General features: G+C 38.3%; 7 protein-coding genes across 14 annotated transcripts; 3 read left to right on the plus strand and 4 right to left on the minus strand.

The window, feature by feature from the left end:
* Window positions 1-9,597: 9,597 nt before the first annotated feature.
* Window positions 9,598-22,116, minus strand: orai1a (ORAI calcium release-activated calcium modulator 1a). Its single transcript, XM_052603909.1, has 2 exons — window positions 21,816-22,116; window positions 9,598-11,013 (listed from the first exon to the last, which is right to left on the minus strand). The coding sequence occupies exons 1-2, from the start codon at window positions 21,927-21,929 to the stop codon at window positions 10,462-10,464; spliced, it is 666 nt and encodes a 221-aa protein (XP_052459869.1). The 5' UTR covers window positions 21,930-22,116; the 3' UTR covers window positions 9,598-10,461.
* A 42-nt stretch (window positions 22,117-22,158) lies between these two features.
* On the plus strand, window positions 22,159-36,912 carry kdm2ba (lysine (K)-specific demethylase 2Ba). Of its 3 annotated transcripts, none has more exons than XM_052603904.1 (12): window positions 22,159-22,262; window positions 22,420-22,467; window positions 24,242-24,596; window positions 29,230-29,493; window positions 30,065-30,208; window positions 30,483-30,569; window positions 30,883-31,200; window positions 31,282-32,279; window positions 34,162-34,325; window positions 34,431-34,592; window positions 34,716-34,934; window positions 35,525-36,912. In XM_052603904.1, the coding sequence occupies exons 3-12, from the start codon at window positions 24,540-24,542 to the stop codon at window positions 35,713-35,715; spliced, it is 2,604 nt and encodes an 867-aa protein (XP_052459864.1). In that variant the 5' UTR covers window positions 22,159-22,262; window positions 22,420-22,467; window positions 24,242-24,539; the 3' UTR covers window positions 35,716-36,912. The 3 variants fall into 3 exon arrangements, with proteins under 3 accessions (XP_052459864.1, XP_052459863.1, XP_052459865.1); XM_052603903.1 differs by having other exon boundaries at window positions 22,161-22,262; window positions 29,227-29,493; XM_052603905.1 differs by having other exon boundaries at window positions 22,161-22,262; window positions 29,227-29,493; window positions 30,892-31,200.
* A 686-nt stretch (window positions 36,913-37,598) lies between these two features.
* Window positions 37,599-45,785, minus strand: LOC128018425 (E3 ubiquitin-protein ligase RNF34-like). Of its 3 annotated transcripts, XM_052603907.1 has the most exons (10): window positions 45,631-45,785; window positions 44,323-44,541; window positions 42,454-42,641; window positions 42,164-42,365; window positions 40,888-40,950; window positions 40,566-40,767; window positions 40,349-40,378; window positions 40,114-40,155; window positions 38,983-39,212; window positions 37,599-38,901 (listed from the first exon to the last, which is right to left on the minus strand). In XM_052603907.1, the coding sequence occupies exons 1-9, from the start codon at window positions 45,634-45,636 to the stop codon at window positions 39,028-39,030; spliced, it is 1,137 nt and encodes a 378-aa protein (XP_052459867.1). In that variant the 5' UTR covers window positions 45,637-45,785; the 3' UTR covers window positions 37,599-38,901; window positions 38,983-39,027. The 3 variants fall into 3 exon arrangements, with proteins under 3 accessions (XP_052459867.1, XP_052459866.1, XP_052459868.1); XM_052603906.1 differs by having other exon boundaries at window positions 37,599-39,212; XM_052603908.1 differs by lacking the exons at window positions 40,114-40,155; window positions 40,349-40,378 and having other exon boundaries at window positions 37,599-39,212.
* Window positions 45,786-47,431: 1,646 nt separating this feature from the next.
* Window positions 47,432-53,181, plus strand: anapc5 (anaphase promoting complex subunit 5). Its single transcript, XM_052603910.1, has 17 exons — window positions 47,432-47,979; window positions 48,372-48,451; window positions 48,547-48,650; window positions 49,278-49,500; window positions 49,576-49,636; window positions 49,879-49,980; window positions 50,062-50,252; window positions 50,386-50,467; window positions 50,665-50,757; window positions 50,927-51,108; window positions 51,314-51,449; window positions 51,580-51,654; window positions 51,755-51,876; window positions 51,958-52,065; window positions 52,285-52,432; window positions 52,623-52,785; window positions 52,873-53,181. The coding sequence occupies exons 1-17, from the start codon at window positions 47,779-47,781 to the stop codon at window positions 53,082-53,084; spliced, it is 2,283 nt and encodes a 760-aa protein (XP_052459870.1). The 5' UTR covers window positions 47,432-47,778; the 3' UTR covers window positions 53,085-53,181.
* Window positions 53,182-53,594: 413 nt separating this feature from the next.
* gpx8 (glutathione peroxidase 8 (putative)) lies at window positions 53,595-55,477 on the plus strand. Of its 3 annotated transcripts, none has more exons than XM_052603912.1 (4): window positions 53,595-53,852; window positions 53,996-54,288; window positions 54,420-54,491; window positions 54,772-54,909. In XM_052603912.1, exons 1-3 carry the CDS (start codon window positions 53,646-53,648, stop codon window positions 54,457-54,459), a joined length of 540 nt encoding a protein of 179 aa, XP_052459872.1. In that variant the 5' UTR covers window positions 53,595-53,645; the 3' UTR covers window positions 54,460-54,491; window positions 54,772-54,909. The 3 variants fall into 3 exon arrangements, with proteins under 3 accessions (XP_052459872.1, XP_052459873.1, XP_052459871.1); XM_052603913.1 differs by having other exon boundaries at window positions 53,596-53,852; window positions 53,996-54,257; XM_052603911.1 differs by lacking the exon at window positions 54,420-54,491 and having other exon boundaries at window positions 53,601-53,852; window positions 53,996-54,257; window positions 54,772-55,477.
* Window positions 55,478-59,517: 4,040 nt separating this feature from the next.
* Window positions 59,518-92,412, minus strand: lrrc75ba (leucine rich repeat containing 75Ba). 2 transcript variants are annotated; one of them, XM_052603929.1, is made up of 6 exons: window positions 91,853-92,412; window positions 84,786-84,914; window positions 78,113-78,225; window positions 62,655-62,997; window positions 61,533-61,734; window positions 59,518-61,372 (listed from the first exon to the last, which is right to left on the minus strand). In XM_052603929.1, exons 1-6 carry the CDS (start codon window positions 92,123-92,125, stop codon window positions 61,365-61,367), a joined length of 1,068 nt encoding a protein of 355 aa, XP_052459889.1. In that variant the 5' UTR covers window positions 92,126-92,412; the 3' UTR covers window positions 59,518-61,364. The 2 variants fall into 2 exon arrangements, with proteins under 2 accessions (XP_052459889.1, XP_052459888.1); XM_052603928.1 differs by having other exon boundaries at window positions 59,518-61,734.
* A 12,633-nt stretch (window positions 92,413-105,045) lies between these two features.
* On the minus strand, window positions 105,046-113,987 carry LOC128018117 (globoside alpha-1,3-N-acetylgalactosaminyltransferase 1-like). The gene is made up of 7 exons (XM_052603489.1): window positions 113,893-113,987; window positions 108,519-108,548; window positions 108,378-108,413; window positions 106,533-106,577; window positions 106,275-106,307; window positions 106,045-106,182; window positions 105,046-105,957 (listed from the first exon to the last, which is right to left on the minus strand). The coding sequence occupies exons 1-7, from the start codon at window positions 113,985-113,987 to the stop codon at window positions 105,267-105,269; spliced, it is 1,068 nt and encodes a 355-aa protein (XP_052459449.1). The 3' UTR covers window positions 105,046-105,266.
* Between the last annotated feature and the right edge of the window lie 4,451 nt (window positions 113,988-118,438).

Consider the following 118,438-nt stretch of genomic DNA (forward strand, 5'->3'; position numbering starts at 1 on the left):
AAAACGCTAGTCGCGCCGCTTTCTACTTCTTTCCAAAGCGCTCGGTCAGAAGTGCTCCTGGGGCGTCTGTCGTTGCTAAGCATCCATGACAGGATGACGCGGAAATTTCAGCAAAGGATAAATGGATTTGCAGCACTAAAAATCGCTCGCAGTAGCTCTGCTACTAAATTCATTTCAAATGGCAATCCATATACAGCTATGAACAGCTGTTCCTTCATCTTAGCTGAGCTTTCAATGTTGATACGAGAAAGGATGAAGCTGATTGGTTAGTTATTGTCACATGACCTGCGGTGCGCTTGCGGCATTCTGAAAAGTTTAGATGTTGAGCGCGTTGCTTCCATTATGAGCGCGCATACCGCGCGCCTACATTGGAAATAACGAACTTGCGCGCACAGAAGACGTGAACAGCCCCTAATGATCCGCTAGCAGGCCGTCAAAAAAACGCATTCCAGGGGCCGCGCTAGGGTTGGGCTAAGGGGCCATAAGCCCCGAATATTTTGTTACCTTGTCTTTCTCATAGAGCAAAACAATTAATCGGAAAAACTAATGTAGCTGCCGCGATTACTCAATCATGACAAGTGCATATTACATATATTTATATATATATATATATATATATATATATATATATATATATATATATATACAGTACATAATATAAATATGACGTATTTTCAGTTGTTTCATACTTTTTTGTTATGTACAGTACAGACCAAAAGTTTGGACACACCTTCTCATTCAAAGAGTTTTCTTTACTTTCATAACTATTGACTATTGTAGAGTCACACTGAAGGCATCAAGGGCTATTTGAGCAAGAAGGAGAGTGATGGGGTGCTGCGCCAGATGACCTGGCCTCCACAGTCACCGGACCTGAACCCAATCGAGATGGTTTAGGGGTGAGCTGGACCACAGACAGAAGACAAAAGGGCCAACAAGTGCTAAGCATCTCTCGGGGAACTCCTTCAAGACTGTTGGAAGACCATTTCAGGTGACTAGCTCTTGAAGCTCATCAAGAGAAAGCCAAGAGTGTGCAAAGCAGTAATCAAAGCAAAAGGTGGCTACTTTGAAGAACCAAGAATATTACATATTTTCGGTTGTTTCACACTTTTTTGTTATATATATATAATTCCACATGTGTTTATTCATAGTTTTGATGCCTTCAGTGTGAATCTACAATTTTCATAGTCATGAAAATAAAGAAAACTCTTTGAATGAGAAGACGTGTCCAAACTATTGGTCTGTACTGTACATAACAAAAAAGTATGAAACAACTGAAAATACGTCATATTTATATTCTATACTCTGAGAGAGAGAGAGAGAGAGAGAGAGAGTGTGTGTGTGTGTGTGTGTGTGAGAGAGAGAGAGAGAGAGAGAGAGAGGAGAAATGTAACAGTTTAATGTTGTATGTAAACTGTGTTTGAGAGAGAGAGAGAGAGAGAGAGAGGTGTTCAGAGAGGAGTCTGTTGGATGTTTAGTTTTATGGACTCAATGTTGAAAATGTAAAACATTTCAAACACTGTTGGCAGAAGTGAAAAATAAATAATTTTAGGAAGTTACAATTTTGTTTGATTCCATGATGTATTTTACTGAACATGAGTATTTACAATGCAAATCCAAATTATTTTAATTTACTGACAGTTACTTATATCTTGTCTTTTAACTTTATTAAGATCAGATTCTGCACGTAAAATAACAATATTAAGGTGACTTGACTTGGACTTGACTTGACATAGCTTGTGACTTGACTTGACTTGACTTGCCCAAGAAAAAAATACTTGGGACTTACTTGAGACTTGAAGGTTAAGACTTGAGACTTACTTGAGACTTGCACATGTGTGACTTGGTCCCATCTCTGCTTGAGTGCATAAAAAAAGTAGTAGATGGACTAAAATGTTTGGTGAACAGTGTTGTAAGTTTCAAATATATATATATATATATATATATATATATATATATATATATATATATATATATATATATCAAATATCTTGAAATAAAATAAGTAAGTGAAGCCAATGTAAGGGGTGGGGTGATCCACCCATTAAAGACCAGTCTTACAGGACTGAACACACACACACACACACACACACACACACACACACACATACACACACACACACACACACACATAATGTATGGTCTAATTAATAGTGACATTGTGAGGCCCCAATGACTCCAAAAGAATGAAACAGCACAGACACATGTATGTATGAAGCCAATCTGGGGCAAGTGTAAAATACTTTTTGAAAAGATGACCGTTAAAAAAGGGGGAAAGGGACGCGACACCCACCGACCCACACACACACACACACACACACACACACACATACAGTATGAGGACATCAACCAGTAACTGCAAAACTGACATGACCAAAAGGATCCAGAGACTTTTAGATCAAAGAGAGCAGAGAAACGAATAAACGGAGAGAGTAACAGAGAATGAAGAACTTGAGCACTCGCGAAAGCCCCTCGTGACATACTGAGTTCCCATGATAAATATTGGCAGATTGTTTTTGGCAGACTGTCTGATATACACACTGTCTGGAAGAGAGATATGATGAGGTAATCTCGTTAGCTGCATAAACCGGATAACTGATGTCATCAAAAAAAAAAAAAAAGTAAAAGCCCAATGTGCTCTTTTTCTACAAACACACAAGATGCTAAGCAGCTAATTCACATTTCTGTGACAGTTTACTGTGATTGTAATAGAATAAAGTAAATGCAGATTGACTCAAGTATATCTGCGTTTAATCAATGCTTTTATCCACAGTAATTTAAAAATTTGAAAACATCAAAGCAATTTATCTTAAGAAAAAAATATATTTGAAGTCCACAATATACCGAGTTTCACACAAACTTAAACAAAATATGCATAAGAAAGTAGAGAAAAGGAACATAAAGTGGATGTGGTAAATACACCTATATAAAATGTATGTGATTTTTACAGTATGTTAAATGTAAATGATTATGTGTTAAAGGTTCTCACTTACAATCATAATTAATGGGAATCTCATGTTTCAGGGTCTTTGAGGAAAGCATAACAAACCAAGTCTTTGAACGGCCATTCAAATGAAAAGGAATGTGCTCATTTCATCCTGCCAACCACAACACACTTTTCTTCACTCCTTTGACAAATCTTCCGGCACCCATTCACCACCCCAACTGCACATTTACTTCATTAATTAGGTCCAAGGGGAAATAGGTCTCATGCTTCTGCCCACAGAGCCTGTAAGATAAACCAGTGAATTATAAATTTTTCCCATAAAATAACAGGTGATTTGAACATGTGGAATTGAGAAAAATCCTTAATAAATTATCCCATGCTGAACATTTTGATGATTTTGCAGTGGCCATTTAGTCAGATTTTCAAATACAGGAATACAATCACAGTCAAATTGCATTTCTGTGGAAACGGGTGCTGTGTGTTGGAGTGTGTAGCCAGGGCTGATTTAAAACCATTAACCTTGTCACAAAGTAAGATTATGATATACATGCATGTATGTGTTCCAGCTGTTAAACTTCATAATAAAGAGCAGAAGTGCATACCCTCTGTCATCACAACTCACCCTCGCGAATATCCCCCAGTCCTCGACAGGTGTGTTTCCTCACTGGATTTTGGGCATTCTGTGTCATGCCTTCAAACTCAAACTGAACAAATGTCCAAATTCACCGCAATGGACAGACCTCTGGAGGCTTGGGTGCACACTATCTGACCGCATTCTCATTCCTAAAAAAAAAATAAAAAGATGTTAACTGAACCCAAGTACTGCAATCCGAGGTCATTATATTTAGGTGTGTCAATATGTTTTATATTAAAATGTTTCCACGATTTTTACTTCATAATAATAATAATAATAACAAACACTTTTTTCATGTACTAGCAGTTTATACTACTTTATGGCACTTGATATTACAATTTTTAATTGTATTATTAGGAACTATTTGATGTTTGCTGTGTACATGTAATTGACACATTATCCGAACCAAGCCCTAACCATTGGTAACCGGTAGATTTAAACTAATTTTATAATAATAAAAACAGAATAATTTTTTTTGTGTATCAGGTTTAAATGAAGTCTTCTTGAGTTGGAGTAAAAGCGTTGCCTAGGTGTCACTGTCACACAAAAAAAAAACTAATCCAAATAAAAAATTTTACATGTATAATTCTATAAACATTTGTGTTTTATCGTCAGGCCTAATGCTGCTGTCATACTGAGTTCTCTTCCAGTTTTAAGGACAGACACCAACAGTTCTCATCGTACAGAATGCAGTGTGAAGTTAACACAGTGTGTCTGGCCTAGCTGAACACCAGACTTGACAATGGAGCCTCTCATCTATCAAAACACAGAGGCCATCTTTGAGCAGAGCTTTGCTAAAGGACACACAGTCACACAGGAGAAAAAACAATGCCAGGAGAGTCTAGTGTCTCCCGTTACTGTGTGATGGAGCGCAGAGCTCAGCTCGCTGAGAATGTGTAACACATTAGCTCCTGGGTTTGCCTTGCGTGTGAGAATTACTCAACTCTCTATGTGAGAGAATGACAGTGATGTCTACACTGGGAATTTCTATGTTTTCTATAGTGGTTTTCCCAGATAAATCACATATGACGTTTGGCTTCAGATCAAGTCTCTAAACTAAGCCAGATGAGTCTTATTTCAGCTTTTTGATATTGCAGGTTCTTTTTTTGTGTGTGTTTAGTCAAAAAAAATCTTTCTTTTGGTCTCCCTGTTTTGATGTTTTATCATCTATGGATAATGTGTAAACTCCTTTCCAATCTGAAACCTACTCGTCTGCGATCATATTTGTTCCATTATTCATGATTTCATAATCTCTGTTTATAGCTCGAAACGCCTGTGACACATCTTACCCACTCTTCTCTCATCTCCTCTTTACTCACCCCTGTGGTTTGGGCTCGTTTGAAGTTTAATGTGATTTCTCCTCCTCCTCTGTTTAGGCAGTAATGAGCTCTGGGAGGGAAAAAAAGAAAGTATTAGCCTAAGGATAAACATTTCACTACAGAGAAGTCATTCACAAAGACTGGATATGTAGTGATTTTACAGTGTACCCATCTGCTAAAGCAAGATTCTAAAAGATGACCATTATAACTGAATTATTATTGAATTAAATTATTATTATTATTGTTGTTGTTAATATTAATATTTTTATTAGATCTTATTTCAAACACCTATAAAAAAAAAAAATATATATATATATATATATATATATATATATATATATATATATATATATATATATATATATATATATATATATATAATGGTTAAAATTATGAATAAATTTGCTGGCTCAAAAAAATAAATAAATCATACACCAAAGATTATTGGAGTAATGAATTACAACATTTCTACTTCTAAATTTGACTTTTAATTACCCATATGATAAAATTATATTGTAATCTACCAAAGCCAGAAATTGTATAATTTTACAGCTATATCATAGTGTTTATTACACCTGTTTTTAACAGATGATGTAAAACGTTACATTCAAGTCAGAAACACGCACTCTCTCTTTACACAGGTGTCTGTGATCTTTCATTCATGAATTCATATTTGGCTCCAGCTGCAGATGCTGTTTACTGTCTAAGCTTGTATGGCAAGTCCAAGGGGTCAAACCTGCTTTATGACATTTCAGACAATTCAGACAATTCTCGCAATTGAAGAAATGGTTATTTGGATGAGTGATATCCATAACAATGGAGGAGACAAGCAATACACACAGCCCATGTTGATGATCCTGTTACACGATGTCAAAACCAAAGTAAGAGGAATGTGTATATTCTTTACAGCTCCCAGTGAACACACCCAGAGAGGACCAAACCTGTCCATGTGTCAATTCACATCTGACAAAGACTGAAGTGGCCCCTCCATTCAAGTGCAGACAAAAGCTAACTAAACTTGTTTGCGCTGACTTTCAATCAAGTTCTGTGTAGTTTTCCAAGCAACATTTAAGGCCCCTATTGTATGTGCATATGTCTGTGTTTGGCCAATAAAAGATCATATATAGTACCAGCAAGCCGAACAATAACCATATTGCACAGCACAATCACCATTTACTCATCCCTCATTCACCCCCCCCCCCCCCCAAAAAAAAATAAAAATAAAAATAAACACAATATTAAACTCATCAGCTTCCAAGTATGATGCTGTTGGGCTGTGTGTGTGCATACGTGTCTCTGTGTTAATGATAACACCAGGAGGGGAGAGCAGGCAGGTCTTCCTCTCACATTGGGCTTCTTAATGGAGTAAACGTCCTGTAGTTTCCTCAGGATGCTACAACTGGGTCAGGATTTGACCGACGAGGTTAATGTGCAAGATATGCACATGCAGCACTACTGCAGTCGCAACACTTACCACAATGAGAATTAAACAAATCTGCACAGAGTTTTAATAATTATGATGAAACTATATTATGCAAGATTAAACGTAAGATGCATAAACCCGAGTCTGTCTATCCGTCTGTCCTTCACTGGAGGGAGCTGCATCCGATGGAGATTTTGGCGGGAGGATGTCGTGTGTTTATATGAGTGTGTCTGTATGAGTGGCCAGCTGGACTGGCAGCGAGAGCAGAATCATTTAGCTCTCTACAGGGCAGCCAGGGATGGGCGACCCGCACAATGCCATCCTCTCACGAGCACCTAAACGGACTCTTTGTAGCTCCAAGAGGAAGGATGAGTCGTCTCTGCATCCAGATCCGGCCTTGCACACTCCAGCACACACACACTCACATACAGGTGTTCAAACTGACAAAATGTGTGCTATTGCATTCCTCTCGTCTCCTCTTACTTGCTAACAAGAATTGGGTCAACACCTTTATTAAACAATTAACATTTCAAAGGTACACAGATGCATCAGCAGAACTATTTTGGGTTCCACAAATGCATTGTTGAAATATTTTTTTTTCCTTTATTTGAATAAAAAAAAATAATCCCTAAGAGTCTTTTCCACTATTAAGAACCGTTAGTTGAATAAAATAGTGAATTAAAAGTTATTCATATAGATACCAATAAAGCACCTTTTTAACAGTATTGGGTGTATATTTCACTTTTTTTTTTCCATAAAATTTTATATTATTTTTACACCAAGAATCAATATTTTAATCTAATTTTAAGTGAATTATTTAAGCTTTTAATTCTTTAACACTGACCATGCACCATCTATAATAATATAAAATATCAAATAATATATCACCATCAAATTAAATAAAAATCTAATTATTTGATCAGTTTATCCGGCCAAAATATCAAAAAGAGCAAAGAGCAGAATTACACAAAACATCTAATCTAATATAATTAACACATTCGATTTTTCAGGGATGAATTTGTACCAAGAAGTTAGTTAAATCTGCAAATTTTGTAAATCTGTTATTTGGCCTAATTGGAACAAGAAAAAAAAAAAAAATATATTTATATAAAAAATATATAAATATCTATGGTGGGGATGTTCATATATAATAAGAAAATGTATACTGTGAAAAATATAACATATTTTTATAATCATGATACAATTAATATTTGGAAAATATTTAGTTTCTGGTACATTATTATGTTACTTTGGTTCTTCACTCTTAGATGTATTTGTGTGTGTGTGTGTGTGTGTGTGTGTTGGTTTGTGTATTTTATTTAAATTATGTATTGTTTTTGGAACATTAGGCAGTTTAATCTTATTCTTTACTTCTTATTGTTTTCTTCTAAACGTTTTCCCGACCCCCTAGCACTCATTTGCAGCCCCTGGAGCTTCACAGACCCCAGTTTGAAAACACCTGGCCAGGAATGTCCTCATTTAAATAAACGTGTGTTTGTGTTTGATCTGGTTAAACTCAATCAAAACCCACCAACACATAAAACTCTGTCCAAATTGACAGGAGCTCTTTTGCAGTCTTTTACCTTCTACTTCTCACCTCTTTCTTCATCTGTCACCTAGCAGACATCTCTTTCCCTTCACACACACACAAATAGACACACTTCTGCCTCATCTGTCCACTGCTGTGAATTCCCTGCCTGTGACAACACACCACCATTCCCCACTTCCTCCTGACAGGTGCTCCCAATGAAAAGACCTCCAGTGTGAGAGATACATGGCACCCCATCAAAGCTACAGAGTGACGGGAAGTGAGCAGAAACAGAGCGAGAGAGAGAGAGAAGACCCTCTGAATGTCTTTAGAAGAAAGCAGCATACCAACACAGTCACGCTTAAGTTAACAGAGACATCACTGATCACTCTGAGCATCATTTCAGGGTCTACACGCAACCGAGCAAACACAACGAGGCAGTCATGAACTCAGGATCACCTGCACCTCCAGCAGAAAGACCCAGAATACCAAAGAATAAGCTCACGCTGCTGTATGTCACATATAATAAGATAGCAACACAAGACTGTTCATTATTATCAACAAAACATATTATTAGATACAGAGTTGAAGTTTCTTGAGGTATATTTTCCAGCTTTTCTAATCACCTGTAGGTCAAATACACATGATCCTGGGGTCTTTTGGAGGTCTTGCTCTGATTGAACCTGGTCATCACTGCCATCTGCTGATGAAGGCAATGCATTACAAGTCCTAGTAGACTCTATTTTATAATCAATCAAGAAGACTTTCATGTTTCACCTAGAACTTTTTTTTTTTTTTTAACGATAACAACCCTGGAGAGATTTATATTCGTATTTCTTGCATTGATTTCTTCCTGCCATGCAGATGAGAAATGATGCATCCAAATGTAAAGCATAGATTTTTTTTTTTATCTTCCTGAAAACGTTTCCAATAAACTCTTTATTTTTAGTTTCAGTACGTGTAATCAAGGCATTGTGTCACTTACTATTGTAGGATGGAGATAAAAGTTTATAACATAAGATGTTCAGTTGTCGTCCTCAAGGGGGCGCAAGGAACTCAGAAACTCAAATCCTCCATAGCGATGCATTAAATACTTTTTTGGACATTTTGTATTTTTTTTTCGTTGTATAGTGCGTATTGTCAAATTGTCTCTGGTATTGTGTGCTAGTAAAAAGTGCTCTGTTTACCCCATCAAAAGTGCTTATAATTTGATACAAAATTCAAAGGGATTTTGAAATTATGTTCTTTTTAATGTTTGGAACAATTAAAAAATTCTACTCGCTTAAAACTGTTCTTACAAAAGAAAAACTCAGCACTTTTTTCACTTTCACTTTTTATTAGGCAAATGCACATTTTCTATTTGACATATACTTATAAAAAAGTACCATAAAATAAAGCATCAGCTCCCAACTATGGCATCTCATAAAATCAAGAAATATAAATAAGGCTTTGTTTGACCTTTAAGTGGGGGGTATTTCAAAGATTCAGGAAAAACAGCAGCCCAGATACTCACAGGATGAAATCTGTAAACAAATTATACCAGTATAATTGAATTGCCTCTTCACAGCAAAAAGCTTTTTAAAATATCTATTTTAAGAATAATAAATCCACATTTTGTTCACACAATCAAAACACGACGAACAAACAGAGTAAAAAAAAATACACAATATTTATAATATACATTTTTGAGCTGAATCACAAAATATAATTAACAAAAATTCCAGCAATTTTTTTTTTTTTACATGTGGGTTTTAGGAAAAACGGCTCTACCAAATGTTATTTTCAATGACATTTTAACGCTGCGTTTAAAAATAAAAGCATGACACTATGTCACTTCCAGGGTAAAAATGTAACACCACATTTAGACTTCATGCGGTTAAACTGACCAGAAAAAGAAAATTAATCTATCATCATAATACTGAAAAACATTCTAACTGCATTTGAGTGTAATAATCTGGACTAACAGTAAATGGAAATACTGAACTAGAACAACCAAACACCTCTTGCGAACATGTTGGTGTCACTATTCAATCAACTCCTAAATTACAATTTAAAAAAAAGGCCTACATCTTTATCATTTTGCCACTGAATCCTGCAGCTATAAAAACTTTTTCTAAGCTGGAAGCATAAAAAATGCTGAAATCGAAATTAAAGCTTGAGTAAGACAGCCAGACAACTAACAGCAGTAGGGAAGGGAGGGGATCAAAACTCTTTAATTTCTAACATTATTTTAATTTTAACATTAATGCTATGATTTAATGTTATTTTTACCTCAATTTTAACCCCCTCTGTCTTTTTTTGATGATGTGTTTACTGGGGCAAGTGTGAGGCAACCTCTCACTCAAACGAGACAACGATCCAATCAATTCCTGAAGTCTCGAACTACATGTCTTCTTTTTGGAGAAACCAATTCAACTGCATTTTTTCTCTTATTTTGTGTGCAAAGAGATGATTAGAAATGCCGGTTAAGCTTGTATGTACACTACATATAAAACAAGGCATCACAATACAGTGCAATTGCAGAATCCCTGATTCCCATCCTCTGGTGTCTATTCAGGACAACAGTCCACATGTTGTTTGGTCTGAGAATAAGGGCTCATCTAAGTGCGTCGACTAGACTAAGTGTGCTGAAGAGGGATGGTTGGACGCATCTCCCCTGTGATCCAGTTGATTTTGCATCTGAGTGATTTTGGCCAGAACCTCCAACTCCTGGTGCTGCTGCTCTGTTTTGTGGCTGACCAGCGAACGGTAGAAATGCATGGCGAAAACAATGAACACAAAGGCAAAGGGCACCATGATGACGGTAGAGACGATTGCTGCAGCTACCCCCGGGTTTATCCCTGAAGATGCAGAATTATTCTTCAGCGGGAGGAACTTCACCCAGCACATAAGAACCACCTCAGCAAGAAAGAGGAGGGTGCCTAGTACGGTGGAGAAGGCCCAGGCCAGCTCGATGTGGTGGTGCATGCGCTCGTGTGGAGATTCCTTTATGGAGTTCAGGTTGGGGATGTTGCTCACGGCATCCAGGTTGGGCAGGATACATGTGCTGACCATCAAGGCAAAGAGATGGACGGCCACCAGCACTGTTGTGCAGGCACTGAAAGCGATCAGTAAGCCCGGAGGGTAATCGTAATCGTTCTCAAGCTGGGCCTCCACCATCGCCACCTGAAAGCACATTCATCGGTAACATAAGACAGTCACAGTTAACCTCAATAAATTAAACTTTCAAATTACTAAACTGAGATAAACCTGTTTACATTTACATTTACATTTACTCATTTAGCAGACGCTTTTATCCAAAGCGACTTACAGATGAAGACAGTGGAAGCAATCAAAAACAACAAAAAGAGCAATGATATATAAGTGCTATAACAAGTCTCAGTTAGGTTAACACAGTACACGTAGCATGGGATTTTAACTAATATAATAAATAAAAAAAGAAAACAGATAGAATAAAAAAATAAAAGAATAGAGCAAGCTAATTAGAGGTCTTTACACATACACACACACACATAAATATACAATTGCATAATAAATGAAAAGAAAATAGAATACAAAAAGATTAGAAAGGTAGTTACATTTTTAAAGAATAGAATTAGAATAGTGAGTGTTAAAGTTAGAGGGTCAAATAAAGATGGAAGAGATGTGTTTTAAGCATGTGTTTAGAATTAAAACATTAATGCTTGCATCCAATCAATGTGTCTGTCTGAATATGAATTTCGATGTGACTGATGAAAATTCTATAATCCCAAAGAAAGTGGATTAAATAAAATTCCATTTTATACATTTAAATGACTTGTATGCAATGAAATTGTGACAAAACGTGTTGCATTAGCTCACTGCAACTACCTAAATCGATAAAGCAGCAAAGAAATAAATAAAAGAATTCTATATTCTCTGTGAAAAATAAGTCTCAATATCTTGGAGATTGTAATTATGTACTTAAATATGTCATTTCACGGGTCTTATTTTATTAATGTTTAGGGGTGTAACGGTACGTGTATTCGTACCGGACCGTTTCGGTACAGGGCTTTCAGTACGGTGCACGTGTGTACCGAATGACGTAATGCAATATTTTGTGCGCGGAAAATAAGTACATTTTCGTGTTTCCAAACGAACATATTAAAGCTGCAGTAGGTAACTTTTGTAAATATATATTTTTTACATATTTGTTAAACCTGTCATTATGTCCTGATAGTAGAATATGAGACAGATAATCTGTGAAAAAATCAAGCTCCTCTGGCTCCTCCCAGTGGTCCTATTGCCATTTGCAGAAAGCCATCCGCTCCCGGTAAGAAATCAACCAATCAGAGCTGCGGTCCGTAACTTTGTTTGTGTTCAAAGTGTAGAAAAATGTATATAATAAGCAAGTACACCATGAATCCATTTTCCAAACCGTGTTTTTAACTTGTCCTGAATCACTAGGGTGCATCTGTAATAAGTGTTTATATTCGGACTAGTTTAGATTGCTTCGGGGGTACCGCGGCGGAGTAACCCAGTACCTTTGTGATTCTTCATAGACATAAACAGAGAGAAGTAGTTCCGGCTACGATGTTCTTCCGCAAGACGCAAGCAGTTCCTTTAATTAACCACTAGAGCGTCAAAACTTCCCTACCGCAGCTTTAAGTGGCCGAAGTTTGTGCAAATCCCGCCCTGCAGCTGATTAAGGCCGGCGACACACTGGATGCTTGGCGCAAGCGTCTCATGGCGTGTCCGTTTTTAATTCAGCTCCCATGTTAACAGGTTAGAGCTAGCAAACTGCCTGCGTGAGCGAGTAACCCCAGAGTGCAGTCTGGACGATGGCTACATATTTGTTTTCCCCGCCTTTGACATTTTGCTCCGTGCCAGCAGGGGGCAGTTTGCGTTGAAACAAACAGAACGGTGGAAACTGCAGCAGCAGAGTAATAACGCTATTCCGTTGATTGCATGAGGTGAGTAAAAGTGGTTGTGTAAATATCTTATAATATTAAATGCGATGTTCGATCATTTATTTATCCATGGTACGTTCAATTTGAATCATTTTTGTTAATAACTGGTATAAATTGCTCATTTGATTGTTCTTTGTGGATTGTAACCGTACACTCTGTACATGGCTTTAGTTCTTAGGTTTGATTTTACAGAGGTTTGCCATTACATTTGTCAAGTTATTTGAACAGACATGTATGATTATTGTGTGTATATTATTATTATTATTATTCAGGATGACATGATCAGGAGGTGGTGGTGTTCTGTTCTCCTGCACAGCTTCACTCCGCAAATGTATGTAGCTGTTTGAATGTTGCTACATGAAACATAACTCTGTACTATATCTAGCAATATACCTACCTCTTGACATTTGTTCTTTTAGAGTTCAACCACTGAGGGGAGGATCTTCACCATTCAAAAGACATTGTCTTCAGGCAGAGTCCAGCAAAGCAGGTTATTTGTGCACATACATTCATTAAGAACTAATAATTACACGTGTGTACATGCAGAGGTATTTTAGTTATTACAGCTACATAGTTGTTCAGATATGAAATTGGGATTATGTACAAGTACTATATTGGTCAGCATCGTGGATCATTTAATATATAGCTATCAGTTAACATCAGCATCAAAGACATTTAAAAACATTTCAGCTTAATTCATTTTCAGACAGCAGTGAGTGTTTTAAATAACTTCTGTTTGCGATCTAATGTGGATTTTGTTCACCATATAAGACAGAAATATTTATATTCAATGTAAAAGATCTTCATGTGGATCATGCATACAAATATATACAAATATCTCACTGGATTATTACAATTATTGGCAAAATGAATGTGTGGAAATGTAAACTAATATATCCCGCTGACACACTACAGCAAAAGATATAAATAATTGGCTTAAAACTATTTTTTTCAATGTGAAAATACTAACATGCCTAATACTTCTGCACAGTACTGTATATATTAACATTTTATTAGTGGTATTATAAAAGAATGAGTATGCAGTTGTGACAACAATCTATAGAGTTTGTTTAAAGCAAGGTTGTCTGTATTCAGTGTTTATATAAATGTTTAATAACTTTATATACATGTATAAATAAACCTATGTATGTTTTTGATTCAACAGCTTCCCCTGGAAGTCCTCAGTGAAGTTATTGTCAGCGGGTGACTGCATATTTGACACTTTCTCTGGTTTGCAGATGGTTTAGTGATGTGCTCACTCAAGAAGTTTTTCGGAAAGCGGCACACTTTGCCTGGCTAGACAGTAAGATTTCCCCCTATTTAATGCTCATTCTCCAATTGAATTTTGTAGTACGAGGCTGTTAAACTTTTTTTATTATTATCTTTCCTGTATCTTGTCTTTACGCTAAAAGTTGTGGCCAACTGGAAGAATTGTCCTCCTGTCTACCGGAACGAGTTCAGACGGATGTGCAGTGCAGAGTCCTTTTCAAGTTTAACCCACCAGGGTACAGGGAAGAGGTGTTTAAAGGGGTGATTAAATGTATTATGTTTTTATATAGAAGCGTGTAACTAAATAAATTCAGGATTAATAAGGTTTTCAGTAGAGCAGTTCAGAAAACAAATAACAGAAAGTGACAAGTGTTTTTGAGCAAGTTAAGGTAATGTTCTGTATATTATTGGTGACGTTCAGAGACTGGTGACAATTTGTTACACACACACACACACACACACACACACACACACACACATATATATATATATATATATATATATATATATATATATATATATATATATATATATATATATATTTGTATATATAATTTGAATATATGAATCAAGGTACTCCATGACTATCTACATAACCATACTTCGCATTATATTGCCGTGTCATTTTCAAAAACCAGCGATTAATGCCGAGGTAGCGTCTACAGCCATTGAGGGAGTAGACCATTTTTTTCTATTCTGTTCGTCGTAATCCAAAACTCTTTGTATTTATACGGGATGTTGTGGAAACGCAACAATAAATGCAAAAACACAAGATTTATATTCACTTTTTAATTTATATTAAAGGTTTATTCATCTGAGTGTCTACTTCCGACAGCGTCATAATTCTCTATACCAATAAGCTGTAAAATCGTCACTCATCTTTACACCAATAAGCTCATCTTAAACATAAACCAATAACCGCTGGGGTGGGCGGGGCGACACGTGTCGCTCCGCCCGAACGTGTCGCCCCGCCCCATCGTCCAGACTGCACTCTGGGCTACTTGGCGTGAGCCGCGCATCTCAGGCATAGTCTATTTTGCCGTCAATACTGTTGATGGTGTCCTTTATCAGTAGGCTTTATATTTATGCTCAACATGAAGTATAGATATTGTTGTCATGAGGACAAGAGCCTGGTCTGTCGGCGGTCTTCCTGTCACCTACAGTAGCAGGCACAGCACGGTTCTGGTGCAGCAGGCCTACAAGCTGGGATTGGTAATGCTGCACTGTAATCATAGTTATTTATTTATATTTTTCATTATATTTCATTATATGATATTGGTTTGAGACTGAGAGTATTTTATTTAGTGGAGAACTTTGCAGCAGTATTTTACTTCTTATTCTTTTTTTATTTTATATATATTTTATTAAAAAGTATTTTTTTAAAAAAGAGTGTATAGTAATAAACAACCTGCAGTTTTCTTTCCCTTACTGTACCGAAAATGAACCGAACCGTGACTTTAAAACCGAGGTACGTACCGAACCGTGATTTTTACGTACCGTTACAACTCTGTTAATGTTCAAATCTTTTATTGAAAAACAAGAAACATTTTGATTAGGAAAAACATTTTTGTTTTTCCTCATGCTTTTGAGCACACAACAGATCCCATGTCCTCTGGTTAATGAGGCCAAAAGCAGCCCAGCATGGTACATGGTGCCACAGATATGAGATGAGTTTGGTAAACTGAAATGTGTTATTATCTGTAATTGACACGTATCCCTAAGAGAGAGCTGTTTGTGAAATGCAGTTACCTCATGCAACTCATGTACAGCTCATTTCCTGTGATGCACTTATTTCTCAGAGACTAACCTCAAGCCCAATAATCAACCTCTACGCAATTTTCCAGTTGCTTAAACACATTTCCGGAAACTTATAACACCTTTCTGCTTCTAAGGTCAGTCGAAACTCTAGTTATGAGAACAGAATAAACATGTTTATGAACTTTTACAGGGGAGGAAACAATGCTTCCCATATATAAATCAACGGCTGTGTGTTCAATCAAACATCATCACTACAATATGAACAGATAGCAAAACATGTCCTCGTATTAATATTATTTTGTGAGAAAACTGAAATGCACTTTAAGTAATATCTCCACTAATGTAAACCCCAAATGTCAATTTCTTTTTAATAAAATGTCAAATCAAGTGCATTTTTATTTGCAAGCGAATACTGCAGTAATGCAGTAGTTATTTAACTACAGTATTAATATTTAAACTAATTGGTATTTAAACAATTTAATTTAGGAGCTTCATTGGTAACTGTATCAGTGTTAACGACTCTTTTAAGTGAACGATTCATTCTCGTTTACTCCCACGCACTGGTTCAAGCTTTTCATTTACTGAAGACACTTGAACCGACTGCGTTCTTGCCCTCAAAGACAGACTACAGCATAAATAACCAGAAACCAGCATTCAAGTCCTTGTTGTAAAGGAATATTTCATTGGTTAAGCCTGCCGAACGAATATGCCATCCTTCACCAAACCATTCACTGAAAGAGATGGCTATTTTGTGAACAAAGTTTGAATGAACTCAGAGAAATTGTTATTAAAGAATAAGTTCAGGTCCAGAATAACAATTTCCTGGTCATTTACTCAGCCCATGTTATCCAAGATACCAAAAAATCTGCTGATCCGATCCCAGCAGAGTTTTTTTTTTTTAATCAATGTAGATTTTCTATACTTCTCTGTTTTGACCTGATCATCCCTCTCTTGTGTGTTAATCACAATCTACTACATACAACTTCAATTTAATGAAAAACAACAAATGAAAAATATATAATCTTAATCTATGATAAAAATACTAGGGGTGTAACGGTTCACAAAATTCACGGTTCGGTTCAATACAATACACTGGTGTCACGGTTCGGTACGGTACGGTTCGGTATGTTTTATTTATTAAAACTAACAATGTATTTTTTTTTTTTTTTACATTGAACTGATGGAGCTATTCTTTACCCATCTTCTATGGTGTTTTCTTAGCAGAATACTGTATAAAACAAAAACAGCTACTTATTTAAAAAAAATGAAAATGATATATTGTTGTAGTAGTTATGAACAAATACAAAGATGTAACTTTTTATATGGAACTCTATAACTCTTTATATTGAGTGTGTTTTTACTTAATTGGTTCTCTATAGAGCTTATGTTTTTTGGAACAAAGCAGGAATTACGGTCTGGCTGAAATGGGATCGTGAAGGAATATTGTAACGGGGCTCAATTGCATGTTCTTAAAACCTGCGTTTTCCACTACAGAGTAATGCGCTCGCTCACTCAGTATGCGCTGAAGGCTTGTTGCAAAATGGCTAATGTGTTTAAGAGACCAGAAATAGAAGATCCTCCAATAACCAACAGGTCTGGTGTTTGGGTGCACTTTGGATTCCCTGTAAACTATAATGGTGATGATAGAATGAATGGTAAATAGTAAGGTCTCATATCCGCGGCTATAACATAAATGTAACGTAAATGTACCAATCGCCGCAGTGATGTCTTTTGCCCTGTTTGAATACGTTGGAAATGTCTGTCTAAATGCTGCGGGGATAGTTTGTTGCGTGTATGTTTCTCCTTTTTTTCGTCTTTTCCCAGATACTGACACACTAAGGTGATGTCGGCGTAAATGAGTTGACATGTTTTAAAGGGGGGGTGAAATGCTATTTCATGCATACTGATTTTTTTACACTGTTAAAGAGTTGGATTCCCATGCTAAACATGGACAAAGTTTCAAAAATTAAGTTGCACATTTGAAGGAGTATTTTTGTTCCAAAAATACCTCTTCCGGTTTGTCACAAGTTTCGGAAAGTTTTTTTCGAGTATGGCTATGTGTGACGTTAGATGGAGCGGAATTTCCTTATATGGGTCCTACGGCACTTCTGCCGGAAGAGCGTGCGCTCCAGTAGAGCACAGTACAGACATTCACTGATCAGAGCGAGAGACCAAATTGTCACAAAAGAAGTGTGTTTTTGGTTGCCAGGGCAAGACAACCCTGCACAGACAAAAAGATGACATAAAGTGGAACTTAGTCATTTTCCAAAACCGCTAAGCAAATATATACAGTTTCAGTACATACCACATAGAGACGTTGTTGCTGATGCTGCTCTTGTTAAATTTCAGCCTCTGGATCTGATTCTGGATCATAAATATACGCTGAATCTGACTGTTAGCCATGGTTTGTTTTGGATGTTTTTTTCCTCACGGTAATGTCACAGCTTCCGAACGCTCTCAACGCAAAAGCCTACTGGCGCTCGTGATTCTTTAGCTCCGCCCACACGTCACGCCTCCAGCCACTCGTGTTTTTCCGGGAAAAATCGGTACAGACTATCTTTCTCTTATGAATATAATAAAACTAAAGACATTTTGGAGTTATGAAGGATGCAGTACTACTCTATAGGTACTCAAGATTAACAGGATATTGAGTGAAAACGAGCATTTCACCCGCCCTTTAAGTATTCCCGCTGGTGTTTTTTTTTTTTCTGCTTGTGTACCCTATTGTCATGTAGCAGATGCGACCGTTGTTTTTTATCCACCACTCTCTTGCCATCACCATTATAGTTTACAGGGAATCCAAAGTGCACCCAAACACCAGTCCTGTTGGTTATTGGAGGATCTTCTATTTCTGGTCTGTTAAACGCATTGGCCATTTTGCAACGAGCCTTCAGCGCACACTGAGTGAGTGAGCGCCTGACTGAGTAGCCTAACATAAACATATAAGTTGGTGTTTTTTTTTTCTTCGGGGGTGTCAAGGGCATTGCCTGTTACATCGTTTGGGTTATTGCGCTACCTTGTTGAACGCATAACATTATATTTCACAAACTTTTTTTATTTTCCAAATATAATTAATTAGTCCAATGAACCGTTCGGTACATAATGCGTACGGTTCAATACGAATGGTTCAATACGAATATGCGTATCGTTACACCCCTAAAAAATACTATTATAAACTAGGTCAGTGGATAATTCAGAAGCTAAATGGTAAAATTGCACTTTGTATTGTTGTCAAATGCATTCATGAAAAAACAAGTATATACATTTCTACAGAAATTTGAAACTGTGTTTGTTTTTTATTTCAGAAATATACATTGTAGGCTTTTATACCTATGTTTTATACTCTTTTACCTTCTGTTCTTTAATATTTTTAATTGTTTAAGCTTTATTTTTAGTTAAAAAAATAATAATTGTATGCATTTGTCATTTTTTTTTATTTTTTTATAGTATTTATACAGTTTTAGCTTTTAGTTTTGGATCTGATAGTAGTTGTTGTAATACTACAACTGATCGCTTCTGTTGTCCACATTTGTAAGTTGCTTCAGTTCTCTCTTCACAGCAGTTCAGTCAGTGTACTGTTTGAGTAAATGAATGACTCCGGGATGAAAAAAACAATTCAGTCTAATTTGGTGAACTGGTTCAAGTGGTTCACTAAGAAGAACTGGTCAAATCGATCAATTAATTTTCAAAACGGTCATCACTAGTACAAAAGGAATAGATATTGATAGGTAGTGTATTAAATCAGTGCGTTAGCTTAATGAGCCTTTTCTTTGAACAGTTTTAAACCTCAGTTACTGTGTGCTCTTGAAGAGAGTTTCATGGTTTTGACTGTAGTAACCGAACACACAATTTGATTGCTGAAAGAAGAGTTTATGTGAACTTGAATTTAAGGACTTCAATATTAATCTGTACCTCACACCGAACTATGGGACAGCTTCAGAACACTTGAAATATGTTCACGAAAATGGTTTGGTGCTTTATAATGTTTTTGTGCCTTTCCTGGTGCTCAACAATAACAAAGAATAGTATACCCAACAGTATCGGATTTGTATCTGTCTCGTCTGACTGATACCCGATCTGAAGAAAATGCCAGTATCGGAGCCGATACCGATACCGAGTATCGGATCGATGCATCCCTAATGACCACGTAATACATGTAACGCGTGCGCATTGCAGAGCTAGTGTAAGATATCCAATTGTGGTTAAAACGTAAACAATTTTTTTATTTTATTATTAAGAAAATTACAGATCTTTCACTAGATAAAACCCTTATTTCTAGGCTGGGATTGTGTAGGGCCCATTGAATCTGCATTGAAACTAAATCTACTGTGTGAATTACTCAATAAGACACAAAAACACACACTTGTCTACTGGCGAGTAGGGTGACCACCCGTCCCGCGTAACGCGTGCGCGCACAGCGTTTGAAGCCCAAATCATGCGTCCCGCAAATTGAGACTGTGTCACGCATAATCAATGCTTGCTCACAAACAAGTTGATCGCTCTATATCCTCGAGCCCCAGGCAGTCGAACGACCATTACTTGAAAGTTCAGCACGCTACTGCGAGAGCCGGAGCGAGCGAGTTTGAATGAGAGATGAAGTTTACATCTTTATTTTTTCTGTTTTAACGTTTTTCCTACATTATTTATATTAAAACATGTTATGTAGGCAATAACTCAGTTTACGATTTGACTAATTTACTGAGGTGGCATCGTTGTTAACTTACAAAAATTATGATCATTTGGTGGATAATTTACATTTTCCCTTTAATAACAGGTATATAGTGTATTCTGATGTAAAATTAACGGTCGCCTGAGGATGCTCAACAACCATCTTATCTGAGCTCAAAACCCTGCTTGAGCGAGTGTCAAGATACTAAAAGTAATAAATACATAATTATGAACCTTTATGTGTGTTTATTTTAGTTCTCAGTACGTTATTTTAATAGCAATTAATGATTATGAACATAAAAGCATTACAAAATATATTATTATTACTATATCTACCATCGATGAAACCACAAAGCTGACGCGGGAGGTATTTGTAACTGCAATGTAAAGTAATTTTGAGTATTATTGCTATTACTATTATTTTCTAAAATTAGGTACATTTAATATAAAAGTACGTGGCAATGTTTTTGCAACAGCTCCAAGTCTCACGCGCAGTGTAGGCTATACGTCACTGTCCGAATCCGTTCACTTATTTATTTGTTAACTCCTTCCTTATATAGTGAACTTAACTGCCGTACACTATATAGGGATTAGTGAATGAGTGAATTCCCTTCCCTTGAGTTGTGATGTTAGACTTTTTTTTTTAAACTGTTCCTGTGGTGATGAACAACTACAATTAATTTTAATCCTATATTTTTATATTATAATTTATTTAAAGTTAATAAATTGTAATGAAAAATAAAATAGCTAAAGTAAATCGTAAGTGGAAGTGCATCTGTCAATTCTGTCATGAGCATACATCAGCAATTACACATGTTTAGGGGAATAGGGCATTAATAATATACCATGTAAGGTGGTATGTGCTAGAAATGGGTAAACCACTATCAGTGAGTCTGCCCATGGGGTGGGGGCACCCCGCACAAGGTGTCCCACATTGTCCCTCAGAAACATACCCTTGCCCTTGTCCCCCCTTGGGCTTATTAGCAGGTGGTCACCCTACTGGCGAGTACCTGGAGAGAAGGAATGAATCGCTGAACGGGTACGAATGAATATTTTTAATGAACGGAATCAAAAGATTCGTTTCACTGGGCTGAATCAAAAAGCCCACCACTGAGAGCACAGACTAACACTTTTGAGAATGATGTCGAAGGACTTAAATACAAGGTTAGTGTAAAAGGCTGATGTTTCTAGCCCTCTAAAGGACGCTATATCCATGACAGATGCCGTTTGCACATCAATGCGACTGTCATGTCGTGTCATGTTACAAGGCTCCAACTATATAGCAGTATAAGTTCCACCTTCGCACCCAAAGTGTTAAGTAACTTAATTGATTCATTAACTCACCATAGCAAAGCCGGAGAGCAGAGCAGAGGTACTGCTTGTCGCTTTAAGTTTAGCTCGACTCAAGTAAAGTTTTCTCCAGGACAAAGTTTGAAGCGAGTGCTCATTCGAAGTCATTGCACTTGTTATGATGTAACGTAAGTTCAAAAGTTTTGAAACTTAATGTTTTAATCCGAGATCGCCTTTCTGTCTTCTTGATTACACTTGTATGTATGCCGAAGACCTCCGACCTGATACTGATGACATACTCTGATTGTAAAATGACTACTAGCGCCAGTAACTCAGTCGGCACTACAGACTGACTGATCCATCAGAAACTACAAGTCGAGCTACCCACAATACACCGCTGACGCTCAATATGGAGAAGATGCTTTGTGGGATTTGTAGTCCTCAACGGTTCTCCCCCCACGCGGGCTCGATTTGAACAGTCATGTCCTGGAATTGTTTTGTGTGAGTGTGCAGTTAATATATATTGTGTTCCCTATCCCAGTCTCATTTGCAAGGTTAATGCTCGACCCAAAAGAGTTTTTTTGCTGAATGAAACACACCAAATTTCTACATTTAATTTAATTAAATTTTTGACTGTCTTCATGTTTTGTTTTAACAGGCGCAGAATATGAACTGGCGTTAGGAATCTGAATGATGCATGAAAACGGTAATCTCTCTACCTCAATTTCTGTTTTTTGTTTTGTTTTTGTTTCCACCTATCTGGTTTACAACCGATTAGGTGGTACACAGCCAAATATAGATGGATGTTTTTGTGTTTAAAAAACTGAGATAAGGTTTTATATCTAATTATAACTGTTTTTAAAATGTACTATAGGTTTTACATCATAACCAATACAGTGGTATTTGTAGTGAGGCCATAATAACCACAGGTCAAACCATTTATGGACCCCTATTACAATGATTAAATCAGTTTAACTGTAGTTTCTACAAACTAGGCCATCTGTTAATAAAAATAGCAGCCTATACAAATACAGGTTGTATAACTACATTTCCATAATTGTAGGCCTTATAAAATGATTGAGCTCAGTTTGCATTAATTGTTAACATGAATCAGCATTATCACTAGAATACCATAGTAACTGTAGTTAGTGGTAATATAGTAATGTTAGAGATTGTTTTCATCTGGCAAGTTAATTTCACAATATCCTTAATAGATATTGATCATCATGACAGTCCAGGGTAGAAAAGCTGGACACTGGGTAAGTTAGCACAGTAAATAAATAAGGTTATTTTCTTAATTGGCACTTACCTATAAAGTGTTGGCTTAAAACAATTTGTTTCCCCTCAAACCAATTAAGCACAAACCCTGACCCGAAGGTAATTAAAAAAATTAAATTGGTCATGTCAATCACAGACCCTATTGCCATAACAATGAAGTTTGAGTTGACCAATGAAATCAGTGGTTTGAATTTTGTAATTAAATCAGAAATCAGAATTAACTGTATGAATTGCCAAATGATTCATCTATTCAAGCTGAAAACAAAACTGTTGTGTAATTGGATGGAGTTGTAGGAAATTAAACTAAAACCATAATAAAATATGTTGGTTACTTGTAAAATAAACATTAACCAAAATAAATTAAATATAATTATAAATTATAATTTAAATATCATCAGTCAAGTGTAAAGTCAGCATTTCTGTTCCTTATTTAGTTTAACTTGAGGTACTAAAATGAAAACTAACACTTCAATAACTATATAGACAGGGAAAAATAAAAAATGACAAAAACACTAAAGTTACAAAAACTTGAACTAAAATTAAAATGATGCCAAGTAGCACTACTTTGTACTCAAATCCTAGTTTCATTTTATTTTGACATTAGTATCTGTATGCCATCTTACTGTTTACTTATTTTTCTACATTGATGCAAGTGGTTCGACAGGTTTTTCTGGAGATTTCAGCCTTTTGATTTAAACTTTAACATCATTAAACCTTAACTGATGTATTTTAGTTCAAACAACTTCCCAAATGTGGATGCCTAAATCTGCCATTCAGCAGAATGGGTCACATTAGTGAAATAAATGCTGATCCAAACAAAGCCCGATTCCTTCTGTCTGACTCATGTGAGAGTAACTAAAAAAATTATAATAAAGGCACCTTAATGTGACACATCTGACCATTGTCATTCAAACGAGCCCCCCAACTTGTTTGACTAGCACTACTGTATGAGCATTTCCTGCACTGATGCTTGCAGAAAACAACACAGCAACACATTCGACTAAAACAATCAAACCCAGATCAACTGATAACTTCCTGTATTTGTAAGAGGAAGGCAACATCAGACCCTCTGAATCACTCGCAGAGCGAGACCTTGCTCTCGTATGGTAATGTCAGTACTCCTTTTGTGTTCAGTAGTGCCACCCCCAATCAACCCCCCCAATCTCCAACCCAAACCCACAGTACATTGTGTGCTTTTGTAGGCAAGCCTGTAACTGGACGCCATGCGGTCTGTGATTGGCTGAGCTGAGGCCCCCCTCTCCCCCGTCTTCGTTTTCTGGTGCATATGCATGAGATAGCAGGCTGGTGTGTGCCTGTGCAGCTGCCTGTTCCAGACGGGAAAAGAGAGGGAGAGAAACAGGAGCGAGACATTGGGGAAGGTTAGAGGAAGAGGAATAGAGAAAGGAAATCGGGTGAGAAGACCGAGGGCGACTGTGATTAAGGGGGGTTGTGATCATGTCTATGTTCTGTTTGTCTGGCTGGCTTTGAGATCAGACAGCCATGGCCATGTCACTGAGTGCCGACGATGAGGATTACGACTCGGATACAGCCGAACAGGTCAGAACACACACTCTCTCTCTCCTTATACACACCACACAAACAATTAGCCATCTTCTCAGGTTCCCTTCCTCGTAGTACCATGGCTCTCAAACAAGACATGCGTTTTCTGCTTTCTTTTAATCTTCTTCAACATCTTTCTTCTCTTTCTCTTTCTGAAACAGTACCTGGTTTTTGATTTATTGAAATAGTATAAGACCGGAGAGGTTTCAAGGCGAAATACAACAGAAGAGTGGCTCTTATTGTTTGTCTCTATTGAGCTTCGGCTATCAGTTGTGATTGGTTTGAGTCATGTGTGCCTCCTTCAGAAAGGCTTGTTCAAATAAAAAAAGCATGTTTCTGTTGCTTTACCTTTGTGTTTGGATGTGTTTATACCGGTTTGTTGTCTTTGTTTTGTTGGGAGAACTAAAATGTAGTAACTAGTAAGTTGTAAAATGTAGTAGCTAGACTTTTTGGGGTGTGATGTACTCTCACTTTCACACATGTTCGGGGTTGTTAAGAGTAAAAACTGTGTAAGGAGGACTGAAGTTCCTCAAAGCAACAGCATGACTGGACATGTGTTGCCCTTCAGTTTCCTTCTCTAGATGAATTGCTGCTTAAACAGTTTTTTTAGGATATATAACTTCATGCTTGTTTTTTTGTGGGGACAGAATCTACACTACACTGTGAAAATGACTTCTCGAAAGTTGTAAATAAAATATTATTGCAGTAGGCCTATGTTTGGCAATAAATTACTATTTCAGTTTTCTACTTTTTTTTTTTTTTTTTGCATCCATTTGAAAGGTTAAGAAATAACCACGAACACTGGTAGGCTAGATGTAGGATTTTATCTAAGGGAGCATACCCTTATGCATATGCAGATTTTGTACATTTTTTGATTTACTAAGTTTTGTGCACACTTCATATTGGTGTGAGGTAGCATGCTCATATACAGGATGTGGATGTCACTGAACCAAGTAAGCCACATGTGCTTACTAACAACAGAAATAATGCATGCATTTCAAATCTCTTAAAACCTGTTGTTTAAAAAAACTGGATCCCACATCTTTAAAACAGTTTCTATGTTGAAGACCGGGGGAGGGGTGAAGCAAAGTGTGGGGGGAACAATAGGAGGACCCGGCTGCTCTCGGGCCCCCTGTCTGAGTTCATCTTGGGTAGTTAAGTCAAAAGGTATGTTTGGTAAGACTCTTTAGACTTGAGCAGAATTTCTGCAAAACTTTCTGCGACCAACTTGCACCCTTTGCAAAATCCAAGCAGGACAAACATTTCCCCTCACGTGAAATGCATGATCAAAATCAGATGAATTCAGTTGTAATGTCAAAAGTGTAGCAATGTTTGAAGCACTCGCACAGAAGTCTCTTTCAAACCAAGCAGCTTACTGTTGGTGAGTGTGGTAAATTCACATGACCAACTTAAACCCGCTGCAAAACCTGTGTGTGGAAATCTGGAAACCCGGAATTGCTTATTGCATGGACTCAAACAGCTTTGTGCAACATAAAGCTTTGTTCAATCCGTGTAAAAAAATTTCTTAGTGCTTTCATCTCCTAATATTTGTTTCACAGAGCACCTACAGTTTATCTCTAAAGGTCATCACTATTGTGCAGAGGCGGTGGTTAATTCTTCTAGATCACTAGTTGCAATGAAACCTTATGACTCATTGGCCTTTGACTTGTGTCATGGCGTGGGCACGATAAAGTGCCACAAATAAGACGTAAACTCTCACCCATAACCATAGGCAAACATATTCACACAGGAATTATGCTTCTATTGGTGTATACACGACATGACGTGTGGATGATCCTGTCTTCAACATGAATGTTTTGGGATCATCATTCACGTTTGTGTGTAATGCGTTCAAGTCATGGCAGAATTGTATTTATTAATTTACTGCACATCAGTTTGCTTTAAAATTGGGGGCGTGTCTAACAATTATAGTATTGAGCATTTTAAGTTGTATTATAAGATGGTACAGACTAGTTTGTGTCCATTTTGAGTACTGTCACTGAAGAATAATGGTAAAACATGGCAGAAAATTCATGAAAAGACAGGGTTGTGTGACCAAACTCAATTTCCCATGGCAAATGGCAGCACGAGAATGATAAAATACACATGTAAAGCATCATTTACACCTAAAGTGCATCTTTGCTTTTCATTTCGCTGCATTAGCGCTAAAAGGATTCCTGTCTTTGTCAGGAAGTGGGCAGTAAACAAAGGAACATGAAATTGTCCAGCATGTCCATTTTATCCAGGCTAAAATCACTTGAATAGACGTTACAGTGTAATTATTATTTCCAAACTCATGAGCCGGGCTTCAATGCAACTGCAACAGATGATGCATGTGGATTTTTCAGAGAAGAGAATATGTGTGGATTTAGTCTGGAAGACCGTGTTTCTAGGTGTTATTGCATGCTGATAGGAATAAGACCGGACTGATGTAACAAGATGTTTCTAGGTGCAGTTTGTAGAACATTGGGATGTAATGATTTTTCATGACCCTTTAGCAAATCATTGATTTGGCTGTACATTACAGTCAACCTGCAGAAGACATTCTGTCTGTTTGTTTATCTGTTTTGCTGGTCTCGTAGGTGTCTGTAGATAGATCTCGTACATTTAATGTCTATTGATGGTGCAGTGCATAATGGAAGAGTAAATGGCGAACTTCTGAATGAGCTGCTGTTGTACTGTGTTCAAAAGGTCTGATCTAGGATCGGCTTCATTGGGCCAAACAGTCATTTGTTTGAGCTGGAGATTACATCTTAGGTCCCCACACATGTGTAGCCTTTGGACAGCTGATGAATACTGGCTGTGATGCAGCATTTCTTTTTGAAACAACTATCTCTCATATTGGGTTCCACACTCGGACAATGTGAATAGAGGTCACAGCTGTGATGCATCACTCCAAAGCACAAAACACCGTTGTGCTCTATATACAGTCAGCACTCTGCACTGCTCTGCAGCTCCCTGAATCTGTTATAATAAAACATAGTGCTAGGGAATGGTTGTGTTCTAGTTGTTTTTATTGTAAGGAGGTGATGCATGAAAGAAGACGGGATTTAGCGAGGGCAAGAATAGACCTACAACAGTATTTGATCTCAATGTCTAAAACATCTCATCAAGATGAATATAGCACCACTATAACACCCCCACCACTGATCTCAGATGAAATCCAATGGGAAACGAAATCATTAAAAAGAATCTGATGTTAAACCCAGTCGTCGACCACTTCCCCCTTTCTGAGCCAATTAAATGTGGAATAGAAGTATTTCTTCAATCCACCAGTCAGCAAGAACTGCTGTGTTGCCATGGTTACATTGCAGAAGGACAGACTTCCAGTACTGCACTGCAGTTTTGTGCATGCGTTGTAATGTATTCATTATCTGGGCTGGAAGGCAAGATAGGATTCTTCTGTAAAGGGTGATGATTATAACAATTGCATTGATGCTAATATAAGACATTAGTAATAATACACAAGGTCATGTTTTAGCATCACTGTACATTGTGAAAGAAAAAGCTGATGTGAAACAGAACTGGAATTACATTTTTTTTTTTTTTATGTGATTTGACCTTGTTGACAGTTTTATTTATAGATGTAGTAGATACTGCATCAGTTTATGTAGTAATGCTAGATTAGAGCCCTGAACTTTGCTTTCTAATTGCAAGTAGCCTTTATTTTAAACATTATTAAACCTCAAATGTATTGCTAACATGATCCCATATGTAACCAAATTTGCATTAGAATCCACTATTTCCGCTGCTTATTACTACATTAGAGAGCAATCACGATTATCCAAATAACAGGGCGGCATAATGAGGTTCTTAAAATAGATTAAATTCCAAAAGCTGAGCTGCATAAGCAAAACAGGAGAGGTGCACAGACGAGGTAGAAGTGATAATGAACAATAGCAGTCGAATGTTGGAAATCTCAAGGGTGAAAGAATAAAGGATACGAGTATAGATTGTTTTGAAGCATAGTGTATGAATCAAGCAGTAGATTCATACAGGGATTGTAGGTGGGTAAACAGACAATAAGAGGGGCTGGTAAGAGCTGTGAACCATGGGGAGCTTTATAATGTACAGAATAAAGTCATTACAGAAGAGCGCCTATGATACTCAACACTTAATTTTTTTTTAACCACTGATCAAATCACGTCAACCAGGTATTTGTGCCATTTTTTCTATCAAGCAAACGGTAGAAAAAGACCATGTGGGCTACAAGTATGCATTTTACATTTCCATTTTAATGGAAAGATTAAGCTAACAGCAGGTTTAGCTTATTAGCATCCACAAATACAGCAAAATTAGATGTTTACCATCAAATCTAATACAGAGACCACTTACAACAAAAATCTGAATCAAAATACTGACAAAAAACCCCCCCAAAACATTTCCCTTCTATTTCCAGATGGATAGTTAAATGTAAAACACTACATTAAACAGTAAATCAAAGAATCCTCAAAAATGTATGAATTACTTTTGCATGTGGGAGATTCTCCTGTTTTAAGCCTCATATTAGCCTTTTAAATAGAGCTGGACCGTATTTTAATCTTTTTTGGGAAGCAATGTGTTCTATGTGTCTGTAATCCATTATTATATTATTTAATTTCCATTCTTCATTTTTTCCTCCCATTAGCAGCGGCTACCCAACAAATCCAAGCCCAAAATGGCTGCATCAACAGCAACAACCCCTGCAGCAACCACTTCTTCATCCACTGCAACAGCGGTCAAGCTACCGTCCAATCGGTCCTCCTCTGGAGCTCGCCGTAGACGCACTCGATGTCGAAAATGCGAGGCATGTGTGCGGACGGAATGTGGCGAGTGTCACTTCTGTAAGGACATGAAGAAGTTTGGAGGACCTGGTCGAATGAAACAGTCTTGCATTATGAGACAATGTATAGCGGTAAGAAACTCAATTCCAACAGGCACCAAGATGTTTCATGAACCAAATGTCACTCAGCTAATACATAAAATTATTATAATCTTTTTTTTTTTTTACATGAGAGACACCCATTTACAGAATCAAAAAAACATATTGTTGTAATCTAGTGATTTTAAATCAGACTGAAGCAGTCTTTGTGAGGAGTTGACTTCAGCCAGTACTCAAGGATGTTTACCTATATTTGATTGAAATGAAGTAATTGGAATTCCTCCAGAATACACATTCACCACTTAATTCATAGAGGCTGATCAAATGTATGATGAACCGGCAGTACTCCATGTAGATATAGTTGATGGAAATTTATAAATACAGACATTTATACAACTGAGATTCATGATACGTATATGATCGAACTGTACAGCTAAATGTTGTAATTCAGATGAATGGTCCATTTATTTTTAACAAACACCTTAAAAAGTGTTTACCCAAATATGTGTTTTTGTCATATTTTATTATATGTGCATTTTGTAACCACACATTTTCCAAATTCTTGATATTCTGGATATTAAATTGTCGGCATGTGGTTCCACAGCCCGTGTTACCACATACAGCAGTTTGTGTGGTGTGCGGTGAAGCCGGTAAAGAAGACACACTTGATGATGAAGATGAAAAATTTAATGCCATGCTCATGGAGTGCTCCATCTGCAACGAGATTGTCCACCCAAACTGCCTCAAGGTCAGACTGACTTAACCCATCTTAACCACTAACACAAGAATATATTTCTAAAGTAAATGCAAAGCAGTGTATACTGCGCTCTCTGTTGTTTTGTGTGAGCACAGGAGGAGGAAGTGATTGGGCTGAAGTACATGTTTGTGGGTGGCTCTGACAGTTTTTAACACCATTAAGTTCCTCTTAATTGTGTGGTGGTGTAGTTTTTTCAAATACTTAGCTAGCGTGTTTTCATAAATGATCTGTCTTCAGCTCTAAGTCCGGTCTCTTGCCTATATAGGTGAAGGATGCAGCTGGGGTAGTGAATGATGAGCTTCCTAACTGCTGGGAGTGTCCAAAATGCAATTACGCTGGGAAAACTGGAAAAGTGAGTATTTGGGGAACAGTGGTAGAATGGTTTGATAGCATTCAACAAAGATTTACATTTGAACAGAGATACTATTTAAGAAAGTAGCGGAGACAAAGATGAAAATAAACATGTGTTGTGATCATTTTAATTTAGTTCAGTAACTGACAGGCAGTCAAGCTATTTTCCTTAATACAACCCACTAAAATATTTAACAGTGAAATATGAAACATGTCATAAATAGGAAGTATATCATAGCAATCCATGCTTCGTGGACAATGCATAACATTCATAAGGTATAAAGATGTCTTTTGTATTTTCTTGCCACTCTCTGGCCTGCAAGCAAAAACGGGGCCCAGGCTTTAAGTACGCATCCAACCTGCCAGGCTCCCTGCTGAGGGAGCAGAAAGCAGGACGTGACGGAAGAGAGGAATTGGACCAGACATCCACAGGTTCTTCATCCATTAAAAGGAAGAGTGAAAGGGAGGAAACTCCCAGACTTAAGACTGAAGAGCTACCCTCCCGTCTTCCCCCACTCTTGAGCCCCAGCGGCCTGCCAAGGCCACGATCTGAAGTGCCCAACTTCTTGAGGAAGAAGAGGAAGTTATTTGATGATGACGAAGAAGAAGAGGAGGCTAGTGTTAAAAAGAAGGTAACATTCACACAGACATGCATATTTGCATAAACAAATCTGCCGTAGCTTTTTCATTTAATAACTTTGACATCTGTTTAGCCAAAGAAATCCTGGAGGCCTGAAGAGGCTTTGATTCCCAAACTCTCTCACATGAAAACAGAAGAGGAGGAAGACAACTCTGATGAGGAGGAAGAGAGGCAGGAGAAGCGAGAACTGCCTCGTCGTTCAATTAAGAAAGACTACAGCACAGTAAGAAAAGAGGAGGTGCATGAGGAAGAGAGGAGGGAGGAGAGGGATCCACCTTTCAGATCCCTCAAGGAGTTCAACTCCCTACGGAAAGAGGAAGACCAAGAAGATGAAAAGGAGGAAGATGATGAGGATGAGGAGGAGGACAATAATGGCAAACGAGGCAGGGATAGTAGCCTTGCACTGAAGAACATGTCCTTAGAGAGTGATGCATCGCAGTGCAGCTCCCCAAGAGCAGGGCCAAGCAGCGAAGGTAGTGAGACGCAAGAGAAGGCACCACGTGCTCGGGCGAAGCGACACCGGCGCAAGCCCCCTAACCGCCAGCTCAGCACAGAACTAAGCAAGCAGCTGAACATGGAGATCCGTCGCACAGAGCATTCACTGGCCAATGAGAACCAGCAGCCACTCAAGAGCGAACCAGAGGACAGCGAAAACGAAGAACCAAAGAGAGGTTTACGGAACGGAACTACAGGGAATGGAGGAGGAGGTGGAGGAGTAGAAAGAGGAGGAGGTGGAGAGGGAGGAGGCGAGCGCCCACACTTACGAGCAAGAGAGATGAATGGGACATCTTGGGAGCTGCGACACTTCTACCCACCTCAGATTACCCCGCTTGGTCTGAATCGCAGTTCGCCTACAGTAAGACCAATTCCTGCACGTTCACCTCCCAAGTGTGTTCAAATGGAGCGTCATGTGATCCGGCCACCACCAATCTGCCCTCCACCTGATAGACTACCACTAGCTGATGGCCGAAATCACATTGCTCCCAGAGAAGCATGGTTGGCTATTTTCGGTCACTTGAGTCATCGTGAACTTTGTGTGTGTATGCGAGTGTGCCGAACATGGAATCGCTGGTAAGAAAGACCTTAAGACTAGTTTATCTGTTCACATTTCAAACTTGAGACTTCTCACCTGTGACTTTGTCCCAGATGCCACCCTCAATCCTTGAGGTCCATTTAAATTGGTTTACACCAGGGTTGCAGAACTCTGTTCCTGGAGGGCCACAGCCCTGAAGAGTTTGGCTTCAACTCTAACTATACACACCTGATGCAGCCAATCAGGTCCTTCAAGCTTATTTAAAAACTGCATTGTATTTGTTTGAGCAAGGTTAGAACTAAACTGAGGAATTGAGTTCTGCACCCCTGGTTTACACTTCGTTCCTGGAGCGCTCCCAACACTGCACATTTTGCGTGTATCCTTAATCAAAAACATCAGCCCATTAGTAGAATCTCCAAGACACCCCTGTCAAATCTTGGTACTTGGGGGCCGGTGTCCTGCAGACTTTAGCTCTAATGTGCCTCAACACACCTTTCTAGTATGTTTCTAGTATGCGTAGTAATGGCTGATTTATACTTATGTGTCGTACCTATGCCGTAGGCTATGCATCAGTTTTTGTTTATACATCAGCATCGTTGTCCACATCAACGTGCAGTACACATGCAAACCACTAGTCTGCAGTGTCCACAGACATGTTGCTGGTGTAACCTTCAGTACCAAGACAAAAGCCGAAGAAGAAGCATCAGAGAAGCATTACAGCCATGATGGCAGCAAAGACATATAAAATCGTTAAAATCATTATTTAAAACTACAAAAGAAGATAACAACGGAACAGGAGAAGATGGCATTTTTTTTCAATCTCCACAAGGACTTGTAAAAAAGCAGATCAAAATTGTTTGTCCCGGACAACTACTGATGTATAATGATATGTAGAATAATAAATGATAAGAAACTTGTTCTTTGCTTTGTTTTATTTTTATATAAGAAGGTGTAACATTAAAATATATTGACGTGCACATAAACACAAATCTCAAGTACATGTGGAGGGAGGGATTCTTGCAGACCAATCACATCGCTTAAGGTCAGTGTAGAATTGACGTGCTGTTAGATTTTTGGAGGGGTGGATGTCAGGCTACAGTGGAATGCGTCTATGCGTAGGCTACGGCGTAGGTCCGACTCAGGAGTATACATCAGCTTTAACACTTTGATTAGCTGATTCAGGTGTGTTTAATTGGAGTAGGAGCTATACTCTGCAGGACAGTGGCCCACCAGAACCAGGATTGGACACCACTCCTCCAAGACATGAAATGAGTGTGTAAGAAAAAGGAGACATTAAAATTTGTAGTGTTGGGGTTACTCCAGGAACAGGGTTAAAAAACCCATTAGAGTAGTACAGTGTTTTCCAACCCTGTTCCTGGAGGCACACCAACAGTGCACATTTTCAAACTCTTCCGTATCAAACACAACTCATCATCCCATTAATACGGACTCTAAGACCTAAAATGGATCGGTCAATTAAGGTTGACATCCAAAATGTGAACAGGATTTGGGAAATACTGTGCTTATAGACTTGTGAAGTCCCCTTTTCAACCATGAAACGACAAATTGGACACCATACCACAGGGGTGCCCAGTCCTTCTATTAAAGGACCACATTCTTGCAGAGTTTACCTTTAAACACACCTCAACCTGCTAATGAAAGATTTGAGGACTACTAAAAACGTCCAGGCTGTAGTGTTGGAGCAAACTAGAGCCAAACTCGGCAGGTATTTGTTCCTCCAGCAGCAAGATTGGACACATTTACACTACAGATTTAATGGACATGCACAAACAATGGCCAAGAGACTTGAAGTGCCATTTTGGGACAAGGCCTATATGTGTTTATTACAATGACGTTTTATTGTTGGTTCACTGTTACAGATGTGGATTTGTGGGTTTTAATTTAGTATCTTGTGTTTAGGTGCTGTGACAAGAGATTATGGACTCGTATCGATTTGAAGCGTTGTAAGTCCATCACCCCACTGATGCTAAGTGGGATAATTCGCAGACAGCCCATCACTCTGGACCTGAGCTGGACCAATATCTCTAAAAAGCAATTAAGCTGGCTTATTAACCGATTACCAGGTTAGTGTTCATGAGAGCCAGTGTGTGGATCCACATCATCTGAATCCATGTAGGTGTCTCTAAGCATACATCTAATCTACATCTAAACTCTGTGTTTGTTTGCAGGGCTGAGGGTACTTCTTCTATCAGGCTGTTCGTGGGTGGCTGTTTCAGCTCTCTGCACGTCCAGCTGTCCTCTGTTACGTACTCTAGACCTGCAGTGGGTGGAGGGACTCAAAGACCCCCAGATGAGGGACCTGCTGTCCCTTCCTACTGACAATAGACCAGGTAATATACAATACTCCAGACAGATTGATATGCAAGTCCCATGTCACTGAACTTAGAGCTGAATTAATACAAGACAGTTACTTATTCATATGGTGTTTTCCTTACTTGGGCTTTCTCTAACAGGTCAGATGGACACGCGCAGCAAACTACGGAATGTTATTGACCTGCGTCTGGCTGGTTTGGACATTACAGACAGCTCTCTGCGACTCATCATTAAAAATATGCCTCTACTCTCCCATCTGGACTTGAGCTACTGCAACCATATCAATGACCAGTCAGTAAACCTGCTGACTGCTGCAGGGACCACCACTAGAGACTCCTTAACTGATGTCAACCTTTCTGGTAATTGTTTTAAAATCTGGTCAAAAATGCCATTTGCAATACTACAACAAATGCTTTTAAACAGATAAAATGAGTCAATATCCCTTTTTCACAAAAAACTGTGCTGGTGCCGAAGCAAAATCAGTACCCAACCAGTACCCAATCTTGGCCCATTAAACCTTCTGGTCTCAAACCAGATACATCAGGGGCTTGTGGGCAGGAAAATTTCATCACCACTTAAAAGTTTCCAAAACAAGTCAGCCTGGCTAGACTGACACACAAAAAAATTGCTTTCATTTTAATCAGGGAACTGGCAATACAATAAGCATCCAATGTGAACAGTTTACATAATTTGGTTTTTAAGTCAGTGTTATTGTGGGCTAGTTCAGAGAGAGACCTGTAGATCCCCAGACATTTCAGTGAAAATGTCTGGATTCGAGCTATGAAACAGTTACATTAGACCTGTTTACCACAGCAATTTCTGGGGTTTACCTAGGACTAATAAATGATTTAAAACTTTCCTTTTTGAAGGGTTCATTGAGTCTAATGCTTAAAACCATTAATTCCCCCTCACTGATTATTGATCTCTTCTTTCTTAATACTCTCTTTAGTGTGTAACAGGGTCACTGATCAGTCGCTGAGCTACTTCAAACGCTGTGGAAGCATCTGCCACATTGACCTGCGATTTTGCAAGCAGGTGAGCCGACAGGCATGTGAGCGCTTCATTGCAGAGATGTCAGTCATCGTTCCTTTCCAACTGCAAGAGGATAAACTGCTCCAAAAACTTCACAGCACCCCCTAGTGTCTGGGAGGGACTGAACACCATCTAAAATGATACCATGTATCAGTTGCACTTGTGTTTGGACTAAAACTGGATTCACACATTTGAAGAAGAAAAAAAAAAAAAAAGCACTGCAACATGTATGTGGACAAAAGCGTTTTGTCAGCACCTTCTAAACGGGAAAGAAGAGCAGACATACTGTACTCAAATGCAAATAATTCTGCTCATTCAAAATGGTGTTCTCTAAAGATGGACTTTAATCAGCAAATTCTGTTCATCTTTAAGAGGAGATTATACCAAGAGATTGTATTTAATACGTGGTGTGGTAAAAAGCAGAGAAGGCAATGGACATATATACATACAAACCATCCACATACTCACTGGATACTACAAACACTTAATCCATGAGTAAGCATGATTGTACATTGTTATTCAAAACCCTTCAAATGTTGGTGTTTTTTGTACAAAAGATTCAATTCAGATTTCTGTGCTGTATTTGGTTCAGTACTGGGTATATGTATTGTTCTCTTTTTTTTCTTTCTTTTTAATATAATGGAATTTTTAAATATCTCTCCATTTTATGTCATCAGTATTGGAATGTTCCAATCTGATCCGCATTTTTCAGACATTTTGGAGTTTTGACTGCTTTGAATTTCAAGTACTTGCTGTTCTAATCTCAAAGCAGATGTAGAAGTGAAATGTTGTTATTTCGAGGTCTATTTATAAAACAGTGCCATATTCCATCTATGTTGTTTTACACCATTTTAACAGGCAAAACTTCAGCTATCAGTATATTTCATTGCTATGACTCTGTAGAGCGTGGTTCTGCATGTGTTAGACCAAACAAATTGCTGATTACGTATTCCAGCTAGTTCAGTAATTTTGTTTATTTCAACACAGTCATGTATTTTTTTCTATAAGGTCAAACAAAAAAGAATTGCAGTATTTGTCTATGAACGTAATCATGTGCTTTTTTTTATTCCTTCCATAGTGATTATTATTGTTAAATGGTACTTGTGATGATGACAGATGATTTTAATAGTGTGTATTATTATGAGTTTGTCTCAGGATGGTGACTATTAGAAAGAGGGAGCGTGCCATCTGATCTAAGCCACCATACTTATACCACTATAAATTAAGGCATTGTGCGCGATCTAAAACATTCGAATGTACATTTGGCTATTTATATTTGTATGTAATTAAAAACAATTATAATAATTTACTGTGTGACATTTGAAAAGTGAAGTTATTTTCCAAACAAACAGAAAATACACAGTAATATGTACATTTACCTGCAATAAGAAATTTAAAATGTTACTTAAAGTAGGGAACATTTTTAATCTGAAGAGACATTGGCAATGTGTTCTACTTTCATAATCTTACACAAATTAAAGTGGAAAAATGTTCAAACAAAACTTTTCTTTCATATTGACTTAATTAAAAAGTACAATTTGACATTTAGAAAAGAATACCCCTGAAATAAACAGGTCAGAGAGAAGAAGAAAAAAATCACTGAGATGGAAAAAAGATCACTGCATTGTGTCGGTAACTGTTGAAACAACTTTTGCTTTAATTACAGCCTTTACTCTGTTGGGATATGTCCCTGTCTCTACTAACTTTGCACATGTAGACTGCAATATTTGCCCACTCTTCTTTGCAGAACTGCTCAAGTTCAGTTAAATTTGATGGTGACCGTTTGTGGACTGAAGTCTTCAAGTCATTCCACAGATTTTCAATGGGGTTTGAGTCTGGGCTCTGACTAGACCATGCAAGGATATTCACCTTTTTCTCCTTTAAACACTTGAACATTCTCATTTAAGGGCTGCAGAGCAAAATGTGATTATTTTAAAGGGGGTGATGCTTTTCTATACCCACTGTAAGAATCACAATGCAGTACAATCCAGTACAAATCTTTCTTAACACTTTTATTTAAGTATTACAAGGGTAACTAAGTGCATACATACTGCTTTAGCTTTTTTGTTAATTCCATACTAAAGAAACATAGCAATGGACCAAAAGCAACACATTTCAAGTTATTGCTTAAGAAAAATAAACTTATCTGAATAGGCATATACACAGGAAATTAAACAAAGATGTAAAGAATCTGATTATACTCCAAAACTATACACAAGTCCCTTATAATCTAAAATGCAATGCAAAAGAAGAGGTGACTGAGTGAAGCATTTGTTTGTGCAGCTGATGCTCGTCAATGCAATGCAATGTGCCATCATGCAACTTTTAATCATATTTATCACACAAGTAAGTTATGGCTACAAAATATGTGTAGATCACTTGTGCGGCATCACTCTCAAGTGACATCCTTATTTTTATTTTAGGGTTTTCAGATCTAAACAAGTGCTAACAATAATGGGAAAGTCGTAGTGCATCGAAGACAGAAATGCACTTTTGGCACCTAAACAATCTCTTCTTTTACACTGTTCATAATTTTGATTGTTATTGTTCGTTTGCACATATATAAAATTCACATTTTCTAATTTTACTGACTCACAGTTACAGTGTGCCCATTTATGGTCCTACTTTATCCCTTCTGATTTCTCACCACTGACACTGATTTAACAACAGGTTTCTCGGCTGGTTTTCCAGTCACATACTCAAAAGTTGCATTACCCCAAGGAACAGTAGTGACTGAAAAACCAGCTACTGTTTTTAGACTTTTGACAAAGAAAGGAGAAAATTTTAAAATAGCTGAATCCGGAGAAGAATGACCTGTTGTGTACCACAGAAAAATGTCTTTAAGCGACTTATGAAATCATTTGATGATGCCAGTGTCAAGTTATCAGGAGTTACACTGTTACTTGTAGGAACTCCAAAACAGATACTTTATCAAACAAAAATCTAAGAAGCTACACAATTCAAACAGGAAACAAAAGCCCATTCACAGATGTTGCAACAAAATCGAAATAAAATAACGATGGGAACATTCAGATCCTTCCATCCTCAGTGATGGTGCATGATGAAACACTTGAGTAATTCTCATTCTTCAGTTCGATTCTTGACTTTCCTCGCAGTGCTTGCATGTGACAGGTGATCAGAATGTCTTCAAAGCTGTAGGACATCAAGTCAAGGCCATGAGGTATTGCTGCAAACAATTGCATATTATTACAGAGCCTCTTTGAGGAGCTTGTGGAATGCTTTTACTGAAGCATTTATTGACAAAGCCATTGCGGACCACTGTCTGAAGGCTTCCTAAAAAATCATGAAAAATTAAGCAGAGAATACGTTCTTCCTCATTGATCCGATGTAAAGACAGTGTCCAGATGTCCTCACAGAGTCTCAAATGCACAGGATGAGCAGGATGTTCTCCCAGCAGTATTAAGACTTGAAAACATGCACTGCCCTGATAACGTATTGTCTGCAGATGGGGCATTCGCTCATGCGCTTCCCGCACTTAGTGCAGGTGACCATGTGACCGCACTCCAGCAGCACACAGTCAATAATCGCGTCCATACAGATGCGACACAAGTTGTCGTCATTTGATAACTGGGTCTTGCAACCACCTGCAATGAGAGAAAGGGAGGTGGGGGGGAAGGGATTGGGCCATTATTAGAGGTGCCAATCTCTTTTTAAGGACAGGATTTTGAGTAAAGCCCAAAGTATACAAAGATGAAAAAAACAATAGGAGGCCCATGTTGACGAATGCTTGTGTGAGGGGCAAAAAAAAAAAAAAAAAAACCTGCAACTCTAGCATAAATGTGGCAAACATATTTATCATTCTTAACTTTGAGAGAAAACGCACTGACACTGGACAAGGCTGAATCTTTGTAGTGCATATATCGAGCGCTTGTGTTTATGCACACTATCAAATGGAGTACTTTGAGCTTTTGAGCATTTGCACATAAAAAAAAAAAAAAAAAACTGTGTAATTTGAACCAATCACAAGGAGAGATGACCACAACTCAAACTGAATGCCTACTAGTTTATTTTTGGAACAAAAATACTCCTTCAAACGTACAACTTAATTTTTGAAACTTTGTCCATGTTAAGCATGGGAATCCAACTCTTTAACAGTGTAAAAAACTCAATATGCATGAAATAGCATTTCACCCCCCCCTTTAATATTTTTTGTTACATTAGACAAACGCTCTTGCATTTTGCAGTTTACTTGAACCCTAGTTATAATAATACTTGATGAAGGGCACCGATGGAATGGGATAATGAGGGTAAAACGTCACACAAGACACATTTTGATGACTCTTAACCCTACCAGTAAAATGATTATTAATCATATATTGAGGTATAAACAATGTCACTACACATTTTCCTTTCCTTTTTTTCTTTTAGAGTACATGCTATCTGGCAGCGGCCATGCAGGGAGGGGGTTGAAGTGCAATGACATCACAAAATGCTATGCACTGGTGGGTGTGACCAAGAAAAATTTCCACCAATTCCAAGCCTTACCTCCCATTCTGCCATTGAAGACTGGAGGGGGATAAGCTACCACTTAAGTGGGAGGAGCAAAGTACATCACAGCTATTAGACTCCGCTATGAGTTCAATAATCAAACAATCTATTAAATTTATTTGTAAAAATCTAAGCTGATCATTAATCAAATCAACTCCTACACCTAAAAAGAGCGATTTTCACTTTTTGTATAAACTTCGTGAAGTCAGTCAGACGTGAAGCAATTTCCTACCTGCAGTGAAGGGGTTGCTCACATTTTCCACTGATAGACAATTTAAAAATGTAAAAAATAAAATAAAAATTTAATAAGTAGGAACAATACATTTTTTATATATATTTTTAAAATAAATTGTAAACTTATGTTCCCAATTTACCTACAATTGGCAGATAATCTTAGATGGTGTGTTGCTGTATATAAGGCACAGTGTTAGTGCTGCATTAAAACTCACTAGACTTGCGATTGTCCTCGTTCTCCCGGTAAAGCCTCCTGACGCGCTCCACCAGCTCCCACTTCTCACAGCAGCCAGAGAAGTTCACAAAGTTTCTAGCCAGGATCTCCTTTAGCTGCCGTACGCTCAGCTGCTCCACATCATCAAGAGAGGACAGGCCTGACAGAGAAGCTCGGGCCCGCCGCCTCGTCTGAGGACTAACCTGATGGTAAAACCACATTCTACTCATATGATCAAGGTCATTAATGAAACTGTCATATTCAAAAATTTCTAGAAATGACCATGACATTCCTTTCGATTTTCACTAAGTGACTTAACTCACCTCAGGTGTGTGTTCTGTCTGGTCAAGGTTAAGGAGAGAGACTGAAGGGGAGTCCTCAATATCCTATCAGCAAGTAATGTTAACACAGAAAGAATATAATTACCCCTACATGCTAAGCCCCTTACATCTTTAGAAAGGATTCCTGCCACAAGTAAACAAGGTAGGCAAAGTATCCTTCAGTCTGGAATCATTTCAACTCTTTTGTTAATAGATGGATAAATGGAATGAAACGCACTACCAAAGCCACAACTGTGCAAACAAGTTCTGAACCTGTCACATGCCTTTTGAGAACTAACTAGCATTACATTTCTGCTGCCTGGATCAGCTGAGGAACGGCCCATGTTTGACATGAAATACTAGTACTGCTCTTGAAGAGTATATACGACTACTTAGGACGTTAGGAATATAACAGTAAGTACTAGGTTTCAAACTAAAAAAAAACTATGCTATAATGGTCACATGTTTCCAACATACTGCATGTTTAATTTAGTGGTGCATAGTTATCTTTGGGGAAAATAACATTATTTAGCATTTTTAATTAAACTTTATAATGTTTTAGTTATTTGACACACACAGGAAGTTTGAGTCAAGTGTATAATATTTGTATTCGGGAATGTGTGTAAATGTGTTGCTTCAAACTAGGGCTAGGTGATATGTGAAAAAAAATATTTCATCAATAATCACCATGCAGAATATCAAACATCTAATTATGTTGTCTACCCGCACTGCTCACACCAACTGCATTTTTTATCAAATCAATGTTTGAAATGAATTTTCATTTTGGGAGGAAAATTGATTAAGAAAATCTAATAGAACATGATTTTATGTTCACAATGAAGATAGACATTCTTATGCGATTATAAAAATAATAAATAGTACGTTGAATGCACAGAGGCATTATCATTTTTTTTTTCATGAGGTCCAATGTTTGTCGTTCTTTTTGCAATAATTGCCAAGTTAGACATTTAATTTTGTCCTTCAGGACAAGTTTCATTTCCTTATTCTAACATTTCTAAACTTGCAGTCAAGCTATAATCCATACTGAATATTTAATTTAATGGAGAGGTCCACACTAGAAATTCTGACGGCACATAATTCAACAAATATAAAAAAAATAGGTGCAGTTATACAGAAGTCAGATTTTTTTTTTTACTATTACTATATAATTTTTGCTATACAAGTACACCTTTTACTATACAAGACTACATATTGAAATATTTAATATTTTTTTAAATTAGAGAAATCAATGCCTATTCCAACTGTATACAGGATGCACCTGATTGGTGGACTCTGAGCTGTTGCTCCTACTGATTGGTTCTCTTGGAGTTGGAGAGAGTGCTGAGAGAGGGGAGGTGGGCTCTTCAGTTGAAGGCGGTGGGCTATACAGGGGGTGTGTCTGCAGAGAGGGTGTGTCTGGATCATCCTCACTTTCTGCCCCTTGATGGGAAAGCACCAAGTCCACCAGGTCCTCCTTCTCTCTGCGAAAGCATTCAAACAACTCTAACAATAGTCATAATATACCCGATCATTATAAATACTCACTTTCTAATGTCGGTGCAAAAGTACCTGCATGTATCCGTGTTAATGTTGTGTAATGTAAGGTATTGCCGCAAGTCTTTAACACGCAGACGCATGAGCTGTGGACGCCGGAATGCAGTGCCCTTCACCAGATGACAATTCGTGCATCTGCGCAGGTTTTCCTGAAGTACCGAGCACAGCGAACAAAAACTCTTCTTACAGTCACAACAGATATGCTACGATGGAGAAAAAGAGAGATTCTGTGCTGAATCAAAAGGACAAAAAGCAGTGTAAACCAACATTATTTAAAAGGAAATACATTTAAAATGTACAAACCCAATTCCAAAAAAAGTTGTCTCACTGTACAAATTGTTAATAAAAGCAGAATGCAATGATGTGGAAGTTTCAAATTTCAATATTTTATTCAAAATACAACATAGATGACATATCAAATGTTTAATCTGAGAAAATGTATCATTTTAAGGAAAAAATAAATTGATTTTAAATATCATGGCATCAACACACAAAAAAGTTGGGACAAGGCCATGTTTACCACTGTGTGGCATCCCTTATGTTTTTCTAGAACTTGGATATACCTTTAAGCATTGACGGTGCCTTTCCAGATGTGTAAGCTGCCCATGCCACACACACTCATGCAACCCCATACCATCAGAGATGCAGGCTTCTGAATTGAGCGCTAATGACAACTTGGGTTGTCCTTGTCTTTTTTAGTCCCGATGACATGGCGTCCCAGTTTTCCAAAAAGAACTTCAAATTTTGACTCATCTGACCACAGAACAGTTTTCCATTTTGCCACAGTCCATTTTAAATGAGCCTTGGCCCAGAGAAAACGCCTGCACTTCTGGATCATGTTAAGGTATGGCTTCTTTTTGACCTTTAGAGTTTTAGCCGGCTAACGGCGAATGACACGGTGGATTGTGTTCACCGAAAATGTTTTCTGGAAGTATTCCTGAGCCCATGTTGTGATTTCCATTACAATAGCATTCCTGTATGTGATGCAGTGCCGTCTAAAAGCCAGAAGATCACAGGCATCCAGTATGGTTTTCCAGCCTTGACTGTTATGCACAGAGATTGTTCCAGATTCTCTGAATCTTTGGATGATATTATGCACTGCAGATGATGATAACTTCAAACTCTTTGCAATTTTTCTCTGAGAAACTCCCTTCTGATATTGCTCCACTATTTTTTGCCGCAGCATTGGGGGAATTGGTGATCCTCTACCCATCTTGACTTCTGAGAGACACTGCCACTCTGAGAGGCTCTTTTTATACCCAATCATGTTGCCAATTGACCTAATAAGTTGCAAATTGGTCTTCCAGCTGTTCCTTACATGTACATTTAACTTTTCCAGCCTCTTATTGTTACCTGTCCCAAATTTTTGGGAATGTGCAGCTCTCATGAAATCCAAAATGAGCCAATATTTGGCATGACATTTCAAAATGTCTCACTTTCAACAGTTGTGATTGTGAACTTTTTTGGAATCGGGTTTGTACTAAACTACAACTTCATCATTACAATTGTGTAATTATAGTATACATTTAAAATACAGTACATGACATACAATTGAAACTACAAGATTTTAATTTTAATAGTAAAATGAAGTTTAATGTCAGCAGTACTTCAATAACAGAATTAATCATGGAAAAGCACTCAAAAAAAAAAAAGCACTCTCTTTCAAACTATGTTTGATATAAATGCTATTTAGAATAAATTCTCATTTAATTGAAAATAACATTCAGTTAAGTGTGCGAAAACATTCATTTCACACTTAAATATTTTCCTTTAAGTATATTATGTCCTTTCGAAGTACACTTTTTAAGATTATTCTTGAGTATTATGATACTGTTAATAAATGTTCTTGTGTTTAATATGCAGAACAAATGCAGGTCTACCTACCCTCCTCCTAAAGACAGAGAAGGCAAGTCCACAGGCCTGACACACCAGGTCGGTGCTGCTGGAGTTGCTGGGCGGGTATGTGGAGTATCCTGCAGTGGGAGCGAAACGAAACGGCCCTGCACCTGCCCCAAAACCTGGCTGCTGCCCTCTCACGGCTCCGGTACCCATCACCTCATTCAGAAGGCCACAGCATGATGCCCACATGGACGAGGCCCCTGCCTACACAGAAAACAAAGACAAAATAGTGTTCAAATTATACTTTTTCTGAATAATTACTTCAAAATCTTATGATACACAGTTAAAAAAGATACTGTTAATTAACCGGAATAGAAATATTCAAGATTCCGCAAAGCTAAAGATGCAGAATTATGTCAGATACATGTTTACACTCTGCCCTGACACATTGAAAAAGTTGTACATTTTTGTCATTAATGCATTTTTTCCTCATAATTTATTCATGAAAATAAATCACTGTGTAATCAAAATTGACCACTTTTCTTTTTATTGATTATTGCAGTGTTTACTGAATAAAGGCTTCAATTAAATCAGTCTAAATTTAACTGGTCTATTCATTTGTGTGTAAACAACACATATCCACAATACATATTACTGCATTTTTGTATTGCAATATATTGTGACAATATATTGTTAAACCTGTAATTAAGACTCCAAATCATAAAAACTATAATTATGAGTGTATGTGCACGATAACAATAGTAAGACTGAACCCCTGTGCATTATTATCCCACATTGAGTCATTCAGAATGTCCTGCCCTGAAATAGTTCCCACTGACTGGGATCAATCCCATTAGAGACAGAAGGGAACAGGACTAAGCCATAACAAGAGATTAGTGTGCTTTAAATGACTTCTGACTGCAGCCAGGGCTCTTAGTGACACTCAACAGAGGGTATTAACCATGGTGTTTTTATTTTCATAGGGAGCCAACAGCATAATCGACTCCCAAATGTCATTGTGTGGCACTGTTTCTGGGTCTCAGCTCCCAACAAATGAAACATGAGAGCAGAAGAGTTAAAAACAAACAAACACATTACTGATCACCGATAACCAGCACAAAAATGATATCAGCTGCTAGATGCTGACTGACATACATATATTTAAGATATGTTATCAGTGCAGTGCACAAAAATCACACCCAACGCAAACATGCATGAAATGCTCAACTGGAAATCAGTTGTTAGTTGTCTAGCTGATAGCAAAGGCAGCAGATTATTAGTGCTAGCATGATAACACAGCCAACATAGAAAAAAAGTTCAAAACTAAACGAGTATGATGAGAAATGACTGTACCTTCATAGCACCTCCAGGACACCGCGGGGAGTCACGCAGCTGTGTGTAAAGGTAGTCTGGCCATTCCTCGTAAACGGCTAACTCTTCATTTTCAGCCGCTGTCTACAGCCGCTGTCTACAGCCGCACCACTATCACTAACCAACTGTAATGAAGCGTTTTCAGCCAATCACAGCGATGGATACCCCGTGACGCAAAACCAAATAGCCAATCATCTCTTACCTCCAACAGTGCAGCGGAAGTTCGTGAATTCGGATGAGAGTTTTTTTATATAATATTTGTATTACACTTAATGTAATAGAATTGCTTTGTTTTTATGTGGTTTCATAATTGTAGCCTGATTGTTTGATCCCAGGCTAAATTATTTTGCCTGTCAGAGCCATTTCACTCCGGTATTATTATCCTAAAAGTTCTCTCAGAGTCAAAATAGTTTTAGTGAAATAAATGTGTTGCCAAACTGTAAGATGGAGTTGTTTTTGAACCTCTTTTATGTGAACACTCTTTTATGTGTTTGTGGACAGATCAGAAAATATCCCAAGATATATATTGTCAAGTCCCTATCAGGTTCAGTGTGATTCCAAACTAGCAGCGCTGCTAATAATCTCTGGTGATGAACTGGCCTATGAGAGACATTACATAGAAATTATTTAATTTTGTTAGTGTGTAAATGCGCTAAGAATTTACAGGTGCTGATCATATAATTATAATATCATCAAAAAGTTTATTTCACTAATTCAATTGAAAAAAGTGAAATTTGTATATTATATTCATTCATAACACACAGACTGATATATTTCAAATGTTTATTTCTTTTAATTTTGATGATTATAACTGACAACTAAGGAAAATCCCAAATTCAGTATCTCAGAAAATTAGAATATAATTTAAGACCAGTACAAAAAAATTAATTTTAAGAAATCTTGGCCAACTAAAAACTATGAAAATGTATGAGCATGTACAGCACTCAATACATAGTTGGGGCACCTTTTGCCTGAATTACTGCAGCAATGTGGCGTGGCATGGAGTCCATCAGTCTGTGGCACTGCTCAGGTGTTATGAGATCCCAGGTTGCTCTGATACTGGCCTTCAGCTCTTCTGGATTCTTGGGTCTGGCATTTCGCATCTTCCTCTTCACAATACCCCATAGATTTTCATACCAGTCTGTGTGTTATGAATGAATGTAATACACAAGTTTCACTTTTTGAATGGTATTAGTGAAATAAAACAACTTTTTTGATGATATTCTAATTATATGACCAGCACCTGTACTGTGTCATTCAGATATTTTCCCCAGTCTATGATCATGCCTTATATATATTCTGTACATTGGCGACCTCTGCTGTATGTTAAAGGAAAATAATTATCTTCATTATTTACTCATACCTGATCCAACGACTAAATAAAATCTAACATATTTGTCTCAGGAATATTGATATAATTCACTGAAAAGTATGTCAAATTATAATAAGCTGTATGTTAGTAAATAAATAGATACGTTATTGTCAGAGCGAATCGATTTATCAGAGCTCTGACTCGCGTCCTGAAGCGTAACAGTCCGAGTCGTGAATTAATACTTCTTTTGAGTCGGATCTTGTGTTCTGCAGTGAGGAGCTACTGGGTTTACGAAATATATATATATTTTAAACCATTCATCCACTTCAGATTAAATCGGTCGTCCGCGAACCGTCTTTTTCGCACATATTAGACTTGCAACTATCCCCGATAACAGTTCAGCGACTCACTGAAGGGAAATGTTCACAAGAACCGATTCAAAGAACTGAATCGCAGAATCGATTCGTTCGTGCTCTCCACTGCGCCCTGAAACGTAAACGGAACTGGAGGGTATTTTGAAGAAACATCTCCGACAGATGGTTAGCAAAGGATCGTGTCAATATGTTCAATATGATTACTAACCTAACGCATCGAACCTGATTATTATTATAGATTTCCACACGTAAGAAAGGTTTCAAATAGCCACTATTGCATCTGAAACGCCGTTGATGTTTCACCTTGTTACCAATATAATGTAGGCTAGATTAGTTTATTTTATCCCATAACAGCAACGTTATTATCGTTTTTAAACTAAAGAATTTACTACACCGATACATTTAATTTAACTGATCCTTGAGGAATATAAGTCCAGAAAGGCCATGGCCAGTGTGCATGAAAGTTTGTATTTCAACCCCATGATGACGAACGGGGTGGTCCATGCCAATATCTTCGGGATTAAGGATTGGGTCACTCCATATAAGATCTCAGTGTTAGTTTTACTGCACGAGATGTCCACCACCAAACCAATGGCGCTTCTGGACAGACGACGCCTGAATAAACTCATCCTGCCTTTACAACAGGTATGAAATATACTTTACAATACTTGAATGTTCGTTGTTTAAATCTATTATAGTTTACATTTATATTAAATGCAATAAATTTAATTTAGAAGTGCTTTTTGACATCTTTATTATTGATACATAAATGTATAAATATTCATAATTCTGTTGTCTTGCCGCGTGTACTTACAAGTATTTATGTTAACTATTTTTCTATTAAAACTTGAGTGTCATGTGTTTAAATGTATTACAGATTTGTAATGATGAAGTTGCAATTTAGTACATTTAAAATGTGTTTACTTCAAAGGTAATATTAATTAACACACGACAGTTACAAGTGTACACACACACGTGTTGTGTTTTTCTAGAGAAAGTTATACTGCATATGAGTGATTTGTATTTGTGATGATCAGGGTCCAGATTTGACTCTGGAGCAGTTTCTGAAGATAGTAGAGGAATGCTGTCTCCGCATGGTCAATGCTGTGAAACACAGGTATGTATCTTGTCTTAATAAACAACTGTTCTGCTTTTGAGCTAATTTTATGTACGAATTGTTTATAAAAAAAACCATTGCCTTGTGTTTTTCAGGTTGTTTTTGATGGCTGATGGAGAGTTGCAGGATATGGAGCACTTTTTTACCATCCTGCCCAGTGCTTTCAGTGACTCGGAGGCATTCAAAACTAGTGTTGTTGGTCTGAATGTCTGCTTTTAATATTGTCCAATTTAATTTCTCTGGCCAGATTAATGAAAAATGTTTAGGAAGATGTTAGATTATAATATAAGACATGTATATGTGTGCAATCATTCCTAAACAGTTCTCAAATAGTTTTTTGGTAGCACTTTATTTTACAGTCCTGTTCCTCATGTACATATCATGTACTTATTATAGTAATTACAATAACTATGTAATAACTAGGTACTAACCCTGAACCTACCCCTAAACCTAACCCTACCCCATGTAGTTACTTTTTATTACCAGAACTTTCTTAGATAAATACACTGTAAGTACACTATAAGTACATTTTAGTACACGTACTGTAAATTAAAGTGCAACCATTTTTTCCCCCATACTCATGAGATGTTCTTGACTAATCCAATAAATGTAAAGTTTAATCTCAACAATATGTTTGTTCATTAACCCATTTTTTATTAGATTAAAAGCTACGAGGCAACGATACAAACTCTCTTTAATTCTAATAAATGTTAGAACATTAAAATAGTGGTTAAGAAGAAGATCATTGAGACTAGTTTGTGAATCTGCCCCTGAACCGTTGATCTCTCTGTCTCTGAACCGTTGATCTCTCTGTCTCTGTTTGTAGGTCTGTTCATGCGTCAGATGCTGCTGGCCTACAACAAACTGTCCTTCAGTCAGGTGTACAAGCTGTACAAGTCCCTGCAGCAGTACTGCCATCGTGGCAGTCAGCCCGAACTGTCGGCTCTGCCCGCAGAAGACATGGAGCTGACGAGCAATGAGGATCCCAGCGCTGACCACATAGACAAAGACGAGCTGGACACAGTGTCTCTTCACCAGTCCGAACTGAGGTCAGGGGGATAGCGTGTTACTTGTATTATCATTTAATGGACATGACTGAGGTGTTTCTTTTCTGTTTTCATCAGATCTGACGAGAGCCGAGGTCCTTTATCTCAAAAACAAGCAGAATACTTCCTTGCACGACAGGTTTGTGACAGTCAGGATTTTTTTTTTTTCTCATATTTTGATAACCTTATTAAATGTGACTGTGTTGTTTTATTTAATCTAGTTCATTTTGCAGGGGCTTTTTTCCTTCACTATCTTGAATTCAGGGGGCATTTTTGCCCTAAAGCTTGATTAATTAACCCTGGTTTGTTATAACCTCAAAGAGACTTGACTTTTATAAACATTTTACATTATATGATTGCCCCCATGTTTTTTTCCCTCAGGCGTACCTCCTTAAGAACGATGAAAACAAGGCCATGTCGCCGGCTAAACTACAGGACGAGCTCAACAACATTCTCAAATTCAATCCTGACTTTGCTGAAGCTGTAAGCTGAAATCCTTTCTTTCAAGGAAGCAACGATTCATCTGGTTTTAATCTAAGAGAGCCTCTCTCTGTCTCTCCACAGCATTACCTCAGCTATCTAAACAGCATTCGAGTTCAGGATATCTACATCTCCACTCACAGCCTCCTGCACTACTTCGACCGCCTCATTCTCTCCGGTGGAGAGGGGAAGAGCAATGGAGAGGAAGGCTATGGCCGCAGTTTGCGCTATGCTGTCCTGAATCTGGCAACCTTGCACTGTCGCTTCGGACACTAGTGCGTATTAGATTTCCAGATTATGTTTTAAAGCACTGGATTGTGTCAGGAGCGTTTCATTTTTGGTGGGAAATGAAGCAGCAGTTCTGTTGTTCTGCGAGTGAAACTGCTTTCCGTGTTTGTGTTTGTGCAGTCAACAGGCTGATTTGGCTCTGCAGGAAGCGATCCGCATTGCACAGGAAGCAAATGACCACGTGTGTCTTCAACATTGTCTGGTAGGAACAGTTTCTAAATAAATGTAAAATGAAACATTAATCATTAAAATCAATTGATTTAAATGTGACAAGCGAAGCCAAGCCTTAGAATGTAGAGTGTGTATTTAAAAAAAAATGATATAATATCAAATTGTGTTTTAAATATGATGTCTTTCAGAGTGTCCTGTATTCAGATATTGTATTTTTCTGGATTTTAGAGTTGGCTCTACACACTGGAACAGATGAAAGGGTCTGATAGTGTGGTATTAACTGAAGACTCTGTGAAAATTGCCGCTCACTTTTGTCTCCCTGTAAGTAACTATTAATAGTGACTTATTCATTAAATGGCAGTGTTTCAGAATGTGAAGCGAGAAGACTATAACAAATGATATCCGGCACAATAAATGACTGCGTATTCATCTCTGGCAAGGTCATTATACCGTGAAGTCAATAATTAACGCTCCCTGTTGTGTTTTGCAGTATTTGGCATCTCTAGGCATTCAGTCTCTGGTCCAGCAGGGAGCAAAGCAGGGCATGCCGGCCAACAAACTGCTGGACGCCCTGCGAGGAACCGACATCATGCACTGGAAGCAAAGCCTCTCCGAGCTGATAGAAATCAGTCTGGCACAGACCACCTCTATATGGAGGATGTATGGCAAAAGGTCAGAAAACAGATTCTGGATGCCTTCTGTTGTGTTTTAAAGGAACTCCTTTTTATGGAAATTGAGAATTGTGAAATGAGATCAATTCCAGTTTTGCTTTTACTGTCATATGCAGACGGCATTGTTAAATAGACTGTTATGGCTCATGCTTCCACTACAGTTTGTCAGGTTTGGTTTAAGCTGCAATGATTTGTGTTCTCTGTAGCACTATGGCCCGGCAGCAGGCTCAGCTCCTGTTGAATATGAACAGTCTGGAGCCGGTGAACTTTAGTGTGCAGCAGAACAACACTGAGGCCTTTGCTGTCGCTCTCTGCCATCTGGCTGAACTCCACGCTGAGCAGGTACCTGAGCTCCCACAAAACTCCATGAACACAAATGAAAGTACATGAATGCAAATGCTTCTTGGTGCATATGCTTGATTTCATGTATTGTGTTGAATGCTAGATTTTAGCATGTTTTTTCCACCCACAGGGTCTTTATGCTGTTGTGAGTGACATCATGAAACACTTAAAGCAGCAGTTTCCTCCTCACACCCAACATGCCAAAGTAAGCCCAATGAACAATATACAGGGTTGATCAAACATGGATCAGCAGCGGCTCCAATTAAGTATGTTTCATCTTCTTCTTTTTTTTCTATTTCTAACAGCTTTGGATGTTGTGTGATCTGAAAATTCAATTTGAGAAGGCTATGAATGATGGGAAATATCACATGGCAGAGCCCCATGTCACAGCGATCTCAGCCTTAGACAGCACCGAGGGATTGTACAGGTACTGTGATAACTGCAGATGGTCTATTCTCTTTAGTAGATTAAAATGGACAAGTGATTGGTGATGTGCTGGTCTGTTCAGGAAAGCGGAGCTGCTGAAAGCTCTGAATCAAGCGACCGAAGCCTCTCAGATTCTCCAGCAGCTGCAGCAGCAGTGCGAGAAGAGTAAGAACATAGAGATGTCCATCAGGTGTGTGTGTGTTTGGGAAAACCCTGGGATTGTATTAGATATGTGGGTTTCAAGATTCAACTCCGTTTGATATTTCACTCCAGTTATTGCTGGCCATATTTATAATTACAACAAAAATCTGTAATTTAAAAAATGGCTGATATATTTGAAATCTTGTTGAAACGTGCACTTTTCTGTTCTGTTGTGTGTTTGTAACTCTTCAGTGTGTTTGTGTGGCAGGGTAATGCTGGCCTCTGCAGAACTTCACTGGGACTCGGCTGGTTTCGCGACAGCTCTGCCGTTACTCTTACAAGCTCTTGCTCTGTCACGTCAACACAACCTCCAGAGCTTGACCTCAGAGACGCTGTTACACCTGGCATTTACACAGGTACACCAACATACACCAACACGAGACTCCTGATAATGCAAATGCTCACAAAACAGATCCTTGATTTCACCTAGAAATTCATTGAAGTGTTTTAAACACACCATTTTTTGTGTTTGTTTCTAAGAAGATAAGAAAATAGTGTAATTGTCCACTAGGATATTCATCTGATATTAATCATCTCTGTTCATAGCTGATGTTGGGGATCCCTGAGCAGGCTCTTGTACTGGTGCAGGACGTGCTGGAGTCGGTTTTGGCTCACGGGTCTCTGATGGACAAGGGCAGAGCTCTGTTGCTTGCCGCTCGCTGTCAGATGGCTTTAGCAGGAGCTGCTGCACAGGAACACAGACTGACTGGTACTGCCTGAGTCATGTTTCTCATCCATCTCACTGTATTCACGTCAAGCTTCATACATTTACGTGATGTATTTTCCTTTCTTACAGGACTGGAACAAGCCGTGCACACTTTGGATGAGGCAGCTGTGTATTTCTCTCAGCTTGACTGTAAGGAGCGTATAAGAGACATACACTACCTACAGGCACGCTTGCATCACACTCTAGGAAACATCTCTCAGCGCAACAAATGCTCCATGCTCTTCCGCCTGCTGGATCTGGAGCTGCCGTCGTCCGGGATGACTGTGGTCAATCATCTTTAGGAAACCTCAGCTGCTGCGGTTCATGAACGACCCCAAACACTGTTGCCTGTACCGTGTGCATAAAGGAAATAAATGTTTTTGTGTATGTAAAAAATAATTTCTGACCGTTTTATTATACATGTGGTATGAGGGAAGCTAATTTGCAACAACAAAAACATTTTAAGTCGTGCTTGTTCAAACTGAAGGGGCAGATTCCTATTAATATCTTTAATACAGTATGTCTTTGGTCTAAAATTTACTTGTAACTAAAAATAAGTAGTAGTTTTAATGTTTTATAACAAGTACAATTAAATCCTAATCACTACTGGAATTAGTACTAGGAACTTTACAAAATACACTAGTACCTAAACAATAAGAACTAGTAGCTAATTACTCAGAACTAGTACTTGATGGAAAGATACTTGTATCTAAAAAAACATAAATAAGTACTAGTAGCGTGAAGATGCTAGTAATGTTTTAGATGTTAAAAGAGCTTGCCATACAGCCCTACGCTTCGACACGCCCGTTCTGGCTGCAGAAAAAGTTTTTCACCCGGATTCCTCCTCATATTTATCCTCCATCATGGAGGCTCTCGGGGGATACCCCACCAAATCATCTGCTCCTAGATCAGGACTGATCAAGGTATTGCTTAGTGTGGCCGTGTGCATGGGCTCACTGTACCTTCTGCAGAGTAAACTGTCAAAGTCGCGAAAAACCAATGATTTTTACTCGTATGAAGTGAAGGACGCGAGAGGCAGGGCAGTCTCACTGGAGAAGTATCGGGGGAAAGTAAGTTATGCAGTCTCATGGGCTCAAAAATTTTGTTTTAAATAGTTTAACATAATTTGTGAGGCTTTTGGAAATGGATTATTGAACAAATGCGTCCCGTGCAGCGGTATTTTCACTCGAGGTCTCGCTGTCTCTGATGATAGGTCTCTCTGGTTGTAAACGTGGCGAGTGGAAGCGAGTTAACGGAGCAGAATTACCGGGCTCTGCAGGAGCTTCACCGAGAGCTCGGCACGTCACATTTTAACGTGCTCGCCTTCCCCTGCGCGCAATACGGTGACACCGAGTCAGGCACCAGTCGAGAAATCGAGGCTTTCGCCAAATCCAACTACGGCGTGACATTCCCCATCTTCAACAAGATCAAAATTATGGGGTCTGAGGCGGAGCCCGCTTTCAGATTCATCACAGGTAGGTTTTACCTGAGAATAACCCTAAGTCGGTAAGTTTTTGCAAATAAAATTAATTTTTTAAACCAAAAAAAAAAAAAAAAAAAAAAAGATATCACGAGAACGATGTTTTTTGAAACTCCCAGGCATATTTTTTTCTATATAAAGTTGTTTTATCCTTCAGAGCGGGGAAAGGCGACCTCTCATGGTCGCCTCAATTTTGACAGCATCTGATCAGCCGTTGCTACTACTAATAGTGAGTCATTAATAATAAGACTATTTACTTTATGAAACACAAGCCAGTGTTCAAAATACTTTACTAATGCATAGACATAAAAGTACATCTAAAGAAAACAAGCAGACCCAACAATATAACAAAAACAAGCAACAACAGCCTGAGGTGGGGTTTTAGATCATTTAGAGCAAAGTTTTGTTCCAGATGCTGTAAATTGAATACAGCCCTGGCTATTGACAAGCAAACCATAACAGCCTCTAAAGCAACAACTGGAGTTTCAAATATTTTTCTACATTTCCAGATTCAGTACAGAGAATCCCGAAATGGAACTTCTGGAAGTTTCTGGTGAGTCCCGAGGGCCAGGTGGTGCGCTTCTGGAAGCCGGAGGAGCCCATAGATGACATCCGAAAGGAAGCCACAGCGCTTGTGCGGGATATTATCCTGAAGAAGAGACAGGAACTATGATGTGCGCAATCTCTTAGAGACTCAAAGTGAATCATTGTGCACGTTTAAGTGCGTATAGATCTGATACATGTGTTATTCTGGTAAATGTGAATGGCAGAAGATCAAGTATCAGTTAAGGCCTGTCTGTGTGCTTGTATGTGTTTTAATGTTAGCAATAATTTGTATTTTTTTAAAGGAAGTATGATTTTGTAAAACAAAACACCAGCATCTGTCTTTTTATCAGCTTGATTATTTAAAGAATCAACCATGCAAATGTTTCAAACTACTTTTCTGGCATGTGACCTGAAAACCACTGAACATTTGTCAAGTCCGTAATTGCATACATTGCTATTTTGGAATGAGCAGAAAGTACTGCAGATGAATGCATATTCAGTAACACTAGCACACGCCAAATTGAGATTAGCATGGGGTCAGAAGTAATGTTCCTTCATTAAAGTATTATTTCATCTTGGCCATTACATGATGTTTACTCTTAACACTTCAACATTTTTCCTGTCATTGTCTTTGGTTATGAACCTGTTGAATAAAAGTCATGAACAATGCTTTGAGATTCTAAATTTTAGCATTTGAAGACCAAGAAAATATATATGGAAATATTTTACTATTGAGTTATGCATTAATTTATTTAAGTACTTCCCTTACGAAAATTAACCATGGTTTTACAACAAATAACCCCTCCAAAAAAAAAAAAAAACATGGTAACTGTGCAAATGGTAATCAATACACCAAAAAAAAAAAAAAAAAAAAATATTTCATTAATCACTTATCCCCATTGTTCCAAACCCGTAAAAGCTTTGTTCATCTTCAGAACACAATTTAAGATATTTTGGATGAAAACTGGGAGGCTTGTGACTATCCCATAGACTGCCAAGTAAAATACACTGTCAAAGTCCAGACAAGTAAGAAAAGCATCTTCAGAATAGTCCATCTGCCATCAGTGATTCAATCGTAATGCGACAAGAACATTTTTGTATGAGAAGAAAACAAAAATAAAGACTCTATTCAACAATTTGTCTCCTCTGTGTCTCTCCACACCACCGTAGTGCCATTTTGGAATAAACCTGCTGAACGCAAACTGTACGCTTTTATGTGTCAGCTGCGACACAAGGATGTGCTGTTTTCGTAAATTCAGTAGAAAACGTATCCTTGTGGCGTGGCTGACACCGAAGAGCGTACGCAGTTTGCAGTCAGCAGGTGTATCCAAAATAGTGCTATGGTTTTCATCCAAAATATCGTAAATTGTGTTCCAAAGATGAACAAAGCCTTTATTGGTTTGGAGCAACATAGAGGGAGGGGATTAATGACAACACTTTCATTTTGGGGTGGAGTATCCCTTTAAGACCTTTCATCCTCTGAATAAAATTGAAGTTATTTTAAATAAAATCAGAGGGGTTTCTGTCCCTCTATTGACAGCCTAAGCAACTTTCACTTCGAAGGCCTAGAAAGGTAGTAAAAATGTTACAGAAGTAGTCCATGTTACTCCAGTAGTTCAACTGTAATTTTCTGAAGCAAGGGGAATGCTTTTGTGTGCCAAAAAAAATTAAATAAATAACAACCAGAATTTTCTTTCCTTCCGCTTCGATCTCCAACTCGTTCACAAGAGCTGCTTCTTCTTCTCGGGTCCACGAGAGCGCCACAACATATGTTTAATAAACTTCAGGTAAATGTAAATGCCCATCTGATGATGCCTAAATCTCAATTTTAACAATAAAAAGTAAGAGACAGAAAGGCGGTGATGCATGTGCTCTTATCTGTTGTCTCTACGTAATACATATAACAATATAATTTATTCTTAATAATAGTATGGTTAGATTATTTTAATATGTAAGGCTGTATGCTTAATATGTAGCTCTGCTTGACATATTTTGTATCGGGGGTCCCTGCTCCATGTCTGTGACCTAATGGGTCCTTACCCTTTGACGACCCCTGCTTTAAGATGAAACACATTTATTTATTCTAATGTTGAATTTAAAGTTGGGATAACTAATCACAACAGTCTATATTTATTTATTTATTTATTTACAGTGTAGATGATTTTATCAACAGTTTTGACAGTTTTCCAATAATGTATTTTTGCACATGTCCACTAGATGGCAAAACCGTTCAACATGACAAATTTCTGTCTCTCTCGCTTTCAGGTTGCCTGGTTGCCAGATTTAACATTCTAAAATAGATGCCGTGTTTACAATGTATCTGTCAGTTTTTAACGGACAAATATGATCCAGTTTTCCTTTGTTTAGCTGTTGCTTGTGTCCATTGCCAAGATTGTGTATTTTTAAATGAATAATTAGATTTGTTCTAGCTATATTTTTCTCCAAGGGCCAAAAGCAGTTATCTTAGACAGCGACAGTCCTTGTACACTCATTCTTCATCCTTCTGACTAATGTGACAGCAGAGGCACAAATGGCAAAGAGACTTCGCAGAGAACAGAGTAATGCTTCCGTCCGTCTCTGCCAACTCTGTAGCGATCACCTTCCCTGCTCTCATGTTTAACAGATTCAGCTTGACCCAGCCAATCCATCACGCTGTTATTTGAGCTGAAAAAACGTCCTCTGAACGAAATGTACCAAGTGTCCAGACAAGTGAAGGCGTACATTCTTAAACTTCAAAGTTCATCCTGGTGGGGTTACCGCTGCCTGACTGTGCTCTGACATTTTGTGAGCTCTGATCAAACGGACCCCGTTTGCTTTGAGGGCACAGAAGACCCCATAATGTGCACAGCTGGGCATCAGACACCATGGGAGCCTTCAGGACGGAGCATAATGAATGAAAATTACATGCAAAATATTTCCTTGTTGGAATGTCAATAAAATCTACAAACTAAGCTAAAATGTCTCCTGTTATATATTTATATTAACAAATGGTATATATTTATATTCTACTGAATTCTACTTTCGATCTTTAACACACCTGGTTTACACTGCAGGTACTTTGTGTTCGTTAGAAGTTGAATTCAAATCAAATAGTGACAAATCCCCCATAAAACTTCTGAATATGATGTCTTCTTCATTAGTATTGTGTAAGGTATGAAAACATATGGTTCAGATCACTCAGGTCATAAATGGAAATGGGTGCATCCGTCTTTGTTCACCAATGGGGCTTGGTGCTTGTGCAAAAGTTTGTTACTGCTCCCAAGCAAAATTTTACTAAAAGCTCATTTTTTGAGACATCAACCTTAAATTTGGAACGTAACTTTTTCAGGTATGGCTTTAGCTGTAGATTCCAATATGTAGTGTAAAACACATATTTTATATAAAATATAAGATTTAAATGTTGTTTTGTGGAAAATTATTAAAAAGTGGGACCGACACTTAACTCATTATATGTTTCATGTAAATGCAACTGGCAACAATTTTGAGCTTTGTGGTAAAAATGATCTCTTTTTTTTTTTTTTGCATTGGTGCAAGGCTAAGTTGATTATCTTGTACATTCAATGGATGGTTTTGTATTGTTTGTAAGTTATACAGTCAGGTGGTTATCAAAAAAGAGGTGGGACAAGCTTGTACACTGTATATCACATAAAGGCTCACATTTAGTTCTGTTCTGCACACAACCCCCCTGTGTGTCTCAATACTTAGAATGTGTCATTTGGGCTGCTTCTTTTGTTTTGTTACTTTAATGGTGCTTTTGTTAGTGATACATGAAGATGAGTGGCCTAATTGACACATACTGTGTGTATGAATTATACTTTTAGGAACAAGCAATTTTGGTAAAAATTATGGTCAAATTCATATTCATTAAGATCTATGATTTCTTATATTTTATGTTTTGTTTAGCCATGGGATGGCAGACCAGGACTCTGGTATTATTTCTTCTGCAGTAACCTGAGTCTGTCTGTATGCTTGTCACACCAACACAGACCATGACATGCATAATTCCCAAGGCCTCGATGGGAATGTCTCGTAAGCTGTTACACCATCACCGTTTATATAACCATGTAACAGAGCAGAACAGTCTGCACTTCTTCTTTGAGATCACAGTGACAAAAGCAAGTGTAGACACTGCTGAAGATCTGTTTATAGATGTTTAACACACACTCTTTATAACCACAATTATATACACACACACTGACAAGAACCATACCAGCTCAACTGAGTGGAAGTGAACGTCTGCGTCCTGCTTCATGTCTCCAGAAGGATAATAGGGATGTTTTCTGTCAGTATTTCCCTGCCCTTATGTTGTTGCAGTTATTTTATTTATTTATTTTATTCCCAATTGAACACATGAAGAATATGAAGAATCTTCTTTTTATGAAAGAGTTTATAGTGAACATTCCTTTCAATCGATCTTCAAGCAAAAAAACAAAAACAAACCCCATTCCACATTATTTGGATGCTGTATTGCAAGTCTTCTGAAGACAACAGTTTTGAAATTTCAGTATAAAGTGTGTGTGTGTGTGTGTGTGTGTGCGTGTGTGTGTGTGTGTGTGTAATATTCCCTCAGGCGGTCACAGATCCTAGCACCACCACCCATCATGGAGTGGCACCTCAGCCTCCCACAGGCACTTTCAACACATCAAATTTATTCACACGATTTTTCATATTACAAATAAACAAGCAAGTTTATTTTGCTACACCAATGGTATTATTAATAAAAGTTTATTCCAGAAGCGTTGAACAGTCAATCTTATAAACTGTTTAGAGTACAGATTCAGAGGACACGGTATATGACACGGACAGAGAAAGCCAAATCAGACTCACACATAAACGACGTGACAAATAGGCTGCGCTCTATCAATAAACTGACACTGAGTGTATCAGCTTGCTCAGCATCGGGAGTATTGACACCATCATGGTGTTTATGAGTAACAGATTTATGCAGATTAAACATCCCAGAAAAGCAGATCACAGGCCAGATAATTGTTATGATCTAGACACAGAGCCAAACAGCAAATGCAAAGACTATAAATTAATTTTACACAGGTACTAAATAGTCCAAATTAATTTAATATTCAGTTCTGGAAAGTTAACAAGAGGTCAATTCATCATTTGAATTGGTTAGGCCTTTTAAACACGGACACTTATTAGCACGTGCTGTGAAATATTACATAGAATATAATAGTCTGAAGTCAACAACAACAAAACTGGGAAAACATTTAGACAGCATTAAACAAATACACACAACTGACATTTAAAAGAATACATATATCATAAAAAATACTGACATTTAACTATTTGCTCATCCGAGCTTGACCCCCAAACAACAAGTGCTGGTTAGTACTGTAACTATTTCTTCGGCTCATTTTTGTTTCAGAATGACAAAGCGGTTCATGTTACAAGACAACATCACTACAACAAGCTTTTCAGTCACAAACCTGATGAAAACACAGACTAAAGTGCTCAGGTAATCGAAGGCCATGGAACAATCATTAGCTCTTTATCTCAAGGTCCATTTATTTTGTCATTAATGACTTGTCTGCCAAAATTTGATTTAAAAATAGACGGGGTGTTACTGCAACTCTGTTACAGACAAGGTTATTTTGAGCATTATATCAAGAACGTTTACGAAGCTTTAAGTAAAGTTGACCAGACATGATAAATCAATGTGCTTGAGATATTAAAATACACCATACAGAAATATAGTATAATGAACCACCATATATCATTGAGGGAACAGCAGTGAATTGACACAGTAAGATGGGTATATTTAAGATGACGTTAACATAAAAAGGTGGACAATCCATCCAGTAAACTTTCACATACAACAACGTTTTGTACCTGTTGTCTTCTAAGATAGTTTTGTTCATCATTAGCAGGCAACAAAAACCAGACGCTGGAAATTCAACAGCTGTACCTTTTGTATAATCATTCACAACTACACGACAAGTGGTGCGTGGGGATTCACAAGTTAACATTTTGGAAAGGGGGTGGGTGGGGGTGGGGTTGCAAAAGTTTTGACATAGCAGTTTTGCTTGCGTCACGTGACGTGGGTCGGCTGTAAAGTCTGTTGAGCTGGTTTCATTGCTTTTGTTGGGAGATTAGTAGAGCACACACAGAGTGGTGATAGGTCCGGAGACGGCCTCAGCAATGCAACACTGACAAATACAACCAAACCAGACCCCACTAAATTCCCAACCATATCTTACTTAAAAGCCAGGTCTGTGGAGCGTCAAATCCACCGTTGGTATGCATCATCCATTTGACTGACTCGGTCAAACTCTGGGATTTTTTATTGGTAATCTTCCTGTCCGTCACTGGTTCTTCGTGACCAAAGAGTGGCGTAAGAAAGCATCTTTTACGTGACTTTCTGTGGGCCCCTCCAATGAACCCCCACCTCGAGTCCAGGATCATCATCTGCCAACACAGTAAGTCAATGGTGAAGCTTTAAGAGCATTTCAAATCAGCGTGTTTCACCGTTTGCTGTGTTCAGGTGGTTAGTTGGCTCTTTAAATGCGCTGCTGTTGGTTCACACATAACCGCAATGAGAAGGTCATGGAGCTGCAGTGGAGGAGGGAGATGGTGAAAGGGGTTGATTGGGAGAAATGGTACTGTGAGAAGAGATCTCTTGCCTGCGCTCTCCCGTTCTTTCTTTATCCTATCGTCAGGTGACAATGATTGTGATCGGTTCACCTCTCGCAATGATGCAGGGTAAAACTACCTGAACTTTTCTGTTCCCCGATGCTCCATGGCTCCAGGTCCTCTACCTCTTCCTCATCTTCATCCTCCTCTTCGTCATAGTGGCTGGGCTCATCAATGGAGCTCTCCATGCGGTAGCAATAGGGCTGACCCTCTGTGTACTCATAGATGGTGGGGAGACTGCTCTTTAGACTACAGCGTCGGCGTAGGGCCACCAAAAGAGGCTGAGAACAGAGTAGAAACAGTTAACAACTTCTGAGTTACAATTACTTACGATGATTTCTGTAGAATGTCTTTTGTCTGGTTGCTGGTGTTACAAAAAAATCATGGAGTCTCCGTACTGAATTTAATTTTGATACTAGCAGTAATTAATTACTTTGGTTAAGTAAGTTGGTTAAGGTCTAAAAATGATTATATTTGACAAAGATAAAATTAAATGAGAAGCATTTAGAAAAAAAACACTCACAATATAGTTACATTTTTAACATCAGTTAATGCATTAGGTATCATGAACAATCAAAAAACAACAAAACGTAGTCTATAAATATATTACTGTTAATTGATGTTTGTTTATAATGTATTATATTTTTGTGTGTATAAACATAAATATATGTAAAATGTAAACTGTAGAAATGAACAGGAACCAGTATTGTTCAAGTTATTGTTCATTGTTAATTTAGGATACCTGATGCGCTTACTAATGTTAACAAATTTAGGCTTTTCTCCTCAGGGAAAACTAGTCCCATCCAGACAGGACACATTTAAACATATAAAACAAATATTTATCTTGCATAACCTGATTAGCCCAAGTAGATTCCAAGTAGTTCCTGTTTCGACATCCGTGATGGTCTTGGAACAAGATTACAATCAGCCTAAAATATTTTAGGCTAAGGAATATGATTCGGCCAAAGGCTGGAGTTAGGTTTGATTTTAGGGGTGGGTTAAAGTAGGGCTATGACTTCCTGTTCGTCAGCAAATATTGCTTAAGATGCATCAAGGAAGTCCTACTTGGCTAATTCATGTCATACATCATATAAAGAAGGCATCAAGTCTTGCAGTACAACTGTGTTTTACCCCAAAATTAAGCATGTATCACAGTGTAATTAGGAGGACTGTGATTCATTTTAAGATTCTGTTGTTTTACCTGTGGCATGGTGAATATGTCCACGTTGTTGCCCAGGTCAATCCAGGCAAGACAACTGAACTTGGAGTCTTTAAGGGCTTCAGTCAGATCTTTAAGGATGCCAAGAGTAAGACGGTTCCCATTGAGAGCCAGTGTTGTGAGTTTGGGCAATGCACCCAGGAAGGGCAGAAGTAGACGTAGGCCCTCGTCCCGGAGCTCAGTGAAACTAAGATCTACAGAAATCACAGCACCCCCACTGGTCTGGAGGTAATAGGCCACGTGCCGTATGTCGCGAGTTGATAAAGGGATGCCAGAGAGGTCCACAGATTCACTGCAGAGCTTCTTCTGAAGTGTTGTTTTAAGACTGAAAAACCAAAAAAAATATATATATATCATACACAGAGGAATTAAATTAGAAAACAATAACAAACTAGAATTAAAAGTTAGTGAACTAACTTTGATGTTGGCTTGGCCATCTTGGCCATGGAGCAAAAGAGCCAAAGTACTTGTGTGCCCAACATTGAGTTGCCCCGCTGCAAAATTAATACAAATAATAATGCCATAAAAAAATACACCTGCAACAGTCTTTTTCCATGCTCCCTTGCTGTTTTCTTTTTTTAATAAAAAGCCTGGGCTATGATAACAGCTATGACAGGGTTGTCTAGCTGGATGTGAAATAAGTCATGCCTATTTTTCTCGTGTATGTATTTCACAGTCCTGCCACCGTCACGTTGTGGGCAACGACACACAAGATAACTGAAACAATGCATTTTAAATCAAGGAGATCATAAGGGGTCCAAGCACAATGGTTTGTATAGATGATGCAGTTACACACTGTTTAAAATTGTTTAATTTGTACTGTATGTTCATTCTATTTATTTATTTGTGCTATTTACATAATGTTTAAATTTTTTTAAGTTTATGTTAATTTAAAATAGCACTGCATAGTCTTCACTGTAAGATAAAATACACAATCAAACCAAAATGTATTCAGACACCTTCAACATTTCTCACATAATCACAGTTTATTTGCTGTAGTTTAGAAACTGGTAATAATATATGACAATAACTCAGAACAAATTCATATTGATAATTTTGGATAACTTTGATAAAAAGATATGTAATGGAATCAACCAAAACTTCAGACAGCTGTCAGTATGACAATATTTACACAACTATCAATACTTTGTTGAACAGTTACCAAGCAAGAAATGCTTAATTTGGTTCAGTCTGTGGTGTGAAAAGGTTGCATTAACAATTAAAGAAAGAAACACTTAAGCAAAACATGGGCAGGTCCATAATTATTATTTTTTTAATCAATTTCACTGGTAGCCTACAGTATTAAGAATTTGTGGGTATAATATTTCACAGATCACTATTTTGCCATACTCACTTACATAAATGAACTAGTGGCCTGCACCCACTAGTAAAACAATTCTATCTGATTTTTGGATTGACTTTGGATAAATTCTTGTACTACAAGGTAAATCAGTCAAGAGCAGTGAGTGATTTACTTTCATTTTCATACATTAAAGACTCTGACAGCAGAGCTAGTAAATTAGGCGCGGTCCCTTTAAGAGACAAACGCATCCATTATGATGATACACATCCGATTTTTTTTTTGCAACTCTTTACTTTCACTTAAGACATAACCACATACTTATTCGAACACACTTTCCAACACGGGTATTTCGACATATTTTGTATGTATTTGTTGTCGGTACAAAAGCAAGAAGACTTTGAGACGCGTCTCTGCTTGCCCTGAACAACACCGCGCTGCTGAATTGAGCTCTTTCGCTTTTCGCTCTTTTTTCTGTTTATTTAAACTGCGATTTGAATTTGTTCGTTCAGGTCCAGGAGGAAGTGAACGTCCTGAACGAGAGCTCGGTTCAGTGTTGACGCGCGGCTCTCTCTCGTGCACACGCGCCATCAGCTGCTCAGTCCAGTTTCCCGCAGTGCGGGGCTGAAGCGCGAGTTTACTGTGACGTTCCGCCTGATGATTCAGTTAGAAACCAGCTAAGACCAGCGTGACAGTGGCCAAAACTACTTTAAAACCATTTAATATATTATTCAAATTGTTTTGTGCCGTTTCGCTGCAGTGTTTTAATGTGAAAGGCTGTAAATGTGTACTTCAAGTGTTCAGAGGAATACGTCGCGAGCTCGCTGTGATGTTCAGCCTGATGATTCAGTTAGAAACCAGCTAAGACCAGCGTGACAGTGGCCAAAACTACTTTAAAACCATTTAATATATTATTCTAATTGTTTTGTGCCGTTTCGCTGCAGTGTTTTAATGTGAAAGGCTGTAAATTCTCTGTGGACTTCAAGTGTTCAGAGAAATACATTGCCAGCTCGCGAGCAGTTGGCTGCCGCGAATATATCATGTTATTACTTTAAACAGTTCAGAAACATCTCAATTTAGCTCTTGGTGTGTTCTAACGTGTGGATTGCGTGCAATAGCGTTTTTAAAATGTCTTAAATAGGAATGAATTCGCTTGTTGTCGGCTCCGTGTAGACAGCCTGAGCTGAGCAGCAGTGATTCTTCTCTCGTCTGACTGCTCCCCTCCCCTAAATGTCATTGCAACTGTAGGGGCGCAATTTTTCTCAGACAATGTAAGTCTATGGGTAATGAATTTTGACATTTAAAAATTAATAAAAAAAAAACTTTAAGTCTGATCAGTCTGAAAAGATATAGCACACACCACCGCTCTATCCCGCAGGTGTCTGCCGAGTTTGGGGCTTGTGGCTTTAAAGCCCTAGGAGGAGTAGCGTTCAGAATTTCTGTCAGAAAAATAATAATAAGAAAAAGAAGAAGTTTAAATAGCATAACAGTATGTTGGCTTGTTGCCAAGCCAACATAATAAGGAAATGCTGCGGCTTTAACAAAATAGAGGTTGAGGATTTGGATACTTGGTCATTATTGAAATCCATTTATTTTTTATTTATTTTTTTGCGGCTATGAGCTGGAACTTTACAATACTTTAAATTACAAGGACAGGGGTAAGAACGCTGCTTTGGTGAGACCAGAGCTTGGAAAATGCCATTGAGTGTGCTTCCATTCACATCACAGTCTTTGTCTGAAAATGATCAAATCTGAGTTGCAATCATGTCAGAATTCAGAACAAGCATTCGTTTTATAATGCGATGAAGAAAAGTGGGCTATACTTTATCAAATACAAATGTCTTTAACTTATTTCATTGTATGGATTGCTTTAAGAGTACTTTATATTTATTGTCAATATACTGTTAATGTGGAAGATTTTAATGGAGCACAGATGGATGTTGATTTGGAAAAGAGGACTCTTAACACATATTTTTGGGAACTGCATAGATACATGCACACTGGTGGTCACCATCCATGTATTTTTGTCCCACCTGTAAGCCTGGCTTCTCTATATGAGGATACTGTGATCTCTCAAATGAGTGGGACTTTGCAACAAACGACCAGTAATTAAAATTGGTTGATTTAGATGTCATAGCTTAAGTTGAAGTCGTTGTAACATCTGATGTTATCAAACTCATCTTTGGCCTTTAGAATTAGATTTTTGCACAATCATAAGCAAGTAACTTTTATTTTAGAGAAGCAGCTTTTGGTGATGAACACTTTAGATATAAAAAATATATGAACTGAGCGCATAGTTTGTTATTGTCTGACATCTGTGTTTGCCAACCTGTGAGAAACATGAGTTGCCAGTATGTAAATTTCATCTTCATTGTATCAATACTGATAAACATCTATTCAGTGAATATTGTCCTTTGCATTTCTTTGTTCAATGAGTCAGCCAAGCTGTCAATTGCGCAATGCCCTAAGGAACAAAAGCTAAAAGGTACATCTCTGTCCTTTATTTAACCCCCCAATGGTACATATTAGAGTATTTCAAAAGTATATATTAGAACTTTAAATGTGCATATTAGAATCTAAAGTGTACATATACCTTTTGAAATATGACACTCAGTGAGGTTTTTTTCTTTTCTTGATAGTGTATATTTATGTGCATATTATCCTCTAGCTTCAAAAACTGACATTGAGAGCTTTTGCAGAAATCAGAGAACTTTCTTGCATGCATTGCAAAGTATGACATGCCAAACCGAACCTTCTGTTTCTTCTTTTTGAGTCATTATGTGGTGTGATTAGTCTATTTGCAAGGCCCAATTAAGTTTCAGCATGAAAAGACTTCTCATTTACTCTTTGGTGTGATGTAATAATTCATAGTAGACTTATGATTGACGCAAGCAGAAATGCAGCCCACACCGCTTCTACCCTCATGCTCTTTGATATGAGGTTATTTGTCAAAACTATAAATGTCTGGCTTCACATGCATATACATTTATTTTGAGAAGCTTCTTTCTGTGATGGCTTGAGTCTGTAAAGTTGTGTTGCCACACAATATTATTTTAGTATGTACTTTACCATAGACTTGATAGGACTTGCCAGTAAATTTCTTAAATAGACAAACCAGTACACAATCAGTGACTTCTTAACACAAATTTCAGTGTCCAATTGGTCTATGCATGAGCATATTATGGCATGTCTTTGTGTATGAAAGTCAAATACTGTAAGAAAATAGATGTAATATACTGTAAAAAGAGGCAGTGGGAAACATACAGTCTGTAAGAAGAGAAGAAATTAGAGCTATGTAAGAGATTATTATTAAAAGTATTATTTTCTTCTCAAATAATTTCTCAAGTAAGGTTCACAGTCAGAGTTCACTATCGTTCTGCCAAATCGCACTGAAAACCGGATCCCTGCTGCTGGTGAAAGCTGCTGTTATGAAAGGTTTTGTTTGTTTCTGATGATGTTTGCAGGCAGCAGACAGAATCAGTGCCTTTCTGCTCACCCAAAATAAATCTTCTGTTCTCTCTCAAAACAGTTTCATTGTACAGTGGCTAAGACATCCATATTTAGTTCAAAGTCTAACATTCAACTAAACTGCACTTTTTAGATTTGAAAATTAAACTAGTCAAAACATGCTCCTTTGATTGTAAGAGAACATGAATATTCTTGAATAATAACATAAATTATTTATTTATTTATTTTTACAGAAGGATAACAATGTTTATTATTAGAAGGTGTAATTCAATATTAAAATACTTCCCTTTGTAATATGCAGTTAAATATAAGCCATTCAATTGTATTGAATGTGCAGCTGGACTTAAAATCTTAAAAGTAAGTAAAACGCTAAAACAATTTTAGCAACTTTAAAATTGGCATAATAGGGGCACTTTAACTAAGTATATTATTTCCATAATAAGCACTCTTATTTAAGGCATGCTAAAGTGTAATTCTTTTTCATTTTCTCAGTGACTGCGTGGTGCTATTTAAACATTGATCAGTTTGTATGAGGATCTACACTAGCATAACAACCAGTGATGTGAGTCTGGGGTGTGGCTTTCTCTTTAGCTGACCAATGGGCTGACAAGGGGGCGTGTTCAGAAAACCTTTTGTAAGACATTCTTTTTCTAATTTCTTGATACTAAAATTATACACTGCACCTTTAAAACCAAGTAAAAATGTTTAGAAGCGTAAAAATGCTGTTAGAACCATAATTATTTATTTATTTATCCATAAAATGAAGTGAACAGGAAAGATGCTCCTATCAAAAGAACAAAGTTCCTCTCCACCTCAGTCCTCTATTCATATTAACGTCTATGTGTCAGTCTGTGTGCTTCATTTCGGCCTGATTCAATAAACAGGGTCAATAACATGCAAACACAGACACACACAGACATACATCCACTTGAAAATCACTCAGCTCCACAGATGTACATGACACTTTCTTCATGATTTGGGTCACATGGTAACAATGAAGAGATTTAAATGGAAATAGGGAGTCCTGTAATATATACAACCACACAAACCACAGGACAGAGATCAAAAGAACGTTCATTTGCCAAAGAAAACACACACACACACACACATATACACCCACATTGAGGTGCAAATGTATTATTGCAATCCTCTCAAAGGCTGATGTATCTTCATGAAATCCCACTGACAGTCTTCCTCTATTTTCTTATCACTGGTAACAGGTGACATCACTCTTCTGTGTTTGGGCCCAAATTCAATTTATTTGCCAAATATAACTCCAGGTCCAAACCCCCTGGGGTTTGTGCTGTATATGAGTATCCACAGGCTTTACTTTGAAATACAGTGGTTCTTCTAAGCTCGCTGCCTCATTTCTGCTAACTCACAAGCCAATCTGCTTTGCCTTTAAACAGTGACATTTGAGGGATCTCTGTGATTATATAGCGAAAGGTTGGCCCATGAAAAGACTGTGTGCTTTGATGAAATGCTGAAGACGTCCTTTGAAGATGCTTTAGGGATCAGTTTAGATAAAAAGTCAGTCAGGGAGGTGCTTCTGAGAGAAAATAAGATAAGTCTGACCTTCCAAACCTGCTTCAGATTTGATTTATTTAAAGGCAACAACAAATTGGTGATTTATTTATTTATTTATGCAGTTTTCCATTTTAAGCACTGCAAAAATTAATAATAATAATAAAAAAACGTATTCAGTTTTTTTTGTCTAGCTGTGAAGCATAACATTTGAAGAAATAGTTCACCCAAAAATTAACTTTTAGAAAATTTACTCATCCTCAGATTATGTAGATGAGTTTGTTTCTTCTGAACAGATTTAGTGAAATTTAATGTGACTTAACAAAACTTGCTCACCAATGGATCCTCTGGGGTGAATTGATTACTTGTGGATTATTGTGATGTTTTTCTCAACTGTTTGGACTCTCATTCTGACGGCACCCATTCACTGCAGAGCATCCATTGGTGTGCAATTGATGTAGTGCTATATTTCTCTTAATGTTTTCTGATGAAGAAGCGAACATGGCCTGAGGTTGAATACACATTTTCAGCAAATTTTCATTTTTGCATGAACTATTTCTTTAAACATTCTTAAAACAGGATACATTTGAGAACCACAGTTGCAAACAATATTTTTTCTTCTCACTTTATATGTGAGATATTTTTCCTGAAAAAACAAAACAATAACTGATTTATACATTTTTTTTAAAGAAAGAAAAAAAAAAGTGAACTGTCACTTTCAGGTTATAAACAACTAAAACACAAATCTGCCATCTGTGCCACTGCAGAATGGGTAAAATAACAATATAAGTAATTTTAATGTGTCATTTATCCGTTTATTTTTCTGGCAACCAGGTGCCAGTTTGAATTACTGTCACTTCGGGCTCACTTCACATTCCTTGGCAACCAGCAGCTATGAATGACATTCATTTTCCTTACTGTCAGCTTTCGTACAGTCACAGACACTAAGCATTCTGCACTCAGACGCCACCAATGTCTGTTCCCTGTGCAGCACATTCCTAGTCTATGGAATTATGTGACTTTTTAAACATCGAAGCATCAATAGAAAGACAAGTTTTTGAGCTGAAAAGATTTCTCCCTCCAGTCTTCCCTGACATGTCTGATTCAGGCCTCACTCCATTTTGTTTTTGCAGAATCCTCAATGATGCAAAATAACTACATTATTAATTCTGCCTCAAAGGTACTTTCCTCGTCTTGTCTCTCTCTCTTTCAATTTTTCACTCAATACCCAGACTTCCATCCCAGAATCCAATAATATATATTTAATTTTTTTTAACATGAAATGCTAATTAATTACTCAAATTAAATCACATATTTGCCATGGAAATCGCCTCAATGAATAGCCTCAAAGGCATAATATTTTGGCAGACGAGTAAAGAATTCATTAGACATTACAGAAAGTGTCTATGCTTTTTTTATTCTACACATTAATTATTATTAATTATTCATTAAATTAACAGTCCTACAACAACTACACATATCACAATTACAGATGTACGATGTTTTTTTATGCTTCATTATTCAGTAAACCTCTTGTAATAAGTATTTACTGGGGGGAAATAAAAATAAAGAGTCAAAATCTTTTCTGCTTAACTGGCATATTACACAATCAGTAATCAACAGGCTCTTCTCTTCTCGCTCATCCCAAATAGCTTCCTTTAAGGTATGAAATCGGCCTTTTAGCACCTATGTCAATCTGATTTTGTTCACAAATGGTTGAAAAGAGGAATGCAGCATAGTGTATCCTAATAGTGAACAGCTTGTTCATTAAAAAGCAAATATGCAAATTTGAACACAAACACAAAAAATGTATTCTAGCATTACTGCAGAATCCTAATTTAAATATGAATTTATCGTTCAGTGATCTGTCTAAATGAACAAAGGAATAAGTTAAGTTTTGTCTAATATGCTAATGAGAGGCACGACAAACCAACTAACTGCATCTTAAACACAACCACACATAAAAATGAACAGGTTTCTGACTTTATGGTAATGCATGTGTGGAGTCAACTGTTACTTTGTGCATACAGCTTCACCACCTTTAGACTTCTTTTCTAGAAATTGCTCTGCTTTGGCGGTGAAAAGACTTACACTGTTGAATGGCAGTCAAGCTTGACAAGGTGCTAGCATTAAAGGGTTAGTTTACCCAAAAATGAAAATTAGGCTGTGTTTTACTCACCATCAAGTCATCCTAGTGTATATGACTTTCTTCTTTCAGATGAATCCATTCAGAGGTATATCAAAAATTGTCTTTGATCTTTCGAGCTCTATGGTTGCAGTCAGCGGGTGTTGTGTGCTTCGGTCCAAAATAAGTTAAATAAAAAGCACACAGCTTTTAAAACACAGCCTAGTTTTCATTTTTGGGTGAACTAACCCTTTAAGACCCTATGAATGTTAAAATAATGTGGCTACATTCCCAGGAAATTTTGGGACGCTCTTAAGGCTGTGCAATTGGGCAATTAGTTGAATTAGTTGAAACGGGTGTGTTCAAAAAAATAGCAGTGTGGCATTCAATCACTGAGGTCATCAATTTTGTGAAGAAACAGGTGTGAATCAGGTGGCCCCTATTTAAGGATGAAGCCAACACTTGTTGAACATGCATTTGAAAGCTGAGGAAAATGGGTCGTTCAAGACATTGTTCAGAAGAACAGCGTACTTTGATTAAAAAGTTGATTAGAGAGGGGAAAACCTATAAAGAGGTGCAAAAAATGATAGGCTGTTCAGCTAAAATGATCTCCAATGCCTTAAAATGGAGAGCAAAACCAGAGAGACGTGGAAGAAAACGGAAGACAACCATCAAAATGGATAGAAGAATAACCAGAATGGCAAAGGCTCAGCCAATGATCACCTCCAGGATGATCAAAGACAGTCTGGAGTTACCTGTAAGTACTGTGACAGTTAGAAGACGTCTGTGTGAAGCTAATCTATTTTCAAGAATCCCCCGCAAAGTCCCTCTGTTAAAAAAAAGGCATGTGCAGAAGAGGTTACAATTTGCCAAAGAACACATCAACTGGCCTAAAGAGAAATGGAGGAACATTTTGTGGACTGATGAGAGTAAAATTGTTCTTTTTGGGTCCAAGGGCCACAGGCAGTTTGTGAGACGACCCCCAAACTCTGAATTCAAGCCACAGTACACAGTGAAGACAGTGAAGCATGGAGGTGCAAGCATCATGATATGGGCATGTTTCTCCTACTATGGTGTTGGGCCTATTTATCGCATACCAGGGATCATGGATCAGTTTGCATATGTTAAAATACTTGAAGAGGTCATGTTGCCCTATGCTGAAGAGGACATGCCCTTGAAATGGTTGTTTCAACAAGACAATGACCCAAAACACACTAGTAAACGGGCAAAGTCTTGGTTCCAAACCAACAAAATTAATGTTATGGAGTGGCCAGCCCAATCTCCAGACCTTAATCCAATTGAGAACTTGTGGGGTGATGTCAAAAATGCTGTTTCTGAAGCAAAACCAAGAAATGTGAATGAATTGTGGAATGTTGTTAAAGAATCATGGAGTGGAATAACAGCTGAGAGGTGCCACAAGTTGGTTGACTCCATGCCACACAGATGTCAAGCAGTTTTAAAAAACTGTGGTTATACAACTAAATATTAGTTTAGTGATTCACAGGATTGCTAAATCCCAGAAAAAAAAAAATGTTTGTACAAAATAGTTTTGAGTTTGTACAGTCAAAGGTAGACACTGCTATTTTTTTGAACACACCCCTTTCAACTAATTGCCCAATTGCACAGCCTTAAGAGCGTGCATATCATGAATGCTGGGTCTTGTTTGTTTTCTGACAATCTACTGAACCTACTGGTAACTTGTTTGCCACGTAGCAATAAAAAATATACTAAAAACCTTGATTATTCTGGTTAGTCACATTGTACTGCTATTATTTTGAACAATACTGTACCTAAATGTTCTATATAAAATGAAAGTGGCATTTTGGCACAAAGTATACAAAAAAATTACATTTAATCCATTAATTATTCACATAATTTTAAGATATATTTGTAAGTGGATTAAAATAATATATTACTTTTGTACTTAACACTACAATTCAAAAGTTTGGGGTCAGTATGTTTTTGAAAGAAATGAATAATTTTATTAATAAACGCTGCAAAAAAATTGATCAAAGTGACAGTGAAGATTTATAATGCTGTAAAAAGTTATTAAAAATATTTTTTTAAGAAATCCATTTAAAATAAATCATTTTGAACTTTCTATTCATCAAAGCACAAAATGCTCATATTAGAATGATTTCTGAAGGATCACGTAACACTGACGACTGAATGGCTATTGGAAATTCAGTTAAAATGTACAAAAAATAGAAAACAGTCATTTTTAATTGTAATAATTTTTCACAATATTGCTTTTTTACTGTATTTTTGACTAAATAAATGCAGCCTTACTAAGCATAAGGCATTTCTTTCATTACACCACTTTTTGGCCAGTTTAATTCAGAAAGCTGCCACTGAGATGAATGGGTAAGCTAATACTGCGCATACTGACTATGCTAATGGTCTACAAACAGGGCAAAAGATATAAAAGAATTTCCAGCGCAAAGCAAACATGATTGTTAGTGTGATTATTTAGCAAAACCTTTACACAAGTATCAAGTTTGCTGGGTCCTGTTCTTCATCCCTGAATGTGTCTGAAAGAGTTTGACAGGTGACAGATAAAGAAGAGAAACCTGAAAGATTAAAACCAACCAAGCAGAATGAGTGACAGTGCAAAGGAAGACAAGAGGAAAATAGTGGTACAAAGACATGTCTCCCACTCCTGTTGGCATGGCAATAGCTGTTTTCTACCTGAGTGGATGCTTTCACACCTTTGATCAGCGTGAGATCCAGACTCACACCCGCCTCCGGGAGCAGATGCTGTGAAGGCCTGCAACAGCACTAACACATCATGACCTTAACTGAGTACTGGTATACAACATACAGACGCAGAAACACTGACAATTACAGGGACATGCCATCTGATAACAGAATCACTAGTACCCGCTGAAATTTAAATCACAAATACGGGTCTGAAACACCATGAGGGTGTGTAAACAATGACAGAATTGTCATTTGTTTGTGTAAACGAATCGTTAAAAAGTCTATGGCATCTCAGAATGACTGCTGAGAACTAAGTCCTATCTCCACTAGAGTTTCAGAAAAGATCTCAACCGTGTCACAAACTGCTCATATTTGCGGAGGCAATACAAAATAAATAAATAAAGACACTAGAACAGGAACTGAAACATTGCTTATCAAATTCTTCCAAAATCAGATTATATTGACGTGCACGCAATCCACAATAGGTTTATAGCTTGAAAGTTGTATGCAGGAAAGTTTCTGTTCACCCACTGCAACGTTGGGGAAAATAATATATTTTAGGAGTTTTTAATATATTTAAATGTATTTTTATATATTTTAGGAGTTTTTAACCTAATTACCAATGTCTGCCTTACAGAAAACCAGGTGGCACCTAGGTTAATGTCACGTCACATGATTAATATTCATGAGCTAAGCACAAATGTTTTATGCAATTACTTATTCTCGTTCATGGACTTGTTGATTATGGAAAAATTCAAGTTGTGTTTGGTTGACCTTTAAGAGTGTCTATCTAAATCCAAAATCATTTAGAATTACTGAACTTACACTACTGTTTATAAGTTTGGTGTCAATACGATATTTTTTTAAAGAAATTAATACTATTATTTAACAAGGATGCATCAAATGGCCAAAAATGACAGTAAACATATTTATAATGTTAAAAGTGAATGTTGATGTTATTTTTACTTAAAATGAGTGAATGAATTAACAAAATAAATACATTTATTCAATAAAGATGCACTTAATGGACAAAAGTGACAGAAATATATTTATAATGCTCCAAAAGATTTCTGTTTCAAATAAATGCTGTTCTTTTGAACGTTTTATTCATTGAAGAATATTGAACAAAATGAATCACAGTTTCTAGCAGCACAACTGTTTTTAACACTGATAAGAATAATAATAGGAAATGTTTCTTGAGCAGCAAATTGTAATAATTTTTACAATATTACTGTTTTGATTAGATTTTTAAGCATAAAAGACATAAGAAAATAATGGCTGCAGCAAACTTTTGAAAGGTATAATTTAAACACCTCTGATTCATCATTGCATTTGTGTGCATCCATATCTGTGATCAGTTACAATACTCAGTCATTGCAAAAACACACTGCAAATAGGAAATTGTGATGCAAGGGAAGTAGAATTAATTGTGCATGCATAATACATGCAAAAGCCAAAATAATACATTAGGCTGACTGACAGATTGTGTTTGTGTATGTCTGAGCATGCATGTGTGCAGTCTGGTTAAATCAGACAGTCACAGTCATCACAGACAGTCGCTTTATACTGCCAATCAGAGACATGAGGGTGTCAGAAAGACAGTCCTGTTTTATGCAAATTCACCATAATGCCTGTCTTACACTCCTGATCAAGCCCCAAGAATTCACACACAAAAGAGCCAGCACAAGATGAAATCCTGCTTCTTTTATCACTGCTTGGATCTCTCTTACTTTGTCAGAATGCTCTGCTCTCTCTTTTCTGTCAAGTAACACACCGTGATGTTATATTAATCATTTTACCATTTTATAATTACATTATCTACAGTCGCCATCTATGCAAGTTAAACCACTCTATAAGAGATGAGGAAACTAATGCAGATCCATCAAAAGTGAATAGACACATATAAATCTGTCAATTCCAATATAACCAACCCTCTTTCTCATTTCGTTTTCCATTTCCATGTAAATGGAGCTGGAATATGGTCATATGGCACCTAATAGGACCAGCATGCAATCGTGAAATGAAAAACAGCGAATGAAGATGGACAAATAAAATGTAACTTATAAAGTATCTCAAGATGCATCCTCTAAAAACAAGTCTCAAGTTTATGCCATAAAGTAAATGCATCTTTGTTTATTTTAGGTATTGTATTGAAAAAAAGATGAAAATATTGATTGAGAAATGCATCTTTTAGCATCAAACACTTCCTTCTCAGTTTTTCTGTGTCTCGTTTTGTCTCGTCCTTTGCTCTAAAGCCATACTCTGTTTCTTCATTTCTCTCTCACACTCTTTTGAAGAGTGTGTTACTTGTGCTGTGTCTGGTTTCTCTAGTGTAGAGCAGCAGGGACCTGCGGACTCTCCGTTTGTCAGATTGACTTATATGAACACAAAGCTCTAGGGAGAAAAACAGATCCTCCTCAACAGAGCTCCTGAACCTGAGCTGAACACACACACACACACACACACGCACACACGCACACACACCAGACTGCAGAGCAATCTTGTCTGAATCTCTAATCACACAGAAGGTTAGCACCACTCCCAATAAAGCCAAATTAGATGAACTAGCACAAGTAAAAAACACTTAGTAATAGAAAAGAATCAAAAGTAATAAGGTAACACGATGTCTTTGGACATGTATCATCATTATGGTAAGGCTTTTTGAACATGTATACCATACATGTTTTTTGAACAAGTATACCATAAAGGTATTTTTGAAGTACCATTTAAATAACATGGCACATGCAAAGTGTAAGTGTAAGCCAATATAAATATACCATCGTATTACCCTGTAAGAAAAGAAAAAAAAAATCTGAAAAACTGAATCTGATAAAATAATTTGTGCATGAAAAAAAAAAACTTAATTCATTATATATTATCTGAAAGTCTCAGTATCTAATGCAATTGTGCTTCTCAAGTAAATCAATCTAGTTTTAAGCATTTGTTGTATGCCTCCATATTTTAGTGGACCAAAATTTTGATTAAGAAAAATATTTTTGGCAGTGAATCATTTGATAGCATTACTGAACCATTGGAACAGCCACATTATTTCTAATAAGCGATATGTCCTTGTTTTAAAAATTACTAGTACAGTTACACTAGCTTATGTTTAGTGGTCCTGCATAATACATGAGAATCGCCGTGTGAAAATACATTTCTTTCTCTGGGAGTCTCTCATCCACTCATTGCTTTATCCTCCCCTGAGAGCCTAAAGGTAATGGAGCAGGGCAGCATGGTTAATTCAGGATGCGGAAAAACTGTATTGAGTAGAGGCAATGGATCCAGGGTGCATGTAATGGCCATGTGGGCGGAATGCATATACACACACACATTTATTCACTTTTCAACAAGCACACAAATATGCAAAATATATTCTGCAACCATTGACTGGTGCTTGTTTAACATGCTGCAAACTGGCTGCTTTAATGAATTTAATTATTCAGGTAAAGTGAACAGGTTTATGCTGGACAAATAAGGTTCAGGTCAACCTCGTGGAGTTCAACGCACCCAAGTTACAAAGGGCATTGTGGCTCTCTCTTCAGACAGCAGTTCCCACATCCAGCAGCAGTGCTGGTAAAAAGACTCTACCAACCAATAGCAGAGATGAAGGGGGGCTGAAGGTAATGGGCCAGTGGTGGCAGGCCAAACAAGCTCTAATTTGTTACAGTCATCTATAATCACACCGTCTGAAACTCCTACCGGATTTCTCTTCTATAAATCATGGAACTGCTCTGCAGTATATGCAAATTTCAGTAGATTTTCAAGGTCTTTAAAAAAAAAAAAGGTGGAAATTATGTGGACCAGTATTTCTATGTTAACTAAAACTAAAATCATTTTTGAGAATTGAAATAAAGATGAAATGAAATCAAATAAAATAAAATCTAAATACCAGAAAACTTAGAAATTAGAAATTGATTAGAAATGTTTCCTACGCAACTAACTGAAATAAAATGATATATTAAAAATATAATATAATATAATATCACCATAAAATGTCAAAAGCACATATCAAGATATTATCTGAGATAAAGTCTTAATATCTCATGCACTTTTACTTCTCTGTATCTTGTTTTAATGATTTTTATGTCTTTAATAATACCTGAATTATTATTTTGTTATTTAAAATATGTCTAGATATTTTACTGGACAAAAATACTGAATGACTGAAGTGAACCAATAATATAATTAATTAATAGTTATTAAAAAAAAAAAAATAGAATAGAAAATATTCATAGTAAACTGTATAATACACACACGGTAATTGAACTCCATGTCAGCACTTCCGGATGTTTTGAGGCATGAAGGACAGGAAAAATGTCTCACCAGGCCTGGGCCTTTCTCCGGGTCATACTTTTCCTAAGCCACTTGGAGTGAGGGGTCAGGTGGTAGATGAGCTGTCTGCAGATTTTATCAGATGACTTCTGCGTATCTGAGTCCTGAAAGAACATATAAAATGAAAAAAGAATCCTTCGATTAAATTTGACAAGACAAATCTGGAGCCTGCGGCATGAAGTTCTTATATTCTGTGAGTAAACAAAATAACGCACTATAAGCAGATCAGGGCAGTTTCTTATTGCAGTCATTTTTTTTCTAAAGTTTGATGTGCTTTTTAGATCTAATTTTATATTTGGACCAAAAGTACAATGGGAAAACAATCTTCTCTTAGATTGAAAGCAGTAATCTCCTTTGATATATAATCTAGACTGTCTTTTTTTTTTTTTTTTTTGCCTTGGGGATTTACAAAGATTATCATCTAAAGCTTTGAATCATTAAACACTTTCAATGTGTACCAGCAAAATCAGACTACTTAACTGGCCTCAGATACAGGCCAGTTAAAGACAAGAACAAAAAATCCCAAAATGATTAATTCAAATCATCTTTAAACGAATGATCTTTTCAGGGAAGGTCAATCTGTTTCTGTCTGTGCTGCCTTGTACAAATGTTCTCAATAAAGTGTGTAAGACTGTCAGAGGCCATAGCATTGGATGAGGGACACTTCATGCCTATAAAAATTAAATTACAAATCTCATCGATCTTAATATCAATGAAAGTCCATTTTTATTGACATCCATACAATGTCAACTGGACACTAAAGCTTGTCTGCTTTAAACAGAGCTGTTTGTCTGCTGTAGTTAACTTTACCCATGATCATACAGGATCAGGGGCAAAGTCACTTAGACGACACAATTTATTGACCCAAGATTTAAAATGCACTAACTGGATTACTGTGGATTGTTCTGGATTTGAATGTCACAATCCAACCTCACTTTCTAAATGAAAGTTTCACTGCTCTCTTGCCTTCTATTAATAACTTGCACCCTGCTTTGATGGAAATCTCTGGACCTCCCACTGGCACAAGAGAGGTGATGATTTCACATTTAGAGATGCAAAACTGACGGTACACTGCAGACTGTAGGAGGTGGACTAAATTATGTCATCAAATATTTATACTGGAACAGGTGTGATGTTAAACCAATGCAATTTAATACATCGATGCCCTTAACGTTTCCTCTTTAAACATGAATTGCAAAAAAAACTGAGGGGCAACAGTATGTGTGTATTAAAAAGTACTGTGCATTCAAATGAAGCATTTGTTTTCAGCTCGAACATGGTTTATTTCTATGCAAATGAGGTGTATTATAGAATGTGCCTTATTTATTTTATTTCCACCTTATTTCCACATAAAATATTTGTGAATATTCTAATCATATTTGAAATGGTGATCATTTGATGGAAAAGTGCGCAATAATTGTGGATAAATCTGTGTGTGCAGACGCGCACACTTTATTCCAGACTGCGATGGTATATTGCATGGAAAACAACAAAAAATAAAATATCATTTGGTAAATCATAATTTAAAAAAAGTTACAATTATGTAAATTAAATCAGCAAAATTTGATATTAAGAGAAACTAATTATGAGATTTAAAAAAGTCAAAACTATGAGATGTTAGGTCAATTTTGAGTTTAAATAGTTACAGTTTTGACCCTGGACCACAAAATATAAATATTTTTGTATATTTGTAGCAATAAGGAAAAAAACATTGTATGGGTCAAAATTATTCTTTTTTTTTTTTTTTTTTTTTAAATCATTAGGATATTAAGTAATATGCATTGCTAAGAACTTCATTTAGACAATTTTAATAGCGATTTTCTTAGTATTTAGATTTTTTTTGCACCCTCAGATTCCAGACTTTCAAATAGTTGTATCTCGCCCAAATATTGTCCAATCCAAATAAAACATGCATCAATAGAAAGCTTGTTTATTCAGCTCTGGTGTATATCATATATAAAAAAAATGACACTTAAGACTGGTTTTGTGGTCCAGGGTCACAATTATGAGATAAATCATAATTATTGCATACAAGTCTGAATAACATGAGAGAAACATAAAATAACGCATTTTGTCATAACTATGTGAAACTCGTAATTATAATAGGTAATTAACTTTGTATTTTAATAATGACCTAGTATCGTTTCTAGATTACGTATGTAACCCTAGTTCCTCGAGGGGACGAGACACTGCGTCGAAGCACTACGGGGAACACGTTTAGAATGAGTGACTATAAATATCATATCCAATCTGCCTTATAGAAAAGCGTGATGTCACGGGCGGGGTGATGTAAGTGACCAGGAAGCTATAAAGGCACGAGCCGCACGGCTGGCGTTAGCTTCGCGTACCAGCAAGCGCCAGCAGGGGTGCCGGGGGTATGGCCTCGAGACGTGCCTGGAGTGACTGGCATATCTAAGCCATAGAACTTTGGAAAAGTGGAAGGTGTGGACCACCCCGCAGCATTGCAGATGTCCAGCATGGACACACCTGCTAGAAAGGTCTTGGAGGCCGCCATACCCCATCTAGAGTGAGCCTTGGCTCCTGACAGCGTGGGAAGACCAGAGGACTCATAGGTGGTGTTGATAGTCTCCACTATGCAACAACTAATAGTCTGCTTAGAAGCAGGAAAGCCCCTCTTGGGAGGACCGTAGCATACAAGCAATTGATCTGTTTTTCTCCACAGGGCAGCTCTGTGGACGTATGCATTCAGACTGGACACATACAATTTAGCTTCTCTTGGTCAGGCTTCAGAAAGGGAGAAGGACAGAAGGCCTGCAGCGCTACAGGTTGTGGTGTGATAGAGGGAACCTTAGGAACATATCCCGCTCGAGGGTATATGAACGTTTTGGTCATGCCAGGTGCAAAATCAAGATAGGTAGGGGCAACTGAGAGGGCCTGTAAATCTCCTACTCTCCTCAGAGAAGTAATAGTCAATAGAAAGGCGGTTTTAAGGGTCAGATGTCTATCTGAGATATCTTGAATCGGCTCGAATGGAGATTTGCAAAGAGCCTCTAACACCACAATCAAGTCCCACAGGGGAATACGGGACAGTACTGGAGGTCTCAGCCTCAGCACACCGCGGAGGAAACGTGTAACTAAGGGGTGTCTTCCCAAAGACTGACCATCCACAGAGATATCTTATGCCGCAATGGCCGCCACGTAAACCTTCAGCGTGGAGTGGGTCAACCCTGCAGGGAGACTGGCTTGTAGAAACTCCAGAACTGTATTGACTGGGCAGTTAGCTGGGTCAAGCTAGCGGTCTCTGCACCATGAGGTGAAGAGTTTCCACCTCAGGATGTACAGTTTCCTCGTTGAGGGAGCTCTGGCTTGGAGAATGGTCTCAACAACCTTGGTTGAGAGACCGAATGCTATGAGTTGTGCTCCCTCAGGGGCCAAACCCATAGTTTCCAAAACTCCGGGCGAGGGTGAATTATCGTGCCCTGCACCTGAGAGAGTAGGTCTGTCCTGATCGGTATCTCCCATGGAGAGCCGTAGAGGAGCGAGACCAGATCTGCGAACCATACTCTCGCCAGAACTCCCGGGAGCAGAGCAATAGGGGGAAAGGCGTACATACGAAGCCTCGGCCAGGTCTGTACCATAGCGTCCAGTCCCATATTTAGTTTCCCAGGAATATATACTGCTCTTAATGATAGGAGTTTGCAAGGATCTGGTGCGCCAGCTTGTACAAGGGCCATGAACACAGACCTCCCTGGTAGTGATATAAGATACCACCGATGTGTTGTTGTTGTGCACCAACACATGGTGACCCCTTAGGTCTAGGAGGAAGTGCTTCATTGCACGATAAACTGCTAGCATCTCTAGACAATTGATATGCCATGTCAGATGGTGACCACTCCACAGACCACAGGCAGGGTGGCCACTCATGTCCGCACCCCAACTAGTGAGGGATCCATCCATCACTAGTATTACACGGCAACAAGGAGCTCCCAGTACCGGGCCCTGATTCATGAACCAAGGTTTCTTCCATATTTCCAAGGCATAGAGGCAGTGCCGCATGACCTTGATAGTTTGAGCGGATTGCTCCTCAGGGAAAATCATGTCTCATGTACAGCAGGCCAAGAGGTATCACGTTGGACGCAACTGCCATCAGACCCAACAATCTCTGAAATTGTTTGACAGTGAGTGCCTTCTTTGACTCTCTCGACTGAGATGAGGATCGACTCGATACGAGCAGGGGACAGACATGCCTGCATCGTGGTCGAATCCCATACTACGCCTAGATAGGTGGTTCTCTGAACTGGAGAAAGTACACTCTTCTTGGCGTTCAGTCTCAAACCCAGCTCCCACATATGTGCGGTAACGACATCTAAATGTCGAGACGCAACCTGCTCTGACTGAGCTAAAATCAATCGCTGATATACTTGAGAATGCGGATGCCCTGCATGCGCAGAAAAACCAGAGCCGCATCTACACAGTTCGTGAATGTACAGGGTGAGAGTGCAAGGCCGAAGGGAAGTACTCGATATTGGTAAGCTTCGCCCCCGAAAGCGAACCTCAGAAAATTCCTGTGTTGTGGAAGGATGGATATGTGGAAGTATGCATCTTTGAGATCTATTGTGACAAACCAGTCCTCGGATTTGATTTGAGCTACAACATGCATGATCATGCATTTTGAACTTCAGTTTAATAACTGATCGATTTAAGAACCGCAGATCTATGATCGGATGCATCCCCTCATCCTTCTTTGGAACTATAAAATACTGGCTGTAGAACCGGACTCCCTGTCTTGAGGAGGGACCACCTCGATGGCCTCCTCCCCTGATAGGGTTTTCACTCCTTGTTCCAAAACCAGAGCCAGCTCGGGGCTGACTAACATCGGAGTAACCCCGTTGAATCTCGGCATTGGAGAACCGAACGGAATACGGTAGCATTTTTCTACTGTGCGCAGGACCCATTGAGATACATTTGGCAGTAGTTTCCATGCTGCTAAATAATCTACTAAGGGAATCAGTCTCTCAAGACTGACCTCTGGAGTAAGAGGCCCCCAAAGGGGCAACGAGCATCTCAGCTCCACTACGCACGCGGGCGGAAAATACTGAGGACATTGCTCGCTGGAGGCAGCTGCGCCCTGGAACTCTGGCAGGGTTTGCAGACCAACACTGATGATTATAGATGATGTGATACACACGTTGCCTCGGCAGCACGCAAGCCGCTTAGTCACACAAACAGTATTAATCTCCCCGGAAATAAGTAGCTGCAGCTGCGAGTTCACAGAGGGGGAAGGAACCACTTTGCATGCTTCCGTACCTCGAGAACGAACTCTAGATCTAGGGAACACGGGCGGAGATAGGCAGAGCCGTCTTCGACCTGTCCCCAGATATGCGAGAAGCACAGTCAGCCCCCTTATTTTTCCCGAGAGCTGACTGCGTGAGCTGTGCTCCTCATTAATGCTGCTCCTTATAAAGTTAGGCATAATGCTTGTGATGTAGCGAGGAACACACAATCTGAAACGCGATCTGGATTCGCCATTCAGATGTCTCGTCTTAGCTTATACTTTTTATATGATAATTTTTATGTCCTGCTTATGACTTTTTATATCATAATTTCTATTTATGTCAGAATTTTAAATTTGTATCTTACAATTTCAATATACTTTTGTCATAATTAGCATGATTTTTTTCATATGTGACTGAAATTGGATTCTGCATTCTGTTCAGTGGCATCATGCAACTGTGTCCATTTCATTACCTAATTTTCATAATTGTTTTATTGGACTGGGTATCAGTGGACACAATTCCCACCTGAATGTCCACACTCATCAGAGCCTTTTTTGGCAGTCTCTGTGATATAATCAAATTAAGACACTGTCACTTGCAAAGTAGACCAGGTTAAAGCGTGCAGTTTCCTAGTGACATTTGTTTACAGTCCTATAGTCTATATTGAGTGTCACACTGAGCTAAATCTTTAGATGAGAATCTACATCTCTGTTAAGAACCACCTCCTTATGACTCTTACAGACACACAGCAAGATCTCCATCTAATTTAATGCATCTTCTTTTATACCCTGCAGCAGCCTCAGGGTTCAGCAACTATATTAATCATTATTAGAAGAAGAAAAAATCTGCACACTATTATAGACCATCTTTAATGGACAAGAATATGAAAATGAAAAGCAAGCAGGCTTTAGTTTTCATCAGACTGCTAGTTTCTATTGTGCCCTGCAGCTGGTATGACTTCTGGTATGACCAATCAAGACTTCAGCAGGAAAAGGAAATCAGTCTCAATGAAATGGCCTGTGGTGCTGATTCAAATATCCTGCATAGCTGTAGGTCTGACTTAAGGTGTACTAATGCTTTGCTGATCTTCAATCATACCATACTTTCAGCATATAATGATCAGTGCCTCAGACAACACTCGAATATCTTTCAAAGAATTTCTTCATTTTTTAGGAATGGTTGTGATGCAGGTTGTTAAAATAACAGCTGACGTCACAAGTTTACAAAGACTTGAGCTTAAAAGTTAATTGTTTGATTGAAGCGATTCAGCTAAACTTTTGTGATGCATACAGGGTTTGGAATGAATTCATGAACAAACACAAATGATTCATCTTAGTACAACAAATCACTATATGCAAACCCATTTCTTTTAATTTACTTTAACTAGTAATCATCAAAGCAGAGAAATGACATGCTGAATGAGTCACCTTCTTTGGGCACTGCATGTCTTTAGCCAGGCTCAGCAGGAGCTCATGAGATATGGGGTCCACCAGGTTTAGAAAGGATGCGTTCTTATAGAGGATATCATTGAGTGACATACCCTCTAATCCCAGGTCCTGAAAAAGATCGAAAGAGAGCACATATTATCATTCACTCACTCAAGCTACCTTTTCTGGCAATTACATTATGCACTGTATGCCTCTGAATGTTGTCCTGCTTCATATTGGTACTGTCAAGGATTTATGCTGAAATCTAGGCTCCTACCTTGATATCTAACTATGTTGAAGCTAAGATAACAAGGGGCCACATTTACTAATAATTTCACACAATTTCCATACTTATGTGCGCAACAGTTCAGAACCAACATTTCCTCTAGATTTATAGATGACTCCATTGTCAAAACAACAAGTTTTTGTATTGGCTGAGAGTATGCAAATTTTGCATGTTCATTGGGTTCCTCTTTAGAATGCACCAGACCTATGTTTTCTCTTGGTTTGGGGGAAAAAATATGCAAATGATGTTTTAGTATTTCTGCCTGAAAACTTCCATATGAAAACTCTTAAAGAACACTGTCCATGTCGCATAAACATTGTTACTTAAATGAGTCTGACAATATTATCTTAGTTTTTCAGACAAAAATTATTTCTTTATGTGTTAAAATGGGCTTGAATAAAATTCTACACTCTTACCTAATTGAGTATACGCAACTCTATGAATATGCAAATCGGTTCCACCTCTACTCCGCTCGGACCTTGTCTACTTTAACTAAATTAACCAAATTAGTAAACGCAACACAATAGCAAGTGGCAATATTGGTTATCGGAGAGAGAATCTACGAGTGAATTTATTCAAGTTCTGAATATTTTATAGCCTAGAAAGCTTACAAAGAGCAATCCCCTTAAAATCACTTAAAGGCCATCACTCATCTTAGTTCACTGCGATCCCACAAAGTTCTGTTATTGATTAAGTTTTACACTGGACTTTAAAATCTTTGATGATTTATTTTGCATCTAAATTTGTTTTTGACAGCTGTCCCAAAAAGTCTACTGGCCCTTTGGGAAAATACCAATTATTGAGAAAAATCTAGAATATAACTTTAATGTATTATGCAACTTTGATTTACATAGACAAGAATATCTCTAGAATGGCAAGATTGTGGTGTTTCAATGAGACAAGATTGAGAGCCGCAGACCTTCAGTAACACAGAGGGGATTATGAAACTGCCTCCAATGTGTTATTAATATTCAAAGACCAGATGCTTTTATCTACGGTGACTTGCATATTCTGATTGGAACAGGTCTTTGCACTCAGTGCAGTTGGAGTGTGCAGGCTTAAATGTGTTTAGCTGCAGGGAAGGAGACGCCCACATCTACCCCCTACTCTATTTTATTCTCATATTGAGATGTGTAGGGCCAGTCATGCGCACATACACATCTCAGATGGTGTTTTTTTTTTTTTTTTAGAAAGGATGTCTAATTATGCTTGGCTCTTATGTCTTTACTCTAACAAACCATTTTATCTTAGAATGTACAACACACACTGTACAAGTCAAACAAAGAAATAATAGTAAAAGTCAACTCAAATGGACCTGAGAGGCCTGGGAGATGGTAAGTAGGACATGATGATGAAAAACCTTTTAGGATTTGAAAATAATTCCAAGACTTCTAAGAATCCTAATAATATCATCTCTATGACAAGCCTTTTGAGAAAGAGATTTGAGTAAAGGCACCGCCTGACAGCTGCCCCAAGTTATATCATGCAAGATCTGGGGCTGTCAGCTTGTTTTTTAGATGCAGTCCGGCTAGCTGGTGTCTCTAGATCCTTTATGCCAAAATAATTTTTCATCAGTGTGAGATCACTGTAGCAGTCCTGTCACTAACTCACATATCTGTAAGTAGTAGAGGAAAACCAGGCAAGATGCCCCCTCAGTAAGAAATTCTCTCCTTCAATTTTCACTTGACCATAGACTTAAGTGCATATAGTGCATCTATTTTGATATTTGAGCATCAACTTTTATGGGACTTGTTATACCTGAACAGGTTTGAGGTTAGCTTTTTCTAAACCTAATCAGATGCATACTCTTGATATTTGATTTAATATTTACTTATCATTTTATGGCATTATTACTACTATTATTGTTATTATAAACACAATAACACACAATAACAAACACACACACACACACACACACACACACACACACACACATTTATATATATTATATATATAGATAGACAGATAGATAGATAGATAGATAGATAGATGAAGAAATTTTTTTGATAAGTTTAAATATCAGCTATTATAATGAATATTTTCATATTTAAATAATTACTAATTAATGTCCAAAAATATATTAATTCTACTCAATTATAATTATGTTATCAATTAGAATTATAAAAATTATTATTTAAAATGATTATTATACTTTAAAAACAATTAAATATAATAATGAAAAATAAATGTTTTCAAATAATAAACATATTTCTGTTTCTGTAATCAGATAACAGATGGTTTCCTGCAGGGGGTTTCTTGCCTGGTAGGAGGTCCTCATACCCCAGTTTTGTGCTGTAATAAATTAGCAAATGTTTATTTCCTCTAATAATACACGGGATGATGCATCATCAAAATGCACATGCTAAATTCATATATTGCAATTTTACATCATTTGTACATTGTTTTAAACAAACAAATCCACTTATTCCATGCATGCTCTCTTATCAGTTCCTTCCATGTCCACTTTAATTGTGTTCGGTCCTGTTATAGCAGCTCTGAAACATGAGACCCATTTTTAATTCTCTGTTTCTTGATAATGGGAGAAAGCCTTAATAAAGACTGTGAATGCACACAGAGGACCACACCGCAGGTCTCCGGTGACATGCTTGTCACAGCATGGGTATCCAAGACTATCTTTCTGTGTTGATTAAAATGCTCTCTGCTCTGAGATGTCAAACCCTCAAATGTAATTAACAGCAAGTCCTGAGAGAGGGAACAATGAAAGGGGACTATAAAAAACTGAATTTAAAAAAGGTAACAAAGGGATGACAACAGGCAAACTGTGGGGCGAAATGACATAAAAGACTAAAAACATGAGAAGAGAGGACACAATGAGAATACTGAATACACAAAAGTTACTAACAGATATAAGACCTGCTGATACAGGCCTATGCAAGTCCTGTCCTTGATTTGTATGGCCTGTTTACATTTAAAAAAGTTGACCCTTTCATTTAAATATATAAATGAACATGCATTAATATTTTGAGTTGCAGTAAGTGAAACCCTTTACTTTTTCTTTAAAGAAAAAGCTGCCTGTTTTCCTGGAACAAAGCTATTTCACCTAACCACTGAATATAACACTGAAAAACAACAACAACATACATACATTTTGATAAATTATAGGAAATTCACATTAATATGATTTTCTCAGCACTTCAGGTTTGCATTTAATTATTTAATTTACTGATTTATAATTCAATAAAATTTAATTTCGGTCTTTGCTGACAGTTTTTCATAATAAGGTAAAAAAGATACTTGACCCAAAAAAAAAAAAAAAAAAAAAGATATTTTCCAAAAAAAGGTATAGGCTGAAGCCTTTGCTTATTTTGCCTACTGTTTTTACATATTTATCAAATGAATGACACTTTTCTCACTGGATTTGATTCATACGAGACAGACATAACAATATAAGTAAAATGGTCCGCAGTCTCTCCATGATCAATGGCTAATAAATTCAGGATGTTAAGGTGTTACTTTATAAAAATAAGAAGAAACACTATATTAATTTTAATAAAATATAAGAAAATGTGACGCATCACAGAAACTTTTGAGATCCTCTTTTTACCATTTTTGTTTTTTACTGCAGTCACAAGGCAAGAAAAGGTAAAAAAAAAAATATTGTTTATTTTAATATAGATATCCACAGTATAAAGAAATCCTAAAATTCATACTTTCAAACATTTTTAAATTATTTAACAATAAACGCACATTTTCCTGTATATGTTTAGGGAACGTACAGAAGAAAAATTAAAAGGACTATTCTGTGGGATTTACTGTTTTGTAAAATACTTATTTTGGTGTAGGTGCATGAAAATATCTTCGGCCTCAAGCTACTATATATAAAGTTTTGGTTTTAAAATTCCTGTTCCTTCTCACCATTTATTGAAATATCTTTGCTGAAACAACAGATGGAAATCAACAGTAGCCAATTTAGAAGAGAGAGAGAGAGAGAGAGAGAGAGAGAGAGAGAGAGAGAGGGAGAGACGTGTGTACGTTTTCTAGAGTTGTATGGATGTATCTTTGGGTTGATGAATAATGGAAGAACTTGAACTCCTTTACAACTTTTGATGAAAAATTGTTGATGAGGCATAGCTGCATCTCCTTGTCATTTTGTCACAGTAATGATATCAGAAAGAGATTGTAAGAACAGAAGTACATAAACTGTGATAAGTTCTGCCCTCATATCAACCCTTTTAACACAGCAGGAGAAAAGTGTCAGCCTTCTTTTTGGCTCCAGGCACAATAATAATAATAATAACAATCCTTTGAATTCATTTTTTTTCTTCTTCTTTTTTTCAATGAATAAATGTAACAATTTAAGGGGAACCTATTATGCTTTTTCATATTTTCTACTTAGTGTCTCATGTTGATGCTTGAGCATGAAAAAGATCTGCAAGGTTAGGTTACAGAGTGCAAAGTCCACTCCGAAGGGGAGATATTCAATTTAACAGAAAACACTTTTCAAGAACTACAACAAACGGTTCATTATAAAGCCACAATGTCACTCATTTAAATAATTCCCGGACAAAGTATGTGCAAAAAAGGGGGCGAGGCCTGCACTAGAGACCATAGAATGTTAATTTAAAAAAAAAACTACCACTCCATGCTTGCACAAAGGTTCTGCATGATCCTCTTGTCTGTAAACATTCTCGAATCTTAATCAGGCTTGAATTGGTGTGGCAAAACTTACCCCATTATTACTATTAAGAGCTTCAGCAATGAAACTCACTGTTATGGTGAGGGGCGTGACATTTCCAGAACATGCTCTGAGCAGTAGGCCAATCACAAGACACTGGGTCAGCTAACCAATCAGAGCACATTTTGTATTTTTGGAAGGAGGGGCTTCATATTAACAGGACATAAAATATGTGAAAAATAATGTGTTTTTGGAACAATTCTGAAATCCTAATACACCTTAAAAAACTAAATCAAGACTGTAATCTCGCAATTAAGAGAAAAAAAAAATTATTCACAAAACTGTGTGATAAAAATTTGTGATTAGCTTTTTTTTCTTTCTTTTTTTTTTTTGTGGCAGAAATGGCCTCCCATAGTAGAGAGAACAATACTACCCTGTAAAATGCATTAACTATAGCAAACGACACAACAGCCAATGGAGGGGGACTATATGTTTGTCTGAGCAGTAGAAGATGAGGGGAGTGTCCAAAAAACCTATTTGAAAACACTCATTATTTTTACACGTCTTAAATATATTATATTGTTTTTTAACTTAATCGCTTTTTTTTTCCAACAGCAGCTTTTGATTTATTCTTACACATACACATATATGCGAGAGACCTCCTGATCTCCTGCACTGCTCTGTCATCAGTGCTCAGCTCTCTCTTGCTCCGTACTGACACTCTGTGAATTTGAGTATATGGGTCACTCTGACAGAACAAATGTTCCAGAGAAGCATCCAGGCATTAGTATTAGTGTTTGTGCAGAGTCTTGAAAACAAATAATACCAGCAACAAATCCTGGGAAATGATTTCTTGCACAAGGTGACTCACTGCAGCACTACAGAGCGAGACGCACGGCAGGTGTCTGAAGTGGAAATACCAAGCCACATTTCACCTAGTGGATATTACACATGGCTCAATGACACATAAGGATGTCTGAGATGATGGAAACAGGGAATCTAGTTTAAAACACATGTGTCATGTTCTGAGAAATTGCATTTTTATATTCTTGTTGGTTTCATACATGTCTGAAAAACATTTATAAAAATCTTTATGCAAAAAAGGGTAATGTCAAGACAAAATTGGCTTAAATTGTTAATAATTACACTTGGCTAAAAGTGTTAATAATTGGCAATAAATTTTAGTTATTTTATTTAATATTAATTTTTTATTAAATATTTATTTATTTAATATTAAATATATATTTTTAGAAATGTCATGAATTTTGAGTCACTAAAAGGTATTCATAAAGAGCAGGGTTATTATATTTGACTAAAAAAATACATAAAATAAACATTTTCATCACTTGCATTTAAAAAAGGTTAAAGAAAAATAAGTTAACAGCTCTCATTTTAATATAGTTTAACTAAAATAAAATAAAATAATAAAATAAAGATAATTAAAAAAAATACAAGAGAAGTTATAGCAATTAAATTTAAAATATAAAAACTATTATATTAATAAAAATTACAATAGCATTTCAATGATACTAAAATCACACTGATATATAGGTCACTGAGTTATGAGAATGGGCCCTTTTTGTTTGATGGTTTTCTTTTCACATGACAACCAATGGCTTCCTGTGTTGTTTTTAAAATATTGACTTTGATTAGGATAAACATAAGTTTGACGAATATTAATAATACTTTTAAAAACGTAATAACATAATTAAATTATATTATATTATTTTTAACATTAAAATAATTATGAACCATATATTAAATGATCGAAAAAATACAATCTTATATGAAAAATTACTAAAATTACAATTCAAAACTCATCACGTTTTGATGTATTAATGTTTTTAAAGATGTATTTATTATTATTATTATTATTCAGATTTTCAGTCGTTTAATGAGGTACGCCACTTTGACAGTGCATACTTTAAGCCCCCCAAAATAATAATAAATAAAAAGATTATTTGCATTTTATGCTCATGTCTTTGTGTGTTCAGAGTACTGATGCATTTTTGCGATATTTGTGTCAGTGACTGCAACACATGCAATGCCAGTCAAGCAGAGACACAGTCAGACTCGTGCATGTTTGTCAGCTGTCCCTGTCAGGTGCACATTTTTTATTTAGCACCGCATGACATTCGCCCTCACCTTCCTCAACAGTTTGAGCACGTCCGTCGCCTCTTCTCTCTTCCGCTCCCGAAGGAGCTTCTGGATCTCTCGGACCCAGGCGACTCGTCTGACATACGGGCTGTGGTTGGCTCTCCTCAGCATCCCCGGCAGTTTATCCGACCTGAGCATCAAGGATGTAAACAAGAAGTCTCCGCTCCGGTCGCTCTCTCCAGTACTGTCGAGATGTTTCCGTCGCCTCCTTGAAAAAGTATCGTTGTCGAGACTGTTTTGACGGCTGAGCCTGGAGCCCATGGTCTCAATTACCTTGAAATCAAAAATGTTACAGTAAATACTACTCTTTTATGGCGTGACCATGGCAGCCTGGACGATAACGCCCAGAGGTTTCCACATCAGTCCCAACTTGGGCAGCACGTACTGGTTCTGCTTACAATCAGTGTCCTTTGTGTAATTCGCCCGAAGACACAAGTAGTAGTTTTAGCTGCGGAAATGTCCGTGTTTTGTTCTTTATCCCAGGTCTCGCAGCCTCGTATTTGTGTTTGTTGTCAGTAGGACACGTCCGCCTGATGCTCTGGTTGGTATTCAGTGGATGATGGTGATGCTCTCCACAGCACCACGTGTGGATCATTACTCAGTACTGTACTGCCATTGGCCAACGGTGTATGTGCCCCACATGCCAAGAAAGAAAAATGTGTGAAGGTGAAGTCAAAACAACATTTTACTCGAATTTTAACTGATGGTCGATTCATTTTAATGAATTTATGCTAAGGATGAGGTCCTATATCAAGGGAACCACTATAATTGTCAAAAAAGGTCAAATAAGTAGCATGTTGATCTGCCAGCCTTGGGTTTTTACGTGGAGATATATTGCATGATGATGCATTTAAAAGGTAATGGCCAATCGGACGTTTATACAAGTTCACATTGTTGTTGCAGAAGAAATATAAATAAAACTCATAACATTAAATAAATATTTTTTAAACAAGTTAAATCTTGGTTATGATTAACTTAAACCCCTTTATTTAAAACTTTCTAGTAACTGTCATTCGCGCACATCCGCCATGTTTGTAGTTTTTTTTTAAAGGCACCCTGCACAAGTTTTTTTGTAATAAAATATCTAAAAAACACTTGCACATTGTTATATACTCCCTGCAGTTGTGCACTTACACTATCCCAAAAGTTCCCCAAGGATTTGTAAATCCAGAGAAATTCAAATTTTAAATAATTGTCCACTTGGAATTATAAGGTTCTAGCTGACATTTTTTTTTCTGGGACAACTTATTTACATTATGTGATAGATTTTTTTTATGTTGTATACATTATGGGATTTTTATTTAAAAAACAATAAGGATCTATCCACACAGTCGAATGGAATGCAAAAACTTTGAAGCTCAATATCTCAAAACAACTCGGAAATGCAGATAGAACCTTATAATTCCAAGGGGACGTAATGACTTTTCCAGGTTCATTGTCACATATCAATGATGTTATATATAGAAAACTATGGCAACACATGGACAAAAATGATGCTGCAGTTAAACGTAATCCATTACGGCAGTCGAGAATAAAATGAAAATTAAATGAAAAGTGCTGACTGCAGCATTAAACTCAGATCTGCTTAATGTTGCACCATGAATCCATGTTTTTGCAGTCTTGTGCATTATAACCAATCACACAAGAGTCTGTTTAGTTTTTGAGTGCAACAGCCAATCAGAAACACCAGGGTTTTGTTCAGTGCGTGCGCTCGATGAGTGTATTCTCTCATTATAAACAACAAATTGCATATGTAGATATGATGTAAGTAGGAAATTCATTCATCAAACAGTGTATAGACCGCTTTACTGATTTTTAGGAGAGTTTTTTGAGAGTGCTTAAACTCGCACTAGACTGAATTCAGGCATACTGTTCGTAGGGAATGTGTAACTAGCCAAAAATGAGTGCTTATCAGGATCAACTAAAAACTGGATTTTCAAAAGTATTAGAAATATTTAAAGTTTTCGCCATATAATCTTTAAAATAAGATCACATCAGTCATATGACCTAACATACCCCTAAACATGACACAGCACAAAACCAAACATTGATTGGTTGCTTTACCTGCCAGTTATATGGCCATTCAAAGTGCCCATTTTTTCCAGCAATATTATCCGTCTGCAATATTGGAGGCTGCAATTTCAGGAACGCATTTGTAGGATTGCATTTCTACCCTAGTTTTTTGTGATAGCACCACCTACTGAGTCGGAGAAACGCAGTCCCAGGAACAAATTTCTAGGACCCTAGTTTTGATAGAACGAAAAAGTACCACCAAGGCAGTATTTTCACCCAATTTTAAAAGGTACAATTTGTAAGATATTTGCAGTAAAATATCCAAAAACCACTAGAGTAGTGTTATATATTTTGTCCAGCTGATTACTAACAATATCTCTAATGTTTTCAACTACTTGTAAATCATGTGAAAATTTCCATTCTAAACAGTGACACAGGGCAGTGCAGTCGCCTGTCAGTGATGTCAGTTACCCTTTGTTATCGTCTTTGGTGATGTAGAAACCACATGACAGCAGTGTCGTGGATAAATGCAGAAGTAGTGTCTAGCGTCCAGCAAACCACTAGCTTGCTTCAAGCTGTTCCTTATTTACTTCTTCTTGCACGTTTTAGGGTGGATTGTGTTACTTCTTTAAGGAACATTATTACTGTTTACCATCTGCTGCTGGTTCTGTCGACAAGGACAGATCCCGTAAACGTAAGCGAACGGGCCAACCAAATGAACCAAGAACGGTTTGGGACAAGAGGAGAGAAAGAGCGAGGATCAATATCAGTGTTGTATTTCCTAGATGGAGGGAGCTTTGCGACTTCAACTAGAAAGAGATACTGATCTCACTTGTGTTTTACTCGACAGATGAGTTGTTTTGATTCGTATTGTTACAGAAAACGTATACTATTATAACGATCAACAAGAGTAGTATTATAGGGCATACACGCCAAAGGCGGGGCATCGTGTCTCTAGACCCACACGAGGAGGCGTCTGATCCATAGTCTGATCGCGTCTTTGCATTGACTTTGTATGTAATCTACTCACGCAAATCATTGAACTCGCATTTGCTGTGTATGCCCAATTATTGTGTTTGAATGTACACGAGTGTATATATTTGTTGAACAAGTGTTAATCGTTTTCATATCATCTGATTGATGGCCTTCAGTGGTTGGGTAGAAGACAACAAATCCCATCATTCCACGCTCCTTCTTAACGTCATCAAACCACGCGATTGTTATTGTTTTGACAGTGTGCTCTCTAGTGTCAGGTCCTACAACCTTTACCTTTAACTACTTAAAGGGGGGGTGAAATGCTCATTGTCACTCAATATCCTGTTAATCTTGAGTACATATAGAGTAGTACTGCATCCTTCATAACTCCAAAAAGTCTTTAGTTTTATTATATTTATAAGAGAAAGATAGTCTGTACCGTTTTTTCCCGGAAAAACACGAGCGGCTGGAGGCGTGGCGTGTGGGCAGAGCTAAAGAATCACGAGCGCCAGTAGGCTTTTGCATTGAGGGCATCTGGAAGCTGTGACATTACCGTGAGGAAAAAACCATCATCCAAAACAAACCATGGCTAACAGTCAGATTCAGACGTATATTATGATCCAGAATCAGATCCAGATGCTGAAATTGAACAAGAGCAGCAGCAGCAACGACTACAGCAGGACGTCTTTATGTAGTATTTATTGAAACTATATATTTGCTATAACTATATGATACATGTGGAAAGTGCAGTTTGATGTCAACATCGCATGTTGTTTACTTGATGTGCTTACGCGCCGATAGTTAAGTTAACAACACATAGATATTTGAAGCAGTTTTACTCACCGCCTGCGGTTCCAACACACGATCGTGACCCTTTTTCTTTGGGACTGCATTATCCTTAAGAAATAAACAATATGAAAATTAGGCGTAAAACTGGGCCTTGTTTGTAAAACAAGCATCTTCGAAATGCAGGGAACAAACAAAAACACTTGCACAACTCCGTTGATGCTCTGTAAAAATAAACTCCATCCACTGGTCCCTTAATGCTGTTTTTTTTTTTTTTTTTTGGGTAATCTGTGCAGGGTTGTCTTGCCCTGGCAACCAAAAACACACTTCTTTTGTGACATTTCGGTCTCTCGCTCTGATTAGTGAATGTCTCTGCTCTGCTCTACGGGAGCGCGCGCTCTTCCGGGAGAAGTGCCCTTAGGACCCATATAAGGAAATTCCGCTCCATCTAACGTCACACAGACCCATACTCTAAAAAAACTTTCCGAAACTTGTGACAAACCGGAAGGAGTGTTTTTGGAACAAGTGCAGGGTTGTTTTTGGAACAAAAATACTCCTTCAAATGTACAACTTAATTTGTGAAACTTTGTCCATGTTTAGCATGGGAATCCAACTCTTTAACAGTGTAAAAAACTCAGTTTGCATGAAATAGCATTTCAGCCCCCCCCCCCCCCCCCCAGAGTTTTAGAGTTTTTTTTCTAAAGGTTTATTTCACCCAAATACTACTTTCTTTAGTGGTATTATTGGGTATGAGTATAATATAATAACTTATCAAGTAAAATAACAAGGAATGATGGTATATTCTTTTCAGTCACTAGATAAGCCACATTTTCAAGTGAAGGAAGACACAAGGAATACCCTGGGGTAGATTTAAGGCTGTGTACATTTTATAAAATAATATACTACAACAGTTGAACTTGAACACACACAAAAAACAAACTTGTTCGTGACGTGAACCTCACAGAAAGAACTTAATGGACAACATATTCACTGACTCCTATGAGAGAGAGAAAGAATTGATGTTGATTGTTGAATTGATGTTCTACTCTCTAATTTTAAATTTCATATTTAAAAGATCTTAGTGACCACAGAGCGCACACACATATACAATACAAAAATAACTTTATAAATCTTCATACCAATTAATGTTCATAATGCTGTTATTGCATACTGTCCAAAGATTTGGGGGAAAAAAAATGTTATGTTGTGGGAACAAAGGTTCTTGATATATTCATGCCAATAAAGCCCATCTGAACTGAGAAAAAAAATTAGAGATACAAGAAATCTGAATAAAAAAAACATTATTGACATGACTATTCGTGACCTTTAAATATTTAAAGCGCACATTGTGATGTATGCAGCAGCACTATACCTGCCACCTGGATTCTCTCCACTCTTTTCTCAATTGTTTCTCTATCACCCTATTAAATTCTTCCAATTGACTGAAATAGTAAATGGAGAACATAATCACTGCTGGGTTAACAGAAATAGTGTTATCGCTTAAAAAATTGTTAGATTGGACATTCTGTAAAAACAAAGGACACTTTACCATAAGCATAAAAATCTCAGTCATTTCTATAGATCTGGCGTGGCAAGCCCTATAATCAACAATTCGTGGCACTGCCTTTTTTAAGTTTGCAGTTTCTAAATGACCAATGGTCACATATAATTTGAAAAAATACCTATTTGTGTGCATTTTATCTGGATTATTAGTAAAGATCAAATCTATTAAAGTGGATTTTTTTTTAGTCCTTTACATTTGGATGGGTAGGAACATTTATTACTTGAGTTAAATTTACAGTATCAAAATCATTTTTTAAATCCTTAGATACACCTGTCAACCAATTCCAGTTCAAATAATGTACAACACCTCCAAGTGCAGTTAAAAGTATGGATAAGGCTTCCTTATTAGCTGAAGGGGGTCTATAACAACAGGCAACAGTTAGTCTGTTTTTTTTTTTTTTTTTGCTAACGATAAATCAATAGCCAACATTTCAAAGCACTAAGGAACATTTAGTTTACAATTTACATATATAACAACATCCCCTCCTTTGCTCTTCCTATCTGGACAAAATAGATTGTAACCATCAATGGCAATATCATTATCTGAGAGGGTCTTCTTCAACCATTTACTGATATAGCAATGATATCTGCCTTAGTAGACATCACCCATATTCTAATATAATATATTTTAGGCATCAAACTACAGACATTCAAATTAACAACTTTCAAACCGAGTCGACTTGAAAACTCAGAAGGAACATACAAATATTTAGGTTCAGGACCTGGATTTGATTAAACATTTCCTGCCATAAGTAACATCAATAATTTAAGACGACTTTGCCACACGTTTTGATATTTCATCCTCAGAAAAACATTTCAATGAGTCAAATGACTTCAAAATTAAACAACAACATTTTTCTTCAACCAAAACAAATAAACTAAAGAGAGATCAAATTTAAGTCCATGTTTCAATGATTTGCGAAACTTCTGTGTAGGAGTCATCTTGGACTGAAGATTAAGATTTACAGTTTATGTATCTCAGAGGGGACATTTATTAATTTAAACTGCAGATAAAGGTGTATAAAAAGACCTTCTGTTGTGTTTTTAACATAAAAAAATTATAATTTAAAACAAAACAAAATAGTCAAAGTGTGAAATTAAATGTGAATGAATGTTAATGAGTGAAGCATTGAGATTCAACTGATTCATTCAAAAGGCTGATTCATTCAGAAACAAAGGATTTAAATTAAATTAAATTTATGCATTTATCAGACGCTTTTATCCAAATAGACTTAAAGTGCATTCAGGCTATACATTTTTACATATCATATGTTCCCGGGGAATCAAACCCCCAACCTTGTGCTTGCTTGCGCAGTGCTCTACCAGTTGAGCTACAGGAACACATTTGACCATGTTAATGAGTAAACCACTGAATCGGTTGAATAAATGATTCAAAAAGCAGATTCATTCAATAAGTAAACACCGTCCATTGCTCAGAGACGCAAAGGAGTGCAGTGATCTGTTTGGAACTATTTTCGTTAGCCAAAAAAAATAAAACAATATCATATTAAAAATTTGTCACTTATTGCTTTACTGAATTTGTATAAAATTATTATTAATTGTGTTCATGCATCTGCAGAAAAATTATACTCTTTGTGTGATAGAGATTAAGTTAATAGGCGTACATTAAATTATATAAAAATATAAAAAAGCATACAGAAGAATTTTTCCTGTATACAATTTAGACTGCCTGGAATATTCAGTTTTAACAGACTAATAAATCAATTTGCATGCAATCCTGTTTATGATTCGGTGATATAGACTACTTGATAATGTAATGTTGCACATTATTACAACAACACTTATCATATTAAGTGTTGCTTTATCGCACACCCCAGACTCAACCTGAGTGGAAAATGAAATCATCCGCGGTTGTGCACGCAAGTTTTTGCACACATTTTTTAGGAATCTAAATCGCAGTCGCAATGACAGACCACTGATTCGCCAAATCTGCTTTCCTGCAGTCTGTGTTCGTCTAACTGTTTTGTAGTAGGTAACAAATATACTTAAGGGAAATGTATCAGAGTAAAAGTATACATTTTAATTAGGAAATGCAGTAGAGTAAAACTAAAAGTTGTCTGAAAAATAAAAAAACTCAAGTAAAGAACAGATACTCCCCAAAAATACTTAAGTACTGTAACGAAATATTGTTACTTCGTTACATTATATCACTTGTTTTCATTAGCAAATGTGAAGAAGGGACCTCCAGAAAATTACAGGAAACAAGCCTCAGTTGAATATCAGTATTCAATATAGCTGCAGTTGTGGATATTATCTGTTACAAACACGACAGGTACCACCTCCACTCATTTACAACACACGCCCTCACCTGAGTACTGAGCACTTCCACCTGACCCTCATCATCATCCAATCACCTCTGCACTTCAAATACCACACTCACACACCCAGTCAGCGTCCGGTCTTATTCGCAACAAGTTATTACCTGTATGCTAACTCCAAGGACTAACGCTATCTCTACTTACCTCTCTCCAGCAATCTCCAGAAGTTCCCAGCCCTCTCTGTGCGTTTGTGTGGTACACATCCCTCCCCTTGAGGTCTCTACCCTGCTACTACGGATCACTTCATCACAGCCTCCATAGCACTTTACCCAGCACTACCCCCTCCTCTGCTTGTGCCTCAATAAACTGTCTTTCTGTTATCCCCAGCCTCCTGTGGTATTTCGTAACAGAAGACCGGACCAACACCGATTGGCACAAGCATGAGCCTCATGGACCCCTTCCAAGACCTGGTAGATGCACTTTTTAGGACACTCACCACTCTACCCGCAGCTCTGACACCAGCACTTCCGCCAACAATGCCAGCACTTCCTCACCTGCCGGGCACACCAATCCAATGGCCAGGCTGGCGCCCTACTCTGGTTCGGCAGAAGAGTGCAGCGGTTTTCTTCTTCAATGCTCGCTGGTCCTGGAGATGCAACCGCACTTATACCCAACCGAAAGATCCAAGGTAGCATTTGTAATTTCTGAACTGCAAGGTAAAGCACTTCTGTGGGCAGATTCAATTTGGACTCAGAATAACTCAGTTATCCACTCTTATTCCAGCTTCATCAACCATTTCCGAGAAGTTTTTGGCAGACCAGCTTTGGACTTGTCAATTGGTGAGAAGCTGTATAACCTTAAACAGGGAAAAAGGTCTGTCAGTGAATATGCTCTTCAGTTCAGGACTCTAGTGGCCACCAGTGGATGGAACGAACAGGCCCTGCTGACTACCTAACGTCAGGGATTGGAACTTCGAGTGCAGTTGCATCTCGCTGCATACGAGGATACCATCGGGCTTGAACAGTTCATCCAACTTTCCATCCCCTTCGCCACCCGTATGCAGTCATGCTTAGAAGAGCACCAGGGCCAGGCATATTCCACCTCACCACTCTGCCGACCAGAGGGCGTCAGCTCCCCAGAACCAGCCAACGAACCTATGCTAGTCGACTCCTATCGACTCACGATGGCTGAAAGACAAAGACGGCTGAACCCAGAATCTATGCCTCTACTGTGCATCCCTCTGCGGTCAACTCAAACTCACTACCACGGCAACCCCGTCAGCCTACCAGGTCTACACAATAACCGGAAGGCCGTTGAGTTAAAGATGTGTGCGTCATATTGTGGGTCCCATTACCCTCCAAACCGGACTACTCCACCAAGAGGAGATCCATCTGCTGGTTCTGGAGGAATCCACCGCTGACGTCATCCTAGGGCGCCCATAGTTGGAGCAGCATAACCCGGTCATCTCGTGGAAGACGGGCAAAGTCCTGAAGTGGGGCGATTCCTGTTTCCGGAGCTGCATCACCGGTTGTCCTGTCCCAGCCAAACCTTCCCCTGCACCTCTTCCAGTGTATACTACCTCAATTGAGAGCCCAGTGGAAAACCAATCCATCTCCATCCCCACATGCTATGCCCCCTTCAATGATGTCTTCTGCCCCTAACGGGCTTCCAAGCTGCCTTCACACTGGCCATGGGACTGTGCCATCGATCTGCTGCCGGATGAACCAGTGCCTAAAGTAAGGCTCTACCCCCTTTCCATTCTGGAGGAGAAGGCCATGGAGGAGAACATCAAAGAGGCACTGGCGCAGGGTTACCCTCGTCCATCCACCTCCCCCACTGCTTCAAGGTTCTTCTTTGTTGCAAAGAAGGACGGAGGCTTATGACCCTGTATCGATTACCGGGCTTTTAACAACATAACCGTCAAATTCTGATATCCATTTCCCCTTGTCCCAGCTGCCCTGGAACATCTCCATGGTGCCACTGTCTTCACCAAGTTGGACCTCCCCAGCGCCTACAACCTCATCCGGATACGAGAGGGGGACGAGTGGAAAACTGCCTTCATCTACCCCACTGGCCACTATGAGTACTGCGTGATGCCGTATGGACTTGTTAATGCCTCTTCCATCTTCCAAGATTTTATCCATGAGGTGCTCCGGGAGTTCCTACATAAGTTCATCCTCATCTACATTGATATCCTCATTTATGCCCGGAGCACAGCGGAACATCGTCGCCATGTTGCGGAGGTCCTGCAAAGCCTGAGGGCCTTTCAGAGCTACCTCAAGGCTGAGAAATGCTCCTTCCATTAGCCCTCAGTGCAGTTACTTGGTTATAACATCAACAGCAGTGGCATCCGGATGGATGAGGGGAAGGTGAATGCTGTAAGGAATTGGCCCATTCCAACCACCATCATAGAACTCCAACGATTCCTTGGCTTTGCCAATTTATGCAGACGGTTCATCAAAAACTACAGTTCCATCACCAGCCCTCTCACTACTCTCCCCGAAATAAGCCAAAATCACTCTCTTGGACTCCAGCTGCCACAGAAGCCTTCGACTCCCTCAAGAGGGCATTTACGACCACTCCCCTCCTGGTCCATCCTGACCCCAACCATATATATTATATCAGCAGCAGGGGAATCCCAGTTGCCTCCACCCATGCGCCGCCTTCTCCTGGAAGCTCAACCCAGTGGAGGTAAATTATGACATCGGCAACCGTGAGCTGTTGGACATCAAGTTGGCCATGGAAGAATGGCGGCATTGGCTGGAGGGAGCCAAACACCCCTTTCTGGTTCTCACTGACCACAAGAACCTAGAGTATCTTCAGGTCACCAAGAGGTTAAATCCAAGACAAGCCCGCTGGGCACTATTCTTCGCCCACTTCTACTTTACCATCTCATATCGCCCAGGAGCAAAGAACGTGAAGGCTGACACCCTGTCCTAGTGTCACGCCCCCAAAGAAAACCTAGAGGAACCCGAAACTATACTCCCAGAAAAGGTCATCATCAGCCCCATTACCTTGTCTGCCGAGACCCTTCCTCCATCTGATCCTGCTACCAACACCCCACCGGGTTGCCCACTGGGACACCAGTACATCTCCAGGACACGGCGCACTCCACTCATTCACTCCGCTCACACATCTCTTGGCACTGGTCACCTGGGGGTCAATGAAACCCTCTCGTTGCTAAGGGAATGCTTCTGGTGGCCCAACATGGCCTCGGATGTCAGAAGGTACGTGAACGGATGTACAGACTGCACCGTCTCCAATAGCCCACGCCATCTCCCATCTGGCAAGCTCCATCCTCTGCCGGTCCCTTATTGCCCGTGGTCACACCTAGGAGTGGATTTTATTACTGATCTTCCTCCTTCAGATAATAATACCTGCATTCTTGTCATAGTGGATAGATTTTCTAAGTCATGTTGTCTTCTCCCCCTGAAAGGTCTGCCCACGGCCATGGAAATGGTCGAGTTACTATTTAGCCATGTTTTCAGGTACTTTGGCATCCCAGAAGACATTGTCTCAGGCAGAGGTCCTCAGTTCATCTCCAGGGTATGGGAGGCATTCCATTCACTCCTAGGTGTGGAAATCAGTCTGTCCAGATACCATCCACAATCTAACGGGCAGACGGAGAGGAAGGTTCAGGAGATTGGACGCTTCCTCCGTACCTTCCGTCACGGCCACCATAACTCCAGGAACCAGTTCCTAGGGTGGGCCGAGTACGCACAGAACTCCCTGCAACAACCTACCACCAGACTCACTCCATTCCAGTGCATGCTCGGCTACCAACCTGCACTCTTCCCCTGGTCAGGTGAACCCTCGGATGTCCCCGCCATCGACTACTGGTTCTGGGAAAGCGAGAGGGTCTGGGACCCAGCCCACCACCAACTCCAACTGGCCTTACGCAGGCGCAGAATGACAGCCGACCTTGATGGAATACCTAGTGGACTGGGAAGGATATGGTCCAGAGGAACGTTCATGGGTCCCACGCAACGACATCCTGGATCCAAACTTACTAAACACCTTCCACTCCAGTCATCCTAACCGGCCAGCTCCCAGAGGGAGTGGGCCGTGGGGAGGGGGTTACTGTTACAAACACACCAGGTTCCCCCTCTACTCATTCACAACGCATGCCCTGACCTGGGTACTGAGCACTTCCACCTGACCTTCATCATCCAATCACCTCTGCACTTTAAATACCAAACATACGCACCCAGTCTCATTCGCAACAAGGTCTTACCTGTAAGCTAATTCTAAGGACTAACTCTATCTCTAATTACCTGTCTCCAGAAGTTCCCAGCCCTCTCCGTGCGTGTGTGTGGTACACATCCCTCCTTGACGTCTCCACCCTGCTACTACGGATCACTTCATAACAGCCATCCTCCATATCACTTTACCCAGCACTACCCGCTCCTCTGCTTGTGCCTCAATAAACTGTCTTTCTGTTATCCTCAGCCTCCTGTGGTATTCCATAACATTATCTATATTAGCCTACTGTACATCTGTGTACATGTACACACGTAACGTTTTAATGAACCAAATGATGAGTTTGCTTACTTCATCTTAATCTGATTCTCAGAATCAGACTACATCAGACTGATTATAAATGGTTTACACAATAACAAATTAATCATAAATGTATTTATCCTCCCTGATTCCTCTTTTCCATCTTTTTTCAAATGTTCCTTTCTAAAATAGCCTACTGCTTATACACTCAGAAAGTCTTGAAGAGATTCACACAAAAACCAGTCATTAGTCAGGTGAATATAAGTACACAGAAAATTGACAGGTCACATTGCATTTGACTACTGGATTTACAGAAGACAATTCAATTTTAGGAATTGTTTTCTCAGCATTTCAACATTGCATACTGATGAGCACATCAATTTCTAGTTTAATTATCATTCAGTGTGTTATTTAATCATGTATTATTATGTCTTTGGAAGACTTTTGTCTTTCAAACACATTACCATGCACAAATTCACATTATTCTTTACATTTAATGCACTTTCACCTAATATATTTACTTGACCTGAGATTTTAAGTCAAGAAGTTAATAATTATGTAACACATTTGCATGTTCACATTTCTCTGATGTTTATTAATAATCACATGACAAGAAGTTAAAGAAATTAAATATTTCATTTTTCTTTTCTTAGATAATTTTAATTATAAATATAATGAGGAGGGCGTGTTAAGAGTTCAAGGTAGATTGAGCAGAACGGCAATGCCTGAAGAATCAAAGCATCCCATCATCTTGCATAAAGACCTCCGTATATAATTCTTGAAAACATCCACCAAGCATACAAACAAAATGTCATATTTCACATATTGTTTCAGCATATACCGCAAGTTATATGGTAGGTTATATTTTTGCAGGAGAACCCAGAAAGTATCATGTATTAATGTTTTGGTCTTAGCTTCAGACCTTGTAGCTCCCTGAAAGTCCTACCTCATCTCTCTTCATGGTAAAGCAAATGGTTGTCAGAGTTTTTTGCCTACGCAAATTGCATTCAGTTACATAATAAAGAGTAATGCAAAAAGTTCAATAAGTTCATTTTGTGTGTTTATTCAAACATTTTTTTGCCATATATTGTTTCTGATGCCACATTGTACTCAAACATCTTTCTTGTACACATTGTACTGACACATATGTCTGTTATTATCCATTTCTTGGTGGCAGATGTCAACTTCCTTATTGCCAGTATTACATATTAACAGATTCACAATGTCTTATGGAAGGCCTGTGAGAAAAACACCATGTCACTTTAGTTAAATAGTGGCAAGGGTGGCTATGGGTTTGGACGAACTTCAGAGTAGTTTTTAGCTACATTAGAGAAGCGAATTACTTTTATTTGGGCTGCTTTTTCATTGATGTCCCTCCACATATATTCAGGAGAGAGCAGTTTACTAGGTTTGTTCAAAAGGAAATACTTGTTCAAGTGAGACTCCTCTTGCCATACTGCCTCAATGGAGTTTGCAGCATCAATGAGCAGCTTCTCCCTGCAGGTTTTGGTGAGTTGATGTACATCTTCTAATGAGCCACCAAATGCAGCACCAGCATAATAATAATCACCTTCCCCAGCTGGAATGTATGCTTGAGACTCTGGTCTACGCTCATATGTGAATCGATCCCTTGGAGCGTCAAACAACCAAGGATGAATCACACCTACCAGACGACCCAAAGACTCCACACCCCAACGGCCATAGAACTTTGTATCTATGTCAAGGCAGAAAATATAGTCAGCCTCGTTGGCCAGTTCATTCTCTATTAGTTTTTCCAGTTTTTCCATCCTGCTCATACTGATGTCCTGCCATCTGTTCAAACTCTGGATCTTTAGAACTGTCAAATTACGGTTTTCACCCATCTTCACCTCAGGAATCGATTCTGGTTGATCTGTAAACAAGTAGTAATGCACTCGAAATCCAACAAAGTAATGCTGTTCTGCTGACTCCAGAAAATCTTTAACAAAACGCGTGTATCTAACAAACAGAGGAAACAAACACAGGGAGAAATATTATGGTTCATTTAATCATTACTATTTTCATGGAGGCATCATGAAGACTTACTTTCCCAAAGCGAAGACTGTGGTTGCTATGGTGAGATTGTGTTGTTTGTAGATAGAGTCGATCAGTATGGGGTTAAAGGTTCCCTCCCAAATGATTGGAGCTAACCATGATGATACAGAAGCAACATCCGCCCGACTTCTTTATTAAAAACACACATCCAGTGCTGTAATCATTTCATTCATGATTGGAAATGGACAATAACTGGTTAATACTAAAAACATAATACTCACCCTACCAACACACTTGGCTGGTTGTACAACAAGCTGTAATAAAAATGAATAAGTAGAAAGAACAACAGACATTTTTATTTGTTCATGTAGTTGATACACACTTTTTATATTTCCATCTATGAACTGAAGACATCAACTCTCAGTGGTAATCTGATCAGAACTTCAAAAACAACCATGAACCAATAGTTCAGTAGTCCTCATTAACTAAGGATCAACTTAAAAATAAAGTAACTTTTATGAAGATGAAGTTTTACCCACCCTGGCGATGACTGCAATCCAAAGGTCTTTTGCTTCCATTTTGGCCTGATAATAACAGAGTCAAACTCTTAGGCTGATGATACATGAGGCAACTTAATGAGCAATTGTGCCGGGCAACTTTTTTTGAGCAATGTTTCTTGGGCACTTTCCCATTAAGACAGTGTAACAAATTTCTATATGGATACTTTAGATCAGTCGTCAGCCCTGGGTGTCACTTTATTTCCCTTTGAAGGCAACATTACCCAAAGCTGCATGGTAACATTGCTCAAAAAGTTTCCCTGTGTATCATCGGCCTTACTGATTTGAATTGAATTTGAAATGAATTGAATATGAGCATGCACATAAATACTAGCATGTGTGTGTTTTGTGTGTGTGTGTGTGTGTGTGTTGAAGAGTGATGTACAGCTGCATTTCAAATTAGAATGCAGTGGGAAAGTTTTTATTTATTTCAGTAATTCAACTCAAATTGTTAAACAAGAAATATTAAATAAATTCAGAGCACACCAACTTAAGTAGTTTAAGTCTTTGGTTCTTTTAATTGTGATGATTTTAGCTCACATTTAACAAAAACACACCTCAAATTAGAATATGGTGACATGCCAATCAACTAATCAACTCAAACACCTCCAAAGGTTTCCTGAGCTTTTAAAATGGTCTCTCAGTTTGGTTCACTACGCTACACAATCATGGGGAAGACTGCTGATCTGACAGTTGTCCAGAAGACAATCATTGACAGCCTTGACAAGGAGGGTGAGCCATAAACATTAATTGCCAAAGAAGCTGGCTGTTCACAGAGTGCTGTATCCAAGAATGTTAACTGAAAGTTAAGTGGAAGGAAAAAGTGCAGAAGAAAAGATACACAACCAATCGAGGGAACCGCAGCCTTATGAGGATTGTCAAGCAAAATGGATTAAAAAATTTGAGTGAACTTCACAAGGCATAGACTGAGGCTGGAGTCAAGGCATCAAGAGCCACCACACACAGACGTGTCAAGGAATTTGGCTACAGTTGTCGTATTCCTTTTGTTAAGCCACTCCTGAACCCCAGACAACGTCACAGGCATCTTACCTGGGCTAAGGTAAAGAAGAACTGGACTGTTGTCCAGGGGTCCAAAGTCCGCTTTTCAGATGAGAGCAAGTTTTGTATTTAATTTGGAAACCAAGGTCCTAGAGTCGGGAGGAAGGGTGGAGAAGCTCATAGCCCAAGTAGTTCTAAGTCCAGTGTTAAATTTCCACAGTCTGTGATGATTTGGGGTGCAATGTCAACTGCTGGTCTTGGTCCATTGTGTTTTTTGAAAACCAAAGTCACTGCACCCATTTACCAAGAAATTTTGCAGCACGTCATGCTTCCTTCTGCTGACCAGCTTTTTGAGGATGCTGATTTAATTTCCCAGCAGGATTTGGCACCTTCACACAAATGACTACATGTGGTGTGCTTGACTGACCAGAAAACTCACCAGGCCTGAACCCCATAGAGAATCTATTGGGTATTTTCAAAAGGAAAATGAGAAACAAAAAAACTTAAGATAGAGATGAGCTAAAGTACATGTACTGAGTACATGCACAGTAAATGAACATACTTTCCAGAAGGCCAATAATTCACTAACATTATATTATTGGTCTAATTAAGTATTTTAATTTGTTGAGATAGTGAATTGGTGGGTTTTTGTTAAATGTGTGCCAAAATCATCACAATTAATAGAACCAAATACTTAAATTCAATGCACACAGACTGAAGTAGTTTATTTGATACACGAGTTTCACAATTTGTGTTGACTTACTGAAATGAAATTTTCCATAACATTCTAATTTGAGATGCACCTGTATGTGTATGCACATTACTCACTTGATGACGACTTGCTCTATTATCTGCTGATTGCAGCTTAAAACAGTAAAATATTTAATTCAGTAATGTAGACTTCTCAAATCAAGAGAACATCACAAACTACATCTGCACCATTTTTTTTTTTAACTGCACTAAACTCACCTTCTCTGGATATTGTTCAGGTACACGAGCCTGTAAAGGAAGACAACTTCAGTAGATATAAAGTAAATGTGCAACCGTTTAATCTTCTTTTCAGAGTTTAGAGTTTTATACAGTCATGGCCAAAAATATTGGCACCCTTGGTGCTACGAACAAAGAAGGCTATGAAAATTAATCTGCATTGTTAATCCTTTTGATCTTTTATTTTTTTAAAAAATCACAAACCTGACAAGAGATCAGCGAAAATTCCTTCATACAGAATCACTCCAGACCCTTTAGATTCCCAGCTTCATGTTGGTGCTTCTTCTCTACAGTTCACTCCTGGCTACAGCAGAAGCTTGGTTTTGAGCTCAGTGACCCATTTTTGTTTTGTTTTTTAGGTTTGTGTTTGTATGGTTGGAAGATCCAAACATGACCCATTATAAAATGTCTAACAGAATCAGTCTCTTACTGATTTTTTATCTCTTGGAATTTGATAGAATCCATGATGCCATGTATCTAAACAAGATTTCCAGGACCTCCAGCAGAAATATAGGCCCACAACATCAAAAATACAGCAGTACATTTCATTGTACATATGGGGTAGTTTTTATCCCTGTGTTCACCAAACCCATCTTGAGTGTTTGCTGCTAAAATGCTCACTTTTTAGTTTCATCTGCCCATAGAAGCCAGTCCCTTTTGAAGTTCCAGTCATGTCTGATAACTGAATATTCTGGAGTTTGTTTTTAGATGAGCTAGGAGAATTTTTCTTGAAAGCCTCCCAAACAACATGTGGTGATGAAGGTTCTTTAGGAACCCGAGACTCAACCATTTTCTGCAATTCTCCAGCTGTGATCCTTGGAGAGTCTTTAGCCACTCAAACTCTCCTTCTCACCATGCATTAGGATGATATAGACACACGTCCTCTTCCAGGCAGTTTCGTAACATTTTATGTTGATTGAAAATTATTAATTATTGCCCTGATGGTTGAAATGGGAATTTTCACTTTTCCTAAAGCCACTTCAATAATTTGTGAAGCTCAATTATCTTTTGCTGCACATAAGAAATATATTATTTTGTTTTTCTCATTGTGATGGATAATTAAGCAATGTGGGCTTTGTTTTCCCTCCTCTTTATATTTCTGTGAAATAGGAAGCCATGGCTGGATAATTTAATGTTTATAATCATGCTAGAGTGCTCTAAATTGTGAATATGAATGGGAATATACTTCAAAAATATTTTACTAAAAATAATTTCTAGGGGTGCCAATAATTGTGTCCAATAAGTATTTGAGAAAATGTATCCAATAAAAGGATACATTTTTATACATTTTTTAAATAAAAGATCAAAAGGATTAACAATGCAGATGAATTTTCACAGCCTTTTTTTGATCATATTTACCAAGGGAGCTGATTTTTTTGACCATGACTGTATATTATGTTTGTCACGTACTCAGAAAATGCAAGGGGAAAAGAATTGCTTGATATTGTAGGGTTAAAAATCAATCAAAACTTTTGTTTTCTCTCCCAAACCTATCATTCAGCAATCCTACAACCTGAAACACTATAGTGTAACCATCCTTAGTCCTGATTAGACAGAATGCGTTCTTATTTTCATTTTGGCATTGCGTTTTCAAACCTGAAAAACACGTTCTGTCTGACTGATATAAATTAAAACGCTAATCTCTGTCTGACAGAATGCATTTAAAAATGCTCAATGCCAATAGAAAACAAATAAAAAAGGCACCTCTCACTGCACAAAACATGGAATGATATGTGACCCGGTCTTAAGTCACTGGGGTATATTTTTAGCAATAGCCAAAAAACATTGTATGGGTCAAAATTATTGAATTTTCTTTTATGGCAAAAATCATTAGGAAATTAAGTAAAAATCATGTTCTATTAATATATTTTGTAAATGTCCTACTGTAAGTATATCAAAACTATTTTTTTTATTGATATTCAATGCTAAGAATTCATTTGGACAACTTCAAAAGGCGGTTTTCTCAGTATTTTTTATTGTTTTGCACCCTTAGATTCCATATTTTCATATAGTTGTATCTCGGCCAAATATTGTCTGTCCTAATAAACCATACATCAATGGAAAGCTTATTTATTCGCTTACAGATGATGTATAAATCTCAGTTTCTAAAAATTTACACTCAAGACTTTTTGGTTTTGTGGTCCAGGGTCACATATGTCCTAAGAATAAAATAAAAAAGTTCAAATTTTTAAAGGGGTTATAAAATGCAGTTCCAGAAACTTAAGTTTTCAAGCTTAGTTCATAAGGATTTTTTGCTTTAACAATAAGGTGCTTAAGCAGAATAGAGTGGCAAGGCTAAATATACATACTACTCCGAATGTAAATACTCACTAATGTTACCAACCTCTGGGAAATAATACTGCATTATTATCACATCAATTTACAACCCAAACACAACCATCTAATATTGTTGAAGAGTAATTACATACCCACTCAATACCATCCCAAATAACACAAGAATGATGAGAAAATTCTGACGGAGCAGCATTATTCCTGAAATACTCGTGTCCACATTGATAAGTGAGAGGAATAAAGCAAGAGAGATGTATATCAAGGAAGGAGGATGTATATCAAGGAAGAAGGAGCGTTTAGTTGACTCACAATGTTACTAGAACTTCATTTTACTTCTGTGTATTTTAGTATGCAAAATGTGAAACTCAAGAATACTTGTTTGTAATTTTGAACTCCTTAGATGTAGTACACAAAAGAAAAGCAATTAATAAAAATGTTTGATTTTAATTAAAAATAAACCTGAGTTACTGGCTTTTGACAGTGAAACAAAACAGCTCAAATATCAACAATGGGAGAAAAAAAAAGTTTAGAACAGACAGAAAAAATGGACATGGACAGAAAAAAAAATGTGCCTGGACAAAAGACTAAGAACAAAACTATTTGCACATACATGAAACAAACAAATAAAAGAGGCATATGAGAAGTTACAAACTTTGCACTGAAACTCTGGCACACCCTTGAAATGCATATCTGAGCTGTTGGAGGAACACTGTCAGAAAAAGAAAAATTTTTACCTTTAGCTGTTAAACAGCTTGCCACTGCAGGGCAATACCCTCAAAAGGGACACTTCTGTACCTTCTTTGCCATTTCTTTGCCCCTTCTTAACTCTAAAGTTACTGCATTATTTAGTTACTGTTACATTCTATAGCTGTGTATTATAGTAATGTAATATTCTGCTGTTTGCCTACAGAGCTTTGCCATCAGTTCTCGTTGTTGCCAACTTCACACTCAAATATGCAGGAAGTTGTAGGGAGGTGGGTGTCTGTTGAAATGTTTTATTTTTCTGGTAGTGGTGGGAAACCAAGGCATTCTGAAACATTTGAGGCTTTCATCAAATTGAGCCAAAAAAAAAAAAAAATGTTTTTTGTTAATTACTAATGCGCATTAATAGCATCTGGTGGTCAGACTTCTTTTTTCCAGCATATCTAACAAATAAAAGATTTATATATGGAATTACTTTTGTGCCTATAAAAGTGTATTTTTTCAAGAAGATTATGAAAATGAACTGAAACTGAATAAAATGTCTTTGAAGCAGAAAAAAATATAATCTTTGACTTCGTTTTTAATACAATGCATGTTTTGCTAACTGTTTTCTCCTCTTTCTTTGTCACGCTGTCTAGTCTCTGTTTCCCTGGGTGTCCACTAGTGGGCTTACTTCCACTTAGGCACTTCACTGTAGGCACTAGAATTCCTCTAGTCTGGTCCTGTCTTCACAGTAATTGCACTCCTGTTAATTGCACCAGGTGCAGGAACTCTATTGTCATTAGCCTCTCTATATATTCCAGTCTTTTCCTGTTGTTTGTACGGAGTCCTTACCCTTCGTGTATGCAGCATTCTCATCATCCGAGATTCCTCTTCGTCTTCTCATCTTCCGAGATTCACCCAACCTCTCGTCTTCCAAGTTCCCTTTCCTGTTCCCTTCTTTGTTTTTGTTTATTTATTTTGGACTGTCTGTTTGGCTTTGACATTGGCTGTGTTTTGACAACGATTTTGGATTACCCTTTATGGAATAAATACCTGCAATTGGATCTCTCGCTCTCCCTGTGTCTCTCTGGTACACGAATCGTCACATTCTTTCACTGATCTGCAAGAATTTTTCATTTAAGATACTGAGGTTTTAGTTAATCTCTCAGGGGGCGGGGCTAGCAGTGGTGTGTACTCATTGGCTACTGAATTTTTGATTGACAGTTCCCTTTCAATACTTCACTCATACTGCATATGGGGAAAAGCTCCTTTTTTCCTCAATGCTGAAACCTTTTTTCAATAGCGCAGTGCTATTGGTTTAATCTGTTAAAAAATTTTTAACCAATGACAGTGTACCGTAGCTGTGCGAGCCGGTGGCAATCCAGCAGATTTCAGATCTTTCTCCTTCAGCGACGACTTCATTTCGCTGGATCCCGTTTGATTAACGCCTTCGCCTGGAACGAGCTCTCGCCGTCGAAGAGGCACTGCAGTGGACCAGCTGAGATCGTCGATCTCCTACATCTCCTGAGAGGTTATAGGTGGTTGAACCACCCCGCATCCTCTCCCTGTTCCCACTTGGGATCTTTCCACGGTCCTTGAAGCACTCAAAGGGCCTCTCTTTGAGCCACTGCGGTCAGCTTACCTTTGGTCTCTAACACTAAAAACCGCTCTTCTACTTGTGCTAGCATCAGTCAAGTATGTTGGCAATCTGCAGGCCCTCTCGGTGAGCCCTGCATGCCTTGAGTTTGGGCCCAATGACTCAAAGGTCATTTTAAAACCCAGGCATTGCTACGTCCCTAAAGTGCTCTTGACCCCGTTCAGAGCACAGGTAATTTCCCTCTAAGCGCTGCCTCCTTTGTCCGGTGAGCGAGAGCTGGAATAACTCTGCCCAGTGAGGGCACTGAGGATTTACATTGAGCAGTCACATCCGTTCCAGCAATCTGACCAGCTTTTTGTCTGCTTTGGTGGCACCAAGGGTTCTTCGGTCTCAAAGTAGCAACTCTCACATTGGAAAGTTGACACTATCGCCCTGTGTTACTCCTCTATGGGCCTTGAGTGCCCCATAGGAGTAAGAGCCCACTTCACTAGAGGCATGGCCTCTTCATGAGTCTGGTCTAGTGCTGTCGATATCAAGGACATCTGTGAGGCAGCCGGCTGGTCCTTGCCCTCCACTTTTGTCAGATTCTATAACCTTTACATCCCGACCTTGCATGCTCGGGTCCTCTCAGTATGATACAACGGCCTCTATCAAATTCCATCATCATACCACATCCAGGGAGCTAGCTCCCTCTTAGTGTAGCGTAAAGGGTTTGATGGCTCCGGCCCTCTCACTTGTCCCCTGGACCCCAATGTGTCCAAGATAAGCCTTGTCGTTCCCTACCGTGGCACGGCGCGGTTGAATTCGTTTATCTGGAGATTTGCCTGCTTATAAAGGCATTCGCCCTGCCCATTTTGGTGGGCTTTGGTGCGCTTCATTGTCACAGACTCGCACAGCTACACAGCACCGTCATTAGTTTAAAAAGTTTAACAGATTAAACCAACGGCAGTGCAGTTGCACTGCACTATTGAAAAAAGGCTTCAGCATCGAGGAAAAAAGGAGCTTTTCGCCTTAGGCAGTACTCTGTCGGTGTAGCTTTGTTATGAGTGTGCAGGGTGTAGCTCACTTGAAGGTATTATAATGACTCTGCCTCCTCTGAGTTAGTCAGAACTGACAAGTTTGTGTCCATGGGTTCACAGTTGGCTGAGTGCCATTCCTGTTTGATTAATTGTTTCCTAATGAACAAAGAATTGAAAGTATGGGATTTCCAGAATACTCAAGTATCTAAATTAATAAAAATATAAATAAAGAGATATCTTTGATCAGCTTTTAATAACAAATATTGGCCAAATTTAATGATCAGGTGAAACTGGAGTCAGACTCAACACAGAGCTAGATTAAAATTTTAACTAAATCCTAATAAATTCAGAAGCGCAAGTAAAAGACCAAATACGCATTCAACTTTTGACCAGGCCGCTGGATTACACTTTCTGGGCTGGCGGGCGTTTTTTTCCATTAATAATAGCAGAACTGTACTTTTGTTCATCCCTATAGAGGAACGAGCCACTGACGTGAAAGATCTGGACAGTGAGTTGCTTCCCATAGAAAGAGCATTGGGAATTCTGTGGTGTACAAATAATTCTGTCCAGTTTGTGTCCTGGGAAAATGGCACATTTGATCACCCTATATTTAACACTATTGGAGCATATCGTCATCGTCATAAAAGATTCGCAGAGTGAGAAAGGTTCTGAATTATTTACTGAGAAAGCAGGTATTGGATGATGATAGCCTACATACTCGGTTGTGTGAGGTGGAATCACTCATCATTGACAGGCCCATCACCAAAATGTCTGACAACCCTAACAACCTTCAAACCTTGACCCATAAACCATCTGTTGTTGATAAAGAAACAGGTGTGGTCAAGAAAGATGATGTTTATGCAAAGTATAGATGGAAATAAATTCAATATCTGGTGGATCTTTTCTGGCATCGGAAGAAACCAGTATATCTACCTCTTCTGCAGGAACGTCAGTGATGGTCCAGGCTGAAAATAAATATTTGTGATTGGAGACATTGTCCTGATTGTGGATTCCAATGCACCTTGGAATTCCAGGAGAATACAGTAAATTGTATTATCAAGACAATGCTTGACTCTAAGGGAAATGTTCAGTGTGTGTGCTCATTGAATCGACCCATCTCTAAAATACGTCTTCTACAAGAAGCTGGTTGACTGTAGATTGAATAGACAATCAAGCTGTGACTTCAAAGACTCTTCTTCTGAAGGTTTATGGCTCAAGATAATTTAATGTGATCACTGATTTAGTTTGCCTGCTTATACAGTTAAGGGCTGGGGATGTAGGATCCATACATCAACAATTTAAATGTAACATTAAAGTTATAATTGATAGATATTATTTTAATGTGTTTATATGTTAATGTGTTTGCTCTGCTTTATTATTGGACTTACTTTAATCACCTTTAAATTTCGTTGTCCCCTGTATGAAAGAAAGAAAGATGAAGGAGTAAAAAAAAATTTTTTTTTTTTGACTGGAGTTTATTTTTGTTTCTGTTTTGTACAAGAACATCCAGTAATCATTTGAAACTTGAACGAAGACCCAAGTCAATTATTTGCCCAAAAGAATAAAGCAGGATTATTGCTACTATTATGTTGTGCATAATAGCACCAAAAAATTAAATAAAATAAAAAAAGACAACTATGCGCAGTCGCGTTGTGTTCTAGCCCACATGCGTTTTCCGTGTGTGTTTGCGATGACGTAAAGTGACTGCAAATGCACCTGGGTTTGATACAACTATTTGCTGAGTCCCAATTCTCATACTATCCGTCCTAAATAGTATGCGAAACTAGAATTAGTACGTCCCAAATCGTAGTATGTTGAAAAGAGTATTCCAAAGATACCCGGATGGTCTACTATTTCCGGTTAGAATTCAAAGTGCATATCAATGCACACTCTAAGTGCTAATATTGCCCACAACCCATTGCGTGCGGGAGGGAGGAGCTTTGCGATGGCTTTGCGGTGATGTAAACATGGCAGCCGGATGCAGCAGCGGAGATGCGCCCTCAGCTTTTAAGTGTAAGAATTCAAATGTTTAACCCTAATTAAAGTTTGGTTCAACGACGACACCGCCTTGCTTCTTCACTTCTCAACTTGGTAGAAGAACACATTGTAAAATGTATTGTGAAAAAAAAGATGAGAAAAAAAGATGGGAATAGTAAATAAAATTTTATTGGACATAAAGAATGAATGAAACTTTAACAGTTGTGGTGTGCGTAACTAGGCAACCACGTTGTCGTTCACGTTGCATGATGTCATCGAAGTATGTCCCAGAATGTACATACTCTTTTGCTACACACTCAAAAGTATGTACTTTTTCCTCACAAAAAATTACATACTTTAAGGTCGTAGTATAAGTAGGCGAATTGGGACTCCGCGATTGAGTCAATCGTGCTCGGACTTCGACCGCAGCAAATGAGCCCAGTGTAAAAGCCCTCTAAAAGTTAATGAGATAATTATGTGATTAATTACCCAGCAAACATGCCCCTTTGGGGCCCGCGTGGGCCCACTGCGGGCAAAAAATCTTGCCCGTGTGGGCAGCCCACTGTCGGCCCCAATACCGGTGTGAAATGCGGGGCACGTGTGGGGCCCGAGTGGGACAGCCTAAAAGTGTGGGTTGAGTGTGGGCCCCACACTGCGGGGCCCGTGTGGGGCCCGAGTGGGACAGCCCAAAAGTGTAGGTTGAGTCTGGGCCCCACACTGCGGGGCCCGAGTGGGACAGCCCAAAAGTGTGGGTTGAGTGTGGGCTGGCCCACACAAATCTGAGTGGGCCCCCAATAGGACCAATTGTGTGCCCATAACATGACCACAGGTATGTACACAGTGTGGGCTGGGTGTGGGTACAGTGTGGGCTGGCTGTGGGCACAGTGGGGAGAGTGTGGGTACAGTGTGGGCTGGGTGTGGGCACAGTGGGGAGAGTGTGGGTACAGTGTGGGCTGGCTGTGGGCACAGTGGGGAGAGTGTGGGGACAGTGTGGGCTGGCTGTGGGCACAGTGGGGAGAGCGCGGGGACAGTGTGGGCTGGGTGTGGGCACAGTGGGGAGAGTGTGGGTACAGTGTGGGCTGGGTGTGGGTACAGTGTGGGCTGGCTGTGGGCACAGTGGGGAGAGTGTGGGTACAGTGTGGGCTGGGTGTGGGCACAGTGGGGAGAGTGTGGGTACAGTGTGGGCTGGCTGTGGGCACAGTGGGGAGAGTGTGGGGACAGTGTGGGCTGGCTGTGGGCACAGTGGGGAGAGCGCGGGGACAGTGTGGGCTGGGTGTGGGCACAGTGGGGAGAGTGTGGGTACAGTGTGGGCTGGGTGTGGGTACAGTGTGGGCTGGCTGTGGGCACAGTGGGGAGAGTGTGGGTACAGTGTGGGCTGGGTGTGGGCACAGTGGGGAGAGTGTGGGTACAGTGTGGGCTGGCTGTGGGCACAGTGGGGAGAGTGTGGGGACAGTTTGGGCTGGCTGTGGGCACAGTGGGGAGAGCGCGGGGACAGTGTGGGCTGGGTGTGGGCACAGTGGGGAGAGTGTGGGTACAGTGTGGGCTGGCTGTGGGCACAGTGGGGAGAGTGTGAGGACAGTGTGGGCTGGCTGTGGGCACAGTGGGGAGAGCGTGGGTACAGTGTGGGCACAGTGGGGAGAGTGTGGGGACAGTGTGGGCTGGGTGTGGGCACAGTGGGGAGAGCGCGGGGACAGTGTGGTCTGGGTGTGGGCACAGTGGGGAGAGTGTGGGGACAGTGTGGGCTGGCGGTGGGCACAGTGGGGAGAGTGTGGGTACAGTGTGGGCTGGGTGTGGGCACAGTGGGGAGAGTGTGGGCTGAGTGTGGGCACAGTGGGGAGAGTGTGGGTACAGTGTGGGCTGGGTGTTGGCACAGTGGGGAGAGTGTGGGCTGGGTGTGGGCTGAGTTTGGGCACAGTGGGGAGAGCGCGGGGACAGTGTGGGCTGGGTGTGGGCACAGTGGGGAGAGTGGGAATACTGTGGGCCAAAAGTGTGCCCTCTATTCATCCAAAGTAGCGTCCCAGCTGAAAATGTGGACCTAGGGCCCCAGCAGTCCTCACAGTATGCCCAGACTTTGGAGGGAAATGTGGACATAAACCTGTGTAGGGCCTTTGTGACCTTAACAAATAAAACTTTGTACCTGCAGAATGCTGCAATATTACTATTAAATCACATGCAGAATAATTATTAGTAGAAGTAGAAGTAATAAATTAAAGAGTCATACATTTCAAATACTTAGATTTATTCACGGCCATGTAATAAATGAAGAAAAACACTGTTCAAAGTTTAGGATAGGTAAGATTTGTAAATGTTTTTGAAACAAGTCTCTTATGCTC

This window comes from Carassius gibelio, chromosome A8 (genome assembly GCF_023724105.1).
Source record: "Carassius gibelio isolate Cgi1373 ecotype wild population from Czech Republic chromosome A8, carGib1.2-hapl.c, whole genome shotgun sequence".
NCBI classification, from domain to species: Eukaryota; Metazoa; Chordata; class Actinopteri; order Cypriniformes; family Cyprinidae; genus Carassius; species Carassius gibelio.

Bases quoted from the DNA above. Each gene is read 5' to 3' on its own strand.
- orai1a (XM_052603909.1), bottom strand. From the start codon at position 21,929: ATGACTTCGAATGAGCACTCGCTTCAAACTTTGTCCTGGAGAAAACTT. The intron at 11,014-21,815 runs GTGAGTTAATGA...ATGTGCTTTCAG, and splicing joins TGCTCTCCGGCTTTGCTATG to GTGGCGATGGTGGAGGCCCA.
- kdm2ba (XM_052603903.1), top strand. From the start codon at position 24,540: ATGGCCATGTCACTGAGTGCCGACGATGAGGATTACGACTCGGATACA. The intron at 34,326-34,430 runs GTTAGTGTTCAT...GTTTGTTTGCAG, and splicing joins GCTTATTAACCGATTACCAG to GGCTGAGGGTACTTCTTCTA. The intron at 34,935-35,524 runs GTAATTGTTTTA...TACTCTCTTTAG, and splicing joins AACTGATGTCAACCTTTCTG to TGTGTAACAGGGTCACTGAT.
- LOC128018425 (XM_052603907.1), bottom strand. The intron at 40,951-42,163 runs GTGCATCCTGTA...ACTTGCTGATAG, and splicing joins GCTCAGAGTCCACCAATCAG to GATATTGAGGACTCCCCTTC. The intron at 39,213-40,113 runs GTAAGGCTTGGA...CTCTCATTGCAG, and splicing joins CTTCAATGGCAGAATGGGAG to GTGGTTGCAAGACCCAGTTA.
- anapc5 (XM_052603910.1), top strand. From the start codon at position 47,779: ATGGCCAGTGTGCATGAAAGTTTGTATTTCAACCCCATGATGACGAAC. The intron at 50,758-50,926 runs GTAAGTAACTAT...TGTGTTTTGCAG, and splicing joins CCGCTCACTTTTGTCTCCCT to TATTTGGCATCTCTAGGCAT. The intron at 51,877-51,957 runs GTACTGTGATAA...TGGTCTGTTCAG, and splicing joins AGCACCGAGGGATTGTACAG to GAAAGCGGAGCTGCTGAAAG.
- gpx8 (XM_052603911.1), top strand. From the start codon at position 53,646: ATGGAGGCTCTCGGGGGATACCCCACCAAATCATCTGCTCCTAGATCA. The intron at 53,853-53,995 runs GTAAGTTATGCA...CTCTGATGATAG, and splicing joins TGGAGAAGTATCGGGGGAAA to GTCTCTCTGGTTGTAAACGT. The intron at 54,258-54,771 runs GTAGGTTTTACC...CTACATTTCCAG, and splicing joins CGCTTTCAGATTCATCACAG to ATTCAGTACAGAGAATCCCG.
- lrrc75ba (XM_052603928.1), bottom strand. From the start codon at position 92,125: ATGGGCTCCAGGCTCAGCCGTCAAAACAGTCTCGACAACGATACTTTT. The intron at 84,915-91,852 runs GTGAGGGCGAAT...GATCTTTTTCAG, and splicing joins TGCTCAAACTGTTGAGGAAG to GACCTGGGATTAGAGGGTAT. The intron at 61,735-62,654 runs GTAAAACAACAG...CTCTGTTCTCAG, and splicing joins ACATATTCACCATGCCACAG to CCTCTTTTGGTGGCCCTACG.
- LOC128018117 (XM_052603489.1), bottom strand. From the start codon at position 113,987: ATGAAGCGCACCAAAGCCCACCAAAATGGGCAGGGCGAATGCCTTTAT. The intron at 106,578-108,377 runs GTGAGTAATGTG...TGTTATTATCAG, and splicing joins ATAGAGCAAGTCGTCATCAA to GCCAAAATGGAAGCAAAAGA. The intron at 106,308-106,532 runs GTGGGTAAAACT...TTTTTATTACAG, and splicing joins GGATTGCAGTCATCGCCAGG to CTTGTTGTACAACCAGCCAA.